Raw genomic sequence first — 139780 nt, 5'->3', positions numbered from 1 at the left:
AACCTTTCAACTTCAGCTTCTTCAGCATTACTGGTTGGGGCATAGACTTGGATTACTGTGATATTGAATGGCTTGCCTTGGAAACGAACAGAGATCATTCTGTTGTTTTTGAGATTGCATCCAAGTACTGCATTTCAGACTCTTTTGTTGACCATGATGGCTACTCTAGTTCTTCTAAGAGATTCCTGCCCACAGTAGTAGATATAATGGTCATCTGAGTTAAATTCACCCATTCCAGTCCATTTTAGTTCGCTGATTCCTAGAATGTCGACGTGCACTGTTGCCATCTCCTGTTTGACCACTTCCATTTGCCTTGATTCATGGACCTGACATTCCAGGTTCCTATCCAATACTGCTCATTACAGCATGGGACCTTGCTTCTATCACCAGTCACATCCACAACTGGGTATTGTTTTTGCTTTGGCTCCATCCCTTCATTCTTTCTGGAGTTATTTCTCCACTGATCTCCAGTAGCATATTGGGCACCTACTGACCTGGGGAGTTCCTCTTTCACTATCCTATCATTTTGCCTTTTCATACTGTTCATGGGGTTCTCAAGGCAAAAGTACTGAAGTGGTTTGCCATTTCCTTCTCCAGTGACCACATTCTGTCAGACCGCTCCACCATGACCCGCCCGTCTTGGGTGGCCCCACATGGCATGGCTTAGTTTCATTGAGTTAGACAAGGCTGTGGTCCGTGTGATTAGATTGACGAGTTTTCTGTGATTATGGTTTCAGTGTGTCTGCCCTCTGATACCCTCTTGCAACACCTACCATCTTGCTTGGGTTTCTTACCTTGGACATGGGGTATCTCTTCACAGCTGCTCCAGCAAAACACAGCTGCTGCTCCTTAACTTGGACGAGGGGTATCTAATGTGGAAGCGATCCTCCATTTGGGGATGTGGTAGTTACCTGCTCGTCACCTGACCGCTCACAGCACTGGCGTTCACAACACCTGTGTGGCTGGAGGAACTATGTCCGGAGGGACAGGCAGAGCCAGAGACCTGTTTGCAGGTGGTAGGCAGAACAGGAGGTGACTAGAAGTCCAGTTGCTGTCTCAGTCCAGAGCTTTGTCTACAGGTGGATCCACCTCTCCTAGCCAGCGGGTGATGGCAAGTCCTTAAGATGAGCCAGAAACAGCAGGGGGTGGTGCCCTCTCTCAACTCCCCACCCTCCAGGAGACTCCTCAGGAGGCATGTCCTCTGCACTGCAGGGTCACTGAAAGGCCTAGGAGAGGTACTCAGCAAATGTTCTGTCTCCTGTGGATGGTGCCTGGGTCCCCAGGAAGGTATGGGTAGGCCAGTCATCCCAGAGAGGGGACCAGCCTCCCCTGCAAGGCACTTCGTAGAGGTGCAGCCAAGAGCAGCCCTGCCTGGGATGGAGCCATAAATGGAGGCAAGGGGCTGATGATCCTAAGAGGCAGGGCTGAGCCTGCACTCCCAAAGGGTAAGGACAGGGGTGGAGGGTTGACCTAACCCCCCTGGACCCTGCTTCCCCAACTCCAGCAGCAACTAGGAAGTGTCCCAGGCAATTCCAGCTGGGGTGACAGCAGCCTTTTGCCTCTTTGTATCTCCCACAGGAACATCTCTTGAAGGGAGTTGGGAGAACAGGGTTACCAACTTCTAGAAGACACTCAGCTCTGGCTGCTGCTGGTGGGAGCGCCACTCCAGCCCCTGACAATGTCATTAGTGACTGGGCCAGGAAGTACTTCTCTCTGTCCCTATAAAGACTATGCCCAGATAGGTGGGAGCCAAAGGAAGGAGACGGGCGGTTATTCAGCTCCACCTTCTGTGCAGGTGCTGTGAGACTGTGTAGCCAAGACCTTGGGTCTTCTCAAGAAGGAAAGAGCACTGGACAGGGAGTCAGGGGCTTGAAGTTCCAACCCAGCTGAAGGGCTGGATAGAGTTCTCCTCTCTCTGGACCTGTTTTCATAAAAATGAAAGAGCAAAAAATATCCATTGCTCCTGGACCTGCGTGGGCCTCAGCCCCAGGTTCCGGCTTGATGCACTGAATCACACTCTCAGGGTGGGACCCTGGAACCAGATGACTCAACCTGTTATCAGGTGAGGGGACCACTGGACTGGAGCATCTCTGGGGTCACGTAACCCTATTCAGGTATTCCATATTGAGCTTTTGTTGTTGTTCAGTTGCTAAGTTGTGTCCAACTCATTGTGACCCCATGGACTGTAGCTCACCAGGCTCCTCTGTCCACGGGATTCTCTAGGTAAGAATACTAGAGTGCGTTGCCATTTACTTTTCTAAGGGATATTCCCAACCCAGGGACCACAGCTTCTGCATTGATAAGCAGATTCTTTCCCACTGAGCCACCTGGGAAGCACTGAGCAATTACCATGCGCCAAGCCTAAGAACCCTGAGGGGTAGGGTTTATAACTGTCTCCACAGCTGAGGAGGCAGAGGCTCAGGGAGGTTTTGAAGCTTGCCCACGGTTAAACAGTTAAGAGTTGAATGAATGTGCACCCAGGGCAGTGGCATCCTGTGTCCATCTCCTTGCTGTATGCAACCTCGGCTGAGGTTTCCTCCTCCTCTGAGGGGGCTGGCAGCTCCTACAGAGGGCCCTGGGGTAAGAAACAGAACCCACTTCTGAAAGGTTGGGGGACTGGTCACCTAAACCAGTTCCTCTTTTGAGATGGGAAAGCTGAGGCACAGAGGAGTGACTTGCCTGGGGTCAAAGGGCGTATCAGCAGACAGCGGGTCAGATGGGAGGCCCTGCGTGTGGGAACCCACGCTCTGGTCTTCCTCCTGCCCCCTCTCTCGCACTGCACCATTAGAACGGCCCCCAGCCTGGCTCCATTACCATGAGGCTGCCATAAAGACCAAGGGAGGCTCTGATTAGGCTGTCTCATGGCAGCCCTAGTGAAATAATACATGATGCTGAGGAAGATTTAAGGCAAAAGGAGAAGGGGGTGGCAGAGCATGGGATGGTTGGATGGCAACATTCAGTGGACATGAATCTGAGCAAATTCCGGGAGACGGTGAAGGACAGGGAACCTGGCATGCTGTAGCCCATGGAGCTGCAAAGAGCTGGACACAACTGAGCGACTGAACAACAGCACATGGAGCCACGCACAAGCACCTTTTGGGAAACAATGTCACTAACTGTGAAAGAGCCCTGTGGGTCAGCAGGAATGCACCCAGGAGAATGGGAAAGGGCCGCGGTAGTGGGGTTGAGGCAAAGGGACAGGCCCAAGCGTTAACCCAGCTTGCCCTGCGGGCCAGGTGGAGCCCCTGCAGGATAATAACTGTCAAATTGGCAATTGAGGGCCTACATCAACCTCAGTAGGCCTGGATTCCCGGTGGGGAAAAGCAGCATGACTTACTTGTTCCTTGCCCTACGGAAACATTTCTCCTTTTCCAGAAGCAATAAAAACCCAGTGGACAGAGGAAAAACAGACCAAACCAATTTTTTTTTTTTTTTTTTTTAATGAAGTACAAAATCTAAGCATATAGATTTCTTCTCACTCCCACCCCACCCACCTCCCACCCCCAGTCCACTCCCCTACCAGTCCCAGCCTGGCCAGCCACTGTGGTCAAGTAACCACCATCTTACTGCCACTCAGGCTGTGCCCTGCAGAGCACTGGACATTCTAGGGGATGTCGAGGAGTGGAGGGACTGCCCCAGCCCCGACTTCAGCCAGGGAGGTGACCTGGCTTTAAACACTGCTTCTATGAAAGACATCACTTGGAAAAGGGATCCTTGATAAAAGAAAGCCTGAATACTACTGAAGTAGCCGATGAGGTGGGCAGCCTACACTACAGACCTGATTCCTGGCTGAAAAGGGGGGTGGCCTTTACTACTGGCAGCCAAGGCCATTAGTAGAACATGCCCAGGTGCGTCTCCACCAAATCTTCTTGCCAAAATTCAGGGCAGCCGCTGAGCGGAAGGCCTGAGTTCTGGGGAGGGCTTTCATCACTGAGCTGGAGGGCAGGGCCTGGTCCCTGGTCCTCCGAGTTGGGCAGCACCTCTGCAGTGTGGCTCCAGCATCCCCACTGGGTCTGAGGCTGGAGTCGCTGGCAGGCTGGGCGGGGCAAGAGAGGAGGGGTTTCTGGCAACAGACAGGACTCCGGAGACACAGAGATACCCTGAGGGAGAGAAGAGCAGCAGGTTAGTGGGCCACTGCCTCAGGCCCTGAAATCCCGAACCTGAAGGTTGCCCATAGTGTGGCTGGCAGCTGCTGAACGGCCCCCAGGCCATAGATGCACTGAAGCAGTGGTTAAGGGTACAGGCTCTGGAGATACACTGCTGCTGCTACTGCTGCTAAGTCACTTCAGTCGGCTCCGACTCTGTGCGACCCCACAGACGGCAGCCCACCAGGCTCCCCCGTCCCTGGGATTCTCCAGGCAAGAACACTGGAGTGGGTTGCCATTTCCTTCTCCAATGCATGAAAGTGAAAAGTGAAAGTGAAGTCGCTCAGTCGTGTCCAACTCTAGCAAACACATGGACTGCAGCCTACCAGGCTCCTCCGTCCATGGGATTTTCCAGGGAAGAGTACTGGAGTGGGGTGCCATTGCATTCTCCAGGAGATACACTGTCAGGGTTCAAATCCCAGCTCAGCTTCTCACTAGCTGTGAGAACTCGTGCATAACCTCTTTTAGTCTCAGTTTTTTCCTCTAAAAAAAGGTGATGATGACAACAAAACCCACTTCATAGGGTTGCTGGAGGGCTGATGAGTTAATACACATTAAGTACTAAGAATGGGGTTGGGCACACAGTAAGCATTCAGTAAATCTCCTTTATCAATATGCTCTTTTATGGAAGCTTGAGGAAAACATGAAGGTCATCAGTTTCAAGCCCATCTACTTAGGAAGCCCCTTCCCCTGGGGCAGCCAGGCCTCCCCTCCATTCTCACTGCCCCCCACCTCCCGGCAATACGGAGCACCAGGAGGGAATTTCCTGAAGGCCCCTGCTACCTTCCACCCTGTAGTCTGAAAGCAAGTCTTAAGATCCCGCCTCGTCCACATGGCTGTGAAGGCGTTTAGGTAGAGGTGGGGGTGGACTTAACTTTCCAGGGCCCCACCCGTCTCCCCAAGGAGGTTAGGGTCCTCTTCATCCCTCCGCTTCAGCTTCTCTCCATCCCTAATCAGGATTAGGTAATCCGGGATCTAAAAGGCATGAGATTCTCGGGAGACCAGAGCTTACTCACCCCCTCCGTTTCCAATCGAAGCCTGGGGACCACTCCGAGGGAAGTGGCAAGAGCCTGAGCGCGCACCTGGTACACTGCAGCCAGCTCCAGAGACGCGGGGGGCGATGTCCAGGGCGTGGGCTGGTTCCGGGGCTCTGGGGGTGTCTGCATTCCACAACAGGCTTGAGGAGACGTCCAAAGGGCCGCATCAGGGGCTCTTCCTTGAGAGAGCTGCGGGGGAGACTGCATCCCGGGGCAGTAAGGGGGTGTCAGCCAGGGTCCCATGTCGGGGACCCTGCTCCCCAGGCGCTCGGGGGCCGCTAGGGCCTCGGGGCAAACGGGCGGGGACCTGCAGGACACCGCGGCACCGGCAGCCGAGCCGGAGCAGCAGCATCCTTGCCTCTGCGCCTCCGCGGGGCCGCCGTCGGGGCACAGCGCGCAGCCCCGAGGGGGCGCCGCGTCACTGCGCTGCAGGCGCCGGCGCTGCAGGCTGTCCTCGCTGAGGCCCAGCACGGCCGACAGGTGTCCGATATAGCGGATGGCCAAGCGCAGCGTCTCGATCTTGGTCAGGCTCTGGCCGGCGGGCGCCACGGATGGAGGCAGAAAGCGGCGCAGCTCGTGGAGGGCGCGGGCGAGCGTGCGCATGCGCAGCTTCTCGCGCTCGCTGGCGCTCTGCCGCTGCCCGCCTGCAGGCCGGGTGCGCGCTCGGCTGGGCGCCGTCGAGGCGGCTTCTGCGGCGCCGCGGGCTGCGGGCGCGGGCTGCGAGGGCCTGCGGGCGCGGTCGCAGGGGCATGAGCCCGACGAGTCCGAGGAAGAGGAGGCCGGGGACGTAGAATCCGAGTGGCCAACCCAGCCCCAGCCCTGAGGGAAGATCCAGTGGTCTTGGCCGAGGAGGCTCTGCAGAGGAGGGGACTGGGCCATGGCCGGGGCTGACTGCGGGCTCCTCGAGGCAGGCCGGGCCGGCCACCTCCAGGACTGAGCTTTTATTCAGACCGAAGGTGCGAGGTGGACCCCCGCCAGGTTGCGGAGAGGTGTCAAAACCCACAGAGCCCAGGGAAGGTCTGGGCAGGGGGGCCCTGGGAAAGCGGGCCCATTTGCGGAGGTGTGGATTCTGACTCCTCTGGGGGGTTCTAATGGAGGTCCCTGCTGCCGGGGGAAGTGTGGGAGGAACAATTCGCATCTGGATGGAGCCGCGAAGCTTCTCACCGTGTTCCCACCCACCCCGCCTCGTCCACTGCTCCGGTGTGTGCCCGGACCCTGACAGTGGTGGGCAGTGGCACCGTCTGGGGGCGGCCAGGCAGTCCCTCAATGACTCATGGACCCCTGCAAAGAGTGGCCGCCTCCCTCATCACCACCCTCTGGGAGGCTGTGCCCAGTAACTCCTACCCAAGTGCCTAAAATTGTGCGGGGTAAGGCGTCAAGACAAACGCTGCGGGACTTGCTCACAGTGATGGCGGGAGAGGGGGTTAAGGAGAGGAGCGGAGGTACAGGCGGACCCTAGGGTTCCCATAACCTGCACTTGCTACTTCGCCGAGTGATACCGAGGTCATCTCACTGTCCACAGTTTCTTTCCCTGAAAAATAGGACAGAGCCAGCAGCCCGGAGAAGAGACATGGAGTGTAGTGGGTGATGAAAATGAGGGAGGGTGGGCCCCCAGGCAGGCCTGAATCAGATCCTCCTTATTTGCTGTGTGACCTTGGGGAGTTCATTTAACTCCTCTGAGGCTCATCCTCATGACAATAATAACATAAAATACCTACCACCTAGGATGATTGCTGGTGCTAAATGGAACCGTCTATGGGACCACTTAGTAGAAGCCTGGCAAGTGGGCTAAATGTTTGCTACTATCATTTTCTAAAGAAAGTATCAATATTTATGTCTCAAGATGCTTGTGGGTATTAATCATTTCATTCATATTTGTTTAGCAACTAGTGAATGTCAGGCATGCCAGAGTGAACAAGATAGTTGTCTCTGCTCTCGTGGAATTTCAGTCTTACGGGGAGATATGTCAACATATAATTAGCAGCCCCACTGCTAGCTCGCTGTGTGTCCTTGGGCAGCTCTGAGCCTGAGCTCTTAAAACGGGAGTAATAATTATAGTATCTGCTCACAGGACTATTTTTACAGTCTTATAGTATAACCTTTGACCCAGTAAAGTTTAAAAGTGCCCACTCCTCAGCAATAATTGCAGTTTAAAGGAGGCGTCAGTGTTCTTCATATCTTCAGAAAAAAGGCTGAAATCCAAAGCTAAAGGGCAAGTGAGGAGCAGGAATGGTTGAGGTCTGGCCACAGAGGCAGAGAGGTCACAGCTGGGCCTTGAACCATGATTAGAACCTGCGTAGGGAGAGAGGCAGACAGGTAGAGAGCATTCTGAATATGGAAGCTGCATAAGCAGAGGCCTGGCAGGGGGACTTCCCAACGTGCTTCCGTGTGCCAAGATGATGTGAAGAGCACAAGCCTACCTTGACTGGGGCTAGGCTAAGAAGGTGGATTTTACTCCTAAGGCAAGGGGGAGCCAAGTGACTTTTGAGCAGAAGTGTGACAAAAAAAAAAACAACTCAGCATTCAATAACTAAAAGTTAACTATGTTTCAAGAGTGGGTTAACCCGCACCAGCCTAAAGTTATAAATGGCCTTGTGGTATTTTTGAGACTGTTTAAAAATTAACTTTTAGTTACATTAATTATATAACAGTACGTTCTCTTTATAAGAAATGGAAACATAGAGCTGGAGTTCCTGTAATGGCTCCCCAGGGGTCATGTGTCCTTCCAGGCTTGGTCCCTGTGCTCTCCCAGAAACATTTGTATCCTTAGAAAGCACGTGGTATAAATGAGATAACATTATGGCAAGTTGTCTGTAATTTGCTTTTTCTCATTCAGCAGTGTATCTGAGAGCCTTCCATGTCAGGACCTGTTTAGCTGATGCATAGTCATCTGTTTAAATCTTACTGTGTAATTTTAACTGGAAAAAAAAAATAATGGTAGGAGGTGCAGATGAACCTTCAATGATGAAATTATATCACTTTCTCCTCAGAACTTAATTCTTTAAATATTGGAGAAAATATGTCCAAGTTACTACTCTATGATGAAATAATAACTGACATCGAATAAGACTGGTCAGGGCACCTGTTTTTAGTTTACTATAAATAATAAGGGCACACATATTTAATTTGTCCATCACACAAAAAGAAGGTGGAATCAATTAACAATGGCCTTGATTTCAAACAGGAAAGAAGCAATTATGTAATATTTAATGATTTAAAAGGGTTTAAACCAAGGTTAAAAAAAATAATAATCCTGGGTACCTCCCTGGTGGTCCAGTGGTTATGACCCCTTGTTTCCAAGGCAGGGGGCATGAGTTCAATCCCTGGTTGAGGAGCTAAGATCTCACATGCTGCATGGCACAGCCAAATAATTTTAAAAATAATAATCCTTTTTTCTAAGGGGAGGGAGACTTAGAAAATAGTCAATCCTACCTACACTTTTAAGGATTGTGGATGTCCTGGAATGTGAAGTCAAGTGGGCCTTAGAAAGCATCACTAGGAACAAAGCTAGTGGAGGTGATAGAATTCCAGTTGAGCTTTTCCAAATCCTGAAAGATGATGCTGTGAAAGTGCTGCACTCAATATGCCAGCAAATTTGGAAAACTCAGCAGTGGCCACAGGACCAGAAAAGGTCAGTTCTCATTCCAATCCCAAAGAAAGGCAATGCCAAAGAATGCTCAAACTACCGCACAATTGTACTCATTTCACACATTAGTAAAGTAATGCTTAAAATTCTCCAAGCCAGGCTTCAGCAATACGTAAACCATGAACTTCCAGATGTTCAAGCTGGTTTTAGAAAAGGCAGAGGGGCCAGAGATCAAATTGCCAACATCCCCTGGATCATGGAAAAAGCAAGAGAGTTCCAGAAAAACATCTATGTCTGCTTTATTGACTATGCCAAAGCCTTTGACTGTGTGGATCACAATAAACTGTGGAAAATTCTGAAAGAGATGGGAATACCAGACCACCTGACCGCCTCTTGAGAAACCTATATGCAGGTCAGGAAGCAACAGTTAGAACTGGACACGGAACAACAGACTGGTTCCAAATAGGAAAAGGAGTCTGTCAAGGTTGTATATTGTCAGCCTGCTTATTTAACTTATATGCAGAATACATCATGAGAAACGCTGGACTGGAAGAAACACAAGCTGGAATCAAGACTGCCGGGAGAAATATTAATAACCTCAGATATGCAGATGACACCACCCTTATGGCAGAAAGTGAAGAGGAACTCAAAAGCTTCTTGATGAAAGTGAAAGTGGAGAGTGAAAAAGTTGGCTTAAAGCTCAACATTCAGAAAACAAAGATCATGGCATCTGGTCCCATCACTTCATGGGAAATAGATGGGGAAACAGGGGAAACAGTGTCACACTTTATTTTTGGGGGCTCCAAAATCACTGCAGATGGTGACTGCAGCCATGAAATTAAAAGACGCTTACTCCTTGGAAGGAAAGTTATGTCCAACCTAGATAGCATATTGAAAAGCAGAGATATTACTTTGCCAACAAAGGTCCGTCTAGTCAAGGCTATGGTTTTTCCTGTGGTCATGTATGGATGTGAGAATTGGACTGTGAAGAAGGCTGAGCACCTAAGAATTGATGCTTTTGAACTGTGGTGTTGGAGAAGACTCTTGAGAGTCCCTTGGACTGCAAGGAGATCCAACCAGTCCATTCTGAAGGAGATCAGCCCTGGGATTTCTTTGGAAGGAATGATGCTAAAGCTGAAACTCCAGTACTTTGGCCACCTCATGCAAAGAGTTGACTCGTTGGAAAAGACTCTGATGCTGGGAGGGATTGGGGGCAGGAGGAGAAGGGGACGAGAGAGAATGAGATAGCTGGATGGCATCACTGACTCGATGGATGTGAGTCTGAGTGAACTCCAGGAGTTAGTGATGGACAGGGAAGCCTGGCGTTGCTGCAATTCATGTGGTCACAGAGTCGGACGCGACTGAACGACTGAATTGAACTGACACTTTTAAGGATTAAAATAATGGCAAATCATTATTTATCCAAGGCTGCACAATACTTTAAAGATCTTGACATATACTATAGGAAATTTATGTAGATGTAACTCACAGTTATAAACAGGATTCATCAGGTTTCATGTATATTGATCTGGATTCTGGAGTGTCAAATTGAGGTGCTGTTGATATTGAGTGCTCCAACTCACCTCTTTTCACTGCAATATAGTATTCATAGCATGCTCACACCATAGTCAGTCTCTCTTTAATGCACCTTTGGCGTGTTTTTAGTTTTTGCCAAAGAGTGCTGCTTTGTGCACAGGCAACTAGGTATGGAGTAGTGGAGTGGCCTTGTGATTCCCAGGAGGGAACAAGCCGGAGAGATCTCCTGTGAAAGCACTTGGTGAATTAGGGGAATTCACCATTGGCGGAGCCCTGCGTACTGTCCTTTCCTCTCTAGGATAGCCTGGCTTCCTTCTGTCTTAGTTTGGGTTAGTCCTAGAGCCCAGGCCTCAGGCTGACTGTGGGATGGCAGAGCACAAGTTCTGGGAGGTGAGGCCCTGGAGCTGGTCTGTTGTGGCCCCTGGCTCTTCACTGGGCCCCTCAGCCAGGCTCCGGGAGCCCAGGGGCACACTGCTGGCCCCACTCAGCATTGGGAGGCAGTGTGGTTTAATGATTAGGAGCCTGGACTATAGAATCAGATAGACCTGGGTTTAGAGTCCAGGCTTCATCCTTTCTCAGCAGTCAGAACTTGAGCAACTTAACCTCAGTTTTCTTGTCTATTAAGTGGGGATTCTCATTTCCAGGGCAATTGTTAGTGCAAAAGCAAGATACCGCATGTCTGGGGACTTTCCTAGAGATCCAGTGGTTAGGACACTGTGCTTCCAACATCACAGGCATGGGTTCAGTCCCTGGTCAGGGAAGTAGGATCCAGCATGCCACCTGGTGTGGCCAAAAAATAAATAAAAAATAATAAACTTGTTTAAAAAATAAATCTATTCAGTCACTCAGTCGTGTCTGACTCTTTGTGATCCCCTGGACTGCAGGGTACCAGGCTTTCCTGTCCTTCACCATCTCCCAGAGTTTGCTCAAATTCATATCCTTTGAGTCAGCAATGCCGTCCAACCATCTCATCCTCTGCCGTCCCCTTCTCCTCTTGCCCTCAATCTTTCCCAGCATCAGGGTCTTTTCCAATGAGTCAGCTCTTCGCATGGGGTAGCCAGAGTATTGAAGCTTCAGCTTAAGCATCAGTCCTTCCAATGAATATTCAGGACTGTTTTCCTTTAGGATTGACTGGTTTGATCTCCTTGCAGTCCAAGAGACTCTCAAGAGTCTTCTCCAACACTATACTTCAAAAGCATCAATTCTTCGACACTCAGCCTTCCTTATGGTCCAACTCACGTCTGTAAATGACTACTGGGAAAACCATAGCTTCGGTTATACGGACCTTTGTGGGCAAAGCGATGCCTCTGCTTTTTAATATGCTGTCCAGTACTCTTGCCTGGAAAATCCCATGGATGGAGGAGCCTGCTAGGCTACAGTCCATGGGGTCGCAAAGAGTCAGACACGACTGAGCAACTTCACTTCCCTTCACTAGGTTTGTCATAGCTTTTCTTCCAAGGAATCACTGTCTTTTAATTCCATGGCTGCAATCACTGTCTGCAGTGATTTTGGAGCCCAAGAAAATAGTCTCTCACTGTTTTCATTTTTTCCCCATCTATTTGCCGTGAAGTGACGGGACTCCTTAAAAGGAAAAGATAATGTATGTCATCACCACCATGTCATAGAGCCTTTGTTTATAAGTCTTTCTTATAGCAAGTTCGGGGCAGCAGAATGAAGTGGGTTAAGGACAAGATTGCATTGTGGTAAGACGGCTGACAGCTTCATCCGTGACCCCAGAAGATGGTTCCTTCCTCCCTCTAGCACCAGGCCTTGGGCATCCTGCCCTAACCCCCTCCTCCAACTTCAGCCTGTCTTCTCCATGGACCCAGCATGGGGTTTGTTCTCAGCAGGGCACTCCAGCTCCTGGCCCGTGGCAGGGCTCACCAGTGCTCCAGGGCGGAGGCAATGGAAGAGTTCTAGCTGTTGGAGCTGGAGTTGGAGCTTGGTTGGAGCCAACCAAGGCCAGAAAGCGGAGAATCTGAATCAGCTTCTCCTGGTGGACTGGGTCCTGGCCCAGGTGCTTTTCCCACTTGCTCTCTGGCCCTGAGACTCAAGCATTCCTCCTCGTGTGCTTGAAGCAGCCCCAGGTGCTGCATGAACAAGTGAGGTCTGGCCCCCATCCCCCAGGGGCTTCCAGCTGGGCAGTCTCCATTTCTCATTCATTTGACTTGCCTGGTGAAAGGAGGGACATCTATGGCTGTGTGCTGTTAGATAAGGTGATCAACTTTTGAGCCTCAGCATGATAGTGACACCAGTTTCACCCCCTTCCTTCCTATGATAGGAGGAGGTGGTCTCTAGATCAGGGAACCATGGTCAGTAGAATGTTCACTAGTGTGGCAGACTCTTCTGGTTGTCCACACAGTGTCTGTTATTGCCTCTATTCTTCTTTCTTCTTTAATAACAGGGCTCTGTATTACGGAACGTGATGTGCCCAACTGAAAACTACATTTCCTAGCCTCACTCGCAGATGGAATCATCAATGAAATGTTAGGAGAAATATTGTATGGGGTTTCTAGGAAAGCTTTTTAAAGCAGAGAGGTACACTCCTCTGACTCTTACTCTCTTATATTGTCATCCTGGAAAACTTAAGTGATGGCTGGAGCTTCAGCAGCTTTTTTGTGACCCTCAAGCAATCTCAAGGACAAAAGTTACATCTAAGGAAAGCCTTCCTCAGTGATCAGTGCAAAGAAATAGAGGAAAACAATAGAATGGGGAAAGCTAGAGATGTCTTCAAGAAAACTAGAGCTACCAAGGGAACATTTCATGCAAAGATGGACACAATGAAGGACAGAAATGGTATGGACCTAACAGAAGCAGAAGATATTAAGAGGAGGTGGAAAGAATACACAGAAGAATTATATAAAAAAGATTGTCATGACCCAGATAACCACGATGGTGTGATCACTCACCTAGAGTCAGACATCCTGGAATTCGAAATCAAGTGGGCCTTAGGAAACATCACCATGAGCAAAGCTGGTGGAGGTGATGGAATTCCAGTTGAGCTATTTCAAATCCTAAAAGATGATGCTGTGGAAGTGCTGCACCCAATATGCCAGCAAATTTGGAAAACTCAGCAGTGGCAAAGGTCAGTGGAAAAGGTCAGTTTTCATTCCAATCCCAAAGAAAGGCAATGCTAAAGAATGCTCAAACTACTGCACAATTGCACTCATCTTACACGCTAAAGTAATGCTCAAAATTCTCCAAGCCAGGCTTCAGCAATATGTGAACTGTGAACTTCCAGATATTCAAGCTGGTTTAAGAAAAGGCAGAGGAACCAGAGATCAAATTGCCAACATCTGTTGGATCACCAAAAAAGCAAGAGAGTTCCAGAAAAACATCTACTTCTGCTTTACTGACTACACCAAAGCCTTTAACTGTGTGGATCACAACAAACTGGGAAATTCTTCATGAGATGGGAATACCAGACCACCTGACTTGCCTCCTAAGAAATCTGTATGCAGGTCAAGAAGCAACAATTAGAACTGGACATGGAACAACAGACTGGTTCCAAATCAAGAAAGGAGTAAGTCAAGGCTACATATTGTCACCCTGCTTATTTAACATATGCAGAGTGCATCATGCAAAATGCTGGGCTGGATGAAGCACAAGCTGGAATCAAGATTGCTAGGAAAAATATCAGTAACCTTAGATATGCAGATGACACCATCATGTCTAGAAGAAGAACTAAAGAACCTCTTGATGAAAGTGAAAGAGGAGAGTGAAAAAGTTAGCTCGAAACTCAACATTCAGAAAACTAAGATCATGGTATCCAGTCCCATCACTTCATGGCAAATACATAGGAAACAATGGAAACAGTGACAGATTTTTTTTTTTTTGGCTCCAAAATCACTGCAGATGGTGACTGCAGCTATGAAATTAAAAGACATTTGCTCCTTGGAAGGAAAGTTATGACCAACCTAGATAGCATATTCAAAAGCAGAGACATTACTTTGCCAACAAAGGTCCATCTAGTCCAGGCTATGGTTTTTCCAGTAGTCATGTATGGATGTGAGAGTTGGACTATAAAGAAAGCTGAGAGTCAAAGAATTGATGCTTTTGGAGTGTGGTGTTGAAGACCCTTGAGAGTCCCCTGGACTGCAAGGAGATCCAACCAGTCCATCCTAAAGGAAATCTGTCCCGAATATTCATTGGAAGGACTGATGCTGAAGCTGAAACTCTAATACTCGGGCCACCTGATGCGAAGAACTGAGTCATTTGAAGAGACCTTGATGCTGGGAAAGATAAAGGCAGGAGGGGATGACAATTCAAAGATTGAAGAAGGGGATGACAGAGGATGAGATGGTTGGATGGCATCACCGACTCAATGGACATGAGTCTGAGTAAGCTCTGGGAGTTGGTGATGGACAGGGAAGCCTGGCGTGCTGCAGTCCATGGGGGTCACAAAGAGTCGGACACGCCTGAGCGACTGAAACTGAACTGGAAGAGATTCTGTTAGGCTGGAATGACTCATGAGATCTAATTACTAATAAGGTAGAATCAACAGAGCCCTGTGTACCCTCCTTCTAAGTTCAGGGTCAGGAGGCAGCGTGTAACCAGCAGCAACTGTGGGACAGGCATGGTGGTCATTGCCTTCCAGGCACCAACGGTACGAAAAATGTGATTCCGTTCCCGTTTTCAAGAAAAAGGGGATCTTTAATCAAGGAGACTGAGATGGTTAGATAGCATCGCCAACTCAATGGACATGAATCTGAGCAAACTCTGGGAGATAGTGAAGGAAAGGGAAGGGAAGGGAAGCCTGGCATGCGGCTGTCCATAGGGTCACAAAGAGTCAGATATGACTTAGTGACTGAACAACGACAACAGATCAAGGAGGCAGTGGGCTCTTATTGCCTGTGTGGGGTAAGTGGCCAAACCTGGGGGCCACAGTTTATGAGGGCATGGGACAAACCTGGCTTAGGGGAGGGGGTTAGTGAGGGGACGTGACGCTGGCTCACCAGAGAAATAGCTGAAGGACTCAGGAATGTTTCATGCAAAAAGGAAAAGACACAGGAATGTGAGCGTCGTCTCCAGGTGCTGGGGAAATACTCCAGGGAGAGTCTGAAGGAGATCACAGGGGCTGTCTTGTGGGGGAGTGAGTGGCCTATTCCTGGAGGTAATCAAGAAGAGGCCAGATGAAGGCACTTCCCTGGTGGTCCAGTGGCTAAAACTCTATGCTCCCAAAGCAGGGGGCGCAGGTTCAATCTCTGGTCGGGGAAGTAGATCCCATATGATGCAACTAAGAGTTCACATACCACAGCTGAAGACCCTGTGTGCCGCAACTAAGACCTGGTGCAGCCAAATAAGTAAATTATATATGTGTGTGCGTGTGCATGTGTGTATTCTTAAAGAGGCTGGAAGAGTACACATAGGAGCTGGAGGGGATGGCTGCTGCTGCTTCTGCCAACACTGACCTAAAGTACCATAAAACGAGGTGCTTGGACCTGATGATCCCTGAGGACCTTTGAGAGCTGAGGGCAAGAATCAGCAGCTGTCCCCTCAGGGCCCTGGGCAGTCTCGGCCTGGGAGCCACGGGAGACCTGGCTTCAGGACACCTTGGGCGGGGGGAGGGCAGAACGAGGCCTCACAAGCGTTTCAGCACTTGTGACACTCCTACCCCTGCTCTTCTCTGTGCCTGCGGCTTGGGCTCAGCTGGGCCTGCTCTCGGGCCGGAACCACAAGGCCCTGAGTCAGCTTTGCTCACTTGTGTAGCACCAGTCAGCTGGGCACAGAGGGGCGGGCCACGTTCCCGTCAATACTCAGATTATGAGTGTTAGTCGTTCAGTCGTGTCTGACTCTTTGTGACCCCACTGACTGCAGCCTGCCAGGCTCCTCTGTGCAGGCGATTCTCCAGGCAAGAATACTGGAGTGGGTTCCCATGCCCTCCTCCAGGTGATCTTCCTGACCCAGGGATCGAACCTGCGTCTCTTATGTCTGCTGCATTGGCAGGCGGGTTCCTTACCACTAGCGGCACCTGAGGCCCCTGTCCATCATCCCCTGATTGATGCCCCAGACCCCGGTCAGAGGAGAAGCGCAGAGAGGCCCAGGTTGGAGTCAGAGTGTGCTTTTAGCTCCGGCTCTGCGAGGGAGGGCAGGCCGTTCCTCTGGTCAGCCTGTGCTCACTCAGTGGCTCAGAGCAGACCTCAGCGTTTCTTTAACCCCAGCCCTGCTCCCAGAAGTTCTCCACCTGCTCCTTCCTCCTGGGCAGGCGGTGCAGGGCCCTGGGGAACAGGCCTGGGTCCTGGAGCTGGTTGCAGGGCTGGCCTCTGCCCCACAGGTCTTCTTTCCTCCTGCGTCCCTTCCCGGCCCCGGGGTGGTTGGGTGGTGGGAACGTGGGTGTGTGGGGCAGGGAGACGGGCCACTGGGGGCTGCAGGGCCGCCGTGTGGTATTCTCATTACCAGCCAGCGCGAGGGCCAGCCCGGCCTCCCCCTTGGCCACGGTGGCTGCCTTCACACCTCCTGTTGCCTGTTGACACAAGGCCGCCTCCTCCAGGGCAGAAGGTGTCGACTTGGGAACCAGGGTGTGCAGGGGCCTCCAAAACAGCCCGGCAGCAGGTCCCCTTAGAAACCCCAGAAAGCACTTCGGGGTAGGGGCGGGAGGCTGCAGGCCCCCCTTGTGGGAGGCTCAGGGTAAAGGCAGAGCCTGTGTCCCTGTGTTGGTGGGGGTGGTGCGGTGATACCCAGGGGCCTGCATGTGCCCCTTACTCACTCCAGGAGCCCTGAGTATCCAGCCCAGAACCCTGGACACTCTCCTCCCGTGGCTCCAGGGATGGGCGTGTGACTCTGGGCATAGCCAGGGAAGCCCAGTGACCAGGCCCTGCCAGGCAGAGCACCATCAGTGTCACTGGGGGTGCCCAGAGGCTGACAGCCATCTGGGAAGGGCATGGAGCAGCCCTGGGCACTGTACTCACCCTGACTGGGCCTCAGACGGGCCCGGCTCTGAGCACTTCCACACCCCACGGTGCCCAGCATTGCCCACATAAGTCTGTTCAGCGCTCAAACCCCAGGCCTGACAGCCTGCTATTCCCTGTCTTGCTGAGTGGGGAAATTGGGCCCAGAGAGGCCCCTTCCTTTGCTTTAGGGCCCCCCAGAACCAGAATTCAAACCCATAAAGGCCATGCACACCCCCATGAGGAAACATCATTCCTGACCAGGGGGCTGAGACTCGGGGTGGCGGGGGTTGGGGGAGGTGGTGGAGTCTCTGCTGCTCTCTGGGAGCTGAGAGTTTGAGGAGGAGAAAGACAAGTTGGCTCCAAGATTCTGTGGGGGCCTGATGTGCTGGGAGGCCATGGGCGACAGAGAGGTGCTACCTGGCCAGGTGATCAGGGCGGGTCCTGGGAGGAAGGGAGGGCCCTGAAATTGTGGATTTTCTCCAAGTTGGGGTGGGGTCTTCCTGGCTGAGGGGAAAGGTGTGAGCCTGTCTGGAAGCAGGGACTCAGGGGTAATTGGGGCGATGCCAAGCCGTCTGGAGCCCTGGGACAGAGGTGGGGAGGGTGGGAGGGGTGTGGACAAGAAAGTGGGAGCTGGGTGGGGTTGGAAAGTCCTGCTGAGTGAGGAGTTTGGACTCTTGAGGAGGCAGTGAGATCCCACAGAAATTCTGAGGAGGGGGAAGTGTCGGAAGGTAAAGAGATGGAGGTAGGAAACAGGAGACTGCGGTCACATCAGGGCAAAGGCTGTCTAAATAGGGTACAGGCAGGGGCCCTGGGAGTGGGCCAAGGATACCATAGGAGGTAATGTGGGAAAAGATGGATGGGGGTGCATGGGAGAGGCTGGGGCCACAGGCATCCAGGGAGTGCCCAGCAGGCTGAGGGCAGGGAGGTACACGCCATGTTCTTCCTCCAACAAGAAGGGTAGGCCAAGGAGGCTGGTGTGGAAGGGCCTGCAGAGGCCCCAGGGTGGCCTGGTCCAGCTCCTGGGGCAACAAGTCTCAGCAGAGACAGCTCAAGCCTAGGGCCAGCCACGCCTGGGCTCAGTGCCCACCTTTTAGCCTCAGTCTCCTCATCTATGAAGTGGATGTCCTTGCTGGGAGGATTAGATATAGCATCATATGTTCATCATGGGGGACTCCAAGAGTATTGCCTGCCTGTCCTGCTGGAGAGGAGAGGCCATCTGTGGTCTTGCAGCTCTTGGGAGGGACAAAGTGGGAGAAGGAGAGGCACTAACTTGTTCAGGCTCTGCAAGGGGAGAGCCAGCCGCCCCAGCCTGATTACCGAAAGCCTTAGGGGGGCCTGGGTCCACCATCTCTGCTACCGGAGTGCAAACAACAGAGGCAAGCGGGTTGCGAAGTCTTTTCTTCCTTCCCTCCCTTCCTTTTCTTTCTTTTCTAATTTATCAAACCAATAATAATCATTACACAGAAGTAAGACTTGGGCTTCCCTGGTGGCTCAGTGGTAAAGAACTTGCCTGCCAATTTAGGAGGCAAGGGTTCAATCCCTGGGTCAGGAAGGTCCCCTGGAGAAGGAAATGGCAACCCAGTCCAGTATTCTTGCCTGGAGAATCCCACGGAAAGAGGAGCCTGGTGGGCTACAGTCCATGGGGTCTCAAAGAGTCAGACATGACTTAGCTACTAAACATCAAAAAAGTATAGACAATCAAAATGAAGGGAATTTTAAAGCCCCCACTTCCATCCACCCAGAGAGGACCAGGGTCACACTTAGTCTATATCTCTGCATCCTAACCTTTTCTAAGCATCCCTACAAACACAGAACATGGAGATGGAAGCATTAAGGGAGCATACTGAGTTCTTTGGGCTTCCCAAGTAGCACAGTGGTAAAGAACCCACCTGCCAATGCAGGAGACCCAAGAGATGTGGGTTCAATCCCTGGGTGGGAAGATCCCCTGGAGTAGGAAATGGCAACTCACTCCAGGATTCTTGCCTGGAGAATTCCATGGACAGAGGAGCCTGGTGGCCTATAGTCCATGGGGTCACATAGAGTTGGACACAACCGAGCACATACACGCACTGAGTTCTTTTGCCCATTGTTTTTGAAGCTTCTGGTAATAGATATTCTCTCTTTTAAAACAGCTTTATTGAGATGTAATTCACATGCCATACATTCACCTGTTTAAACTGTAGAATTCAGTAGTTTCTGTATATTACATTTAAAATTCCTTTAAATTGCAGTAAATATATTTGGTATAACATAAGATTTGCCATCTTAACCATTGTTAAGTATGCAGTTTGGTGGCATTAATTGCGCTCAGTGGCATTAATTGCATTTGCAATGTTGTTCAACCATCACCATTTCTATTTCCAAAACTTTTTCATCATCTCAAGCAGAAACTGAACCCATTAAGCAAAAACTCCCCTTTCCCACCAGCCCCTCAGCCCCTGGTCACCTCTCATCTGCTTCCTGTCTCTATAAATTTATCTGTTTTAGGTATCTCGTGTAAGTATAACCATACAGTATTGTCCTTTGGTGTGTCTGGCTTATTTCACAATGTCATCAAGGTTCATCCACAGGGTAGCACGTGCCCAAGCTTCATTCCTTCTTACGGTCAAATAACAGCCCATTTACGTTCATACCACATTTTGTTCACTCATCACTTGATAGACATTTGGGCTATTTCCACCTTTCAGGTGTTATGAACAATGCTGTTATGAACGTTGGCAGACATCTATTTTAGCCTCTGCTTTCAGTTCCTTTGGCTGTATAAAGTGTATGTTGTTTTGTGACCAACTTCTCTCGCTAATGTATTCATAACTCTCAAAAAAATTGGAGTATAATTGCTTTACTATGTTGTGTTAGTTTCTGCGGTACAACGAAGTGAGTAGGCACATATATACAGATACCCCTCCCTCGTGGGCCGCCCTCCGGCCCCCTCATCCCACCCATCCAGGTCATCACAGAGCGCTGAGCTGGGCTTCCTGTGCTACACAGTGTATGAATAACCTTTTCCAGATCACTAGATTTATTTCTGCAATGAGATTTTAAAGTACTCCCTGGTGTGACAGTAACTGTTTAGGTGACACATTTTCTAGTATATACGGAGATGCCTCGAAATTTTGCACATAGGTATATATCCGTATACCTATGCTTTTAAACTATGGAGAAGGCGATGGCACCCCACTCCAGTACTCTTGCCTGGAAAATCCCATGAATGAAGGAGCCTAGGGGGCTGCAGTCCATGGGGTCTTGAAGAGTCAGACACGACTGAGAGACTTCACTTTCACTTTTCACTTGCATGCATTGGAGAAGGAAATGGCAACCCACTCCAGTGTTCTTGCCTGGAGAATCCCAGGGACGGGGGAGCCTGGTGGGCTGCCGTCTATGGGGTCGCACAGAGTCGGACACAACTGAAGTGACTTAGCAGCAGCATACTTTTAAACTGCACATGTCACCTGTGAATGCAAACTCCTTGTAAAAATTTTAAACCTTGTAGATATGATTAACATCTCTTTATATCAGCCCTCAGAACCCAGCCCTGCCCCACCCGCACACCAGATAAGTCCTAGATCTTAGCTTTGGTGAGTATGCATTTATGCACACACATGCTGTGGATCCTTACAAAATGCACAGCAGGGGTTTGGTTTTTAGATTTTTGTTCTTTTTTGCTTTTGCTTATATCAATCAAGTCACACGGAAGGGGTTTTTCTGAGGTTTGTATCTGTCAGGAGCAAGGCTTCACTTGCACCTTTAATCTTTTCTTATCAGGATGAATTCCCCATCAGGGAAATCGCTGGGCAAAGGGCATGCTGAGGCTGTTCTGAAGCCTGAGGCCAGCCTGGGGGAGGGCCAGCGGGGTGGGGGCAGAGGCGGGGGTTGTCAAGGCCAACCTGGTTGTGGGAGGCAAGCAGCAGGTGTCAGCACTCCTGGGGGCCTCCGCCAGACGGGCCGCCCATGCTGGGTGCTGACTGTGCACTCCCAGGGCCTGGGGTGAGGCATGATCTCCAAGGGTGAAGAAACTTCCTGGGCTCTGCCGAGGGCTAGACTTGGCTTTCTCTTGGTGGGTTTATCCTACCCTCAGTAGGCCCATAATCAGTACTGACCATGTAAGACCCTTCTTCTGTTTATAATCTGGTCAATTTAAGCCCTGGATTCCCACGTGGTGCTAGCAGTAGAGATGCAAGGGCTATCCCTGGGTTGGGAAGATCCCCTGGAGGAGGGCCTGGCAACCCACTCCAGTATTCTTGCCTTAAAAATCCCATGGATTGAGGAGTTTGGAGGGCTACAGTCCATAGGGTTGCAAAGAGACCTGACTGAAGCGACTTGGCATGCATGCATGCAACTTAAGCTTTATCCTTGCCCCCTACATGTTTTCCACTCTGTTCAGGGCTGTTTCCCAGTCTCTGACAAAGGATCCTATGCTCAGAAGCTCTTCACTTCCCCAGACCCTACCCAGACATTCCAGCCCACTCCCAGGAGCCCCCATTCTGCTCTATATTAGGTCTGAAGTTAGATACCCCAGGAGAAGGGAGGTGATGTGCTCCTTCCCCAGCCCTTGGGAAGGACAGCCTGGAGCTGACTGAGGCCCGGAGCCACCCAGTGACTTGGCTGGAGCCTCGCCATTGTCCTGGCTCCTCACTGTTCTGTTCAGTCAGCCAGGGCAGGCATGGGGTTAGAAGAAGCCAGAAACCTGTGTATCCTGCCCGGAGGAAGCACCATCCTGTGCTTTCTGCAGGTACTGGTGCTGGATGTGCCCAAAGTTGGCCGCTGAGTTCGGCCTGTAAATCCTTAGGGGGAGCTGGCGAGCCTAGAGTTTTGGTCAGCTCATGGTCTGATTGCTTTCAACCTCTGCTTCCAGGGGTATGTAGGGAAGGGAGGGAGACCTGAGCCCGTCTGCCTTCTTTTCATTCCTCTGGGTTCCATCTTGCTTTACCTTTCTGCACACAGGTGTATGTTTTTCCCAGTGGACAGATAAGCTAATTGGGGTCCAGAGAGAACAAATGGACTGTCTGGGGTCACATAGCCCATCACACTGGCACGAAGTCAGCCTCACCCATTTCTTAAGCCAGCCTCAGCGTCTCTGACATATCTACTTAGCTTCCAGTGCCCACCACCTCCACCCAGCACTGGCCCTGGCCCCAGAAAAATAAAGTCCTCTGACAATGGCAGGAGGTCCGCCCAGCCCAGATCCCAAGATCCCAGGTAGCTAGGCAGCGCCCTCTGCTGTCTGTGGCTGGGAATGCAAGGACACTGGACACCCAGGGGCAGCTCTCTGGCCTGAGACCATGTTTTGCAACCAAGGCATGCAGTCTCCCAGGACATCTCAGCAGGTAGTTGGGAGTCCTTGCTCCATTTTACAGCTATACTGACTGAGGGGCCATGTGACAAGTTTCCCTGTATTCACATGTCTGCATCTTTGCTTTGGGCTGGTTCAGCTACTTACGTCACCCTTTTCATGCCTGATTTCCCCATGTTTCACTATAAGGCTCAGACCCTTCTCCACTTACCCAGATGAAGTGAAGAAGCATAGATGTGACACCTCTAAGGGGAGAGACATGATCTACTTTCCCTGCCTTCTCAGCCTGGCCCGGCTCCCAGAACTGGCACTTCCTCCCCAGCCTTACCAGGAATCTGACAGATCTCTCTCCTTTCTTCCCACCCCCTCCCTCCTCATCACCCCTCTGCCTCCTTCCTGTGACTTTCACTGGCTGTGCATTCCAGCTGATCCACGACCAAGATAATCAGATTATCATGGGTCCAGAATAATCTATTCCATATGGCTTGCCAAGCCAGTGGCTCCGGGAGCTAAAGGTGTGAGGGGAGGGTGGTGATCTCAGTTGGAAGGGGCTTCCTGGGAGCCTCGGGGGCCTTCACTGGGAGCTGATGGGGAAGGAGGGAGGTGGAGGGGAAGCTGGGAGCCTTCCTGCTGGGCCCTCTGATGGCTCTGGGCTCCAGGAGGCTGCAGCCCCACCTCCAACACAGGCACGGCCTCATCTGTCCATGACACAGTGGAGTGTAGGCTCCATGGTGGAGGCTGGGCACTCCCCATGCCTCTTCCACTCTCCGGATTGGAAGGGGCTCACTGTAGCGCACGGCTTCTCAAAAGTGGTTGAGCTTCACCGTTCTCAGGACATTTCACTTTACATACCCGGAATCTCCTCCAGGGATTCTGGCTCAAACAGGTCCAGGGTGGATCTGGAAATGCTTTACATTTTTAACATGTCAACAGATCCTGGTGACTTGTAGTGAGGTTTCAGGGGGCCTTGAGGACTAGGGGGCATTGCCCCCTCTTCCTGCACCCTCACTCTTGAGGCAGCCCTGCAGGAGGAAAGGAGCCACTGGAGGTTTCCAGAGGAGACGGGGGAGCTGGTGGGAGGACAGGACACTCGCTTTGGTCCCAAACAGCACCAGACGGACCCCCGCTCTGCGCCTCCTGGCCATGTGACATAGGACCACCCCCTGCGCCTCCATTTCCTTAACTACCAGGTGAAGCAGTGACATCCACATCACAGCACGCTTGTGAGCTGGGATCCGGCGGAGGCCAGGCCCCAAGTGACAGCAGGGACACGCATGAGGCGCTGCTGGAAGTATGGTCTGTGCAGGATGATTTGATACCCTTGCAACATCAGCACAGCAGGTATGATTCATGGGAGAGGTGGAGACTGAGTTATCCAAGTGACACAGGTGGTACGTGGCAGAAGAGGGATTCGATTCTAAGCGAGGGGTGTCCTAAGCTGCCTGAAGATGGGGCTTCATGAACAACAATCACTCTCCTTGAAAGGGCCTTTCTCTCAGACCGGTGCCGAGGTGTGGCGGGAAGATCCCCGGCAGCAGGGAACACCCAAATTAGGAGCCTCCCAGGAGGTGTCCCTGCTGATGCTAAACAGGCTGGCGGTAGGAGAGCCGCTTCCTTCTCCTGGGGCCTCTGGCTCCGGCGGGGTCGGGATTAGGGGCTGCGAGGGGAAGACTGACATTGCACCTTTGATTAGCACTCTCCTGTCAGTGGGGCTGGCTGGGGAAATGAGGGCACTGAGGCTGGGAGGTGGGAGGGGGCAGCGCCCAGGATCCAGGGTCGACCTGAGGCAGCCGGCTGGCTCCTAGAAGGAAGGCTGAGACCCAGGCCCCAGCCCAAGGGGGTGCTGCCCTCTCCTGCCTGCCCCCACCCTGGCCGAGGACCCCCTGAACTCTCACCTCCGCTCAGTGGGGCTGCCCCAAGGCCTCATTTCCCAGCCTTACACGTTGGCAGGCGAAGGCAGGCTCGGGCCCAGGGGAGCAGGAGCCACTGGTTCTGGCACTTGTCAAAACACAGGCCCCAGAGGTGTGAAGGCCTTAGCCCAGCGGGAGGGCGTGTGGGCCCTGCTGCCCGGAGAACTCATTAACTGGGGCAGCTCCCTAATGAACCCACCGGAGGGGCTGGCGATAAGAAGATCAAAGGTGCGAGAGGCATGGGGGCCCCGGGGAAGAGGGAGGCTAGCTGATGGGAGCCCGGAGAACCCAGGCTCCAGCTTGGGGGTCCCTCCTTCGTCCCTGCTTGGCTTCATCAGGCCCATAGCCTTGCACACACTGGGCCTTGAGGGGTCACAGGAGAGGGAGGGATTCCAGCTGGCACCTCCAATTTGTCAGCCTTGGAGCTGAAGATGGAAAGACTGGAGTTGGGGGCAGAACCCTCCCAACCACCCCGCCTCTCTCATGCCGTTTTATTGTGAGTTCTTGGCCTCCATGGACACCCATGAATCCTTTTAACCCTCTCTCAACCCTGACACCAGAGATCTTCCCATCACATGCCATGCATGGTGTCCGTCTCTTGCTCCATAGCTTTCAGTGGTTCCCACGTAAGTGAGCAATTAACGTTAACTGTTGGCTCTCAGATTTGAGCATCCTCAGGGGCCAGAGCTGTGTTTTTAGGATCAACAGCCTACCTCCCATGCACATATGGCCCTTTGTTTAAAGAATGTCTAGTTGATTTTGTACTTAACAAAAATTTACTTTAAGAGCATTGTTGCCCACAAACCAGTCATGGTGGTTTCCCCTGAACTAGGAATTGGAGACCTCAGAGGCATAAGAGTAAAGAAATTTGATATGCCCTCTGTACTCATTCAACTTTTAATCACGTGCATATATTAGATTTTCAAATAAATAATAATATAACAATACAAGAAAAGGGTGGCTGATTTTCTAGGAGCTTTTGGTCATTCTGAAAGTGAAAGTATTAGGCACTCAATCGTGTCTGATTCTGTGTGACCCCATGGACTATAGCCCACTTGGCTCCTATATCCATGGGATCTCCAGGCAAGAATACTGGATCGGGTAGCCATTCCCTTTTCTAGGATATCTTCCCAACCCAGGGATCAAACCCTGGGTCTCCTGCATTGCAAGTGGATTCTTTACCGTCTGAGCCACCAGGGAAGCCTGGTCATTCTGAGTTTTCTCAGTTATCAGCTACAAAGTGGAAATCAGAATTGTATGGGAATTGGAGGAATTTGTTGACATTCAAAGGTTGGCAACAGCATGCCCAGAGCCCCGTGGAATCCCATCCCTCCTGCCTGACCAGCTTTGACTCTGCACCTCCTCGTACTTGAATGTACAACCTGTTTCCACTGTTTGTTAGCTCCAGTCAAGTGTGATTAAAGGGGGGTCTAATGCCAGATTCTTGGCTTGGATCTAGAACTCCATCCATTGTCCAGGATCCAGACAGGGCAGACCATATTGACAGCTGCGTGCCTGGGAGGGTCCTCGTAGGCCAGGCTCTCCTAGGGAGCCAATGGGCCCTGAGGCATGTGTCCATGGGATGGACTCTAGCCCTTCTCTCCAGGGGTGGGTTGGCACTGTCTCTCCTATATGTGATCATGGGCATAAGCATCTGGGGCTGCTGAGACAGACTGCAGAGTAGGGGGTAAAGAGAGGCCAAGGGCAGTAGAAGAGAAAGGAGACAAGGGGAGAGGGGTGGTAGTGAGCAAAGATGCTCAGGAAGAAGGTACCAAGTCACTTGGCTTTCTTTGCTACAAACCAGCTCACCCATGAGTCTCACAGAACTGGAAGCCTGGGGGACGCAAGACAGCAGACCTCTGAAAGAAACCCTAGACACCACTTCTTTGGAAGACATGAGATCAAACTCCAAACACTTCACAGTTCAGCTGGAGAGCAGACCTCCATGCATGAAGGAGCTATTGTGATAACATGTAAATTCAGACCCAAAGGGTCAGGCAGGCGATTGCAGACACTCTGAGCTTTGCCATGTGGACAATCATGTTGTCCATAAATGGAGACAGTTTTATTTCTTCCTTTCCAATCCATATGCCTTTTATTTCTCTTTCCTTATTCCAAAGGTGAGACCCCCACCTCCCAACATTGACAAGGTGTGGGTAGAAGCCAACATCCTCGCCTTGCTCTGAGTATTGAAGGAAATCTTTCAGTCTTTCCCTATTTAGTATGCTGTGAGCTGTAGGTTCCCTGAGGATGCGTTCATCAGACTGAGAAAGTTCTCCTTTAGCCTAAATTTGCTGAGAATTTTTATCATGATGGGGTGTTTGTTTGTTGTTGTTGTTGTTGTTTGCCATGCTGTGGCTTGTGGGATCTTATTTCCTGACCAGGGATAGAACCTGGGGCCCCTGCAGTAAGAGCACTGAGTCCTAACCACTGGACCACCAGGGAATTACTCTGAATTTTCTGAAGTGCTTTTTCTGTGTCATTGTCACTCACATTTCATTAGCAAAGCCCGTTATTCCTGCCCCAAAGTGGTGGGATACCAGCTAAAGGCCAGAGGTGGCAGCTGTGGCAACAGGCCAAGCCCTTGACCCTGCCAGGCTGAGGGTGTCCTGGAGGGCAGCAGGGCTCCTCTCCTCCAGCTCAGATGGTTCACCAGCCTGCCCAGATTCTGCCAGCTTTCTGGATTTACCCCGGATAGCTTCGTCTCTCCCACTCACCACCACCAGGGAAGGGTACCCCCAGGACCAGTCTGCCCTGGAGGAGGAACATGGAGTCAGGGCCCCATGCCCTCCTGGCCTCTACAGGAGTCCAGGGACCTGCTGCCACAGCATGCCTGTGTTAGTCACTCAGTCGTGTCCGACTCTTTGCGACCCCGTGGACTGTATGAACCTGCCAGGCTCCTCTGTCCATGGACTTCTCCAGGAAAGAATACTGGAGTGGGTTGCCGTTTCCTTCTCCCCCATTATACAAACTGGAAACGAAGGTTCAAGAAAACTTTTTTTTTAAGCATTTATTTAATTCTGGCTTGCTGCATCTTGGTTGCTGCGTGGGCTCTTCTCTAGTTGCGGGTAAGCGAGGGCTACTCTTTGGTTGTGGTGCATGGGCTTCTCATTGCGGTGGCTTCTCTTGTTGCAGAGCTCCGGCTCTAGGGTGCGCGGGGGCTTCAGAAGTTGCCGCTCCTGGGCTCTATCTAGGGCACAGGCTCAATAAATGTGGTGCACTGAACTTAGTTACTCCGAGGTGTGTGGGATCTTCCTGGACCAGGGATCGAATCCATGTCTCCTGCATTGGCAGGAAGATTCTTTACCACTGAGCCACCAGGAAAACCCTCAATAAAACAAGAATTTGCATAAGGTTTCCGACAGGTGAAGGCAGCCCCAAAACTAAGTACCAGAATTTGCAGTTCCCTGACCTGGCTTCCCTTAGCCTGCTGAGCTGGTCCAACACCCTGGACAGCGCCTGCCACTGGCACAAGCAGAAGGCCGGAGTGTCCGGGTCAGGTGTCCATGCGAGGGCCCAGGTGGGGCCAACCTGGCGCAGCCAACAGGCCGACACCTTCGCCCCCCGCAACCCCCACCCCGACGTTGGTTCAAAGGGTCAAGCCCCGCCCCCGATAGGCCCCCGAGCCCCCTTTGAAGTGCTGATGCGGCCTGGAAGAGGCCACTTCACACTTCGGGGCTCGGGGATAAAGCGGTCGCCGGCCGCCAGCCCCCAGACACGCCGCCGCTGCCATGGCCCAGCCCCTGTGCCCTCCGCTCTCTGAGTCCTGGATGCTCACGGCAGGCTGGGGCCCAGCTCAGCCGCCGCCGGCCGCCGACGCGGACTGCGGTTGCTCCCCCGCTTCGTCCCCGGACTCCTGGGGCAGCGTCCCGGCCTGCAGCCCCGTGCCGAGCCCCGGGAGCCCGGCCACCCGCGTCGCCCTCCGCGCCCGGGCAGCTGGGAGGCGAGGCGCGCGGGTAGGCCGCCTGGGCGCCGGGCAGCGGCAGAGCGCCAGCGAGCGCGAGAAGCTGCGCATGCGCACGCTCGCCCGCGCCCTCCACGAGCTGCGCCGCTTCCTGCCTCCGTCTGTGGCGCCCGCCGGCCAGAGCCTGACCAAGATCGAGACGCTGCGCCTGGCCATCCGCTACATCGGACACCTGTCGGCCGTGCTGGGCCTCAGCGAGGATAGCCTGCAGCACCGGCGCCGGCAACGCGGCGACGCGGCGCCCCCTCGGGGCTGCGCGCTGTGCCCCGACGGCGGCCCCGCGGAGGCGCAGACGCGAGGCTGCTGCTCCGGCTCGGCCGCCGGCGCCGCGGTGTCCTGGGGGTCCCCGCCCGCCTGCTCCGGAGCCCTGGCAGCGCCCGAGCTGCGCGACCCTCCGGTGCTATACGACCGCGGGGCGGCGTGCCCGCAAGGACCGGCGATGGAGCCGAGCCCCTCATCCCCGGTTAGTATCGCCCTCCTTCGCGCGGAACTCCCTCCCGGCTCAGCGCCGTCGTGGGGTGGCACTACCTGCCGTCTCATATCCCCACCTCACACTCCGGGGATGAGCCCCCCGTGGGGCTCCCCCACCGGCGGCCCGGCCTCGCCTGCTCGCTCTCTGGAGCGACACGGTTGGCGTGCGCAGGGCGCCTGAGCGGCGAGGGAAGGGAGGGGGACACTGGGGACCCCCCTGAGAGCGGAGCTCGCGAGCGCGGACACCCACGCTCGGCGGCCTCACGCTGAGGACCACGCTGTCCCCTGTCTCCTCCAGCTCTTTCCCGGCGACGTACTGGCCCTGCTGGAGACCTCGATGCCCCTCTTGCCCCTGGAGTGGCCGCCGGCCTGAGAAGTTGAAGTGACGGCGGACATCTGGCGCCCAGTTCTGTGAGCACCGACGCCTTTTTGGCCTCCGCGCCTTCGAAGCGGTCCCTCTCCAGACTCCCTTTCCTGAAAGAGGGCACCGAAGATACCGGCATGGGCATCGCTGGAAGTGAGAGCCGGTCCCCACCTAGGACGGACTTCCGCAACCCCTCCCGCGATGGAGGGGCTCAGAGGGTAGACACTTGGGAGACAGGCAGGAGCTCTGCCTAGTATGTATTTATTTATTTGTGAATAAACTCTGTGCTGGTGTCAGTTGGCAAGTTCTTCCTCCACAGGGTCACAAAGCTTCCCTCCCCTCCTCCAAAGGACGTCAGGGATTTGGGAGTCCCCGAAGTACACAGCCTCAGACCCCTTCCTCCTTGCCCCCAGCCCCGTCTTAGCACCCCGTTATTCCCGATGGGCCCACCTGAAGGGGGCGGGGCTTCATTTGAGGAAAGCGGCCGCAAGCTGAGTCTGTCCACCTTTTCTTTGAACCTGGATAAAACCAAGTATCTCTGTAGAAAATGCGTTTCCATTAGTGCATACTTACTGTGCACCGGGTCTTTACACATTTTATTCCTAAGTAGTTATTTTGCAGAAGGATAAACCAAGGATCAGCACTCAAACCCAGGTATGACTTCCAGAATCTGAGCTCTCGGCCCTGGTTGGGTTTTGCCTGCTCCGCTCTTTCTAGGGTCTGACAGGAAGCCAGCTCCGAGGGCTCACTGCATGTGTCTACTGCCCTTGTGCTGGAGCATCAAGGCCTGGACCCTGGCATTCTCCCATCTCCCTTCACTCTGGTTTCTCTCCCATGTTTAGGGACATAACACAGGTGGATCAGTCCCAGTTTTAAATAGCTGTGACCTCCCAGAGGCCTGGCTCAGGCAAGATGAGAGGTCCATCGATTGTATCCAGATCCACAGAACTGACCTGGATCTAGGCTTGGATTCAGATTAGGGAAATGCTGTATGCGGGAAGGGGAAACCTGGGTTCAGTCAGGGGGTCTGGTGAGCAGTCAAGCCTGGGGGTTGGTGAGGTGGGGTAAGGGGTCTCTCAGCCATCTATGAATGCTTCCCCCCTGCCCCCCTCAAGCATCTTTGAAATACTAACCTTGGCATTTAAAAAAAATACCTTTATTGAGATATAATTTATACCATGAAATGCATTCTTTTCAAGTACATAATTCAATGGTTTTAGTATATTCATAGTTAGGTAACCATCACCACTGTCTTATTTTGGGTCATTTTTACTACCCCTCAAAAGAGACCCTGTAACCATTTAGCAGTGATTCCCTGTTACTCCATCCCCCTTTTCTCCACCCCAGCCCACTCATCTGTTTTCTTCTAGCTCTACAGATTTGCCTATTCTGGACTTTCATATGAATGAAAGCATATTTTCTCGTGTATCAGTACTTCATTTATATTTATTGCTCAGTAATATTCCATTGCATGGGTGTAGCACAGTTTATGTATTTATAGGTTGATATTGATTTGTTTTGAAACTACTTCAGAGATCATTCCCAATGCTCTGGCCCAGGCCAGGAGGGGCAGTAACTCGGAGTGGGCTGGGGGTCACAGTGTGTAATTCAGGAGTCCTGGCGCACCCTGGCCAGCATTTGGTTGTAGAGAGTGGGATCCAAAAGCGGAGGCCCCGCAGGGGGCGGGACCTCACACCTTCACTGATCCGCCCCTTGCCCGCGCCTCCGCCCCCAACTCTCTCTTCCCTCCCAGGACCCTAAGGAGCTGAGCGGGAAGTCTTCTCCAGGACCCTGCCCAGTTTAGAAAAATCTATTTGCATGGTAAAGGCCCCGTGGTTTAGGACGGGGAATTAAAGTTATTAGCAAGTCTTTTCATAGATAAGTGGGGCTCATCGGCCAGCCCCCTCCCCTGGGGTGCGCCTCCCCTCGCTCTCCGAGCCTAGGAGCGGCCCACTGTTTATTAGCACCTGGGTGTGAATTTCCATTAACACGTCCCCGCTAATAAGAGGGCTGGAGATGGGAAGGGGCGCCTCCCACCCCTCCCGCGCCCCACCCCCTTCCTGGGGGGCACCCACCGGGAGGAGGGCCGAGAGCGGCTCCCAGGTAGGTGAGCCCTGGGCGAGGGCGCGCTGTCAGTTCTCTGCTAACCTGTTGAGCTAAGCCGTTAGCGGGGCCGTGTGGAGGATGGAAGTTGAGGACGATCAGGGGCCGCGTTGAGACTGGGCCCCGGGTGTGACTCTGGGGCCGGTGTGCTTCACCGCGGGCGCATCGCCTTTGCGACAGCTGAGCAGGGACAGAGGGTGCTGGGTGGCACGTCCCCTCACCGTGGGGGGCTGGTCCGGAGCGGGCTGCGCGCAGGCCTGCTGGAAGTGGGGTGGGGGTGGGCGTGGGCGTGGTGGGGAGGGCGGAGGATGGCATCAGCGGCTGATCCTGCCCGGCTCTGGTCGCTGCTGGCCGCCTTCGCAGCCCCCAGGGGTCAGAACCGTCATGGTGGAGAAGCACATATATACGGAGCAACCGGACGAGCCGGGGCTGTGTTTAAGGCTTTAACTTCACCAACTGGGGGCGCTTCCCTGGCTGGCCAGTAGTTAAGACTCCAGGCTTCCAATGCGGGTCCCATCCGGGGTCAGGAACCAAGATAGAATTCCACATGCCCTGAGGAAAGGTCAAAAGGTTAAAGGAGAATGCTATTTATATATATATTGCTAAAAAATAAAATGTTAAAGAAAATAAATTCAACAACTAATTTCAAGTCATTTAAACCTCAGATGCACAGGTGAGGTGGGCAGGTGGTGGGGCACCTGTAGCTCTTTTACAGATGAGGACACTGGAGCTCAGAAAAAGAACAAGGAGATTTTCACAAAGCTAGTATACCTGGTTCGGAGAAGGTGATGGCACCCCACTCCAGTACTCTTGCCTGGAAAATCCCATGGATGGAGGAGCCTGGTAGGCTGCAGTCCATGTGTTTGCTAGAGTTGGACACGACTGAGCGACTTCACTTTCACTTTTCACTTTCATGCATTGGAGAAGGAAATGGCAACCCACTCTAGTGTTCTTGCCTGGAGAATCCCAGGGACGGGGCAGCCTGGTGGGCTGCCGTCTGTGGGGTCGCACAGAGTCGGACACGACTGAAGCGGCTTAGCAGCAGCAGCAGCAGCAGTATACCTGGTTGGGGCTTCCCAGGTGGTGCAGTGATGAATCCACCGGCCAAGGCAGGAGATGCAAGAGACACGGGCTGGGAAAAATCCCCTGGAGAAGGACATGGCAACCCACTCCAGTATCTTTGCCTGGAGAATCCCATGGACAGAGGAGCCTGGCAGGGTATAATCCATGGGGTCTCAAAAAGTCGGACACGACTGAACGACTAAACAACGACAAAGTATACCTGTTTATTGGGTGGCGACATTGGTGAGCGGTACTCAACAGTTCTGGTCTTTGCTGTAGCCCGTCAAGCAAGTAGTATGTGTGTGTGTTGAGGGGTCTGAAATACAGCTCCTAAAGCACATGGGCCACCGGTGCCATCACCGGCAGGGACCTGCCGCTGCCTGCTGACCACATGTATTGCTCCTGTGAGAGAGCCGTATTTTGTAGATGCTGATGCTGGACGGGTCAGTGTTTTCAGGAGGGGCAGCTAAGCGATCAGTTGACACTGAAGACATTGCTTCAAGGACACACCACATGGGTCACCAGATGAACCCAGGGCTGGAGGGGAGGGCTGGTGGTCTGTATCAGCAGAGGGCAGACTGTCCCAGGAGCCGGGCTGGAAAGCTGGGCTCAAACTTGGTCAAGTGGGTGGTGTGCCTGGTTGGAGGGCCATGCTGTGCTAAATGAACCAGCCCATCTGAGGGGCGGGGCACATGGATGCCCCAGGATTCTGAAACACCCCCGCTTGGAAAACCAGGCTGGCCCAGGGCTCAGGAGGGAAGCCAATCCTAACTGCAAGGCCCGGATTGTCCCAGGGTGAGGCCAGGCCCACTTTGTCCACTCTCCTCCTCCGCCCCCTCCCCATCCAGGTACAAACCCTGCCTTTGCACAACCCTGAGGGTGAGTGCCTCCTAAACTCTGTGCCCTGGACACTCACCTGCGTCCTAATGCTCCCCAAGAAAACCCAGTGTTCTTGGTGCTTCTCAGGGGCCCTCTCTCCCAGAGGGCAGGGACCTCTTTGGGGGCCACTGGCACAGCCCCAGTAGTGCCCCAGCTCCATGGGAGTGGGGCTAGAGCCCTGGATTCCCCAGCCTTGTGCCACCTGAGCCTCTTCTGCCCACCTTCTGGTACTTTGCCAGCCCTGGTTCCCTCTCCCTTATCCCTCTGTGGGTCCAGTATGTAAGGTTCCCTGTGAATGCCCCAACCCCCATTGCTCTCCCCACCCACACTAGGAAGTGAGGAGGTGCCTGGTGTTGGCAGCATGTGACTTTAGAAAGGGTGGACAGGGCACCTCCATTGTCTTGGCCTGCTCAGCACCCCTCCTACTCTTGTCCCTTGCAGCCTGTCATTTTCTTTTCTCCAGACAGCTCTCCCTTCCTTAGTTTGGGTGGCCTCCATGCCCCTCTAGGGATGGGCACGTGTGCAAGTTTAAATGGTCATCACAGTGAGTGGTTCAGGGACGTGACCACATACAGGCCAGTGAGGAGCAGGCTCAGGACTTTGCTGGAACCACTGAAAAAGGGACAGTCACCGTGGGTGCTGTTAGTGGTCTTTTTGCCACCCAAGCAGAAGGGCCTACCTAAAAAAGGGAATCAAAACTGGGGGGTGGGGACTTCCCTGGAGGTCCAGTAGCTAAGACTCTATGCTCCCAATGCAGAGGACCCAGGTTCAATCCCTGGTCAGGGAACTAGATCCTGCATGCTGAAACTAAGACCTGGTGTAGCCAAATAAGTAAATAAAGAAAAATAGATACTAAAACAAAACAAAAATAAACAACTTGACCTGGGGCCAACCACATGGAAAGCATTATGTCTAGACTTTTACACTCCATGAGCCAACAAATTCTCCTTGTGGCTGAAGTTAGTTTGAGTTGGGTTTCTGACTTTTGCTACTGAAAAAGTCCACCAGCATTTGATAAGGTTGTTCCAAGTCTTGACTGCAGTCTCAATTTCCCTCTTTGTTAGATAGGGATAATCATACTTACATTTCACAAAGTGACTTAAGGCTTTTATCTAAAATACAGAGACCCTGGTAGATGCCCTGTAAATGTCAGTTCCCCGTCACATTTAGGTGGCATGTAAAGCCGAGACGATCATCCTAAATTTTCCTTCCTCATCCCAGAGAGACCTGCCAGCCACCATGCCTACTGTGTAGAGGAAAAGGATACTGTAGAGCATTCTGTTTTTGTTTTTCCTGCTGTGTTTTCATTCTCATGGTGAGGATGGCGAGGGGCAGAGTGTCTCGGGTGGGGATCTCTTCATCCAGGGGGCATTCAACTAGTCAGGTGTCATGTAACCTGCCATGAGGCAGGTGTCATGCCAACAAAGACTGTGTATGACTCGGGGGAGAAAGTGGATAGGGACACAGAAACAGTTCAGTTCAGTCACTTAGTTGTGTCCGACTCTGCGACTACAGCACACCAGGCCTCCCTGTCCATCACCAACTCCCCGAGTTTGCTCAAACTCATGTCCATTGAGTCAGTGATGCCATCCAACCATGTCATCCTCTGTTGTCCCCTTCCCCTCCCATCTTCAAACTTTTCCAGCATCAGGGGCTTTTCAAATGAGTTCTTCACATCAGGTGGCCAAAGTATTGGAGTTTCAGCTTCAACACCAGTCCTTCCAATGAATATTCAGGACTGATTTCCTTTAGGATTGACTGGTTGGATCTCCTTGCAGTCCAAGGGACTCTCAAGAGTCTTCTCCAACCCCACAGTTCAAAAGCATCAATTCTTTGGCGCTCAACTTTTTTTATACTCCAACTCTCACATCCATACATGAATACTGGAAAAACCATAGCCTTGACTAGACAGACCTTTGTTGACAAAGTAATGTCTCTGCTTTTTAATATGCTGTCTAGGTATGGTCACAAACCATGCAAGCATTCAGTCTTGGGAAAGGCTGGGCGCACTAACCACCTGCAGTTCTCAAAGGCACCACACAGTGTCCTCAGAGAGGCAGGCGTAAGCTTTGAGCGGCAGGGGACTGACTCCACCCAATTTTCCTGGGAAGGGCAGTTTCTAGAAAAGAAAAAGGTACCTCTGCGCCTCCCTCCTGGGCCCCCAGCCCCCAGTCTCCTCTAGGGTTCCCAGGCAGCAGTGGCAAAATTCCTGCGTGCCCCCACTTTGCCTCTCACACCTGTGTGACCTCAGGCAGTCAGTCAACCTACTCTGAGCCTCAGCCTCTCCAGAGTGATTCCACAACAAGTGGGCCAAGAGAAAAGGGGGCCACACACAGCCCGGTGGACTGGGTGTCTTGCTTATTTGAGCAGAGTGGCTCCTGCTCTGTTTGTGGGCCTATGAGGCAAACGGTCCTCACCAGGCCTGGGACTCTGGCTGACCTCATTGCCTGGGCCCTGCTGGGGGTCTGGACTGAGTGGGAATGAAGGACACACACCACAGCAGCTTTGGAGCCTGGAAACAATATCTCTGTTTATTCAGGTGACATCTGCTCTCCTGAGCATTCTGACAAGTGGCTTACAGGTTGAAGGCCCCCCCACCCCCAAATCATGTGTCTCCCCTTGCTGGCTTGCAGAGGTCCCAGACATCAAGCCAGGCCCCTGAAGCCTACTGAGCTTCAGCCCTTTGTCTTGTCTCTTGATCTCAGAGCGTTCCGGGGCAAAGCCTGCCTGCTGCCAAGCTCTTCAGAGCCTAGGGCCGCAGCCCGGTCACTTCTTAAGGTCCTCTTTTTGGAGAAGCAAGGAATACCTCCGAAGCCGGGTCCAGTGCTCTTCCTCTTTCACCTTGTACTTTGCCAGGTTCTGAATACTGTGGGACAGGCCATTGATGAGGGGAACTTGCTTTGTACCACATCCCCCCCATTCTCTATTCCCCCCACCCAACCCCCCACCCAGGGCTCCTAGGTCCCCAGGGCAGACCCTGACCACCCTGGGCTGATATGAGAAACTCCCCAAATGACACATCTGCTTCCTGTCTGTGTTCTCAGGACTCAGCCTGGTGCACAGAAGGTACCTGAATCAGCTTTGCAGAAGGAATAATAGGAGTGACGGAAGGTGAATTTATGAACCAAAAGTCTATTTGCAGGACCAACATTAAATACATCCGAATGCCACCAGTTACGTGTAACATCTCGTGAGCACGTACTAGTGACCAGCACTGGGGGAAGCGTTGGCAAGATCAAAGTGACTAAAACAGCTGCCCTCTCCCCCACCACAGTTTAGTGAGGTGATCAGTCACTAAGTCATATCCGACTCTTTGCGACCCCATGGACTGTAGCCCGCCAGACTCCTCTGTCCATGGAATTTCCCAGGCAAGAATACTGGAATGGATTGCCATTTCCTATTCCAGGGGATCTTCCTGATCCAGGGATCAAACTCTTGGCTCTTGCTGTCTCCTGCATTGGCAGGCAGATTCTTTACCACTAGCACCACCTGGGAAGCCCAGTTTAGTGAGGTGACAAGAGGAAAAGAACTTTTGTAACAGGAGGCATTTAAAAGCAATAGAATAAAACTAGAGAAGAGCACTTCCTGCCTGGGGAATGCCCCCAGAGAATAGGATTTCTGAGTTGAGTCTTTAAAAAAAAAATAAATGCACAGTCAGTGTGGCAGAATCAGAGAAGTCCAGGGTCACCCTTCAGGCTGCATGCAGACCTGGCCATGGGGAGCAGGCAGAAGAGAGGTGGCCTTCCTTCTGGGGAGGGGTGCGGGCTGCTGCCAGCTTTCTACCTCGGGCGCCTGAGTAAGCGGACAACGTTTAAAAGCTTAGAGCAAGTGGGAAGAGGGACACTTCTGGGGGAAAGACAAGGACCACAGGTTTGGGTATGTTCTGCGGCTCTGCCAGTCGGACAGCCACATCGAGATGTCTGGTACTCAGTGCATTAAAGCATTTTTTTTTTTAATGTAAGTAACCTATGCTTTGCTTAAAAAAAAAATCAAAGGATTCAAAAGTGGGTATACAATTAAAAGTAAACCTCCTTCTCACCTCAGACCCTTATTTTCTGTTCCCGAAGAAACTGTAATGAATGGCTCCTTGTAAATCCTTGAAAACCGTTCAGACACACAAGTGCAGGCATGCATATCATCTCTCCTTTTAAACTTAAAAGGAAGACTGCAACACACTGCCTGCCTTTCTCACTGAAAATGTATCCTGGCGGTTGCTTCCTGGCAACACTCAGATCTGCCTCTTTCTCTTTCCCTATTGACGACCCTTGGAGTTTCCAGTCCCCGTGTGTGGGGTGTGTGTGGGAGTCGGTGGGCAGGGGACAGGCAGAGGGTGTGCAGGCCTTGGCCCCTCGCAGCTCGTGTGCAGACCCAGCTCCTTCACTTAGAAGCTGGTGACCCTGGACCGGCGAGTTGACCTCTGCCAGCCTTAGCTTCCTGGCTGTAGGGGATAAAGTTAACCCTAGTAAGAAACAAGATGTGCCTCAAAGTACTGAGCATAGTACCTGGTACACTGCAGGTGCTCAGGAAAGGTTAATTCTTTTCATTTTTTAAAATTGAAGACCACTTGATTTACAATGTTGTGTGAATTACTGCTGAGCAGCAAAGTGATTCAGTTACATACCACCTGTCAGCAAAGCCTGGGGGAGGGAGGGGGAAACATCCCACTCCACAACTTCTGTTTGGCTAAACAGGCAACCAAAATTACTCCTAACCAAAGACAAATCAGGCAAAATGATTCACAACGTATTAACAAAGAACTCTTTAAAATCAAAAGAAAATGAGGACTTCCTTGGTGGCCCAGGGGCTAAGACTTCCCGCACCAAGTGCAGGGGGCCCGTGTTCGATCCCTGGTCAGAGAACCAGATCCCACGTGCCGCAATTAAGACCTGGCAGAGCCATATACATAAATAAATTAAAAAGAACTCAGCCATGAGAAAGAAAGCCAGATCAATTTACAGAAGGAGACAGAGAAACATAGAATAGATATAACATAAAGATGCTCAACCTCCTTAATTTCCAAATTGAAAGAGTTATGAACTATGAGTTTTGTACCTCATTTCTTGGCCAGTCTGGGGAGGGGCTAAGGACGCAGGGTGAATCTGCCCTTTCAGACGTACCTCCCCTGTAACTCTGAAAGCCCACCTCCAATTCATCCCACAGAAATACTAGGAAAAACTCACAAAAATGACTGTGGGAGGATGTTGGCTGGGAAATGGGGCCAGAGTGACCCCCGTGGTGGAGTCTGCTGTGGGCTGGGGCGCAGATGGGGGAAGAGGGCTCAGGAGTCGGGTGTAGTCACTGGGAGCGTGGCTCTGGGCGGAGGAGGAATAGGCGGCTCAGAACTGGGAAGGCGCTGGCTTGTTTCCTAACTTGGGAATGCAGTGGGGACACATGCCTGTGATTAAGACCCTGGAGGGAAGAGGTCACCGACCCGATGGACAGGAAGGTCTTGGTGCCTGGGGGAGGAGATAGCCGTGGGTATAAGCAGGAGGCCACTTTCTCTGAATCAGGAGGGAGACAGGGAGTGAGGGTGGGGGTGACCTGGGTGAGAGGGCAGCCAAGGTCCTGGGTGCTCTGGGAAGTGGGAGGCAAGTTTATCCACCAAGGGCACCGCAGAGGTGTGGGGAGCGCGTGGAAGCTGGGCGGGTGGCTCTCATGGCACCAGTGCCCTTCCCTTTGGCTGAGCACCGGCGATCAGCAGTGAGGAGGGACCCGGGAGGATGCCTGCCCCTCTGAGGCTAGGTACTGACTGTCCCTGGGGACAGCCCTCCCTGGAGCTCCAGACACCCTCCCTCCACCATCAGGCAAAGAAAGGGTTTTCCTTCCCCATGATGGCATAACAAATATGACTGCATTCTATTGTTTTGAAGCAATGTGTGTGCATCCAACTTCCAAAAAGATGGGCTGTCCATCTGCAAAGTGGGAGAGCAGATGGAACATCTGTAAGGCCTCAGGCAAGACCTCTGAATTCCAGTAGCCTTACAGCCTGCACACGTGGGATCTATGGGTCTATAAATAATTTTCCAGAAGTTTGTCCCTCTGTTTCTCGAGAAAAGCAGAACTTCCCTGGTGGTGCAGTAGTTAAGAGTTTGCCTGCCAATGCAGGGGACACGGATTCAATCCCTGGTCTGGGGAGATTCCACATGCCGCGGGCAGCTAAAGCCCATGTGCCACAGCTACTGAAGCCTGTGTGCCCTGGAGGCTAGCACTGCAGCTGGAGAGAAGCCCCTACTCGCTACAACTAAAGAAAGCCTGAGTACAGCAACAAAGACCCAGCACAGCCAAAGTAAAACAAATACATTAATTAATCAATTAATAATAATAAAAGAAAGGCAAAGGAAGGTTAGGACAGGCCCACAATTTCCCTCCTAGGGACAGTGAAGACAGGGCAGTGGGAGTATTCTTCCTCCACCCTAAAGGGAAATCTCATCTGGGGTCCACATGGGATCTGCCCAACCCTTCGCCAAGCCGGTGTGTGCCCTGTGGACGTGAGACTGTTGGGTCAGCCCAGAAGCCCACCTTCTGCTTGGCTACAGGGAATAAAGGGGGCATGGAAGAAAGAAAGAGGGGTGAGGAGTTGTTTCTAGCAGCTTCCTGTGTCCTAAAATTTCTGTCTTGTGATCAAAAGTCTGACCCAGCCGAGACGGCAGACCTGCCATCAGGGAGTGGAACCAGATGGGAATGGTGCCCTGGAGGCCCAGGAGGGATGGGGAACAGAAGCCAGGCCTGTGGAGGGGGCTGGGGTGGCGTACTGGGTGCTAACTGGCCTTCTTCCCAAGTCCAAAAGGCATGCTTCAGTTTCACACTGGCTATTTATAAAAGTCCCAAGTGCACATTTTGCAAAAACACTTTGGACAGACTGTCTTAAGTTTGAACTCTGAGTCTATTGCCGCATAGATCCATTGCCTTAAAGTTTCACCTAGTTTTAGGGCCAAGGGAAACTGTTTCAGTCACAAGGAGTAAACAGAGACCAAAAAAATGATTAAAATCCTTGGACATATTTATGTCCAAGAAAATGAGAATAAAATGTTAATGACAGATTCTAGGTTATGGGAATATAAATGCTTACCCACTTTTTTTCGGAACTAAGGTCTATTTAACATAATAAAATATTGGAGGCAGGATACTCTTTGGAAAAGCCCCAGACGTCAGACCTCAGAGCAAGCAGAACGGGGAAAGTGGAGGCGTTAGTCGCTCAGTCATGTCTGACTCTTTGCGACCCTATGGATGTAGCCGGTCAGGCTCCTCTGTCCATGGGATTTTTCAGGCAAGGGTACTGGAGTGGGTTTGCCATTCCCTTCTTCAGGGGACCTTCCCAACCCAGGGATCGAACCTGGGTCTCCTGCACTGCAGGCAGATTCTTTACTGTCTGAGCCACCAGGGAGCAGGAAATGCCTTGACTAAATCAGTGTTTCCTAATTTATCTCTGGGACCTCGAGGGAAATGATTGAATCCTGTGATCAGGCCCAAGTAAATGTCCCTTCAAGCTGAGCTGCCCCAACCACACCATGCAACCCCTCCTGGCTCCTGCTGGGTCCTTGGACCGAGGGAGCACCTCCCTGAGCTTTTCCCTTCCCCAAGCTCCCACTGCTCTTTCAGCCCTGAGCCCTGCACCTGGCCCCTCAGCCCCCCACCTGGTCAGCCATGCTGACTCCAGCCCACTTCCCAGCAGAAGGTTCCCTGGGAGGCGGGCCCTTCCACCCCACCCGGCTTCTGCAGTTGCTCCTGGGGAGGGGCTGGGGTGTGGGACCTAGGAGCTAAGATGTGTTGATAAAGGAAGAGACACGGTTGGGAAGGGGAGATAGAGGAACGCCTTCTATACCCGATGGGGGCCAGGATGGGTCTCTGGAGACTGGAGGGGGTCAGGGCAGAAGGGACTGCCTTCTTAAGAGAGCAGACCCAGCCATGGAGGAGTGGGGAAGGATATTATAGACACACTTCCCGTGGAAATTTATGTACATAGACATTAAAAACCAGAGCAACAAGGAAGTTTTTCTTAAAAAGTCATTAAGTTGTATTCTGGAGTGACATAAAGCCAGATGAAAAAAGTGAACATGATCTCAACATAGTAAAAATGCTAATGATAAAATCTTAAGGAAATTTACTGATGCATTAATGGCAGCACTGGGATCTGGGGGTGATATTAATTTAAATAATAATTAAATTATTATTTAATTTAATAAATAAATTAAATTTTCTTTATTGTCCTGTTTCCCAAATTTCTATAAGTGCATATATATATATATATATATATATATATATATATATAGCTTAGAAGACTGAGCACTGAAGAATTGATGCTTTCAAACTGTGGTGCTGGAGAAGACTCTGGAGAGTTCCTTGGACTACAAGGAGATCCAACCAGTCAATCCTAAAGGAAATCAGCCCTGAATATTCATTGGAAGGACTGATGCTGAAGCTGAAGCGTCAATACTTTGGCCACCTGATGCAAAGAACTGACTCACTGGAAAAGAATCTGATGCTGGGAAAGATTGAGGCCAGAAGGCGAAGGGAGCAACAGAGGATGAGATGGCATCACCAACTCAATGGACATGAGTTTGAACAAACTCTGGGAGATGGTGAAGGCAGGGAAGCCTGTGTGCTGCAGTCCAAGGGGTTGCAAAGAGTCAGACACGACTGAGCATCTGAACAACATAAAACTGAGAAATAACGAGTAACATTTTTTCAGTGGGTAATTACTCTGTTATGGTAGTAGAGCTACATGAGAAGCAAACTTATCAGGCTAAGCAGGGTTAGTTAAGCGATGTCTGAGTGGTAATGTCCACCTGCGCCCTGACTGAGGGAGGAAATGGTCAGGGACTAAGGCATCCTGAGTTGCTCAGGTCCTCGGCTGTCAGGCAGGAGGTGAGCTGCCCGGAGCTGGAGCCACTGGCCTCTGGTCCCTTCCCACTGGGAGGGCAGTCAGTTGGCTTTTGGGTGAAGTAGGAAGGCACACCCTTCCTAGGCTAGTGAAAGAAGGGAGTTAGAGAGGACAGAAAGGGGAACATGCTCATTAAACAACTTCTCTGAGCCTTATCAAGCAAGAGCACCAGGAAGCTCCACAGCATGACTCTCAACCCAGGAGAATGGCCCCACTACAGCCATGACCTGACCTCATTCTCTCGACTTTTTTTAAGCCATTGTTTGAAATTTTCCAAAAACATCCGTATGTTGGGTAGAAAAGTTGCAAATAGGACAAATACAAAGAAAAAACATCACACATGCTTCATTATCCAATATAATGTTGTGGATGGATTAGAAGAGACCCCAGCTGGACTTCTCCAGAGATCCAGTGGTTAAGAATCTGCCTGCCAATGCAGGGGACACAGATTTGATCCCTGGTCAGGGGAGATTCCACATGCCTCAGAGCAACTAAGCCCGCGGGCTTCAACTACTGAGCACTCACTCTAGAGCCCGGGATTGCAGCTACTGAAGCCCATGCGCTTGGAGCCCGGGCTCCACCTCGAGAGAAGCCGCGGCAATGAAACACCCTCACACTGCAACTAGAGAAAGTCCCGTGTGTAGCAATGAAGACCCAGTGCAGCCAAACATAAATAAGTAAATAAATGAAATTAAAAAAAAAGAGAGACCCCTGCTTTCTCAGAATGGACTGAGTACCATTAATGATGCTTTTATAGCAGGAAGGAACACAAGCAGAGTCCCCTTGGGGCTGGGGGTTACAGACAGGGAAAGAGGAGAGGTGTATCACGTAATTGGTTATATGGATGATGGAGAAAGGAAAGGGGGCTCAGACAAGGGGCTGGCAAACATTTTCTCTACAAGGCCAGCTAGGAAATGATTTAGGCTTTGTGGGTCAGAGCGTCTCTGCTGCAGCTGCTCAGCGCCTCTGTAACTCTTACATACGCAGATGAGACATAAAGCGGTGGGTGTGGTGTCTTCCGGTGAAACTCTATTCACAAAAACAGGCAGTAGGCCAAATTTGGCTGTAGTTTGCCAACCCCTGTCTTAGATGACTGTGTCTGATAATCCAAATATACTTAAAAAAAAAAAGAATTGAAAAAGCAACAAGAAAAAGACAGCCTTGACAGGAAGAAAACACCAACTTGAAGCCTTTCTTTTCTACCGGCCTGAATTCTTTCCTCCTTTTCTTCCAACCTGAGTGGGATTTAAATGCCGAAAAGGATCTTATGATCAAGCAAACCACTTATTCCATGGTCCAGAGACTACCCCCGGTACAGAGACCCAGAACTTCACCTCTTTTGGAAGAATTTCTCGCATCTCTCCTCCAGGGGCAGCGCCTGGGCAAATGTTGGGTGGGCCAATATGCTAGCTTGAGGAATGGTGCAGTTTCTTGAGAAGTTTTTTAGGAGTGGGTAGTCCTCAAAATTAAAATAGAAAATAGAATTTGGGATGTCTTCTGCTTTGCTGGCAGATCCAATTTCATCTGGATGGTCTCCTGGGATGAAACAGGAATGTGGTGTTCTGTTCTAGTGATTACCTTTTCTGTGCGCTTTGCGGTCAGGGTGGGTGCGAAGGGGCTGCTCTCTGCTTACAAAGCCTGGATCACTGGGTTTGGGCTAAGAGGGGATCACTTGATCTGGAGGAGCAGGAGTCCAGACGGGAGACTTGCCCAGCATTTTATCTAAGCGCCAGTGAGGACTGAGCGGCAGTGTCCTGGTCTGCGGGGGCTGGGATAAGGAGTGGGGAGGAGACTGGACAGGGTCACCCTGTGCTCTATGCAAGGACTGAGAGAGTTGGAGGTGGTCAGCAGGCCACAGGTCTGGGCGGCAGCCCTCACGGGCCCCCTCCGTACCTCGGAGCAGGAAACACGGGTGGTGTAAAGACACGACAAACACTGGGTTCCAGGGGGCTGCCAGGGAGTAGGATCTGGGGAGAGCAAAGGAGCAGATGATCTGCGACTTGGCCACGTCCATGAGGAACACAGAGCCATCTCTGGAAAAGGTCAGCACCTGGGGAGCAAAGAGATGGTGAGTGGGGACTTCTCCAGTCTGTCACTCATCCCAGTGTGAAATAAGAAAAGCAGCTAGAAATAAAAAACAAAGGGGGAATTTATTCACCCTTGGGCACCCAGCCTCTGGATCCAGCTGGAGCTGTTCGGCGGGCAGCAGGAAAGTGGCGTCTGCTCCTGTGGAGCTGCCGGCAGCAGCGGTAAAGAAGCCGCCTGCCGGGGCTCACCTGTCTTCCCCACTGAACTGGGAGCTCCACGAGGGCAAGGGCTTTCTCCTCCCAATCTGTGCCCAGCACACAACAGGCCTTCAGCAGAGATTTTTGGGAAGGAATAATGAACACATTCACTAAAGAAGAATGAGGGGCCTGAGGAACCTACCATGCCAGGTAAGGCTTGGACCGGGGCCACGGCACAGATGGCTTCATCCAGGTACTTCACTGGCCTGTATTAAACAGACACACAGACATCCAGACTGTGGGAGTTTTCAAGTTTTGCCGTCCTCTCCTAGGCATATACCTATATCCAATACAGACAAGTTCTGCTCTAGAAGCATCAGGATGTATGTCAGAGATGTTCATAGGAGCAAAAACTGGGAACCGTCTAAATATCCATTGCTAGGAGAGTGCTTAGGTAATTGTGTTACATTATATGATGGGATACTATATAGCAATGAAAATAAAAGAGCTGGAGCTGCACACGACATGTACCATTCTCCTGAACAATACTGCAAAGCAAGTCACAGAATAAATGGCAGTAGAAAACAAATTGGAGAATACACAGAATATGATCCCATTAGCAAGTTCCCTAAAATATGCACAGCTGGAGTGTATATGGCTTGGAGATACAGTCGTATGAATGTGGTTAATTCTTGAAGGAAAACAAAGAGATGATGAATTTAGGAAAACAGTGGGGTATATTTTTTTTCGAAAAAAAATTAGACATAATATTTAGCAGTAACTCCCATTTTAAAAAAGGTGGAGTCTATTATACAGAGTGAAGTAAGTCAGAAAGAGAAAAACAAATATTGTATATTAATGCATATATATGGAATTAAAAAGATGGTCTGGTGAACCTATTTACAGGGCAGCAATGGAGACACAAAGAGAACAGACTTGTGACACAGGCTGGGGCAGGAGAGGGCGGGAGAATGGAGAGGTTTGCATGGACACATATACACTAGCGTATGTAAAATAGATAGCCACTGGGAGTTTGCTGTATGACTCAGGGAACTCAAACCGAGGCTCTCTGACAACCTAGAGGGGTGGGATGGAATGGGAGGTGGGAGGGAGGCTCAAGAGGGAGGGGACATATGTATACCTATGGCTGATCCACGTTGACGTATGGCAGAAACCAACACAATACTGTAATTATCCTTCAATTAAAAATAAATAAATCAAGGGGAAAAATGTGGAGTCTGCTTTTCCACTGCTTAAATGTGGGCATGGCCAGATGACATGCTGTGTCCAGTGTAACACAAGCAGTGCACAGGGCTTGGAAAACATCAGTGAGCCTCGATGGCGGCTGGGAGCCCTGAGGTTTACTGAGGAGCCTGGGACAGCCTGCAGGAGAGGCTGCAAGGAGGAGTGCCTTGGCCACCAGCTGCCAGCTGCCTGTATGTGAGTAAGGCCCGCTAGTCGGCCCCTCACCCATGGGCATCTGTGAGAGTCAAGGCAAGCCCAGAGCAGGGATTGTCCAACTGAGCCCAGCCCAAGTGCTGACCTACAGCATCAGAGGTTAAGTGGTGACTGTTTCCTTAAGTCGCTAAATTGTGGAGTAGTTTGTTATATGCAGCAATAGATAATTAAAATCAACCCTGAATATTCATTGGAAGGACTGATGCTGAGGCCGAAGCTCCAATACTTTGGCCACCTAATGTGAAAAGCTGACTCACTGGAAAAGACCCTGATGCTGGAAAAGATTGAGGGCAGGAGGAGAAGGGGACAACAGAGGATGAGATGGTTGGATGGCTCAATGGACATGACTTTGAGCAAACTCTGAGAGATGGTGAAGGACAGAGAAGCCTGGTACGCTGCAGTCCGTGGGGTTGTAGAGAGTTAGACACAATTTAGTGACTGAACAACAACCACTTTTGAAGTGGAGGAGAGAAGGATGTGATCCAGGAGAGGCATACAGAGAGCCTTAACTGAATTGGAAATGATCTATTTCTTAAGCTTGGTGATGGGGACAGTGGAGTTCCCACCCCCGCCCCATATGTACGCTAAATACACACCCTCACACATACTATACAGGTTATTTGCATGCATAAAATATTTCACAATTTAAAAGAGGCCTTTGAAGAAACTGACTACAAACAATATTTTGGCAAAAACAACCCTCTTCTTGGTCACATGGGATAGGAAAGATGTCATTTGTGCCAACACACAATTTATATACATAGAACTCATATATATATCTCCACACGTATGCTGCTTCTGCTGCTAAGTTGCTTCAGTCATGTCCAACTGTGTGCGACCCAATAGATGGCAGCCCACCAGGCCCCCCCATCCCTGAGATTCTCCAGGCAAGAACACTGGAGTGGGCTGCCATTTCCTTCTCTAATGCATGAAAGTGAAAAGTGAAAGTGAAGTTGCTCAGTCGTGTCCGACTCTTAGTGACTCCATGGACTGCAGCCCACCAGGCTCCTCCGCCCATGGGATTTTCCAGGCAAGAATACTGGAGTGGGTTGCTATTGTCTTATCTGAATGTATGCTGCTGCTGCTAGGTCACTTCAGTCGTGTCCGACTCCGTGCAACCCCATAGGCAGCAGCCCACTAGGCTCCTCTGTCCCTGGGATTCTCCAGACAAGAATACTGGAGTGGGTTGCCATTTCCTTCTCCACTCTGAATGTATAGGGTTGGCCAAAAAGTTCATTTGGGTTTTTCCATAAAATACAGAAAATAAACCCAAACGAACTTTTCAGCCAACCCAATAAAAGACTTTAGTAATTCTGAGAAGCTCACTGAGACAGTGATGACCAGAGGGAAAGTGAACTCTAGTCTGAGAGGTTGTTTCAGTTTCTTACTGTTAAACAGGGCGGTATGTCTGGCAGATCATGTACCCCGCCCTCCCCCCAACCACCCACCTCTCCACCAGCAGACTGATGGTGGAGTTCTGGATCCCCGAGGCCGTCACCAGATGGAGAGACGCGTCTGTACACAGCACCACGCATTTCATGTGGCATTTCACTGAGCCCTCCGGATACACATTCTGTCCTTTGTGGACTAGGAAGTATTTCAGGAAGTGGATGCTTTGGCAGAAGCACTTTTCAGGAAGAGCAACAACTCCAAGAGTGAGTCCTGGAGGAAGGGAGGGCACGAGTAGGTCAGGCAAGGGGCAGAGGGAGGCAGCCATGGGCGCGAGGTCTGTGACCAGCGAGTGTGTGAGGGACAGGAGGCAAAACCAAGCACTGAGGGGCTTCCCTGGTGGTCCAGTGGCTAAGAACCCACCTTCCAGGGCAGGGGATGCGGGGTTTGATCCCTGGTTGAGGAACTAAGATCCCACAGCCCGCGGGGAAACTAAGCGCGCGCGCCACAACTAGAGAAGCCTGTGTGCTGCAGTAAAGACCCAGAAGAACCAGAAGAAAAACCAAACAAAACCCAGGCAGCGAGCATCCTTCGAAGTGAAGGCAGCCTGTCCACTAGGCTGTCAGTGTTTTAACTAACATTTCCTACAGAAAGGAATTCATAGCCAACGCCCACGGGGAGAAGGGAGCCCCCTTCAGGAGGAACCCTTCTAAGTATGTGGAAGAACCAAACCCAAGGAAGGGGACAAGTCAGCACTGGAGCGGAAGGAAGTGTTAACCCGGGCAGGTCAGGGTGTGTAACGCAGCGGTGGAGGGCGGGGCGGGGCGGGGCTTACCTTGCGCCAGGTCCCAGAGCGAGAGCACGCCGTCCTCGCAGGCCAGCACCAGGTAGGAAGAGCAGGGACTGAGCTGAGATACCACGATGGGCGCGGCGCACGGCCACACGCCCTCGGGGTCTAGAGGGGAGATGCCACTCACCAGGCCGCCCCCGGACCCCCGCTCCCACCCATCACCGCCACCCGGACGACCTGAGACCCAGACTGGTCTGCCTGTCTGGACTCACCATCTCTCTCCTCTCTGTGCCATGCTGTCTCCTTCCTCAGGATAATATAACAAGTTATATGATTATTATACTACAGTTAACAGGGATTGGGGCTTCCCTGGTGGGTCAGTGGTAAGGAATCCGCCTGCCAAGCAGGAGACATGGGTTTGACCCCTGCATTGGAAAGATTCCCTGGAGAAGGAAATGGCAATCCACCTCCGTATTCTCCTGCAGAATCCCATGGACAGAGGAGCCTGGAGGGCTACAGTCCATGGGATTGCAAAAGAGTACCACAGGACTGAGCGACTGAGCATGAGTAGGAACACTGAGTGAGGACTTACTAGGTGCTAAGCACCAGAGCTGGCACTTTATGGGCTTCATTTCATTTAATTCTCACAGGGATCCTATGAGGTGGGTCCTATTAGAACCCGCATTTTACAGATGAGCAGAATGAGGCAGAGAAACAAGTGACTTGCCCAAAGTCACAAGAGCCAGTCAGTACAGAAGTGGAGATTAGAAGCCAGGTTTCCTGGGAGAGGGATGGAAGGAAAGAAATTCTTCCTTTGTGAGTTTTAAACATTACTTCTGAGTATAACTCTGGACAGCATAGTGTTAGCTCAAGGAATTCACACAGAGTGAATTTGTTCGTGGAACTGCCTCCCTGAGTTTGTCAAAAACAAACCACCACCACTCATATTTCTTAAGTGCCTTTCAACTTCAAAAGAGCCTTCATGTAGAGAAACTGGATTTTGCTATTCACGACTAATGCGTAGAATACATAAGGATGGTGTAACTGAGGGGTTTTCTGCTTTGGAGGAGAAAACAGGGGATTAGGGCATCAAGTGACTGGCCTGAAACCACACTGATTGCAGACACGTGCTGGAACCAAGCCCCTCCTTTTTTACCTTCATTGCCTAAGGAGCCCTGTAAACCAGACGGGCTCTGTCCCCATGGACATCATCTTTAAGAAACACGACAGTTCAGAGACACAGCCTTGGGGTCACACCACAGCTAGCAAGCCACCCACTCTGTCTGCACAGCTCTGGTCCCCTAAAAGCCACGCAACTGTCAGTCACGTGCTCTTGGCTAAGCTGAAGAAGGACACGAGAGCCCTGAGCTTAGGTGACTCCCATCCCGGCAGTAAAGTACCAACTTTATCCTTCAGCGTCCGGTTAAGTGAATAGAAGAAGAAGTTGTGATGATCGGTCCAGTGTACACCAAGGACACAGGCTAGCCCTGGGAAAGAAGAGAGGAAAGGGGTGTCACGGAAGGAGTCTGGGTGGACTTTGATTTGGGTGGAGGGGTTTGCCCAGGAGGAGGTCAGTTTGAAATGGTTTGTGCCAATGGGCAGCACCCAACTGAGGGGTGAGCTACCAGCTGAGGGGCTGGGCACCCCCAGGAGGGCTGCTGCTGGGGCCAACTCATCTTCCTGTGCAGGAATGATGGTCACTACTACCCATCGGCTGCTTTCACATCTTCTAGATAAATTCCTGCCCACTGGGCTGTCAGTGTTCTAACTAACATTTTCTACAGAAAGGAATTCATATCCAGAGAGGTGGACCATAAAAAAGGCTGAGTGCCAAAGAATTGATGCTGGAGAAGACTCATGAGAGTTCCTTGGACTGCAAGGAGATCAAACCAGTCAATCCTAAAGGAAATCAACCCTGAATATTCATTGGAAGGACTGATGCGAAAGCTGAAGCTCCAAATTTTGGCCACCTGATGTGAAGAACCGATCATTGGAAAAGATCCTGATGCTGGGAAAGGTTGAGGGCAGGAGAAGGGGGTGACAGAGGATGAGATGGTTGGATGGCATCATTGACTTAATGGACGTGAGTTTGAGCAAACTCTGGGAGACGGTGAAGGACAGGGAAGCCTGGCATGCTGCAGTTCCTAGGGTTGCAAATAGGCGGACATGACTTAAAAGTCTGAACAACAACAAAAATCCGGAAGCAGCCTGGCGGGATGTGTGCACACCATCCTCTGTGGCAGCTCACACCCTGAAGACGGTGCCAGCGTCCATCATCAAGGAATCTGGTCTCAGGGGTCACAGGTGCAACTAGAAACCGTTAAGCTGCAGCTGGCAACCCACTTTCCACCTCATTCCCTCCCAGCAGGCAGGGTGTGCTGAGCAGAGCTTCTCTAGGAGGGCTTGCTGGGCATTCCCCCGGATGACCACCTGCTTCCCCTTCCTTTACCTGGGGATCTCTTGACTCCCGTGGGCATTGGGATTACGCGACTGGGAAGGAGGAAGTAGAACGTAGCCATACTGGGAAAGAAAGAGACACTAGTCAGAGCCGTGGTGGACTCCTTGGCAAAGAGAAGTGCTGTCAGCATCTTGGTATTAAGACCAGAAGTGAGTAGTTCAGAAGGATCTTCCAGGGCGTTCAGGGCCACGGAGCAAATTATATTCTATGTGCTGGTCCTGGTGTGTGTGGGCCCTTGGAGTTTGGTGAGGGTTAACAGGCAGAGTGATGTGAGTTACGCCCATGCCAGGAAGAGCACCCAGTATGGGCAGAGCCATTCCTGTCCTGGAGGAGGACCCCTTCACGATCAGACTTCGGTGAAGTACGTAAATGTTCCTATCCCGGGTGTACTAAGTTGGTACTTTTTTTTTTTTTAGTTTCTGTTAGGGCCTAGCTAGCCCTGGGACATTGTGTAAAGTGACAAAATTCAGGTCCACATGATGGCAAGATGAGAGGTTTCACTCCCCATGTGAAGCAAGAACATTTCTGAGACCTGCAATAGTTGTGAGGAGAGCTAGCTGCTGAACCTGCTCCACCAGATACTTCAAGGACTCAGGCTCAGGTTTTACAATCACTGAGGCCCACCTGCTCACTGAAATTAGAAAGTAGCGTGTTTTAAGAATTACACATTAATATATTACATTTAGGAAGACTGGATGGAAGTGGAGGAAAGTGTTATTAGTGGTCAGTTTTCCTCTCTAGGATCATCTGTGTTGTCTAGATAATCAGGAAAACAATTTTTTTTTAAGGAGATGCTATCATGCAAAAAAATTATAAAATAGGGAGTCCCTGGTGGTCTAGTGGTTAGGATTTGGCGCTTTCACTGCCATGATCTGGGTTCAAGCCCTGGTCAGGGAACTGAGATCCTGTAAGTAGTACTGCATGGCCCCCCACCCCCCACCCCCCAAAAAAACCTCTAAAACTCTACTTTTCATCTCCATAGATGCCTATTCCTTCTTTTAAATCTATGTTATCATCCTTTGTTCTAATTATAAACAACCCATCCAACTTTTCAAAAGATTTTGCTGAAGTTCTCAGAGAAGTCACCCAAACCATCAAGAGCTTTGAGACTCTGAATTAATTCAGGACTTTGGGTTGATTTCTGCCTGTACTCACAGAGGAGAAGCTCCCAGGGAGGGGTTGTTCTGGCCTCACCCCCGCATCCCTGACCTCCAGGCTCACCTGATTGGCTCAGGCTCCCATTCCCCATCCAGGAACTTCTTGTAGGTGGCTCTTAAGATTGCCTCCCGCTTCTCCCACTGGCTCGCCTTGATGTAGTGATTCTGCCCAGAGCCCAGCCCGCGGCAGCCCGCTATCTTTGCAAAGGCTTCCAGGGGGCTCTTAAATGTGGTACCTAGGTTGAAAATATCCCAGCATGGGTTAAACCATCTGATGTCCTCCTTCCTGTTTCTCCCTCCTCCTCTATGCTTCCCGGTTTCCTGCAGAATCCCTCTTCCTCAGAAGTCTGTTCTTGCTCTGCCCAGGTGATCAGCCTTCTCCCTGGCCTCCCTCCTACTCCACTGGCTCACGGAGCACAGGTGAAGGGCAGCTGCCCTCCCTCCTCCCACTCCTCCATCTCCATCCTGCTGTCGTTTCCTGTTTCCAGACTACAGAATCTCCAGAGGCCAGGGAAATGTTCACAATGTCACTAGAGACCTTAGATCACCATTGCTGTCTCTCCAGCCCAGCAAGGCCCCAAACCTTCCAGTCACTCGCACTATGCAGCTATGGCTGAGGACCCTCAATACACAATCCCAGCCTCCTCCGGGAGGCTTACACTGATCCAACTGCCTTCCTTTAGAAATTCTCCTTTCTCTGCCAATCATTTTTATCATTCTCCTTCCCAATAACCTTTCATTTCCTTCTTTCTCATCTGCTCCTAAGTCCACAGTGGGGACTTCCCAGGTGGCTCAAGTGGTAAAGAATCCACCTGCCAATGCAGGAGCCATGGGTTCGATCCCTGGGTTGGGAAAATTCCCTGGAGGAGGAAATGACAACCCACTCCAGTATTCTTTCCTGGGAAATCTTCTGGACAGAGGAGCCTGGTGGGCTACAGTCCATGGGGTTGCAAAGAGTCAAACATGACTGAGCAACTGAGCATGCACACCCACAGTAAACCTAAGCAATCTATTTTCTGGGCATGAACCTAATTTTCAGAACTCTTACTCTTTGGAAGGTGCCCAGGAGGTCCCACAGGGCCCCAAGTCCCTTTCTCCAGAGGCAACCATTGTTATCAGTTTCTTGTACAACTTTCTAGAAACAGACCCCTTCTAGATGGCAGCAAGTGTGTGTTACTTGCTCAGTTGTGTCCAACTCTTTTGCGACCTCCTGGACTGTAGCCCACCAAACTCTTCTGTCCATGGGATTCTCCAGGCAAGAATACTGGAGTGGGTTGCCATTTCCTTCTCCAAGGAATCTTCCTGACCCAGGGAATCAAATCCAGGTCTCCTGCACTGCAGTTAGACTCTTTACTGTCTGAGCCTTCAGAGAAGCCCCAGATGGCAGCATATTACTACATTATATAATGTATATAGTATAGTATATATTATTATATGTATTATATGTACATTTGTATATATTTTCTAAAACAAATGTTCAGTTCAGTTCAGTTGCTCAGTCGTGTCCGACTCTTTGCAACCCCATGAATCCCAGCACGCCAGGCCTCCCTGTCCATCACCAACTCCTGGAGTTCACTCAGACTCACGTCCATCGAGTCAGTGATGCCATCCAGCCATCTCATCCTCTGTCGTCCCCTTCTCCTCCTGCCCCCAGTCCCTCCCAGCATCAGAGTCTTTTCCAATGAGTCAACTCTTCGCACGAGGTGGCCAAAGTACTGGAGTTTCAGCTTTAGCATCATTCCTTCCAAAGAAATCCCAGGGCTGATCTCCTTCAGAATGGACTGGTTGGATCTCCTTGCAGTCCAAGGGACTCTCAAGAGTCTTCTCCAACACCACAGTTCAAAAGCATCAATTCTTCGGCGCTCAGCCTTCTTCACAGTCCAACTCTCACATCCATACATGACCACCGGAAAAACCATAGCCTTGACTAGACGGACCTTTGTGGGCAAAGTATGTCTCTGTTTTTGAATATGCTATCTAGGTTGGTCATAACTTTCCTTCCAAGGAGTAAGCGTCTTTTAATTTCATGGCTGCAGTCACCATCTGCAGTGATTTTGGAGCCCCCCAAAATAAAGTCTGACACTGTTTCCACTGTTTCCCTGTCTATTTCCCATGAAGTGATGGGACCAGATGCCATGATCTTAGTTTTCTGAATGTTGAGCTTTAAGCCAACTTTTTCACTCTCCACTTTCACTTTCATCAAGAGGCTTTTTAGTTCCTCTTCACTTTCTGCCATAAGGGTAGTGCCTCTGCATATCTGAGCTTATTGATATTTCTGCCGGCAGTCTTGATTCCAGCTTGTGCTTCTTCCAGTCCAGCGTTTCTCATGATGTACTCTGCATAGAAGTTAAATAAGCAGGCTGACAATATACAGCCTTGACGTACTCCTTTTCCTATTTGGAACCAGTCTGTTGTTCCATGTCCAGCTCTAACTGTTGCTTCCTGACCTGCATATAGGTTTCTCAAGAGGCAGGTCAGGTGGTCTGGTATTCCCATCTCTTTCAGAATTTTCCACAGTCTATTGTGATCCACACAGTCAAAGGCTTTGGCATAGTCAATAAAGCAGAAATAGATGTTTCTCTGGAACTCTCTTGCTTTTTCCATGATCCAGCAGATGTTGGCCATTTGATCTCTGGTTCCTCTGCCTTTTCTAAAACCAGCTTGAACATCAGGAAGTTCACAGTTCACGTACTGCTGAAGCCTGGCTTGGAGAATTTTGAGCATTACTTTGCTAGTGTGTGAGATGAGTGCAACTGTGCAGTAGTTTGAGCATTCTTTGGCATTGCCTTTCTTTGGGATTGGAATGAACACTGACCTTTTCCAGTCCTGTTACCATATATTAACTAGCAGTTCTTGAAATGTGGTCCCAGATCATCAGAGTTAGAAATGAAACAGAAATGCTGTGGGTCAGTTCAGTTCAGTCACTCAGTCGTGTCTGACTCTTTGCGACCTCACGAATCGCAGCACGCCAGGCCTCTCTGTCCATCACCAACTCCCAGAGTCTACCCAAACCCATGTCCATTGAGTTGGTGATGCCATCCAACCATCTCATCCTCTGTCATCCCCCTCTCCTCCTGCCCTCAAACTTCCCAGCATCAGGGTCTTTTCAAATGAGTCAGCTCTTTGCATAAGGTGGCCAAAGTATTGGAGTTTCAGCTTCAACATCAGTCCTTCCAGTGATCTGCTTTAGGATGGACTGGTTGGATCTCCTTACAGTCCAAGGGACTCTCAAGAGTCTTCTCCAACACTAACGTTCAAAAGCATCAATTCTTTGGGGCTCAGCTTTCTTTATAGTCCAACTCTGACATCTGTACATTACTACTGGAAAAACCATAGCCTTGACTAGATGGACCTTTGTGGACAAAGTAATGTCTCTGCTTTTAATATGCTGTCTAGGTTGGTCATAACTTTCCTTCCAAGGAGTAAGTGTCTTTTAATTTCATGGCTGCAATCACCATCTGCAGGGCCCAGCAATTTGGGTTTTTATAAATCCTCCAAATGAGTCTGATCCAGCTAAAGTTTGAGAATTGCTGTCATACCCTGCACGTCTGGCATTTTGTTTTTTGGTTTGTTTTGCATTTTGATTTGATGACATATCTTGGGAGATCTCTTTATTTCAGTACTATAGATCTTCTTGTTTGTTGCTTATTTGCATTTATTAAACCCTTTCCTTGTTGTGAACTATAACACATTCAGAAAGGAGCATAAAAATGTATCTTTTCCTTTAAATGCATCTTAATAAATTATGCTAAAGAAAACATCTGTCTCTTCTGAGGTCAAGAAACAGATTATCACATCTCCCTGCTAAAAGCTTCCCAAGGGCCCTGCTCCGGTCATATGCTATGCTATGCTATGCTAAGTCACTTCAGTCGTGTCCAACTCTGTGTGACCCCATAGACGGAAGCCTACCAGGCTCCCCTGTCCCTGGGATTCTCCAGGCAAGAACACTGGAGTGGGTTGCCATTTCCTTCTCCAATGCATGAAAGTGAAAAGTGAAAGTGAAGTCGCTCAGTCGTGTCTGACTCTTATCGACCCCATGGACTGCAGCCTACCAGGCTCCTCCATCCATGGGATTTTCCAGGCAAGAATACTGGAGTGGGGTGCCATTGCCTTCTCCGGCTCCAGTCATAACCCCCTGAGAAAAGCAGCAGCCATTCTCTTGGCTTTTAGGTAATCACTTCATGACATTTATGTTACTTTTATGCTACCTAAATATGCATCTAAACACCACAGCTTTGTTTTGCCTGGTTTTTGAGCTGTACACAGTGGAATTGTACAGTGTCAATTCTATATGTGCCCTCTTTTGCTTAATATTGTGAGATTTATCCATTTTGTTGTGTATATTTGTGGGTTTTCCTTTTCACTGCTGTATAGTATTCCATTGGGTGGAAAATATATACATATATTAAGGTTTATTTACATGTTCTTTTGTTGATGGATTTTCAGTTGTTTCATGGTTTGCGGTTATTGGAAATCATGCCATTATTATTATTCCTGTACATTCTTCCTGAAATACCTTTACTTTCAAGCCAATCAGGTATACATCTAGAAGCAGGGTGACTAACTCATTCTGGTTTGTCTAGCAGTTTCCTAGTTTTAGCACCAAAAGCCCCATGTCCAGGGAAATCCCTTAGTCCCAGACAAACTGATATGGTTGGTTACCCAGTGTAAATGCTGGGTCAGAGAATGTAACTTTTCTTTAACACTAACACTAAATTGTTTTCCAGGGTGGTTGTACTGATTTTCATTGCTATCTATGTATGGGAGGTTTGATTGTTTCACATCCTCACCAACTTGGTATGATCAATATCTTTTATTTATTTATTTTAAAACAATATCATCATTGTTTTATATTAGCAGCATTATTCCTTACTCCTTTTGTTAGAAAAACACCCTGCAGTGTGTGTGCAGATCTGTGTATAATCAATATCTTTTAATTTTAGCCATTCTGGTAGGTGTTAAGTGGTATCTCATTATGGTTTGTTTTTTTTTCTCATTATGGTTTTAATTTGCCTTTCCCTGATAACTAACTATGCTGAACATCTTTTCATATGTTTATTGGCCATTTGAATAATCTCTTACCTATTTTATACCAAATTACCTGTCGTTTTCCTAACAATCTGTGGGAATTCTTAATAGAGTCTAGATATGGACCATTCATAAGTCTTGTGTGTTTTGAAAATGCCTTCTCCCAATACATAATTTGCCCATTCATGCTGTTAATGATGTACTTGGATGATTAGAAGTCTTTAATTTTAATATAGTCAGACTTACCAACTTTTCTTATAAATAAGTACTTTTTGTCTTTGGTCTAAAAAGTCTTTCCCTACCCAAAGGTCATAAAGATATTGCCTTATATTATTTTCTAAAAGTTTTATTGCTTTGTCTTTCATATTAACTTTTATGATTCATCTGGAATTGAATTTCGTATATCATGTGAGGCAGGGGCCATATGGACAACCAGCACCACTTACTGAAGTGACCATTCACTGCTCCGTAGCACCACCTTCATCAGATATCAAGGGTCCATTTCGGCCTAACTCTGTCCTGTCTTCTCAGTCCTGTGTTTTTCATCTAATCTTTAAATCTACTATATTCTATCAACTATTTCTATATTTTATATATATCTTTCCATCTATTATTCACTCATCTCTTTTTCTACCTTGTTTTAATTATTGTGACTTTGTAATAAATCTTGATGGAGAAATCATATCACCATGTTCTTCTATGAGAGTGAATTGTCTATTCTTGGTCTTTTGCATTTGTCTCTTTGTTTTTAATGGCTGCAAAGTACTCGGAGTGTACCAGATTTACCTCACTAGTCTTATGCCTCTATAAATAGCACTGCAGTAAACACCCTTGTAGGTATATCTCTAAGGTCATATGTGAATATTGAGAGGACAGACTGTATGTCCTCTGTCTAAAGTGTGGACTTACCCTCTGGTCCTCTTAGCCAACTCCCACTTAATTCTTAAAACCTTCTCAAACGTTCCTTCTTCTGAAAGAGCCTCTGCCTATTCCCTAGGCAGAGTTAGTTACTCCTTCCTCTATGTTTGTCTGGTCCTGGATGGCCCCCACTGCTGCACCTAATCGAATCCTACTGTGATGCTTCCTTTTTCACCTGCAGCTTCTGGAGCACGGGACATGTGTCTGACTCATCTTTGTGCCTGGTGCATTATCGGCCCTCAGCAAATACTGGTGAATGAAGTAACACAGGAATGTAGGAATGCGTGAACCCCACCAGCACTAGGGGAAAGGTGTCTCCTGATGTCCCAATTCTTTTAGTTAATTATATCCTTGTAACATTTATATTTTTAATCTTTAGTCCCAGAGCCTATGACTTGTAAATCAGATATTGCTGCTAATAAATGAAAAATGTGGAGAAAGAGAAAGGAAAAACTAAGAAATCAATGGCAAAAGGAAAGACAGTATTCATGGACTTATACGTACCTGTAATTGGTTTGGGTGGTTTGATTTTCATTATTTGAACTGGAAGACTCAACTTAACATCTCCTCTAAAAGAAATGTTCATATCCTACAATAAGGAAAAAGCACAGATAATAAGCCAACAAAGGAGATAAAACAGGATCCTTAGAAACACTTATTTCAAAAGAAGGTGAAAAAAGAAAAAAAAAGAAAGAAAAACAGGCGGGAAAAATAGAAACAGCAAAGTGGTAGATTTAGACATAAATACAGCAAAAATCACTTTAAATATAGCAAAAATCACTTTAAATATAATGGCATAAATGGCCTAAACACCCCAGTTAAAAGGTAGAGTTTGACAGATTGGATTAAAAAGGCAAGACCTAATGATATGCTATCAAAAAGAAACTTATCTTAAATGTAAGGATTCTTAAAAGTATATAAAAAGTATATCTTATAAACTAATCAAAAGAAAGCTGAGGTGGCTATATTAATATCTGACAATATAGATTTCTGAGCAAAAAATGTTACCAGAGATCAAAGCGTCATTGAATAAAGATAAAACAGTGAATTCTCAAGGGGATATAAAATTCTAAATGTTTCTTGCACCTAATAACAGGGCTTCAAAATACATGAAGCAAAAATTCTTAGTGTGAAAGCAGAAATAAATCTATAACCTCATAGATTTCAACAGTCTTCCCTCAGTAACTGATAGGATAAGCAGACAGAAAATCAGTAAGAATATAGAGGGGAAAGCAGTGAGGATATAGAAGACTCGAATAACTTGGACCAGTGACAACCGACTGCATGTTCTTTTCAAGTGCACATGGGATACTTAACAGAATTAACCATATTTGGGGCATAAAACAAGTCTTAATAAATTTGAAAGGTTTCAAATTATATGAAGTATGTTCTCTGATCACAACAGAATTCAGTTAGAAACCAGAAAAAAAAAAGAAAGATATCTAGAACATCTCAAGTATTTGGACACTAAATAACATGCTTCAAAAAATAATCCACTGGTTTCAAAAAAGAAGTTAAAAAACGCAAATTAGGAAGTATTTTCAAAAATTAAAATATCAAAATTCGAAGGAAGCAACTAAAGCATTAGTTAGATGCAAGTTTATAGCACTAAATCGGAGAAGGCAATGGCACCCCACTCCAGTACTCTTGCCTGGAAAATCCCGTGGACGGAGGAGCCTGGTAGGCTGCAGTCCATGGGGTCGCTAAGAGTCGTACACGACTGAGCGACTTCACTTTCACTTTTCACTTTCATGCATTGGAGAAGGAAAGGGCAACCCACTCCAGTGTTCTTGCCTGGAGAATCCCAGGGATGGGGGAGCCTGTTGGGCTGCCGTCTATGGGGTCGCACAGAGTCAGACACGACTGAAGCGACTTAGCAGCAGCAGCAGCACTAAATGCCTATATTATGCGGTGAAATTCCTAAGGTCTTGGTGCTTGGTTCAGTTCAGTTCAGTTCCTCAATTGTGTCTGACTCTTTGCAACCCCATGAATCGCAGCACGCCAGGCCTCCCTGTCTATCACCAACTCCCGGAATTCACCCAAACTCATGTGCATCGAGTTGGTGATGCCATCCAGCCATCTCATCCTCTGTCATCCCCTTCTCCTCCTGCCCCCAATCCCTCACAGCATCAGGGTCTTTTCCAATGAGTCAACTCTTCGCATGAGGTGGCCAAAGTACTGGAGTTTCAGCCTCAGCTTCAGTCCTTCCAGTGAACACCCAGGACTGGTCTCCTTTAGGATGGACTGGTTGGATGTCCTTGCAGTCCAAGGGACTCTCAAGAGTCTTCTCCAGTACCACAGTTCAAAAGGATCAATCCTTTGGCGCTCAGCTTTCTTCACAGTCCAACTCTCACATCCATACATGACCACTGGAAAAACCATAGCCTTGACTAAACAGACCTTTGTTGGCAAAGTAATATCTCTGCTTTTGAATATGCTATCTAGGTTGGTCATAACTTTCCTTCCAAGGAGTAAGCATCTTTTAATTTCATGGCTGCAGTCACCATCTGCAGTGATTTTGGAGTCCCAAAAAATAAAGTCTGACACTGTTTCCACTGTTTCCCCATCTATTTCCCATGAAGTGATGGGACCAGATGCTATGATCTTAGTTTTCTGAATGTTGAGCTTTAAGCCAACTTTTTCACTCTCCTCTTTCACTTTCATCAAGAGGCTTTTTAGTTGCTTTTCACTTTCTGCCATAAGGGTGGTATCATCTGCATGTCTGAGATTATTGATATTTCTCCCAGCAATCTTGATTCCAGCTGTGCTTCTTCCAGTCCAGCGTTTCTCATGATGTACTCTGCATAGAAGTTAAATAAGCAGGGTGACAATATACAGTCTTGACGTACTCCTTTTCCTATTTGGAACCAGTCTGTTGTTCCATGTCCAGTTCTAACTGTTGCTTCCTGACCTGCATATAGGTTTCTCAAGAGGCTGATGCTTGGTACAGGCACACAAATATTTTAATGGAACAGGATCAAAAGTGTAGAAATATACATAGGAATGGTACTTGTGTTGCAATTGCTATTTTTAAAAGACAGATCAACGTGGATCTCTTCCTTGTTCCATTCACAGAAAAAACTACCACGTGTATAAAAGAGTGAAATGTGCAAAAAAACACACAAAAAAACAAAAAACAAATACACTACGAAGTATTAGAAGAAAGCACAGGAGAATTTATTTATAATCTTGAGATAGAGAAAACCTTCTTAAGTGCAATGGCTGTAAAGAAAAGGTTAAAAATTCTGACTATAACAGAATCTAAAATGTCTTTACAACAGAAAAGCACATAAAGTAAAAAAGGGAAACAACAGATTGGAAGAAAATATGTAATTGGCAAAAAATTCACAGGCAATTCACAGAAGACAAAACCTCAATAGCCAGTAAAAATATGAGGAGATTAATGAAAATTAACATGAGACAATATTTTGTTTCATCAATTTGCACAAAAATTAATAATATCAAGGTTAACCAGGCTGTGGAGAAATTGATTGAATGTAAATTGTCATGTCATTTTTGGAGGACAATTTAATAGGATCTATATTAAAACTAAAATTGCACACATCCTTCAGGAGCACTCAGGTACACAAAGAAGAGTTTAGAAAGATTTTCACTGCGTTATATAAAAGCCACAAATTAGGAAAACCTTCAATAACACCAATGGATGAACAACCAAATAAACTACGGTACATCTTTAGTAGGAATAGAACAGAGGAAAAGAACAAGGTAGGTTTGTCTGACATTGCAAAACTTTGCCAATAAGTTGATTAGTATAAAAATGCAAGATCATAAGAAAATCTGTATAGTATGATGCCACTTATATAGAAGAAAATTCCCATAAAATGAAAGTATATTTTTCAAAATAAACTGATATCTGAATCAAACTGTATACTAAAGGCCTATAGAAAACACACACCAAGCTAATAATGGTGATGATCTCTGGAGAGGGCTGCTGAGTCTGCATTACTTGGTTCTTCCCAAAGTGATGTGTTCACATAGCATTTGTATAATTTGAGACAAAACGTAATTTTAAAAGGGATAAAGGAAAGGCCTCTGGAGAGAGACTTCCATTTGGAAGTTCACCATTTCTCTTCTGATAGGCTTGAATCCCAAGAGCTAAGCCTCTGGAAAGCATGGTGTGCTCTTTGCCTCAGAGGCAGAGTCAGGAAGCTCCAGGGAACCCAGTCTGTGCTCTGCCGTATCCCAATACAAACGTGACCTCCAACACCAAAGTAGAACAAAAAACCCCAAACGTGAGTTTGGTGGATTGGGCTGCTTACATTGGCAGAGGCAAGCTGGATTCTATGGGGCCTGAAGTATATATGGTTTAGGGGTCTCTGTAAGAAAGAGAATACAGAGTGCCAATGACCACCTAATACAACTCAGTTCGGGGGCTATTGTGACAGAGGGGAAGTTTGAGTGAGAAGAGATGGTGGTGGTCTTAAGTGATTATGGTTAAAACATGTTACTTTTTCCAATTTTACAAAAGTCTGTGGCCATGTGAAAACACTGGCAGGGCCCCTGTCTCAGGGAAACCCACCCCTGAACAAATGACTTGGGTCAGTTCTCCTCAAGAATGAGGCACAAGATCAAATCACAGAGAATCTGAAAACAGTGCCCTGGTAAGAATATTTTATTAATATATTTGACATTTAAGGTACCTTTAAAATCAAAATAAAAATTTCTAACATTCAAGTTAAATCTCTTTGGAGATATTCTTTAAAGTTTCTTACCGTATCTAAACTATCTGCAGTCACAGAATCAGGAGTGTTCTGGGGAGAAAAATGAGAAATTAATTCATGATGGGTTTGGTATATGCTCCCCTTCTTCCTTTAATTTTTCGCATTGCTCCTTCTTCCCCTCAATCACTCTTGTGAGATGTGAACTCATCCCCATAGACATGGAGGGCCAGTATTTGTGCAGTCCTCTGGCCTGTAGGATTTTAATACATGATACCCATTCTCTAGGATCTTAAAACCTATTTGGGGAAACAAGAAATCATCAATGACGTTAAGAGAGAATATGAGTGAAAGGGAGGGGGTCAGCTAGGAGACTATTACAAAAATCTAAGTTAAAGTGAATATTTCTGATTGACAAAATTTATCAGTGATGTTGACAATTATTATTTATAAGTAACTCTAAATATAATTCATAGTACAAGAGCTACCACTGTAACTGGCATAAGTTGATTGCTTCTCAGTGTATAGAAACAGTGAATTATGGTGACAAATCACCCCCATTCCAAGGTGCTTTTCCCACTTGGATAATAAATTAATCCCTCAAAAAATGTATCTGTTGGGCACTGAGTAGGATGCCATGGGGATGGTGACAAAAAGAAGCAGAAGGTACAACAACCTAGAAATTTACCATCTAGTTAGGAGAAAAGAACCGCTACTGCTGCTGCTAAGTCGCTTCAGTCGTGTCCGACCCTGTGCGACCCCATAGACGGCAGCCCACTAGGCTCCTCTGTCCCTGGGATTCTCCAGGCAAAAACACTGGAGTGGGTTGCCCTTTCCTTCTCCAATGCATGAAAGTGAAAGTGAAAGTGAAGTCGCTCAGTCGTGTCCGACTCTTAGCGACCCCATGGACTGCAGCCTACCAGGCTCCTCCATCCATGGGATTTTCCAGGCAAGAGTACTGGAGTGGGGTGCCATTGCACAATAGGATAGTATATGAGAAGTGTCAAAGAGAGGTACAAAGAATAGATTCTGTAAGAGTTTAGAGGAGGAATGTCTCTGGGCCAGTAACTCTCCCAGAGATACAAAAAATCACACCTTGCTACAAAGACATTCACTGGAGAAAAAGGGCATTTATTCAAAGCCACTCAATGTACTTGGCATTGAATGTGAGTCTCAATCTTGGTCTCGTAGATTAATTTCACTAACACTTTATAGCACATAGCACAATATGTTTTAAAGGCATCCTCAACTGATATTTGTTGTCATTGATTAAAAAAAATAATAAGTACACTTTGGGAATTCCCTGGTGGTCCAGTGGTTAGGACTGTGCACTTCCACTGGGGAGGGCATGGATTCAATCCCTGGTCGGGGAGCTCAGGTCCTACATGCCACACACAATACAGCCGATATATATAATAACTGCACATCAGATAGATGAGAAAATTGTCTTAAAATCTTTTTTGTTTAAATATTGTATTTTGAAGAGATGGCATGAGTCCCAGGGATCACATATAATTAAACTGAAATAGATTTCTACCTACCTTCTAAGAATAATATGAAGAATACATATATTCCCATATATTTAGAACAACTCCTTTATACCATAATCTGGAGAGTGTAGTGGAGAGTGTAGTGGAGAGACATGGAAGGATTATTTCAGCCCAGGAGGGGAAAAAATATATCTATTAGTCAGAGTCAAAAAAAAAAAAACACTCTCCCAGAGAAATGCCTGGGAGTGGTCTTGGTAGAGAGGCAACTCCCAGAGGAGAGAGATACCACCGTTTAAGACCCCTCGGCTTTTTAACCATCTTATTTTAACCAAAGCAAACTGACTTAAGAGACACAGGCCAGGGTACCTCTTGTCCTGTCTTACAGCCTCCAGACAGGCTCCTTCATCTTGAAATTGCAAGAAGGAGGTGCGCTAGATGTGGGCAGGGAGGAACATATCAGTTGAAGACAGGTGTTACCTACCAATTGCAGCTGCTGTCTGATTTTCTTCTTTGTATTTACGGCAAGTTGGGGGTACTGCACTTCCTTGATCCAAGACTCCTTGGGCAGCTTATACACATCCAGCCAAATGTCCCCAGCTCCTGCATTGGGAAACCGAGGAACCGTTGAGCAACCGCAAACAGGCAATGAGTTTCCTCAGAGAAACGGCCCATCTCAGAACCACTGGCACAGAGGCAACTTTGACAAACGGAAGGAGATGTGGTTCTGTAGCGGTTGTTGCCAGTCCTCACTCACAGAGAGCCCTGAACTCCTCTCCCCAGGCCGCTGCCTCTAACTGGAGATGGGCTTCTCACCCTCACAGCACCAATGTAACAGTTTTAACCTGACTGTCCACGCTGCCTGGTCCCCACGCTTTCTAGGTTCCAAATGATAAATTCCACTGACGTTTTGTGTTACAGCCGTTCCCACCTGGGGAGGAAAGTGGCATATACAGAAGCAGTAACCGAGAGGGGTATGGCTGACAACGGGCTAGAATCGAACTCTGAGAGATGCCTCAGGAGAATTCTTCTGACCAATATTTGAGGAGATGACAACCCATGGGGTGGCTGTGAGCACTTTATCTTGTCAAAGAAACATGCTCAGCTTCTGTACTGAATACCTGCCAACCCAGGAAAAGTTACTTTCCTAGAATGGGATTCTGGCTAAATGTTTCCTTAAAAAAGTAATCATATAGACATCTTGTTTTCAGACTTTTGGACTCCAGAGCTGTTGGGGAGTACATGTCTGTAATTTTAAGCCAGCTAGTTTGTGGTACTTTGCTATAACAGCCCTAACAAACTACTACAGATAGTATAAAAGTTTCCTTTGGTGCATAAAGCATTACAAAATAGGTATCTTTCTCCAGCACCTAACATCTGAGGGACCTGGGGCAAGAATCTAAATAGAGGCCGAGACGCCAAATGTCTAATTATTTAAAAGTTAAAAGTCAAGCTAATAATCATTTGGATAAAATATATTCTATTACCACAGGAATAATTGCAACAAGCAAGATCCAATGTTGAATGCTAAAACTGGTGGGCAAAACTTTAATGACAAACAGGATATTTGCATAATCTCCAAGTATCTCCCCCTAAATGTTTATCAGTCACTGTGGAGGTTTCAACATAGGTCTCAAAATTCTCTGATCATCCTACATCCAGAAAATGGTGTTTACATTCTCTCCCCTTCCAGTGTGGTCTGGACCTAGAGCATGGAAGGGGGAAAACAGTCGCTCAACCGTGGAGAAAGCTGGCAGATCACTTTAAGTGATCAGGGTTAACATCAGCAGTGGTGCTATCACATACCCCCCAATATAATTCAATGAAAAGAGCATTTCACCTCTGTGAGATCTTCCTCCAAATCCTTAACCCCAGTTTGAATCATGAGGAAAAATTCAAACTGAAAATCAGGGCCATTGCACAAAATACCTGACTGGTACTCCTCAAACATGTCGAGGTCATGAAAGACAAGGTAAGACCAAGACATCACACATATAGGTACAGTGTGAAAAGATGATGACCGAATGCAATATGATATCCTGGATTGTACCTTGGAGCCAAAAAAAAAAAGTATCTAGGAAAAACTGGCAAAATCTGAAAAAAAAAATCTGTAGTTTATTGTATTATACCAACATTATTTGCTTAATTTTGACAAATGTACCATGGTTATATTAAATGTTGGTATTAGGGACACTGGGTGAAGGATATAAGGGAACTCAGTCATATCTTTGCAACTCTTCTGTAAATTATTTCTAAATAAAAGGGTTGGAGGGCTTCCCTTGGCTCAGTGATAAAGAATCTGCCTGCCAATGCAAGGGACACGAGTTTGATCCCTGGTCTGGGAAGATCCCACGTGGTAAGGAGCAACTAAGCCCCTGTGGTAAGGAGCACCACACCACTGAGCCTGCACTCCAGAGCCTGGGAGCTGCAGCTACCGAGCCCACATCCTGCAACTGCCGAGGCCAGCACATCCTAGAGTCCGTGCTCAGCAACAAGAGAACCCACCACAGTAAGAAGACCACGCACTGCAACTAGAGGGTAGGCCCTGCTCTTCAAAACTATGGAAAAGCACATGCAGTAGCAAAACCCCAGCACATCCAAAAATAAATAAATAAAATTATTTTTAAAAGTAAAATGTTTTTCGGGGAAAGTGATTATCTGGAAGATACTGGAACTCTAAAGAGCCTTTGGTCAGTCTTACCTTGTAGGAGCAAGGCTGCAAAGTTCCCTCCTTTAGAAATTTCCATCTTTATACAGGTGGTTTGCTTGCTGGCATCCTCCTAAAAAGAAGAGAGAAGCTGATAGAATAAGTTCAGCCTGATGATAGAGGAGAGTGTATTTCAGGGCCTTTCGTAGTTCACATCAGGAAAAAAAAAATCCTTCTAAAGATTGAGGCATAAAAAGATGCCTCAAATTGCTTCAGACTTTCCATTTTTGTATAGGAATTGGACAAGATTGCATGTAAAGCAGTAGAACTCAATTTTCCATCTAAAGAATTTTGGACTTATTTCCTGGTTTCATAAATACTCCTGATCATTTGCAGTGATTTCATACTATCTGATCTCCTGCTCAGGTTGCAAACCCTCAGACCTATGATTAGCTCTTTTCAAAATGTGTTGAAAAGAGTTCTACATGACAATGAAAACTCTGGTCAGTTGCTTGAAAAAAAGGCTCTGTCTAGGCTATAGTACTGCCATAGTCTGATTTGGCTCATAAACAACATCTATTTCTCACGATCCAAGGTTTCCAAGGATTTCTGGCAGATTCAGTGTCTGCTAAGACCTAGCTTCCTGGCTCATGGACCGCCTGCCACCTCTGTGTCATGTGGTGGAAGGGTTGAGGGAGCTCTCTTGGGCGGTAATTCCACTCATGAGAACTCTGCCCTCATGACCTAATCGCCTCCCACACTGGGGATCAGAATTTCAACATGAATTTTAGAGGCACAAAAATATTCAGTCCATATCGAGTGGAGACTGAATGGAACCCTAGTATGAAACCTGCTTGAATTTTCAGCAAGGTGAAAAAGACTCAATGTATACAGATGTGCTGTACCTTTCAGGAGCTCTAAGACTAGCAAAATTAGGTGCCTAGAAGAATTAGGCTAGTAAGCCCCCTAAGTTATTTAAGGAGAGGGAGTTTTAAACATTTAGTTTTTCTTTCACTTTCTTGTTTAAAAATGGAAGTATATTTGATGTACAATATGAAAGTGAAATCTGAAACTGAAGTCGCTTAGTCGTGTCCGACTCTGTGTGACCCCATAGACGGAAGCCCACCAAGCTCCCCCGTCCCCGGGATTCTCCAGGTAAGAATACTGGAGTGGGTTGCCATTTCCTTCTCCAATGCATGAAAGTGAAAAGTGAAAGGGAAGTCACTCACTCGTGTCCGACTCTTTGCGACCCCATGGACAGTAGCCTACCAGGCTCTGCAACCCATGGGATTTTCCAGGCAAGAATACTGGAGTGGGCTGCCATTTCCTTCTCCAGGGGATCTTCCCAACCCAGGGATCGAACCCAGGTCTCCTGTGTTGCAGACAGATGCTTTACCATCTGAACTACTAGGGAAGCCCGATGTACAGTATAGTGATTCACAATTTTTAAAGTGTACATTCCATTTATAGTTATTATAAAATATTGGCTATATTCCCCATATTGTTCAAAATATCCTTGTAGCTCATTTTACACATAATAGTTTGTATCTCTTAATTCCGTAATCCTATATTACTCCTCTCTACTTCTCCATACCCCTTGTAAGTACTAGTTTCTTCTCTATATCTGTCTGTTTCTTGGTTTTTTCTTTTTTGTCATATTAGCTAGTTTGCTATATTTTTTAGATTCCACATAAAAGTGATATCATACAATATTTGTCTTTTTTCACTTAGCCTCAGTTCAGTCGCTCAGTCCTGTCTGACTCTTTGCGACCCCACGAATCGCAGCACACCAGGCCTCCCTGTCCATCACCAACTCCTGGAGTTCACTCAAACTCATGTCCATCGAGTCAGTGATGCCTTCCAGCCATCTCATCCTCTGTCGTCCCCTTCTCCTCCTGCCCCCGATCCCTCCCATCATCAGAGTCTTTTCCAATGAGTCAACTCTTCGCATGAGGTGGCCAAAGTACTGGAGTTTCAGCTTTAGCATCATTCCTTCCAGAGAAACCCCAGGACTGATCTCCTTCAGAATGGACTGGTTGGATCTCCTTGCAGTCCAAGGGACTCTCAAGAGTCTTCTCCAACACCACAGTTCAAAAGCATCAATTCTTCAGCGCTCAGCCTTCTTCACAGTCCAACTCTCACATCCATACATGACCACTGGAAAAACCATGGCCTTGACTAGACGGACCTTTGTGGGCAAAGTAATGTCTCTGCCTTTGAATATGCTATCTAGGTTGGTCATAACTTTCCTTCCAAGGAGTAAGCGTCTTTTAATTTCATGGCTGCAATCACCATCTGCAATGATTTTGGAGCCCCAAAACATAAAGTCTGACACTGTTTCCACTGTTTCCCCATCTATTTCCCATGAAGGGATGGGACCAGATGCCATGATCTTAGTTTTCTGAATGTTGAGCTTTAAGCCAACGTTTTCACTCTCCTCTTTCACTTTCATCAAGAGGCTTTTTAGTTGCTCTTCACTTTCTGCCATAAGGGTGGTGTCATCTGCATATCTGAGGTTATTGATATTTCTCCCAGCAATCTTGATTCCAGTTTGTGCTTCTTCCAGCCCAGCGTTTCTCATGATGTACTCCACATGTAAGTTAAATAAGCAGGGTGACAATATACAGCCTTGACGTACTCCTTTTCCTATTTGGAACCAGTCTGTTGTTCCATGTCCAGCTCTAACTGTTGCTTCCTGACCTGCATATAGGTTTCTCAAGAGGCAGGTCAGGTGGTCTGGTATTCCCATCTCTTTCAGAATTTTCCACAGTCTATTGTGATCCACACAGTCAAAGGCTTTGGCATAGTCAATAAAGCAGAAATAGATGTTTCTCTGGAACTCTCTTGCTTTTTCCACGATCCAGCGGATGTTGGCCATTTGATCTCTGGTTCCTCTGCCTTTTCTAAATCCAGCTGGAACATCAGGAAGTTCACGGTTCACATATTGCTGAAGCCTGGCCTGGAGAATTTTGAGCATTACTTTGCTAGCGTGTGAGATGAGTGCAATTGTGCAGTAGTTTGAGCATTCTTTGGCATTGCCTTTCTTTGGGATTGCAATGAAAACTGACCTTTTCCAGTCCTGTGGCCACTGCTGAGTTTTCCAAATTTGCTGGCATATTGAGTGCAGCACTTTCACAGCATCGTCTTTCAGGATTTGAAATAGCTCAACTGGAATTCCATCACCTCCACTAGCTTTGTTCATAGTGATGCTTTCTAAGGCCCACTTGACTTCACATTCCAAGATGTCTGGCTCTAGGTGAGTGATCACAGCATCGTGATTATCTGGGTTGTGAAGATCTTTTTTGTACAGTTCTTCTGTGTATTCTTGCCACCTCTTCTTAATATCTTCTGCTTCTGTTAAGTCCATACCATTTCTGTCCTTTATTGAGCCCATCTTTGCATGAAATGTTCCCTTGGTATCTCTAATTTTCTTGGAGAGATCTCTAGTCTTTCCCTTTCTGTTGTTTTCCTCTATTTCTTTGCATTGATCGCTGAGGAAGGCTTTCTTATCTCTCCTTGCTATTCTTTGGAACTCTGCATTCAGACGCTTATATCTTTCCTTTTCTCCTTTGCTTTTTGCTTCTCTTCTTTTCACAGCTATTTGTAAGGCTTCCCCAGACAGCCATTTTGCTTTTTTGCATTTCTTTTCCATGGGGATGGTCTTGATCCCTGTCTCCTGTACAATGTTTAGGAGACAATCCCTGTCTCCTAAACGCTATTGGTGTGTTGTAATTCACTAACATTATTTTGTGTATAATGTCCCTGTCAAGTTTAGATATCACAGTTCTGCTGGTCACAGTTCTGAAATGAGTTGATGAGTATTCCTTGTATCTTTTTTTAAAGAGATTTCTTTTTACATAAATTTAAAAACAGTTTTCCCTGGTGGTTCAGATGGTAAAGTGTCTGCCTGCAATGTGAGAGACCTGGGTTCGATCCCTAGGTCAGGAATATCCCCTGGAGAAGGAAATGGCAACCCACTCCAGTACTCTTGTCTGGAAAATTCCATGGATGGAGGAGCCTGGTAGGCTACAGTCCATGGGATCACAAAGAGTCGGACATGACTCAGCAACTTCACAAAGGCACAGATATTAAAGGTACAACTTGATGAGCTTGGACATATTTAAATGATGAGTTTGGACATTTTATATTAAAGGGTCACCAGTCAGGGGGGCAGTGGGGTTTCTCGGAGCTCTCTGGGGTCCACTCTGCCCCTAATACTGATTAAACTCTTATGCTATGCTATGCTAAGTGGCTTCAGTAGTGTCCGACTCTGTGCGACCCCATAGACAGTAGCCTACCAGGCTCCCCCATCCCTGGGATTCTCCAGGCAAGAACAGTGGAGTGGGTTGCCATTTCCTTCTCCAATGCATGAAAGTGAAAAGTGAAAATGAAGTCGCTCAGTCGTGTCCAACTCTTAGCGACCCCATGGACTGTAGCCTACCAGGCTCCTCCGTCCATGGGATTCTCCAGGCAAGAGTACTGGAGTGGGGTGCCATTGCCTTCTCCGATTAAACTCTTATAACATCTTTTAATTATCTATTTTGACTGTGCTGGGTCTGCATTGCTATGCACGGGCTTTATCCAGCTGGGCAAGCGGGGGTTACCCTGTCGCAGAGCGTGGGCTTCTCATTGTGGTGGCTTCCTTTGTTGTGGAACATGGGCTCTAGTGCCTCAGTCATTGCGGTAGTTGCTCGTGGGCTCCCGAGCTCCAGCTCAGTGGTTGTGGTGCACAGGCTTAGCTGCTCCGCGGCATATGGGATCTTCCTGGACGAAGGAGCTAACCTGTGTCCCCTGGCAGGCAGATTCCAATCTACTGTACTACCAAGGAAGTCCCCAGCAGCATCTTTTGATGAGCATAAGTTTTAAATTCGTTTTATTAGGGATATGATAATAACATAATAAACTGTGCATATTTAAACTGTACAGTTTGATTAGTTTAGACATATATAGATCCCTTGAAACCAGCACCACAATCAAGATAAGGAACATATCCATTCTTCCCGCCCCTTTGTAAGCCTTCCTTCCACCCCTCTCCCAACCTACCCAGGCAAAAACTGGCATTCTCTGTCCCTAGATTAGTTTTGTATCTTCTTGAATTTTATAGAAATGGAATCATACAGTATATATGTATTCTTTTTTGTCAGACTTCTTTCACTCAGCCTAATTATTCTGAGATGTAGCCATGTTGTTATATGTATCCCTTTTTACTGCTGAGCAGTATGTGCCAAGATCGATTTAGCCATTTACCTGTTGATGGGTGCGGAGTGGTTTCTGGTTTCTGGCTAAGACCAAGAAAGCTGCTAGGAATGTCCATGTACAAATCTTCATATGGAAATATACTTTCAATTTCTCCCAGGCAAATATCTGGGAGTGGAATGGCCGCATCATATGGCGGGTGTACGTTTAACGTCTTTTTTAAAAATAATTGCCAAAGTGGTTGTGGTACTAGTCCTCACCGCCAGCAGTGTATGAGAGTCCCGGCTGTTTCATAGTCTGCTAACACTTGGTATGGTCTGTCTTTTCAATTTTAGGCATTCTAGTACACATGCAGGGACAGATCATGATTTTAATTTGTATTTTCTCTAATGACTAATGGTAGTGAACATCTTATTTATCTTCTATATATTCTTTGGTGAACTGTCTTTTTTTTTTTTTAATCAAGATATTTGCTCATTTTAAAAACCTGTGTTGTTTTTCTTATTTTTGAGTTTGAGAGTTCTTTATATCTTCTAGATACAAGTCTTTTATCAGATATGTGATTTGCAATTATTTGCTCCTAGTCTATAACTTGCCTTTGTATTCTTTTAACAGTGTCTTTTGTAGAACAGAAGGTTTTAGTTTTGATGAAGTCTGACTTATCAGTTTTTTTTTCTTGTATGAAATACAATTTCGGTATTGTAGTTTAAAAACATAAATACAGTATACTAACGCATATATATGGAATTTAGAAAGATGGTAACAATAACCCTGTGTACGAGACAGCAAAAGAGACACTGATGTATAGAACAGTCTTATGGACTCTGTTGCAGAGGGAGAGGGTGGGAAGATTTGGGAGAATGACATTGAAACATGTAAAATATCATGTAAGAAACGAGTTGCCAGTCCAGGTTCGATGCACGATACTGGACGCTTGGGGCTAGTGCACTGGGACGACCCAGAGGGATGGTATGGGGAGGGAGGAGGGAGGAGGGTTCAGGATGGGGAACACATGTATACCTGTGGCGGATTCATTTTGATATTTGGCAAAACTAATACAATTATGTAAAGTTTAAAAATAAAATAAAATTAAAAAAAAAACTTTGCCTAACAAAGATCACAAAGACTTGCTCCTGTTTTCTTCTAGAGGTTTTATAGTTTTTGAGTTTTCATATAGCTCAAATGATCCATTTTGAGTTAATTTTTGCATATCACATGAGGCCTGAGAGATTCCTAATAGCTCGGTTGGTAAAAAATCTGCCTGCAATGCAAGAGACCCCAGTTCAATTCCTGGGTTGGGAAGATCCAATGGAGAAAGGATAGGCTACCCACTCCAGTATTCTTGGGCTTCCCTGGTAGCTCAGCTGGTAAAGAATCTGCCCACAATTCGGGAGACCTGGGTTTGATTCCTGGGTTGGGAAGATCCCCTGGATAAGGGAACAGCTACCCACTCTAGTATTCTGGCCTGGAGAATTCCATGGACTGTGTAGTCCATGGGGTCACAAAGAGTCGGATGCAACTGAGAGACTTTCATTCACTCACATGAGGCATGAGAAGTTTCTTTGATGAAGTCCCATTTCAGTTTTTTTCTCTTACAATTAGTGCCTTTTGTGTCCTAAGAAATCTTTGCTTGCCCCAAGGTTGCAAAAACCATTTCCTGTATTTTTTTTAAAAAGGATAATGTCTTTGCCCTTTAAAGTTAAGTCTATAATTCATCTCTAATTTTTATATATGATGTGATGTAGGGTTGAGCTTCATTCCTTCCCCCAATATGTTTATCCAGCATTCCAGCATCATTCCAGCATCCCCCACACAAACTGAATTGCTTTGGGCTCATCAGTAATATTTTTTATAAAATAAACTGCAATTAAAAATATAATCTTAGCAATACCTCCTCCTTTTTAGGTTTGTTAATTTAAAAAACACTTTCAGAAACCTACAGCATGCAGGCAAGGTACTAGGAATAAGAAATATATGGGTCCATGTCCTGTGCTCTCGAGGAACTTACCTCCAGGAGAAGAAACAGTCATAAACAAATAAGTATGGAGGGTGGAGAAACACTGTGATAGAAATCCTGTCCTATATGGTTGTGACACAGGAGGGAAAGGTCAACTTCTCTTGGGAAAGTAGCTCAGAGAGGAGGATGTCTGAGCTGGTCTTGAGGAATGAGAGCAATTTACGAGGCACACATAGTAGGCAGGAAAACAAGGAGAGCTTTCTAGGCGGAGGGGAAGAGTATGGATAAGAGAACAGGATGTGAAGCAGCCTGGAAAATTTAGGGACTTGTTAGTAGTTATTAGGGCTTCCCTGGTGGCTCAATGGTAAAGAATCCACCTGCCAATGCAGGAGACATTGGTTTGATGCCTGGGTTGGGAAGATCCTCTGAAGAAGGAAATGGCTATCCACTGCAGTATTCTTGCCTGGACAATTCCATGGACAGAGGAGCCTGGTGGGTTATAGTCCATGGGGTTGCAAAAGAGTCAGACACAACATAGCAACTCAACAACAACAAAGTCGTTAAGAGATACATTGATCTGGTGCTCAATTTGGACTGGAATTCCTTAGCAATTTTCTTCTCTTGACAAGAGGGTAAATAAATTCAAGGCATTCAGTATGTACTCTGATGGTGAGGGAGCTTTCAGTTGGATATTCTGGAGGAAGCTCCCTGGCCAGGGAGGTCTCTACTTCTCTCTACTCTAGGATAGCTGTCATTGCCTCCATGTTAAAAGTAAACTTGATTTGCTACAGCTTTTGGCCCAGCTATCAATGAAAGAACAGGAGCTTACCAATTCATTGATGGCTTTGATGAGGTAAAGACCATCCTTATAAAAATAAAACAGTCGAACAATACCTGAAACAGAAAAATAAGGAAGATTGAGAGACAGACAAGTGAGCTGAAGACAAATTGGAATTTTATATATTTGACTTTCTGAAATATCATAAGCTCGTGCATTATTAGGATTCCTCCCTAGCCCCTCCACTGCCTGTGATCATCTTGGTTTCCTGGCCTTCTTCCACCCCTCACTTGAAATGTTCAAGCTATTTTCGCTCTTAGGTCATCTCTAGCTACACTGGCCCTACCTTCTTATTTTAGAATCTGTTTGTAAGCACTTCAGCTACACTGATCCACTCCTTGATTTCTGCCCACCTGTTTTAGCACATCACCCCAGCGTTTCACACTGTCACCCAATCACTTCCTATGGCAGCGGTGGTTTAGTTGCTAAGTCCTGTCTGGCTCTTGCGACCCCATGGACTGTAGCCCACCAGGCTCCTTTGTCGATGGGATTTTCCAGGCAAGACTACTGGAGTGAGTTGCATTTCCTTCTCCAGGGGATCTTCCAGACCCAGGAATCAAACCCGGGTCTCCTGCATTGCAGGCAGATTCTTTACTGACTGAGCTACGAGAGAAGCCCTCACTTCCTGTGAGTGTTCATTATTCCACTTGCGAGTGTATGGATTCTCTGAGGGAAAGGATAGTTTCTTCCTCTTCTATGTGCCTCATCTCTCAAACCCCAGCAAGCTCCCCATGAAGTTAATTTTGTCAATTCAGTAAGTAATTCAGTCATTCTAATTCCCGTTTAACCTAAGGGTTCTAGTATATGATCATCACCCACAAACTTCAAAAAAACACCACTTTCTTGAGGTGCCTCCCAGACACTCATAACCTACCTCTATTGCCGTAATACAGACTTTGAAGAGGCACCTGGCCCGCTGTGGGTAAAAGTCTAACTCAACCCAATAAATATTCATGGATATCTGCTCCAAGACCTCAAAGGCTCGAAGGACAACCAAGGCAGTCTCCGCCTTCCCGTTTATCACATTCAGAATCACAGAGACATGAAACCAACTGGATATAATGCAGTGTGATAAATGCAATCCTATCGTCAGACCAAACTCCTCCTGAATATCAACATTCCTACTCCAGGTGCCTCAAACATGTACATGTGCAAATGGAAGCTTTCAACTCACAGTCCCCTGGAACCTTACTCTCCTATAACTGCTTTTCAAGGAATGGTATCATCTTCTACCCCATTATCTAAAGGCAGAAAGGAGTCATTTTTCTTCACACCCACCACTCCCCAACTCCACACATATGTTCCGTCTCTCACCAAGTTTTTCCATCATATTTTCCTTTTCATTTTTTAAGCTTTTTGTTTTGAACTAATTTTAGACATATAGAAAAACTGCAAAAATACTACAAAGCATTCCCTTATACCCCTCACCTCACTTCCCCTAGTGTTAACATCTTACAGAACCATAGTGCACTTTTCATTTAAACCGCTCCTGCCTTAGTTCAGACCTTCATAATTTCTCTCTTCAATGGATGCACTAGCTCTTCCTGGTGTCCCTACCTTTCCATTTGGGTTTTTCAAACTCCTATCTGGGTGCTCTTCCTAAAACATCAATGGCATCAGGTCATTCTCCTACAGAAAGAGTATCCTCCAGGACACTGTCCATAGTTCTCTGCACAAAGGTTCCTCTGCCTGGTTCATCCTCAGGCTGAGTGGGGAAAGCAAGCCTCGTGTATGTGAGCAGCAGGACTGCTGAGTGCTGGAAAGGGTGTGGACTCTGGGGCTACACTGCCTGGTTCAAATCCTGCCTGTGCCACTTTCTCTGTTGTTATTTAGTGGCTAAGTCATGTCTGACTCTTTGCAAACCCATGGACTGTAGCCTGCCAGGCTCCTCTGTCCATGGAATTCTCCAGGCAAGAATACTGGAGTGGGTTGCCATTTCCTCCTCCAGGGGATCTTCCCAACTCAGGGATCAAACCCGCATCTCCTATATTGGCAGGCAGATTCTCTACCACTGAGTCACCCAGGAAGCCCGCTTTCTGCATTACCTCTTCTGAAAAACAAGAATAATAAACTATACCTATCACCTAGGCTATTGTGAGGGTGAAATGGACCAACCTATGTGAAACGTTAGAACAGTGCCTGGCACACCACACTGTCCTGCAGATGTTGGCTGCTACTACATGACCAGGGAGAACTCTCCATGTCTGGTCCCTCCCATGCCTGGAAAGAAGATTAAACTGAACAACAGTCTACAGGTACCTGTAAATTAGGCTAAAAAGGAAAGAGAGGAACATGTACCCATTTCATCCACAGGAGCAATAAGTATTTCACTCCCCAAATCTGTGGCCCAGATGGAAATGACATCAACCTTAAGTTTCTCCCAAACATATAATTGTTTAGCGTTATGCAGATTATAGATAGAGAATCCTTTGCTTCCTCCAATAAACACATAGTCTTGGGAAACATCCATGCAGTTTGGCATTGTGTTGAGCTGGAAAAAGCAAAACAAAGAGAAAGGGAACAGTTTTCAGTTACTGCCATCTGAAAGTAATATGAGCTAACTTTTCTTTTTTTGGCAGCAGTGTGCAGCTTGTAGGATTCTCAGTTCTCCAGCCAGGATGGAACTTCTGCCCCCTGCAAGGGGAGTGTGGAGCCTTAACCACTGGACCACTAGGGAAGTCCTGAGTTAACTCTTCAAAAAGGGATGCAGGTCCTTCCTAGTTATGGTATCCCACCCAAATGCAGTGCCCATCTAAATATCTTGCCCAGATATCAAGAAAGTCATAGTATTCTACATTTAGGGGAAAGGGGCAAGAGAAAGCAAGGAAGTTGAGAAGAAATGCTCGTTCACAACACCAAGCGTGGCCACAGCCCTGCGATAAGTGGACCAGTGGCCCCATTCCCTGTACTTTGTTCTTCTAGAACACTGTGGAAAGAGTTGTAGCTGACACCTGGGCAGATTCTCAACCACCAAGCAAGACAGCGATTGATACACTCCAAAAGATTTTCAAATAACAATAGGATGTAAAAGGTAGATGTGCATAATCTTCAGTTAACCAGAACACCCATTTACCCAGGCAATGACTGCTGCTGCTGCTAAGTCACTTCAGTCGTGTCCAACTCTGTATGACCCCATAGACGGCAGCCCACCAGGCTCCCCCATCCCTGGGATTCTCCAGGCAAGAACATTGGAGTGGGTTGCCATTTCCTTCTCCAATGCATGAAAGTGAAAAGTGAAAGTGAAGTCGCTCAGTCGTGTCTGACTCTTCGCGACCCCATGGACTGCAGCCCACCAGGCTCCTCCATCCATGGGATCTTCCAGGCAAGAGTACTGGAGTGGGGTGCCATCGCCTTCTCCGCAGGCAATGACTAGATCCGTTTTAATCAGCATCAGCATGCCTGTAATCTTTCCAACATGCACCTGTCCTACAGGTAAATGAAGATTCCTGGCAGGAATTCCTTCCCAGGAGCAGGTGTTTTCATTTATTACCTTAACACTCAGTTGAGGAGACTTCCCTGGTGGTTCAGTGGTTAAGACTCTGCCTTGAAATTCAGGGGACACGGGTTCGATCCCTGGTCAGAGAGAGAGCCCACATGCCCCAGTTAGTGAGCCCATGTGCTCTTGAGCCCCTGTGCTATAACAAAAGAACCCACATGACAAAATGAAGATCCCACGTGGTGCAACTGAGACCCAACACAGCCAAATAAATAAATAATTAATAAAATAAATGTTAAAACCACCACTCAGTTGAGAAACAAGGCCACCTTGGCAGCTGCTCCATACCTTACTTTCTCTAAGTGGATGGTAGATGGTGGGCAGGGTCCGGCGGAGCTCAGCTTTCTTTGAGGTGTCCCTCGCCTCAATCATTTCCCATGAACGGTCAAACAGTGAGTTCACCATCTTGTTGATCATTCGATATGGCTGGGGTAGGGAATCTTGCTCTTGATCTGGATCCTTGAAGACCCAATCATCTTCATCGTCCTTAGACCAGTCCTTCTCTGTCGGGGACGGCACCTCCAGTGTCCCCTTTCGGGTAAAGATGGGGAGCTTCATCTTCTGACTTCGACTTCCTTTGGGACTTGCCATCACAGAAGATAGCATTGGAAATGTCTATGAAATTCTGAAAAGCTGGTCAAAGAAGTAAGCCAAGGTACTTAGAGATAAAAGGGGGAAGTTATCAGAAGACAGCACATCATCCTCCTTAGAGTATTAGGTTATGGGCACTATTTATTCTAGAGCCTGGCACCTCCCTCATTACCACATCATTAATATATGCTCTTCATTTTAATAAGGATATCAGCAGAGACAGGTTTTGACTATTCATATCTTTCAGGCCACCCCAAGATGACATGTGCTATGATGAAAGGAAAGGAGTTTGACTTCTTGCTGCCTTTCTTCACCTCCTGATAAGAGAGTGGCTTTCTGTCCCAAATTGAATACACCCTTTCTCTGCAACTTATGCCTTCTCCTGGCTCTTCCATCTCTGCAAATGGCTGTGCTGAAGCCAGCTGGGTAGGGGGCCATGATTCTCTGCTTGTTTTCCTTTCACCTCCAGTCAGGTACAGTGCAAACACTTCCATTCCTTGCTGTCAAGTTTACTCCTTCCTCTCTATTCCCCCTGCTGCCATCCAGCTCTGTAGGCACAGTGCCCAGAGCCTATGAGATTTCTCAAGGGCTTACAGAAATATCTGAGACCTGAAAAGAAATGGACTAAAAAAGAAAATCCCACAAAATCAAAATAAATACTTATGAAAACACTGACAGCATATCAACTCCACTGTGTGTACATAATATCTAAGTCTATAAGAAAAGAACAAGTAATCTGTATTTTATAAAACTCAAAACTGTACACTTATAAGAAGGTTTTCAAATGTTACAGTTAATAAAAGGCATTTAATGTGGCACACGGGGTACATTTTAAGATGTTTAATAGGTAGTGGAGTAGGGTCTTGCACTGTTGGAGTGCCTTGGGGCCCTGGAAGCCTTATAAAGGCCCTGGTACCATCATCTTTTCTCTCGTGTGAGAGTACATCTGTGATATTTCCGTGCAAAGTGAGAAGAGACTATCTGGGTCTGAGTCTGAAAGGAAAGAACCATCTGAAATCATCAGTAGGAACACTAAACTGAGCTCACACAGGGCTAGGAATAATGCCTGTTTCCACCAGCAAGAACAGAAAACCTCATTATTTACAAACATCAGGTACAGTACTCAGGAGAATCTAGCCAAGTAGTGGGAAAAATTAATCCTATTCAAATACTGTTCTGGTATTGCCCAACAAAACTTGGAAGTCAGAAGATCAAACTTAATGAAGTAACTTGACTACAAATATTTATAGAACAAATATTTATAGGAATACAAATATGAAACCAAGCCCAGATAAAACTAAGTTCCCTTACTGAGTTTGTGATTAATCTCTCTATCTAAAACTTTACTCCCTTGCCTCTCTCCTTTGACTTCACTCCATTTCTTCTGCCCTCTGACCTCAATCCTGAACACCAGTCAACCAGAATCAGATGACTAAGATTGCAGTTGCCGATAACATCGTAAATGTACTAAGATTGCTGTTATAGACATCATCATTAACGTACAAACTCAGGTTGTTTATCTAGGGCAAGATTAAGCTCTTAGATCCCCAAGTCACGGACTACCTGGCCAGAGAATCACGAACTGGGTCATCCATAGCTCCCAAAACTATGACTAAGACATGTCACAGAAATGTCACAAGACAACAATAATCCCAATTTCTTTTCCACTTTGAAATATCCCTAACCCAAAAACCAAGAAGGAGTGGATACAAGACTCATTTCCCACTCCCTTGCTTTGTGCCCTGCAATAAACCCTTCAGTTCAGTTCAGTTCAGTCGCTCCGTCGTGTCCGACTCTTTGAGACCCCATAAATCGCAGCACACCAGGCCTCCCTGTCCATCACCAACTCTTGGAGTTCATTCAGACTCATGTCCATTGAGTCAGTGATGCCATCCAGCCATCACATCCTCTATTGTCCCCTTCTCCTCCTGCCCCCAGTCCCTCCCAGCATCAGAGTCTTTTCCAATGAGTCAACTCTTCGCATGAGGTGGCCAAAGTACTGGAGTTTCAGCTTTAGCATCATTCCTTCCAAAGAAATCCCAGGGCTGATCTCCTTCAGAATGGACTGGTTGGATCTCCTTGCAGTCCAAGGAACTCTCAAGAGTCTTCTCCAACACCACAGTTCAAAAGCATCAATTCTTCAGCGCTCAGCCTTCTTCACAGTCCAACTCTCACATCCATACATGACCACCGGAAAAACCATAGCCTTGACTAGACGGACCTTTGTTGGCAAAGTTGTCTCTGCTTTTCTTTGCTGCAAACACTTGCTGTCAAAATTTGGCTTTCTGTGTCATGGACACATGAGCCCTTGCTCAGTTACAAAAATAATCAGCATCCAATGGAGTAAAATTCACAATGTCTAAGATCCAATTAAAAAATGACTGTGGTATATCTACATTATGGGATACTACTGCTGCTGCTGCTGCTAAGTCGCTTCAGTCGTGTCCAACTCTGTGTGAACCCATAGATGGCAGCCCACCAGGCTCCCCCGTCCCTGGGATTCTCCAGGCAAGAACACTGGTTGCCATTTCCTTCTCCAATGTATGAAAGTGAAAAGTGAAACTGAAGTCACTCAGTCGTGTCCGACTCTTCACAACCCCATGGACTGCAGCCTACAGGCTCCTCCGCCCATGAGATTTTCCAAGCAAGAGTACTGGAGTGGGGTGCCATTGCCTTCTCTGTTACGGGATACTGCTGCTGCTGCTGCTAAGTCACTTCAGTCGTGTCCGACTCTGTGCGACCCCATAGACGGCAGCCCACCAGGTTCCCCCGTCCCTGGGATTCTCCAGGCAAGAACACTGGAGTGGGTTGCCATTTCCTTCTCCAATGCATTACTACTCAGTAATAAAAATCAAAAAACTACTGATAAACACAAAAACATGGATGAACCTCAAAGGCAATATGCTGAATGAAAGAAACCAGTCTAAAAACCTATGTGCAGTGACTCCATCTATAAGGCATTCTTGAAAATCAAAACGAAAATGGGGATCAGAACAGTAGTTGTCAGGAGTTATAGGTGGGGGGTGATGTTATTTTAAAAAGAAGAGCATGAAGGAATTTTGGGGGTAGTGAGACTCTTTCATTCAGATTGTAAAGAGCTCTGCAGAGACAATATGATTATCTATAGAGAAAACCTGATTATCTATGGAGAAAAGCTGATGGAATCTTCTAAAAAAAATTTTACAAGAGCTAATAAAGTTAGCAAGGTTGCAGAATAAAAGTTCAATATACAAAAATATACTCTATTTCTATATAATGACAACAAACAATCAAAAATTAAAATTAAAAATGCTATTGTTAATAGTATAAAAATATGAAATACTTAGGGTTAAATCTGACAAAAGATGTACAAGACCTGTGCCCTGACAGCTATAAAATACCACTGAGTGTGTATGTGTTAGTCGCTCAGTCATGTCTGACTCTTTGTGACCCCATGGACTGTAGCCAGCCCAGCTCCTCTATTCATGGAGTTCTGCAGGTAAGAATACTGGAGTGGGTAACCATTCTCTTCTCTAGGGGACTTTCCTGACCCAGGGATCAAACCCAGGTCTCCTGCATTGCAGGCAGATTCTTAACTGTCTGAGCCGCCAGGGAAGCCCATAAAATATCACTGAAAGAAGACCTAAATAAATGGAGAGAGACAGATCTTATTCATGGGCTGGAAGACAATGTTTTTAGGGTGTCAATTCTCTCCAAATTGATTTATAAAAAATTAAAATAATCCCTATGATAATCCCTGTTGGCATTATTTTTTAGAAATTAAGAAGTTGATGTTACATTTCATATGGAAATGCAAAGTACCTAGAATAGCCAAAATTACTTAGAAAAAGAAAGAATTAGAAAATTAACATTACCTACTTCAAGACTTAAAAAGCCACAGTAATCAAGGCAGTATGATATTGGCACTTAAAAAAAAAAAGACAAAAAGACAACAAATAACAAGTGTTGGTGAGGATGTGCAGAAAAGGGAACCCTCATACACTGCTGGTGGGAATATAAATTAGTGAAGTCATTACAGAAAATAGTATGGAAGTTCCTCAAAAAAATAAAAGTAGAATTACCACTGTTGTTGTTTTTCGGTTGCTAAGTCGAGTCTGACTCTGCAACACCACAGACTGCAGAACTACACAGAAAAGGTCTTAATGACCTGGATAAACAGGATGGTGAGGTCACTCACGCAGAGCCAGACATCCTGGAAGTCAAGTGGGTCTTAGGAAGCATTACTAGGAACAAAGCTAGTAGAGGTGATGCAATTCTAGCTGAGCTACTTAAAATCCTGAAAGACGATGCTGTTAAAGTGCTGCACTCAATATGTCTGCAGATTTTGAAAACTCAACAGTGGCCACAGGACTGGAAAAGGTCAGTTTTCGGTCCAGTCCCAAAGAACTAACATATGATCCAGCAATTCCACTTTGGGGCATTTTTCCAAAGAAAACAAACAAACAAACAAAACTATTTTGAAAAGATATGTGTATCCCTAGGTTCATTGCAGCATAATTCACAATAGCCAAAATATGGAAGCAACCTAAGCATCCTATCGATAGATGAATGGAAAAAGAAGATGTGATATAGATAATGGAATATTATTCAGCTGTAAAAAAGAATAAAACCTTGCATTTGCAACAACATGGATAGACCTAGGGGTTTCTCCGGTAGCTCAGTCAGTAAAGAATCTGCCTGCAGTGCAGGAGACTCGGGTTCAATCCCTGGGTCAGGAAAATACCCTGGAGAAGGAAATGGCAACCCACTCTAGGATCCTTGCCTGGAAAATCCCATGGACAGAGGAGCCTGGTGGGTTGTAGTCCATGGGGTCGCAAAGAGTTGGGCACGACTGAGTGACTAACACCAGACCTAAAGTGAACTATGCTAAGTGAAATAAGTCAGACAAGAAAGACAAGTACCATATGATTTCACTTATATATGGAATCTAAAAAAATAATACAGGGACTTCCCTGGTGATTCAGGGGCTAAAACTCCATGCTCCCAATGCAGGGGGCCTAGGTTTGATCCCTGGTCAGGGAACTAGAGCCCAGATGCCACAACTAAGAGTTCACACTCTGCAGCTAAGACCCGGTGCAGCCAAACAAATTAAATTAAAAATACTTAAAAAAATACAAGTGAACAAACAAAACAAAATAGTCATAGATACAGAAAACAAAGAGGTGGCTGCCAGAAGCAGTAGGGGATGGAGAGATATGTAAAATAGGTCAGGGAGATGGAGAGGTACAAAAAAAAAAGACAAATATATCAATGAAACTAGAGAAGACAGAATTAGATTCACACATATATGGACAGTTTGTTTTTGACAAAGATAATTCAGTGAAGAAAGTACAATCCTTTCAATAAATAATGTTGCATCGGTTAAATATCCATATGGGGAAAAAAGAACTCTGATCCATACCTTGCACTATATACAAAAATTAATTCAAAGTAGTTGTTGTTTAGTCACTAAGTCGTGTCCGACTCTTTTGCAACTCCAAGGACTATAGCCTGCCAGGTTCCTCTGTCCATTGGATTTCCCAGGCAAGAATTCAAAGTAGACCATAGGCCTAAATGTAAAACTATAAAACTTCTAGAAGAAAACATAGGGAAAAATCTATGCAATCTTCAGTTAAACAAAGATTTCTTAGCTATGACATTAAAGCACACACTCCATAAGAACAAACTGATAATTTATACCTTTCAAAAACAAACTTATGCTCCTCAAAAGACATTTAAGAAAATAAAAGGTAGCCCAAAGACTAGGAGAAAATACTTGTAGGCAAAATGTTTGTATTCAAAATATTTTGAAAATTCTTAAAACTCAATAATAAGAAAATGATACATTTTTTTCAAATGGGCAAAAGATTTGCATCGACACTTAACAAAAGAAGATATACAGATGGAAAACAGGCATATTAAAGATGTTCTTCATGGTTAATCATTAGGGAAATGCAAATTATAATTACAGTGAGACAGTACTACCCATGTATTAGAATGCCTGAAGTTAGAAAGATAGACATAACAAATGTTGTTGAAGATGAGGAAAACTGGAACTCTTCCAGTTGTTGCTGGGAAAGTAAAACACTACAGTTTAGAAAACAGTTTAGCATTTTCTTAAAAAGTTAAATTTACATCTACCACAATATCCATTCATTCTACTCCTAGGTGTGAAATAAGGGAACTGAAATCATATGTCCATACACAGACTTGTAAATGAACATTCATTACAGTTTCACTTCCGGGAGTCTCAAACTGAAAGCAACCTAAATGTTTATCAACAGGTGAACAGACAAACTCCTACACATTCACATCCCATTCACATCAGTGGGAACACGGAATAGTAGAGCCTCTTTGGAAAACAGCTTGGCAGTTTCTTACAAAGTTGAAAACACACTAACAGGATTTAGCAATGCCATCTCTACATCTGTATGCAAGAAAAATTAAAGTGTTTCATATGAAAATCTGTACTTAAATATTTATAGCAGCTCTATTTATAACTGCCTCCAACTGGAAACAATGCAAATGTACTTCAGTGGATAAAGAGACAATAAACTATAGCACATCCATACAATGGAATACTACTCAGTGATTAAAAATTTACAAACTACTGATATAGACAACATGGGTGAAACTCAAATGCATTATGCTAAGTGAAAGAAATCAAATAGAAAAGCTACATACTGGACTTTTTTGGTCCAGAGATTAACACTCTGCACTTCCAATGCAGGGGCATGGGTTTGATCCTTGATTTTGGATGTACCACATGCTTCACAGAGTGGCCTAAAAAAAAAAAATAAAGGCTACATACTGAATGATTCAATTTATGATACTGTGGAAAAGGCAGAATTGTAGGTATAGCAAAACAAACTATACAAATCTGTGTTTAGCAGCACTCTATGCTCATCTCTATCATCTGACATATCACTGCACTGTACTTTCCTCTTTTCTTGTATGCCTCATTAACTCTATTGCCATAGGCCTAGAGCTTAGCACAGTGGGTGGTACAGTTCAGTTGCTTCGGGGCCAGGTTCTCACATCCTGCCCAGCTGTCATCCCCGAGGAAGCCAGGCATCCAAGGCAACTAGCTCTCAGGCTCCTCAGGCCGCCCAAATGGGGAAGCCAGGTCTCATAGACTGTGAGCCAGACAGATGGCCACTGCTAGAGGGTCACAGAGACAGGGAAGGGGGAGAGGTTCACTGCTCCTCCTTGGGCCAGTGCTAGTGGAGGGCCTTAGTGAGGGCTCTGGAGCCCTCAGGACACAGTCCCCAATCTGTTCCCTGGGCCTTCCAGCTCACCCACTAGCACAAGGTGGTAAGCTGGAGGGCCTCCAAGAGAAAGCCTGAATCTGCCTCTTACCTCACTCTCCACCTGATGACCACCACACCACCAACCCCTGACTCAATCTCTTCTCCAATGGTCCCTCTTGACAGTTACCAGTGTGCAGGGCCCACTGCAGTGCTGACCAATAGCTGGGCAGGAACACTAATTGTGGCTCATTGACAGTTGGTTGCTTGTGGGCAAGGCCCACTGAGGCACCGACCAATGGCTGAGCAAGACCTGTTGCCTAATAACAGGGTACAGAGTAAATGAGGCACAGCAATTGGGAAATAAGTGCCTCAAGGCTGTATATTGTTACCCTGCTTACTTAACTTATATGCAGAGTACATCATGCGAAATGCCTGGCTGGATGAAGCACAAGTTGGAATCAAGATTGCGGGAGAAATATCAATAACCTCAGATATGCAGATGACACCACCCTTATGGCAGAAAGTGAAGAATTAAAGAGCCTCTTGATGAAAGTGAAAGAGGAGCGTGAAAAAGCTGGCTTAAAACTCAACATTCACGGCATCTGGTCCCATCACTTCATGGGAAATAGATTGGAGAAACAATGGAAACAGTGAGAAACTTTATTTTCTTAGGCTCCAAAATCACTGAGGATGGTGACTGTAGCCATGAAATTAAGGACTGCAGGTCCTTGGAAGAAAAGCTATGACCAACCTAGACAGCATATTAAAAAGCAGGGACATTATTTTGCCAACAAAATCCGTCTAGTCAAAGCTATGGTTTTTCCAGTAGTCATGTATGGATGTGAGAGCTGGACCATAAAGAAAGCTGAGCACCAAAGAATTGATGCTTTTGAACTGTGGTGTTGGAGAAGACTCTTGGAGTCCCTTGGACTGCAAGGAGATCCAACCAGTCCATTCTGAAGGAGATCAGTCCTGAATATTCATTGGAAGGACTGATGCTGAAGCTGAAACTCTAATACTTTGGCCACCAGATGTGAAGAACTGACTCATTGGAAAAGACCCTGATGCTGGGAAAGATTGAAGGCCAGAGGAGAAAGGGATGACAGAGAATGAGATGGTTGGATGGGATCACTGACTTGATGGACATGAGGTTGAACAAGCTCCAGGAGTTGGTGATGGACAGGGAAGCCTGGTGTGCTGCAGTCCATGGTGTCACAAAGCTTTGGACATGACTGTGCGACTGAACTGAGCTGAACTGAAGGGCTGTGCTCATCCTGCTCTGTTACAGCTGGTAAAGAACTAGAGATCAGCTTTCTCCACAGTGCCATATTCTAGCTGGGTTTCCAGGTACTCCAAGGAGTCCAAGAATCCTGAATGTGAAACTGGTCTTCTAGATCATTATGATGGTATGTTGTCAAGGTAGGAGAAAAGAACATGTCTTATACAACAATTGTTACCTTGATTTAAAATTTAAATATTTAAACATGGTTTGTGGGGCTCTATTTGTACTTTTACCCAGGGCCTACAAATGTGAGGGGCAGACCTGATCATGGGAATAAAGTTTAAAAAAATTGACGCCCTTACTTTGTGACAATAAGTGAGTAGTAAGTCGCTCAGTCGTGTCCAGCTCTTTGTGACCCCATGGACTATACAGTCCACGGAATTCTCCAGGCCAGAATACTGGAGTGGGTAGCTGTTCCCTTCTCCAAGGGATCTTCCCAACCCAGGGATTGAACCCAGGTCTCCTGCATTGCAGGCAGATTCTTTACCAGTTGAACCACAAGGGAAGTCCGAGAATACTGGAGAATTCTATAAAATTATTGTTTATGGAAGAGTGGGGCTTCATGTCTTCAAGCCTCAAAAAGGAAAGTTCAGTGGTGTAGTTTTATTGTAATCTCTTTTAGCCCCCACTTCCTTCATATTAACCCTTTTTCAGAATTCCCTCAAGGAGCAATCTTCTTTCAGTGTTCATTCAATAATCCTAACAGAAAATTCTCTCACTCTACCTAGCTCTCATGCTAAAATACACCCCATGAATTGGCTTATCTCTGCTCTAACCATTTTCTTCCCCAGATCTGGAACTGGTGTTGCTCAAGGGAAAACAGAGATACAGAGCTGGGAAATGATTAGGCACCTCAGTCCCCAAGCAAAAAGTTCAGGGAAACCTCCATTCGGGACTCCGCTGTGGAGGTCCCTGGGTACCCGGGATCTGCGGGGAGGCGCAGGGCGTCCTAGGGACGCCTGAGGTTGAGGGGACAGGTCCCCTCAGAGCCCCCGCTCGGAGATCCTAGAGATAGAGGGGAGTCCTGGCACATGTGAGGAGCCGCGGCACCCGGATCAGAAGCCGATATTTCTCTCACCTGGACCAGCAGCGTGGCGTCGCCGTAGTAACCACAACTTCCGGTCCCAACCGGACGTCCACTAAGTCCTCTTTGGAAGGGGTACACGCCCCCGTGGGGGCGGGGAGACTTGGTCCCTCGGGTGTGGAGAGACTGACGCTCCCGCGGGGAATAGTTGGCCGCCCCTGAGGACTAGGGACAGAGCCTGGTGTGACGCGTGTCCTTGGGCTGGGTGCCATGGACGCCTTCATCCGCTTCACCAACCAGACCCAGGGCCGGGACCGACTCTTCAGGTGAGTTAGGTGCCCGCGGCCTCTACCCCTTCCCGGGTGTCCTCACTCGGGTCGACGGTTCCCAGTTCTCCACACCCGGAGAGGGCGGTAGTAGCCCAGTGGACGAAATCGGGAAAGCCGCTTCCGGCTCCCGGCGGTAGCGTGGCCCGGGAGCCCCTCCTCACCCCAACTTCAATGAGGTTGGGCCGAACACATTTCCCTTCCCGTCCGGTCCCGCGCCTCCAGGCCGCCGGCTGCGGTAAACCAGCCGACGAACCCTCCTCTCCTGACCCCAGGAAGAGTGGGTTTTCTCCGCTCAATATTCCTCCAAGGAATTATTTCAGACAAACTCGGGGTTGACATCTGAGCACTTGTCAGTATCTTGAAAAGCTCCATGAAATACTTACGGGGAGGAACTGTGTTTGTCATCCGTATCTCAGCGAGATACCGCCTGTGAAATAGTTTTGTGAACCGTAAAATGCAGTGTGGAGAGCCTCAGAACTGACCACCCTTCAGAGGTACACGCCGTGCTGCTGAAAATATTAGAGCTTGTGGCTTTAATATTAGCTCCTAACGTTTCTTTTAGGGATTTGGTTGAGTCGTGCTTAATAAAAAGAAATTAGTCACAATTGCAGTTTTATTTAACAGGTTTTTCTTCTTCTGAGTGTACAATGCTGATACATACAGATGAATAGTAACCCCAACAATTATGAGACTTTTGGAACCGGGCTTTATGCCAGATGTTTTCTCAGTGTTACAACTAACACTCAGTGTTACAACCCACTTTCTCAGTGTTACAACCCACTTAACTGTCAACACAACCCTATTAGGTTAAATTCTTGAAATCATTCCCATTTCACAGAAATGGGGAAACTGAAGCAGAAGGAGTTTAATAGGGACTAAGTGACTGAACTGAGAAAACCACACAGTTGACTTCAGAACCCAGTTCTTTAACCATCAAGCCATACTATCTTTCTAACTAATTTGGTAGATTTTCAAAATGGTCACATTATGTACAAACTTCATTAAAACAGAAGCCTCCAGTTCCAGTGTGCTTAGAATATACTCTGCAAATTTTATCAGTGAGGTTGGTTAATAAATAATTGCTTGGTATATACTTATTATATGTACTTAGTATATACTTATCTCAAGATCTGAGATTTCTCGTATTCATTTCCTAATCCTCTTGGTGGTCTGCAGCTTTTGTGAATACACTGGCATTCAGAAAATAATGTCTTGTTTTTGGACGTATTCCTATTATTAGGCCAGATCTGAGAAAAAGGGATTCATTGACCTGACCAACTTGAGCCCTTTAGCCAGGAAACATACAAGAGAAAGAGAGATTGTTTCTTATTACTTCAGGCATAGTAACACATTCAACATTTTTATTGAGAATAATATTTATAGCACAAGGGGATTCAGATGCAGTTACAGGAGAGTAGGAAACAGGCATCTACCTACTTTATTTACTAGAAGCCAAATGCATTTAGATGTTTGGTTATATGATATAAAATATTTCATTTGTTATGTTTCTGTCAGTAAGGCATTGCTCTTTGTACTCACAACAGTAATCATTTTATTGAATATTTAGTAGTATTAAACAGGAGTCTGTATTTTATATAAGATGCTAATTAGTTTGAAAGACAAATCTATACTTATTTACGTGTTGGTCTGTATTTGGTTCTTTTATAAAAAGTTAAACAGTATGCCAGCGGTGGACTTTTCATTGGTTCTGGTTTGAGTGTGTGACCTGTCACATTAAGTATTTGGTAAAAATTTCCTTTTAGAAACCTGAAAATCTTTTAGAAATTTACACTGGAGAAAATAAAGAATATGGATCTTTGCAGACTTAACGTGAGGTAGACTTTTCTGCAGTTTACTCTTTTGATTATATCCATTTGTCTGTGCCAGCAATGGGCGTTCTGAGAAACTGTTACTCTATTTTTGCAGATTTCTCTTTCATTACCTTTGTGTTTCATTTTCATCACATGTTCTACCCTTTGGCCCTGTGAAATGAGTGTTGCAGAATTTTGCTCTTGTGAGAGCTGCTGCATGAGAAATTGTTTTGGAAACTTTGTTTTCGGCAAGACATGTTTCTCTTTCCCTTACTTCACGAATCACATTTTATTTGGCTTGTAAATCATTCTCCTCATTTTTCTTTTCCATTTCAGAGCCACTCAGTACACATGCATGTTGCTTAGATATTTGTTAGAGCCTAAAGCTGACAATGAGAAGGTTGTAATGAAGCTCAAGAAACTGGAATCCAGTGTGAGCACTGGCCGTAAATGTAAGTACCCTGTCCCTTGAGGGACAGTGGCTCCTGGTTTAGAATCCTCAGACCTTGTAATTCACAAAAATACTTCCTAGGTCATGAATTTCTAGTCAGTCAAGCTTACTGATGAAGATCACTAGTAGGGCTGCCCTCGTGGAATGATAGGCCTTAAAGACGGAATATTTTGCTGCAGACGGTTCACAAACACTCTCCTCTGTTCACATTTGGTGCAGCGTCTTGTCTTTCTGCTTCATCGTAACCAGTGGGACATACAGTGTGTTAGTTCACCTTTAGTTCTTAGAATCACAAAATGTTCTGGCAATCTCCAACATGAACTTCTGGCTCCTGGGAGCCCTGAGAGAATACAGTAGCTATATCCTTGACCCCCTTCCCTTTTCCTTTTTCTTGAGGGATTGCTAGAGGAAATGGATGGATACTTTTTCTTAAGTCGTTTGTGGGGTTGTTTTCATGTAAAAGGCAAAAAAGCAGTCAGTGTTTTGTACTCATTTAATTCATTTTGAGTATCTGCTTCATGTAAGTATAGTTCTGAGCTTTATGGAAGAACTAAAATCACATGGTCTAATGATATAAGATTTAGTACCAAATATGTTGGTTGAGAAAAAGAAAGGTGTTTTGAGGAGGTGGAACTTGAGGTGTGGCGAGAGGGAGAAGGATTAGGAGAGCATTCTTGAAGGGTAGTTTCGTCTAGTGGAGGCTCAGGACTGCTCTGATTAAACCATTGTGTTGGAAGATCAATGAGGAAACTAGTTTGATGAGCAGAAGACTTACTTTGTCACGCAGAGGGATGGGAAGGAGCTCTTCTGGGTGGACTGGAAAGCCAAGATTAGAAGTTCTCCCTCTTCAGAATGTTGGGGCTCAAAGGCCCTTTAAAAATCACTGGTCTTTGAAGTTTAGAAAGGACTTACCCAAGGTCACTAAGCTACTTAGTGCAACAGCTAGAACTGGAAACCTGGATTATTCATTACATATTTTGTGTTATTTTTGATAAAACAATACCAAACATTTTTCTGAGCTCTGGATAGCTACTTATGAGAATTTACTGAGTCTAAGATATATTCATGTATGGAAAATACTTCTTTTGTATCCTCCATAATGTTTCAGATTGTAATATATACAAATATTTATTGATTGGTGCATCACTGATCGAGTTATGTGCTCTGATAAAGGAAATGCCCTGGCAATGGTTGATTTAATTGAAGTAGGCGTCACATATGACAGTATTATTAGTTGTGCTACCCACTAAATCCTGTTATCTCTACTTTGGCTTTTTGACAGTAGGGAGCCATAGGGGCTTTGGACCAGAGAAATTACAGGATGATATTTTGTTAAGTCACTAAGTTGTGTCCAACTGTTTGTAACCTCATGGACTATAGCCCTCAAGGCTCCTCTGTCCATGGGGTTTCCCAGGCAAGAATACTGGCATAAGTTGCCATTTCCTTCTCCAGGGGATCTTCCCAATCCAGGGATTAAACCCATGTCTCCTGAACTGGCAGGTGGATTCTTTACTGCTGAGCCATCAAGGAAAGTGTTTTTTTAAAAAGCAGTCTTTTAACTGCAAGTCTTTTAACTGGAAAGTAAAGTGTAAGGCTGGAGAAGGCAATGGCACCCCACTCCAGTTATCTTGCCTGGAGAATGGAGGAGCCTGGTAGGCTACAGTCCACGGGGTCGATAAGAGTTGGACACAACTGAGCGACTTCACTTTCACTTTTCACTTTCATGCACTGGAGAAGGAAATGGCAACCCACTCCAGTGTTCTTGCCTGGAGGATCCCGGGGACGGGGGAGCCTGGTGGGCTGCCGTCTCTGGGGTCGCACAGAGTCAGACACGACTGACGCGACTTAGCAGCAGCAGCAGCAGCAAAATGTAAGGCATCAGACTCTCCAAAAGAATGTTGTATTCTGGAGTTCATGTTACCACAGTACCTTCCTTCTAAAGAAGTATAGCTGGTAATATGCAAATTGTTACAACCCACACTTACGATTGACCTGGCCTAAAGTATGTTGTCATTTGTTAATGTGGTCATTCAAATGGAGGCAATAAGTTTAAAGGGTCACTTTTTTTTGCCTTCCAGGATCATCTTAGGTGTCCTTAACCTACTGTAAAGTGCTTTTCCTTTCCTGAGCAAAGACTGAGCCACAGATGCCAGTCAGTTGTTAAAGAAAGCAGTGCTGACCTCTCACCCTGATACAGGGCTTCTGCCTGTAAAATCCTGTTACATCTGATTAAATAACTGTTAATTCTTGTGGGTTCTTCTTGCAGGGTTCAGACTAGGCAATGTGGTGCATGCTCTCCAGGCGACACAGCAGAGCGTTCGTGCCACTGACCTGGTGCCCCGCATATGCCTAACATTAGCCAGCTTGAACCGTGTGATTTATTTCATCTGTGACACCGTCCTCTTCGTGAGGAGTACAGGGCTCGCCTCTGGTGTTAACAAAGAGAAATGGCGAAGGTGGGCTGCCCGCTATTACTACTATTCTCTTCTGCTGAGCCTGGTCAGAGATCTGTACGAAGTCTCCCTGCAGATGAAACAGGTTGCACACGACAGGGCAAAGAGGGAGAAGTCACCATCCCAGGATACCCTCGGGTACAGTGTGGCTGACGAGGAGACAGAGTGGCTCCAGTCCCTTCTTCTTCTCTTATTCCACTCTCTGAAGAGGCATCCTCCCTTGTTTCTGGACACAGTGAAGAACTTCTGTGACATCCTGAACCCCTTGGACCAGTTGGGGATCTATAAGTCCAATCCTGGCATCATAGGCCTCGGAGGCCTCGTGTCCTCTGTAGCAGGCATCATCACTGTGGCGTATCCGCAGATGAAACTGAAGACCCAGTGACATGGTTTCAGGCTGAAGACAAGTATCTGCTTTGAAGACAAGCTGTAAGTGAGATGGACATCTGCACTAGGCACAGCCGTGTCATACTGTGCTTGAGGACTTATTCACATGAACATTTAGTGACTGTGACATGAACAGAGGTGGGGCCAAGGATGGTGAAGGGGAGAGCTTGAAGGTTTATGTTTTCTAGAATGCAGGAGTGACTTCTAAATTTCTGTGTATTTTTCCTTCATCTCACATTTATTGAGCATCTCTTATGTGCATATTAGGAGCTCAGTGTTTGCTAAGTGAATAAAAATTGAAAGAGAAAAATTGAAAAGATCTAAACTAACAAGTGGACACTAATATATAGTGACTGCAATTCGGGAGACCTGGGTTTGACCCCTGGGTAGGGACGATCCCTGGAGAAGGGCATGGTAACACACTCCAGTATTCTTGCCTAGAGAATCCCATGGACAGAGGAGCCTGGTGGGCTACAGTCCATGGGGTCGCACAGAGTTGGACATGACTGAGTCCGTGTGCCTGGCTACTTTTGCAGAACTCCAGTAGGTCTGATGCACAGCCCCCTCTCAGATCTAGTAGAGGCCCCTGATCCGGTCACTTATCCCACTTCCTCCATAGCTGTCAGTGCCAGGATGGAGCAGAGCTGGCCTTCTAGCCTCTTAACTTACCTTTCACGTCGCTGCACTACTGTCCTTCCTCTGTCCAGGAGTAAAATCAGAAATGCATCAGGTGTCTTTATGGTTTAAATTGTGTCTTTAGGTAATGCACTGAGGAAAAACAAATAAAAAGCAGATAGAAAGGACATGAAGTAAAAATAATGTGGAAAGTCACAGTTGGTGCCTGTGGGTCAGCTTGTGACGGATGAGGAGATTGAGGTTAAAACTGAGGACAGGGACTTCCCTAGTGGTCCATGGCTGGGACTCTGTGCTCCCAATGCAGGGAGCCCAGGGTTCAATTCCTGGTCGGGGAACTAGATCCCACATGCTGCAATTTAAGATCCTCCATGCCACAACTAAGACCTAGCACAGGCAAAAAACAAAACTGAGGCCAGACCTCGTTTCTCTGACTCCCAATCCAGTGCTCTTTTCATGTGTCACTGTCTTCCTGATTGGGTAGAAGTGTGAGACTCTCCAGAATCCCGTACAAAAAGCATTTTTTTTTTTAAGAACATTTGTTGGCCAGTGGTTTATATTCTGTTCTACGGATATCTAGATCCACCAACTGGATTGTTTTATTTAAAGCCATATAACAGTATGGGCATTTATATATTAATTTTCATTGAAATTTATGAAGTTAAGAAACTTCATGAATACTATAAAGTAGAAGGATCATAACATTCTGTAAGTCAGAGTTCATATTTGTGGAGTGGTTGGGAAAAGTGGAAAAGGGCAGTGAGCTATGAGTGAGGAAGACACCAGAATACTGAGTGGATGCCACTTGCTCATGCAGGGTGCTGGGTTCTTATGATTGTGGATCCTCTTAATTTGAGGCAAGTGAGGTAGAGAAATAGGGTAGCATCAGATAAGAGGCCAGGGTCAGCCTTACCAGTAAAGCCATCACATTTATCTGAAGAGCAATGAGAAACGTACACTCAGTAAATTTTCCATAAATGTGATTGAGATTCTTAAAAAATAGATTCAGGTACTTGGCTGTCTGAGTAACCAATCAAGATACAGGATTTGACAAAGAACATTTTGGGAATTTGAGAAATGAAAACTGCTAGATCGGGGCAAATAAAAAATATTAACTATACTTTGTCCATATCTTCTACTGTAATAAATTATGTCTAATAAATCTGTAGACAGAATTTACGCATGTATCTGTGAATGTGTTCTGGGAATGGACAAGAGTTAAAGGTGGTCCTAAGATAAGCAGTCTACACAGTCGATAGAGTGAGTTCTGGTAAAATAAGCTCTTGGCTGGAAGGTCCAAGTGCAGGAGAAGGATGAAGAAAGATTTAAATATAGAACATCCTGGTTGAAAGAGACCTCTAAGACAATCTTGTCCAGACTGCTGAGGGTCCCATATATTATCCCCGTCAGTGGTGTTTTCTTCTGCCTGGAAAAGCTTGACTCTAATGGCATTTTAACAGTGTGTCCATCTTGGTAGTTTTGTCCTCTGCAAGTTAGAGTGGGTGATGGGGAGCTTGGGAAAAGCCACCTCTTCTAGAATTTGTGAAAACCTTAATGGTACCTCAATCCCTGTGCACTTTTCTCCTTTCTAACTAACCATCCCCACCTTCAATCCACCATATTCATTCAGGAGGGATTCTGAAAACCAAAGATATTTTTTTTCTCCTCAAGTTTTACTGAGATATAATTGACACAGTACTGTATAAGGTGTACAGCATAATGATTTGACTTACATACATCAGGAAATGATTACCACAGTAAGCTTAGTAAATATCCATCATCTCATATAGATACAAAATTAAAGAAATAAAAAAAATTTTTCCTTACATTTAGAACCCTTAGGGTTTACTCACTAAAGAACTTCCATAAATAACATACAACAGTATTAATTATATTTATCATGTTGTGCATACATCCCTAGTACTTATTTGTTTTATAACTGGAAGTTTGTACTTTTTGACTGCCTTCTTCCAGTTACCCCTCTCCCCATCTCCTGCCTCTGATAACCACAAATCTGATTTCTTTTTTCTATGAGTTTGGTTTTGAAGTAAAAGTGACCTACAGCACAGTCTTATTTCCTGGTACAGAACATAGTAATTTGATATTTCTACACATTTCAAAATGATCACCACAATAAATCTAGTTATCTGTCACCAGACAAAGGTATTATATATTTATTGATTAAATTTTCCACATTGTACATTCCATACCTGTGACACATTTATTTTATAACTGTAAGAAGTTTGTTAATCTCCCTCACCTATTTGCTCTTTTACCCCATACCCTTACATCAAATGGTAAGTATTCTTAATAACTGTATTTCTGTTTTTTCTTTTTTAAAAAATTGAAGTATAGCTGGTTTACAATAATGTTAGTTTCAGGCGTACAACAAAGTGAATCAGTGATACATATGTATTTTTTAGATTATTTTCCATTATAGGTTATTATAAGATATTGAATATAGTTCCCTGTGCTATACAAAAAATCCTTATTTATGTGTTTTATGTATAGTAGTTTGTTAATCCCATACTCCTAATTTATCCCTACCCCTGTTCCCCTTTGCTAACAATTAGTTTGATTTCTATGTCTGTGAGTCTGTTTCTCTTTTGTATATAAATTCGTTTGTATTATTTTTTAGATTCCATATGTGCGTGCATGCTAAGTCACTTCAATCATGTCCGACTTTGGACTCTATGGACTGTAGCCTGCCAGGCTCCTCTGTCCAAGGGATTCTTCATGCAAGAATACGGAGTGGGTTGCTGTGCCCTCCAGGGGATCCTCTCAACCCAGGGATTGAACCCACATCATTTATGTCTCCTGCATTAGCAGGCAGGTTCTTTACCACTAAGTGATACCATATAATATTTGTCCAAAGACATTTCTTAGATGTATAGACCAGCACATTCACAGCTGAACATTGTTGCCTAGAATTTGTTGAATTTCAACAACAAATGTTTGAGTGCCATGCTTAGATCTGGGATCCATTTGTATACCGGATGACCAGGGTCCCTGTGCTCATGGGGTAGTTGGACAGGGTTGGGGGCAGGGCATATAGGGATGGGGAATAAAAGGAAATAACTACGTCCTTCAAGCTGCTGCTGGAAAGTGGACTCTTCCCATGGGACTCTGTTAGACCCTTTTCACCACTTCTCACTTCTCACCCACATCCTGGATGCCCAGCTGACACGGCCAAAGAGCCAGCTTTGTCAACAGAGCTTTCAGCCACAGAGCCCTGTACTCCCTCTGGCCCAAAGCCATGACTTCAAAGTCTTAACACTGCCCTTTGGCCCAGGTTGCTCTCTTGACACATAGATAATTTGACCTGAACATTGAAGTGAGGTGAAGGCAGAGGCCACTTCTTTAGGTACTTCCCTTTCTCTCTATTGCTGCCTTATATTTTCAAAGCCCAGGTTGGATCAATAAGTATTAAATGTATCACATATTTTAAACTTTTTAGTAATTTTTATTGGAATGTAGTTGCTTTGCAATGCTGTATTTGTTTCTTGCTGTACAGCAAAGTGAATCAGTTATACATATACATATATCCACTCATTTTTAGATTTTCTTTCTATTTAGATCACCACAGAGCACTGAGTTCCCTGTGCTAAACTGTAGGCTCTCATTATTTACTTATTTTATACATTGTATCAATTATAAATATATGTCAGTCCCAATCTCCCAACTCATTTTACCCCCTCCCTCTTTGATAACCATAAGTTTCTTCTCTACATTTGTGACTCTATACATATTTTTGCTTTGCAGGCAAGTTCATCTCTACTATTTTTCTAGATTCCACATATAAATGATATTATACAATGTTTTTCTCTTTCTGACATAACTCTACTTTGTATGATAGCCTCTAGGTCTACCTACATCTCTGCAAATGTCATTTCTTTTTATGGCTGTGTAATATTCCATTATATATATATGTACCACATCTTTTTTATCCTTTCCTCTCTCTATGTACTTTTACCTTGCTTTTGTGTCCTGGCTACTGTAAATAGTCCTTCAGTGAACAGGGTGTGTGAATTATTTAGAATTATGGTTTTCTCTAGATATATGCTTAGGAGTGGGGCTTCTGGGTCATATGGTAGTTCTATTTTTAGTTTTTTAAGGAACCTCCATACTGTTCTCCATAATTATTATACAGTTTACATTCCCACTGACAGTACAAGAGGGTTCCCTTTTCTCCACACTCTCTCCAGCGTTTATTGTTTATAGCCTGTTTGATGATGGCCACTCTAACTGATGTGAGGTGATATCTCATTGTAGTTTTGATTTGCATTTCTCTAATAATTAGCAATGTTGAGAATATTTTCAGATGTTTGTTGGCCATTTCTATATCTTCTTTAGAGAAATGTCTATTTAGGTCTTCCACCTGTTTTTTGATTGGGTTATTTGTTTGTTTTTGATATTGAGCTGCATGAGCTATTTGTGTGTTTTGGAGATTAATCCCTTGTTAGTTGCTTCATTTACAAATATTTTCTCCCATTCTGAGAGTTGTCATTTCGTTTTGTTTAGGGTTTGCTTTCTGTGCAAAAGCTTTTAAGCTTAGGTCCCATTTTTTAATTTTTGTTTTTATTTTCATTATTCTAAGCAGTGGATTGAAAGAGATCTTGCTGTGATTTATATCAGAGAATGTTCTGCATATATTTTCCTCTAAGAGTTTTATAGTACCTAGCCTTACATTTAGGTCTTTAATCTATTTTGTTTTTGTGTATGGTGTTAGGGAATGTTCTGATTTCATTTTTGTACATGTAACTGTCCAGTTTTTGCAGTACCACTTATTGAAGAGACTATCTTTTCTTCACTGTATATTCTTGCCTCCCTTGTCATAGAAAATGCTCAAAATTCTCCAAGCCAGGCTTCAACAGTATGTGAACCATGAACTTCCAGATGTTCAAGCTGGATTTAGAAAAGGCAGAGGAACCAGAGATCAAATTGCCAACATCCATTGGAACATTGAAAAAGCAAGAGAGTTCCAGAAAAACATCTGCCTCATTGACTATACCTTTGTGTGGATAACAACAAACTGTGGAAAATTCTTCAAGAGATGGGAATACCAGACCACCTGACCTGCCTCCTGAGAAATCTGTATGCAGGTCAAGAAGCAACAGTTAGAACTAGATATGGAACAACAGACTGGTTCCAAATAGGGAAAGGAGTATCTCAAGGCTGTATATTGTCACCCTGCTTATTTAACTTATATGCAGAGTACATCATGAGAAACGCTGGACTGGAAGAAGCACAAGTTTGAATCAAGATTGCCAGGAGAAATATCAATAACTTCAGATATGCAGATGACACCACCCTTATGGCAGAAAGTGAAGAGCAACTAAAGAGCCTCTTGATGAAAGAGGAGACTGAAAAAGTTGGCTTAAAACTCAACATTCAGAAAAAGATCATGGCATCTGGTCCCATCACTTCATGGCAAATAGATGTGTAAACAGTAAGAGACGATTTTTTTTTTTTTTTTGATCCAAAATCACTGCAGATGGTGACTGCAGCCATAAAATTAAGACACTTGCTCCTTGGAAGAAAAGTTATGACCAACCTAGACAGCATATTAAAAAGCAGAGGCCTTTCTTTGCCAACAGAGGTCCATCTAGTCAAAGGTATGGTTTTCCCAGTAGTCATGTATGGATGTGAGAGTTGGACTTTAAAAAGAAAGCTGAGTGCCAAAGAATTGATGCTTTTGAACTGTGGTGTTGGAGAATACTCTTGAGAGTCCCTTGAACTGCAAGGAGATCCAACCAGTCCATCCTAAAGGAAATCAGTCCTGAATATTTGTTGGAAGACTGATGCTGAAGCTGAAACTCCAATATTTTGGCCACCTGATGCAAAGAATGGAGTCATTTGAAAACAGCCTGATGCTGGGAAAAATTGAAGGCAGGAGGAGAGGGGATGACAGAGGATGAGATGGTTGGATGGCATCACTGACTCAATGGACATGAGTTTGAGTAAACTCCAGGACTTGGTGATGTACAGGGAGGCCTGACATGCTTCAGTCCATGGGGCTGCAAAGAGTTGGACATGACTGAGCAACTGAACTGAACTGAGGTGGTCATAGGTGCAGGTACATGGGTTTATCACTGGACTTCTATCTTGTTTCCTGATCTGATCTATATTTCTGGTTTTGTGCCTGTACCATACTGTTCTGATTACTGTAACTTTTCAGTATAGTCTGAAGTCAGGGTGCCTCATTCCTGCAGCTCTGTTCTTCTTTCTCAACATTGCTTTTACTATTCAGGGTCTTCTGTGTTTCCATACAAAGTGTAAAATGTTTTGTTCTAATTCTGTGAAAAATGCCCTTGGTAATCTGATTGGGATTGCACTGAATTTGTAGATTGCTTTGGGTAGTATAGTAATTTTCACAATATTGATTCTGTCAATCCAAGAACATGGTATAGCTTTCCATTTGTGTCATCTTTTATTTTTTTCATCAGTATCCTATAGTTTTGCCTCCTTGGGTATTTTATTTTTTTTGATGTGATGGTAAATGAGATTGTTTCTGTAATCTATAATTCTGGTCTTTCATTGTTAGTATATAGAATTGCAAGAAATGTTTATGTATTAATTTTGTATTTTTCAACTTTACCAGATTCACTGATGAGCTCTAGTAGTTTTCTGGCAGCATCTTTAGGATTTCTTAGGTATTGTATCATGTCATCTGCAAACAGACAGTTTTACTTCTTTTCCAATTTGGATTCCTTTTGTTTGGAATCTTTTGGATTCCTTTTGTTTCTTTTTATTCTCTGATAGCCATAGCTAGAACTTCCAAAACTGTGTTGAATAAAAGTGTCTAGAGTGGACATCCTTATCTTGTTCCTTACCTTAGAGGAAATACTTTCACCTTTTCACCATTGAGTTTGACGTTAGCTGTAGGTGTGTCATATGTTTATTATGTGTCGTATCCTTTATTATGTTGAGGTAGGTTCCTTCTAGGCCCACTTTCTGAAGAGTTTTTATCATACATAGGTGGTATCACATATTTATTATTCTTTTTGGAGACTCCATTTGACTCTTTCCTCCCCTTCCTGACTTCTAGTTTCCTGCCTTATCATATCCTAGACATACAATTGATTACAGAGGATCTATTACACATCTCCATTCCTCTCCACTTGCTGCCTCTTTCTCTGATTGCCCACAGTATACAGTTTAGCAGAGAGCCAACAGTAGGTACGATTTTGCAAAATATAAGGGAAATAAGTTTTGTCCTATTACCTATGTTAATTAAAAAGCCCTTCTTAGATAATCTGAAAACTATGGCTTATATCACAACCCTCCATCATCTCTGAAGCCAGAAACTAGCACTTGGGGTCCTGTCTGATTCATTACTAAGGAAGGGAGGAGAGGTGATCAGTGGCTGTCTGGATGCTGTTGATCAGTAACTGAATCTTGGTCAACATTGTCTTTTCCAGACTTGACAAAATCCAGTTGGCTTTCTCACTGCATATTCTGGTGGCATCTTAAATCAGGCAGAGTTCAATAAACTTCTGGAAATCTGGGATTTACAGAGATTGAAATAACTCCATTAAAGCCTAGATTGTCAAGGAATCTACCCCAGCTCTGGTTCTCTTCTTCACTGAGAGTAATTTATCTTCATAATCAAAAGACTAACACGTTCAGGTAAACTGTATTCCTGTGTGGGTTTAAATCTTACTGTTCAAAAGTCATTCTTGATAGTAAAAAATAAGGATGAGGGAAATGGATTGAAAACCATTCCACAGGACCCTCTATGGAAAAGGAGTCAAAGATTATAAAACTTTAGAGGTTATGAGTTTAATGACATATAACCCAACATCTTCTTTCTGGAAAACAGCTTTTTTGAGAAGTGAGGGTCAGAAATGGGTCACAGAGCAGATATTTCATTGCTTAGGAATAATAACTCCTCTGAGTCTGGTTTTCCCTCAGCCCTGCTCTCTACCCCCTAGTTGGCTAAATCTCCTTACAGAAGTCAGGATATGCCCAGGGGACCCTGGGTCAAATAACCATGACAACAGGCTGACCAGACGTTCTCTTCCTCTCTGCCCTCCTCTAGCTGGAAAGTGTTAATAGCTTTGCTCAAGAGCAATTGGATTTGTTTCCTCCGGACGAGACATTCGGCAGCCTGGGCTCTGTGGCACTGAGACAACATCAGCTGGAGTGAGTGTGGGGCTTCCGAGACGACCTTACCTGGTTGGTTTCTGAGAAGTAAAAAAGTTGAGGGTAAGGGTCTTCTGGGAATTTTACTGAGGATGAAGAGGCCTGCAGGGAAACCCCTGAGGGAGAGGTTATTGAGGGTGAATGACCAAGAATGTAAATACTCTGCAGCCACTGGCTTTTCCAGACCACAACTGAAATGGCTGGTTTTACGAATGGCTACTTTCTTATCTGGCTGAGCAGAGGAAAGACTGGCTGCTATGCTTGATTAAAAAGAAAGAAATTAATGCAGAACTTTTTTATTTAAAAAAAAAAAAGACTAAACCTGAAACTCATTCTTTTAGTCTCTTGGACCCTCATCTAAGAGCTCCTAAACTTCATCTAAAACCTCTTATCTCTTAGAAGCTACTTTCATTTTTTGTTTCTTACCCTGAATACTTATAAGAAACTTTGGTCTCGACAAGTAGACTGCCAGGTCTCATCCTTGTAGGACTCTAAGGACTAGCCACTTGTCTGTGACATTCATCCTCCAAATGCCTTCTCTTCAGGGAACTTGAAGTCTGGGTCCCCTTGATGTCCTTGACGGATAGGGACTGACCCTGTGGATCTCAGGCTGAGGACTTTCTCATGGACCTAAAACTTTCTGCTTTGCAGCTTGAAGAGCTCCAATGGCAGTCAACAAGGGCCCCACCTTGCTGGATGGAGACCTCCCTGTAAGTAACTTGGGCTTATATGAAGCAGTAGACAACTCTGGGGGAGGGAGGAGCTGGGAGGAAGGGCTCAGGGGGCTTAGAGCAAAATATGTCTAGGTTATATTCATAATTCATTGAGCATTACATCTTCATTATTCTTGCTTTTGCAGAAGGCTGTTAGAGAATCTGAAGGGTGGCGGGGAGGGGGGAATGATGCCTATTAAAAACTGAGCACCTTGGAGAAAAAAATTGGCTGGTGGGGGACAAGGAGAGGAAGGGAACTACTGTTTTCTAAAGCCTGACACAGAAGTCCATGCTTTGTCCATCCAGGCAAAACTGAATTCTCAGGACTGAGACTGCATTCTGTAACTCCAGAGCCATCTTGGATATGTTAGTCTATGTAAATGGCACCTCTTGGAGCTACACAGCACACGTTATGTATGTGAGAAGGGATTACAGGGGCAGTGTGTCCAGTACTGTTTGTCTAGCCTGGTCTTCAGTATGACTCAGAGAGGTTTAACATGTTTAGGTGTATTGATGCCTCCTGGCAAGGCCTCTACAACTTAGGCACAGTTCAAATAATGAAACTGAAAAATTGTGAGCCTAAATAATATCCATCTTGTCCCGAGTTAGGCTTTAACTAACCTTTGCACTAGGAATCGCCATGTGTTGTATTTGATCATAGAACACAGAGAGGCATAAAATGGTCACGTGCATAATTAAGCCATCCTAACACATGGTAGTGTATTTCCATCCCAGGACCTCTCTTCCTCTTTGGCTTTGCCTAAATCAGTTCCCGAAAGCTTTGTCCAAAATGTTAAAGAAAATTTTTCTTATTTACAGTCATAACCTTTTTCTAGTTCAAATTGTCAAACTCATCTGCAAGACCAAAACCTGAAATATTGTAGCCTACGGTCTGGTGTACATGCAAGTCTCCTACAAACAGAAGAAGCTAGGTCCTCCCCTCTGGAGAAAAACTATGTAGCAGTGCAAATTCAAAACTACAAAAAGAACCTGAACATCTGAGCCAGACTTGGGATGTTTATGTGGAGAATTCCTGATATTCCTAAGAATAGACAGAAAATACAATACCCTTCACTAGCCCCAGCAACCGAATCCCATGGACATACTGCCTTCTCCTCGCCCATCCTTTCACCAATCTTATGTTATTTTGAAGCAAATCACAAACTTGCCACTTCAGGCCTGAGTTGGAAGCCCGGCTCTGCCACTTACCAGCTGTGTGTGGTTGGGAAAGTCACTTCATATCGCTGAGTCTTTGTCTCCTCACTGGCAAAGTGCGGGTGACAGTGCTGACCTCAGAGGGTTGCTGTTAGTTACTTGAGGTTATGTTACCGAAGCACCTCAGTCAGTGCCTGGAGCATAATGTCACTGAGTAAATATTGTCTGTCTCTGCAAAATTAAAATCTGCATTTTTTTCACTCAAAGACCACTTTTTAAATTTTAACCAAAATTCCTAGGTGATCCAAAGTTTAATTATGTGCCTGCTGCCAAAGTTAGAATGCATTAATAAGAGCCCAGCATCCCAGTAATGAGAGATGATGGTCTCACTGGACCCCACACATTCAGATCACACCTGGAATGCTGTCTTTAAGCTTGAGTGCTATAAAGGCTATGTCAAAATGTAGTGTGTGCAGAGGATGGAATTAGTAGATCAGGGCACTGAGTCGTTTATAAGCTAAGTTAGGAACTAGAGCTGTTTAGAATACAGAAGGAACTGCTAAAGGCCGAGATGCTTATCTTCAAGTGCGTGAAAGGCCAGCCAATGAATGATGAAATAGATGTGCTCCACATTATTCCACAGGGCATCGGGTGGAGCAGTGGGTGGAGGTGGATTCCAGTTCAGCCACGCTGTCCAACGAGGGGCATAGGCCACTCTACGAGGAGTGAGATCCATTCGAGGAGAATTCCAAATGCAAGACTCCCAGAGGGATATGGGAAGCACTCTTGCTTCAGAGGCCCCTGGAGGCCTAGGATTCTATCATTCTGTCCAGTTGGCCAGGTCTAAACACCTTAGGTGCAGCCCTGTCACCTATTAGCTAACATGACTGTGCAGGCTTTAGGTGAGGCCCTGGAAATACATTGGTGAGAGTCTCCTGGGATGGAGTCAAGTACACAGGTGACCAGCACAAGCGCAGCACCATGTGTGAGTCCGGACACATCCCTGGGAGGGAGATGGTGACTTCTGATATGAGGGAGAGTCAGGAAGTTTCTCAGAAGAAACGATGCTCAAGCTGTGTCTTCTGCCAGACAGAAAGGGCTGAGGGAGGGAAGGGGAGCACCCAAGGCAGTGGGACCAGCACTGGAGGCAGGGAGGTGTGTCCCAGAAAGACCCAAAAGATGTTCAGGTGAAGCTCCCAATCCACGGTGGACTAAAGCTCTAGACAGGTGCACCGGCACACTCACTCCTGGCCATGAAGTTCAAGTTGAGTGGCTAAAGGGTGGGGTGGCCCCTGGAGGATGGAGGCTGCCTCAGGAGCTTTCCAGAGCCAGGACTGTGACCAGGAGAGCGCGGCCACCCGGCTCTTATGTTTCCTGTGAGGCCTGTTGAGGCCTCTCTATTCTGGATTCCTCCTGAGTCATCTGGACCCAGGCCAGCCCTAGTGAGCACCGAGGCTCTGAGACCGCCTCCCCAGGAGGTAGGAGAAGGAGTTGGGCTGATTTCTTTCGCTGCTTTCCTTCCATGCCAGGAGCAGGAGAATGTGCTGCAGCGGGTCCTGCAGCTGCCGGTGGTGAGCGGCACCTGTGAGTGCTTCCAGAAGACCTACGCCAGCACCAAGGAAGCCCACCCCCTGGTGGCCTCTGTATGCAATGCCTACGAGAAGGGCGTGCAGGGCGCCAGCAGTCTGGCGGCCTGGAGCATGGAGCCCGTGGTCCGCAGGCTGTCCACCCAGTGTGAGTCCTCGTGGCACTCGGAGGCTGACTGCCTGCCAGTCTTTTACCTGTCTGCCAGTCTGTCTGATACCAGCTTGTCTGTTTGCCTTTTTGTTTGTATCTGACTACCTTCCTAACTCTCTACATCCCATTACATAGTTGTTTTATTTATAGATACAGATGCTTTAGATGTAGATATATGACACTAATGATAAAGAGACTGCCTGCCAATACAGGAGACGCAGGTTCAGTCCCTCGGTCTGGAAGATCCCCTGGAGGAGGGCATGGCAACCCACTCCAGTATTCTTGCCTGGAGAATCCCATGGCCAGAGGAGCCATGGGGTCCATGGGGTCGCAAAGAGTCGGACACGACTGAACAGACCTAGTGTGCAAGTACGTTACTAAGTGAGAGATGAGAGATAGATATAGACATAGGTCTCATCTCATCTATAATGCCTCATCTCTGATCCAGTTGGCATTTTCCTAGGATGATAATTGGCAGGAGAAGGGTGGACAGAGTTATGGGGTGGGCAGTGGGGGATGTGGGGCATACGGCAGACCAGACACACAGTTTAGCTCCAGATCCAGCAGCAGCAGAAACTGGCAGAGTCTGGCACAGAGCCAGTGGGCAGGAGGGCTGGCCTGGCAGGACTGGGGGGAGTAGAGGGAGAGGGGAAGCCCTCTGGGTCCTGCAGCTGATGCTACTGGCCCCATAACAGGCAGCAGCAGAAGAGAGCTGCCAGCCGGGGCCCTGAAGGTGGAGGACAGCTTACCAGGCCTGCCCCTGTTCAATTTGTTCTGCCTCATTTGAAAATATGGTCTCCCTGGCACAGCTCTTGACAGGACTGAGGGAAATTCCAGAAGTCTAGGACCTTCCACCATCCTGAAGAGAGTTATGGGTACCTGTGGATTTGGCATAGCAAATAGGAGAGGACAGATACAAAGAAGACCTGGGCCTGGGCCCACCTCCCTGCCTGCAAGCTCCTTAAGTAATCTCCCTGGGTCTCATTTGGCCCAATATCAGAAGTCAGCTGAGTCATCTGGGCTCTCTCTGCTGCTTGAGAATTTTGTGAAAACCTAAGATATCTGGAGAAAGAATATGTGAAAGAGAAGACGTAGGTATCCTTTGAAACTGTGATCTCCATGATCATGGGCGCAGAGCTGACGTCCTCAGTAGCCCCTGGGCCATGTCTTCCAAGAGCATTGGTATCCTCTGTCACTTGCCCCTTTCTCTTCCCTGTGACCCTCTTCCCACTGTTGACCATCTCACTCCTCAAGGTTAAAACAAAGGGTCACGGACCATCTGGCACTCTAGACCAGCCTGTCATCTCTGGACCTAAGCGGTGCCAGGCCAGCTCCCAGCAAGGTCTTCCCTTAAGGCCTGACTGCCTTTCCTGCCCCGCTGCCACTTCTGCTTTCCCCTGTTGTGTTCACCCAGCGCTCACCCAGACGGGGGTCATAGGAGGTCAAGAGACCAAGATCCGTTGGCGATTCCCATAGGTTCTGTCACTTCCTCCTGACAGCCCTGCACTTGACAAACAAGGAACTTGAGGCTCAGCCAGGTTGTGACCTGCCTGAAGTCACACTGCAGATGCAGGCGCCGAGCTCTGAGAGCAGGTCTGCATGACTGCAGAGCTACCCAGAAGGGAGACATCCCGGTCTCAAGGAGTCACAGTGGATGGGGGCCAATGGTGGCAGAGGGCCTTGGGCTGCCCGGCGCTTTGGAGGTGGCAGGGCTGGGGATTTTGAGGGCTCCAAGGTGCCTTCCTCGGCACAGAGGCCCCTGCTAGGTCCTCACAGTGAAGGCAGGGCTCACCCCACCACGGCCTTTTGCTTCCAGTCGTAGCTGCCAACGAGCTGGCCTGCCGAGGCCTGGACCACCTGGAGGAAAAGATCCCCGCCCTCCAGTATCCTCCTGAAAAGGTGAGCCCTTCCCCTCTTCTCCGCACGTCCACCTTCTGTTGTCACTGCCTCTCAGTGGAAGAACAGGCATGAGCCCATGATGCAGGATGGCATGGCATATGCCTTCCCAGGCTGGTGGCCACTGCCTGCCCCTAAAACTGCATAACCGGCTTCTTCCTCTCCCTGTGGGACCAGATGAAGGCAGGCTTTCTGAAACCAGCAGGCACAGCCCAGAGGCAGACTCTGGACAGGAGCTTGGGGTGGGGGCCACTGCTTCTGATCCCCCCTCTATGAGATACCCCATGGGCCTACATCATACCATTTGGTGACTGCTGCTGCTGCTATGTCGCTTCAGTCATGTCTGACTCTGTGCAACCCCATAGACAGCAGCCCAACAGGCTCCCCCATCCCTGGGATTCTCCAGGCAAGAGGACTGGAGTGGGGTGCCATCGCCTTCTCCCATTTGGTGACTACAGATGCCTAAGATCATGGGTCACACTCACCAGATCTCAGGATTGCAGTCCCATGTCTTCACAATCCAGCACCTTACGAACCATGAGACTGAAAAAGTCGTTTCACCTGGATACCTATTCATTGGGTATTTGCTGTGGTAAGGGCCAGGTCTGGTGCTTTAGGGGAATACATTTCACTCTCAGACCTCATCCATCTCACTGATAAAGTACCACTCATCTCACATTTACTGAGTGAGCCCTATCCTATGCCAGGAGTCATGACACGTGATTTATAGAGTCCTCTCCTTTAATCCTCTTTCCCCCTGGTGGCTCAGACGGTAAAGAATCTGCCTGTAATACAGGAGACCCAGGTTTGATCCCTGGGTCGGCAAGACCCCCTGGAGGAGGGAATGGCACCCCACCCCAGTGTTCCTGCCTGGCGGATCCCACGGACAGAGGAGCCTGGCAGGCTACAGTCCATGGGGTCACAAAGAATCGGACACAACCGAGCAACTAACACTTTCAACCTTCTGGGATGGGGTGGTATCCCCATTTGACAGAGAAAACTAGTGACTTCCTCCTGACCACACAGCCTGAAGTGGAGGACACAGGAGAGCAGGGCTGTTCAGCTCTGAGGCCTTGCTCTTCACTTATTTTTCTAGATAAAGGGCAATGCCTTTGTCATAAAGAAGCTCCCAAGTCAAAGGAGTTGTTGTTCAGTAGCTCAGTTGTGTCTGACTCTTTGAGACCCATGGACTGCAGCACACCAGGCTTCCCTGTCTTCACTTTCTCCTGGAGTTTTCTCAAACTCATGTCCATGAGTTTGGCATGAGTCATTGATGCCATCCAACCATCTCATCCTCTGTCGTCCCCTTCTCCTCCTGCCTTCAATCTTTCCCAGCATCAGGGTCTTTTCCAATGAGTTGGTTCTTTGCATCAGGTGGCCAAAGTAGTGGAGCTTTAGCGTCAGCACCTGTCCTTCCAAGGAATATTCAGGAACCCAAGGAACAGTATTAAAAAGCAAAAAGTCAAAGGAGAGAAAGACATTACTTTAGTGCAGAACCTGTGTGAAGGCCAGCCACATCCGTACGATCACCTAAGCACAGATGGGAATGTAAGAAGTGCTCTGAGGACAGAAGAGACTGTGGAGGAGGTGCGTGGAGGAGATGAGGACAAGTGTTATCAAGAAGGTGGTCACTGGGGGTGATTCTTGAAGGATGATTAGCATCTCAACAGGCAGAAATGGGGTGCAGAGAAGCCAGGAGATCTAAGTGGTTGGCGCAGAAAGGACTGGAGCCCTTTCCCTTTAAAGTTCAGCTTAATCAAGGTGCCCCAATACTGGCGCCAGTCCCCTGGGCCTTTAAATGAGACTTTCCTGAAGCGGGATGTAGGCCCTGCCAGAGCCTCATGCCTGACTCCCCATCCTTGCTTTCACCAGATCGCCTCTGAGCTGAAGGACACCATCTCCACCCGCCTTCGCAGCGCCAGGAACAGCATCAGTGTGCCCATTGCCAGCACTTCAGACAAAATCCTAGGGGCCGCTCTGGCCGGCTGTGAGCTCGCCTGGGGGATGGCGAGAGACACTGCCGAGTATGCTGCCAACACCCGAGCTGGCCGGCTGGCCTCTGGAGGGGCCGACTTGGCCTTGGGTGGTGTCGAGAAGATGGTAGAGTTCCTCCTCCCTCCAGCCAACGAAGAGTCAGGTATCTGCCATTGTGGGGGTTGCTGGAAAGGGAGATCCCCGCCCCCACCCTTGTCCTGCTGCTTGTGGATTAGGAAGAGGCAGCCAGGGCTCATCTAGCCAGTGCTCTCCCTGGTGGCTCAGAGGTTAAAGAATCTGCCTGCAATGCAGGAGACACAGGTTCTATTCCTGGGTTGGGAAGATCCCCTGGAGGAGGGCATGGCAACCCACGACAGTATTCTTGCTTGGAGAATCCCATGTACAGAGGAGCCTGGCTGGGTATACTCCTTAGGGTCACAAAGAGTCGGACACGACCGAAGCGACTGAGCACACAGCCACTGCTGTGGAGCAAGGAAGGCCCAGCAAGATTTCCAGAGGGCTCCATTTTCATTTGGCCCCTCTCCCCATTTTTAAGTGGAGAAAGTGACTTCCCCAAATCTCCAGTGAGCTTGTGTTGGAGTAGGGTGATCCCTTTCCAACTCTAGACACAACCCAGCTTTGTCCAGCCCCTCTCTGATCTGCTTTCCTCTCCTTCCCGCCCCCACCTGCAACTCCCACCTAGCCGCTGCCCCAGGACTCCAGGATGCCCAGAAACCTCCCAAGGCCAAGCCGAGCCTCGTGAGCAGGGTTGGGGCCCTGGCCAACACTCTCTCTAGACACACCTTCCAGACCACAGCCCGGGCACTGAAACAGGGCCATGCCTTGGCCATGTGGATCCCAGGTGTGGCACCTCTGGTGAGTATCTGCCCTGAGTTGCCATGGCCTGGGAACCCTGTGGACCTCCTGGTCCCTCCCATCCCCTATCCAACTTCACCTCCTGTCCTGAGAACCTCCTGTCTTCCAGCCAGGAGTCGGGGGTAGAACATTAGGTCTAAGGATAAGAGACCTTAGAAGGGGTGGAGGGCTAACCCTCTAGGATGCAAGGGGAGAAGAGGGCAGGCCTGCTTGTTAGGGTCATCCTGCCCCGCCCTTCTGTCTCTCCCACTCTCCCTCTAGGTTCTACTCTATCCCCAACCTTCTTGGGAGAAAGCAGAGACCTCCCCCCACCCATCTTCTCTGTAGGCACTTGGGAGTGTCACCCCTGAATAAGCAAGGTGCAAGGCACCAAACCCCTCCTCTGGGGCAGAGAGCCCTAGCTGGGCCATATCCCTGACTGCCCCCAGGCTTCTGGTTTCCCTTCTAGAGGCTTCTAATTGGCATCCCACTGCACCTCTGATAGAGTTGTCTTTTCTAGCCCCAGATAGGGCTTATTCCCCCCAACACCACACACTCTGTGTATTTTAGCAGGGATAGCCTGGATTTTTCTCATAGGAACTTTAATAAGAAACTAAGCCCCCTGCCCCAACTAAAAAAGGAAATAAAAATGTTACAGCATAAAGGTCAGTATACTAGATAGCCACTTTTCAGCCATCATGAGGGTGGCACTTTTAAAAGCACTGTCAAACCTGGCTCATTCATTCAAGCAAATGTTTGCTGAGAGCCCACCACATGCCTGGTCCTGTAGGGAACTACAGTCCCCTGCACTGGGGGTCACTTCCCCACGGGGGCTAGGCTAACTCCTGCGCCCTAGCCTAGCCCATAGCGGATGGAGGCCACTCTATGGCGCAACCTCAGATACCACCATTTACATAGAAAATAATGGTGTCCCCTAAGGTTGTATAACAAGGAGACTCTGTTTGTGGGGCCCCCTAGGGGTTTGAAATGAGCTGGGCTGTGCCTCAGCGGACACCTGCCCACCTGCCCAGGTCAGTTTCCTCCCATGGGACCCTCTGGCCCACTTGATTTTTTTCACTTTTTAAAGAACGACAAGGAGTACCTCTGAAAGCTAAACATACACATTATCTATGACTCAGCAACTCTACCCAACAGAGAGGAGAGCTTATATCCCCCAAAGACATGTTGGAAATGTTACTATCAGCTTTATCCTTAGCTAAGAAATGGGAACAACACAAATGTCCATCAGCGGTAGAATAGGTAAATTTTGGTATATTTATTCAGTGGAGTGTGACACAGAAATGAAGAAGGAGAAACTACTCAGTAATGTGGGTGAATCTTACAACATAACCATTGAACAAAAGCTATGCATGAAAGAAAACACGTGTGAGCCCATTCACAAATGGGCAGAATTAATGCTTGGTGATAGAGGCCAGTATGTGGTCCCCTTAGCCAGTACTGACTGGGTGAGGGGCACAGAGTTTTCTGGGGTATTGAAAATGGTCTCTGTCTTGATCTGTGCTGGTCACACTTGCATGTGTTTCTAAAAATTCCCAGAGCTGTACACTAAAGCCGTGAGCACCTCAGTGGGTGTAAGTTATCAGTCCATAAAAAGTTGGAACAGTCCGCTGGGGCCAGGACCTGCTTGCCTCTCCCTACCCTGACCCTGGGGATGCCGGGCTTTGCCTGCTGGGGCTGCCTGGCCTCTGGCAGGGGCGGTTAAGCCAGCGGACCGCCGCCTTCCCGCCCTCAGAGCAGCCTGGCCCAGTGGGGCACGTCGGCGGCCATGCAGGTGGTGTCGCGGCGGCGGAGCGAGGTGCGGGTGCCCTGGCTGCACAGCCTCACGGCCACCCAGGAGGAGGACCACGAGGAGCACACGGACACTGACGGGGAGGAGACCGGGGAGGAGGAGGACTCAGAGACCGAGGAGAGCAAGCTCAGCGAGGTGAGGGGAGAGTGCCAGCCGAGGGGGCCCCCTGAGGGGGTGAGGAGCAGAGGCACAGGGTGACACAAGGGTCTCTGCCCCCAGGCCCAGGGACGTGCACGTGGGTGCAGCACTCTTCCCGCCACCCCTGAGCACCTAGAGAATAGTTCTCTCAGCAGATCCTCACAACAACCCCATAAAATAGGACAGAGACTGTCATCCCCATTTTGCAGATGAAGAAACTGAGGTTCAGAGCACAGAAGTGACCTGCCCAAGAGCCAGGCCTATAGTTTCTTTTTTTTTTTTCCGATTTAGTGTCCAGATTCTTTTGCCTCTAGCTCCGGGGCTGGTGAGGAGGGGACGGGTCAGGGGAGTTGCTGTGGAGCCACTGACCCTGCTCTGGTCACCAGGGGGCAGCCTTGCCAGGCTCACAGGGCCTCCTGGGCAGCGTGGCACACACCCTGCAGAAGGCCCTCCAGAGCACCGTCTCAGTCGTGATGTGGGCACCGGCGGCTGTGCTGGGCACGGCGGGGAGGATGCTGCACCTCACGCCAGCCCAGGCCACCTCCTCAACCAAGGGCAGGGCCATGTCCCTGTCCGACGCCCTGAAGGGTGTTACTGACAACGTGGTGGACACAGTGGTGAACTACGTGCCGGTGAGCGCCCCCCACCCTTCTGGCTAATGCCCACCCCACCAAAAAAGCAGATTAGACTGAAGGGGCGACAGCGGCTCTCCCTTACACAGTCTCTGATCCTCGGTGCCCCAAAAACATTCTGACATACTGTGGCTTTGACTGGGGGCCTTTGCAGCCCCTAGAATATAGAGACTGGTGTCCTTGGCCTGATACCTTCCCCCACATCCATCCTTCCTACCTGCTGCTGGAGAGGTCACCAGTCATCCATCTGGGGCCCCCACTGGATCAGCCCTCACCCCTCAGCTCCCAACCGAGGGGCCTGGCAGGTTTGCATGCTGCTCCCTGGGGAAGTGTTGGAGGGAGGCTTCCAGGACCCCTTGGGGGGTGGGCTGTGTTCCAGGGGACAGAAGCTGCCCGCATCCCAATTCCAATACCTGTTCCCAGCAGGAAAACCCCAGGGGGTGTCTACTATCACTTTGGGGGTCCCTGGGTCCCTTCCCAGAGCAAGTTAACAGGTCATGCAGGCACTAGAGAGCAGGTCAGAGCAGGAGGCCCCTTCAAGCTAAGGGTGAGAGGGCTGGGAGGGTAGGGGTGGGGAATGGGTTACTAGTCACTCATTCTCACCAAGAGACTTAAACAGGGGTCTTGGCAGAGAGCTCCCTTCACTTTGGACCCAAAATGGAGCCAGATGTGGGTGCTCTGACCCAGGCAGGGACTGTCTTAGCTGTCCTTAGCTCACGGAATTGGGCCAAGGAAGAGTCAGGAAAGCCCCTGACCTCCCACTGAGGGACCTCTGAGGGGGACCCCAGGGTCCGGAAACTAGAGGGTGGCTGCGTGCCTTGCCTTGTGGGTCCGCACTTGCAGGCCCGGCAGGGGTGGCCGTCCTCAGCAGGTTCCCCTGCATCTTCCATCCCCGTCCCACCCCAGCCTGTGCTCTCCGGATCGCGCGTGACCGCCGGGCCGCAGACAAGGCGGCGGTGGGAGGTGCAGGGACAAGGGCCAAGCCGAGGGCCCTAACGTGGCTGCCGGGCCCTCAGCTCCCCAGGCTGTCGCTGATGGAACCCGAGAGCGAATTCCGGGACATCGACAACCCTCCAGCCGAGGCCGAGCGCCGGGAGGCGGAACGCAGAGGGTCCGGGGCACCGCCCGCTTGCCCAGAGCCCGCCCCGCGCCCTGCGCCTCCCCGCGGCAGCCTGCGGAGCGCTCGGGGCCTGGGCGCGGAGGAACGCGTGGACGCAACCGCCTTGCCGCGCGCCGCCTTCCCGGCCGTGCCCCGCGAGAAGCCCACGCGCCGGGTCAGCGACAGCTTCTTCCGGCCCAGCGTCATGGAGCCCATCCTGGGCCGAGCGCAGTACAGCCAGCTGCGCAAGAAGAGCTGAACCGCCTACCTACCGCCTTCCCGGCCCGGCGCTTTTCCCCCACCCCGGGCCGGGCCGCTGTCGCGAGCAGACAGACAGAACCTACGAAGAAGTGAGCGTTGGCTTCCTCAAAGTAGTCCCGTTGGGTCCCGAGCCTCCTTCCAAGGATGCTGCCAAGGCACACATCTTTTGAGCATCCTCTTTGGGCTTAGCTATCAGAACCCATTTTTGAGAAACATCAGAGTAGCAGTCTGCTTTGATTCTAGGCCTTGGTTTTTTTTATTATTTTTTTTTACCACAAGATTAATTGCCTAACTTATCTCTCACTTCTTTCACCAAATTTGTGGCCCCCTGACATTGAACTGTTTCCAATATTTATATCCATCCTCTGTAGACAAATATTTGCTACCAGCGAGTAACGTGTCACCACGCCAAGGGTTCAAGCAGGCGATCCTGACACATGTTCAAGCCCCGAATGCAGAGATTCCTGTGAGTACACAGGCTCTCAGCTGACTCCTTTGAAGGGAACAGCGTGCGTAAGTCGCTTCAGTCGTGTCTGACTCTTCGGGACCCCATAGTCTGTAGCCCGCTAGGCTCCTCTGTCCATGTGATTCTCCAGGCAAGAATACTGGAGTGGGTTGCCATGCCCTCTCCTCCAGGGGAATCTTCCGGACCCAGGATTGAACCAGTGTCCCTTATGTCTCCTGCATTGGCAAGCGGGTTCTTTACCACTAGTGCCACCTGGGATACATATTAGCATCATTTTCTGAGAACCCTGCCCTCTTCACAGGCTGAGTCCTCGCCTGCGCTCTGTAGCGCCACCTTTCTGTTCCCGGCTACATTGCCATTTGCACCGTTCCAGTTTTACACCTAAGTTCACTCTTTCTTCCACGTTTTGAGTGCTGGCGCCCCCAGTCCTAGGAGACAATAGAGAACGTTAGTTATATAAACAATATATATATAGAATCCATGGGGCGTCCCTTGGTGGCTCAGCGATAAGGAATCCACCTGCAATGCAGGAGATACAGGTTTGGTCCTTGGTTGGGAAATCCCTTAGAGTAGGAAATGGCAACCTACTCCAGTATTCTTGCTTGGGAATCCCTTAGAGGAGCCTGGTGGGCTACAGTCCATGGGGTCGCAAACAGTCAGACATGACTGAGGGACTGAACAACAACAGCATAGACCCTATAGCCACAGTTCATTCCAAACCCATTTTTGAAAACGTTAACATTTGGTACCTTTAGAAATGCATACATATAATTTAAAATTCAAACATTGCAAAAGGGTGTGTGCTTTCCTCCCTGCATTCCCTGGTTCCCCTTTCCCAGAGCAGTCTTGGCAGCAGTCTTGTGTACCCTTTCCACTACAGACTGAGGGCGCACAAGCACACATGTGCACCCTCCCCACTCTTCATACAAGCTGTGGGGTGTTATACTCACTGCTTTTTCACTCAGCAGTACATCTTAGAAGTATTTTGTAAGCAGTATCATAAATTCTCCTTGCTGTTTTTAACAGCCACATAGTAAGTGCTTCATAATATAGACATGCTATATTTGATTAAACCAGTTCCTTAATCATGAACTTTTCTGTTATTTCCAGTTGTTTTTTTTTTTTTTTTTTTTTTTGCTCCCAGGAACAGGGCTGCAATAAATATATTTATACAACAATGTTTCATGTAGATGTGTGCCTATATCTATAGGGTACATTTATAACTCAAAACCATGACATGTTGAGTGAAAGCACATTCACTTAAAGATATTGCTAGGTGGTACAGTGGATAAGAATCTGCCTGCCAATGCAGGGGACATGGGTTCGATTTCCGGTGCGGGAAGATCCCACATGCCGTGGGATGTGGGCCATGTGTGTGGCACATGGACTTAGTCCAACAAGTTCATGTGCCACAATTACTGAGCTCGTGCCCTAAACCCCTGCCGCCCAAGTGCTGCGACTACTGAAGCCTGTGCCCCTAGAGCCCCTGCTTCACAACAAGAGAAGCCACCACAGTGAGGACCCCAAGCACTCAAGAAAGATTAGCCCCCTCACCGCAACTAGAGAAAGCCTGTGCGGCAAAAGACCCAAAACAACCAAAAATAAATAAATTCTCAATAAGAGAAAATACTGATAGATAATGCCAAATAGCTTTCCAAACTTAACTCGGTTTTCCTTGTTATTGTCATCTGCACCTGCACAGGTAATTCTGATATTTCTGTCCATCCTTTTTGACATCTGTATACACGCGCTCATCCCCTCACCCATGAGTGCCCTCTTGGCCTCCACTCTGTCACACACCTAGAGTCCAGCTCCCTGACTCTCCCTGACACTGACTCTAGACCCTAGCAGATCTTTGGTGTAATGAGTCATTGGCCTTGATCCATGGTTTTGGAACCTGGGGATGTCCAGAATGAGAAAAGGGGAGTGTTGATGGACATACACAGGTGGACATGGTCAGAACCTTGAATTAGCTTTGGGATCAAGCTCACCCACCTCAACCCCCACCTCACCCTCTCCCCCTACCTCACGCTCACAATCCACACCACACTCAGCAGTTTCCTGGGTCCAGCCTAGCTCTGGCAGGGCCCCCATGGGCAGCTTTTGGAGACCTGGCCTCAGGCCTGGTGGTATAAATAGAAACACCCAGTTATCCTGGGCATCACCTGCCTGCGCCGCCTTCTTCCTGGAGTTCCGGAATCCACACTCCTAACTGTCTGTTCCTCCATAGCCCTGGGGCCCCTCCTGCCAGGACAGCCATAGAAGTCAACACACCCACTGGCCAGACCCAGACCCCTCACCCTGTCCTGGATCCCAACCAGGGTGCTGGGAACCAGCATATGGCACAGGCCCAGGAGGTAAACAACTTGTCCCCAAAATTCTGGTTTTATCATTAAACTGATAGCAAAGTGCTCTGAGCCTGGCCCTCAGTCTTTCTGATTACTTTCTGGTGAGAAATAAGAAATGAAGCATCTCCTCTAAATGACAGAAATTTGCTTCGTTGGCTCCAGGCTGGATTGTGGGGCTTTTCTCCTTAGAGACATCAGTTTGGCTGGCCTTCCTGCTCATGTGGGTGTGACGGCTCACCCACATTCTGGACCTCAGGAGGACCTCCCCCTCACGCTGGGATGCCAAGGTCCCTCTCCAGAGAAATACATTGTTCCCTCTCTTCTGTTGCAGCTCACAAAATGCACCTCCAACTGAATCACAGTTTTGGAGATGGAAAAACAGCCGTTACACTTAATAACATAACTTTATCATGCTTTTTTTTTGTCTGTGTTGGGTCTTCCTTGTGGCTCTCGGGCTTCTCATTGCAGTGGTGTCTCTTGCTGCAGAGCACAGGCTCTAGGGCGCACGTGCTTAGTTGCTTCCCAGCATGTGGGATCTTCCCAGACCAGAGATCGAATGCATGTGCATCGAACGCAGGCAGAGGATTCTTAACCACTGGACTACCAGGGAAGTCCTACAACTTGGGTTTTAATGTTCATTGTATTAAGCATGCTGCTGCTGCTGCTAAGTCGCTTCAGTCGTGTCCGACTCTGTGAGACCCCATAGACGGCAGCCCACCAGGCTCCCCCGTCCCTGGGATTCTCCAGGCAAGAACACTGGAGTGGGTTGCCATTACCTTCTCCAATGCATGAAAGTGAAAAGTCAAAGTGAAGTCGCTCAGTCGTGTCTCACTCCTAGCGACACCATGGACTGCAGCCCACTAGGCCCCTCCGTACATGGGATTTTCCAGGCAAGAGTACTGGAGTGGGTTGCCATTGCCTTTTCCTAAACATTGAAACTTGGTGGTATATTGGAGAAGACAAGAGTCAAATATGGCTTGAGTGATGGGGTGGATGGTGTGGGGCATGCTGGAAGAGATGTCTGAGGGCAGTGTCCTGGACAGCTCCTGCTCAGGAATGTGCAGGATGAGCCCCCTCTGCAGGAATTCCACTGACTTTTCACCCACAGAATTGCCTCCCCAACTGCAGAGGCTGGCTAAGAACTCTGTGGCAACCCCACCTCCCACTAGCCTCTTCTAGGGCCAGTTGTCCAGCCAGGAACCCAAGGCTGGGTGGCAGTGTGGTCCACCAGTGGATCCCATGCCCATTCCAAACTGGGCACTTATGAGCCAGAACTGTGGGGCCAGGATTTCTCAGGCCGTCCTGCTCTCTGCCCAGCTTGCTAGAAGGCCTGAACAGGAGCTCCCCAGTGCTTTCATCCATCCACCCTAGGTCACCCTAGCTCTGGGGCAGAGAAGGGGCCCAGCGATGACTTCCTGGTGTGAGTGCCCAAGGAGCAGCCAGGGCCTCTGCCACACCATCCCACTCCCGAATATCTCAGAGGGGATAAGTCCTTCTCGGCTTTAGAAGAGGTAGCGAAATCAGACGAAAACAAGGCTGGAGGCTTCCTGGGCTCTAGGAAGGGAGAGCTTTGCTGAGCTTTGACGGGGCGTGGGGAGGGCTGCGATAGAAAGGAAGGGGGAATGTCTCTGCGCCTGAATGAACAATCGAACTACAGTAGTTGATTTTTAGTTAGTGTTAGTCGCTTAGTCGTGTCCGATTCTTTGCGACCCCATTATCTGTAACCCGCCAGGCTCCTCTGTCCACGGGATTTCCTAGGCAAGAATACTGGAGTGGGTTGCCATTTCCTTCTGCAGGAATTGATTTTTAGGCTACTGTTAACCGGAGTCTCAGGGTTAGCAAATGCTCGTGGAACGAAACTGTCTCCTAGTTAGTATTCATTTACCACTTGTTACAACTTGCATCATAAACCTGGATGCTCCGCTCCACCAGCTGGTGGGTTTTTCCAGCTCGGAAAATTCGGGCGGCCTTGTTGGTTGCTGTGTCCCCAGCTTTCAGCGAGTAGATACTATCAGCGCGCAGCGCTCGCGATTCGGGGCGGTGCTGGGGGTCGCGGGGCCGGTGGTCCAGCCGTTCAGCCCAGGCCACGCCCAATTCCCCGCCCCTCCGCCCCCGCTCCGCCCAGTCTGCGGACAGACTCCCCGGCGCCGCGCAGCCCGCGCCTCCGCCCCGGAGCTCCCAGGCGGGAGGAGTTGCGGATGAGGGGCGGGATGTTTTGGTGGGCGGGGGTCCCAGTGACGGCATCCGACCGCGCCGCGCTGGGGCTCAGAGCCTCAGTGCCCCGCAGGGGGACGACGCGCGCACCCTAGCAGGTGGGTGTGGGCCGGGGAGGGGTGGAGGTGGGTGGGAGGGAGGGGGCGTGGGCTCGTCCCTTCCCTGTGCAGGCCTGGGTTGGGTGGCACTGGGCGTCGGCACCCTGGGGACCCTTGACCGAGCACGAGGACCACTCCCTCCCTCCCCATCTTTGCTAACGTCCTTCAGGCCCCTCCGAGTGGACCGGAGACTCCCCTTCCTTAAGTCGGGGCCTGAGGCCGGCATTCCGGGCCTGGCCAGGAGGAGCGAGCACCCACGCTGCGAGAGTCGGGTTCGCCTTTGTAATCACTTTTCCCACTTTCCCGGAGCTCCTGTCCTGTGCCCGGCGCCTCCGACTCCGGAACCCCCGATGTGGGCCGGGCGCCTTCGGTGCGCAGAGCACTGGGCCCCGAGTCCGGGCGCGGAGAAGCCGGGACCGCGGGGCTGGAAAAGCTGTGACTGAGGGATGCTCGAAGGCGCCTGTAGTATTGCGTGGCAGTTACCGCTGCGGCCCCAGGGCCGGACACCCAGCTGGGACTGATGATTGAACGACCGAGCGAACGATTACAGGTGCTGAGAGAAGTAGTGAAAAATAAAGAGCTGTGACCCTCGGGGTGGGGGCGACGAGTGGGGATGGGGAAAGTTCCCTGGATGTAAACTACTCATCAGCTACTCAGCGTCGGACCTTGTGCTGGGTGCTGGAGATACACCATGAAGGGGACAGGCGGGCCTCTGCCTCCCAGCCCCCAGTTTGGGAGGTGAGGGGAGACCAGTGGATAATCCGGCTTTTGCAAGGTAAGGGAGTGGTCAGTGGCTGATGGGAGAACTAAAGCGGTGGGTGTGGGTGGATGAGTGGTGGGGGCCACAGAGCAGACGCCCCTCTTTGGAGGGGAGGGCGCTCCCTGGAGGTGGCCCTGGTAACAGCTGAGTGTGCTGCAGGCAGAGAAAGGTGAGGAAATGTGGGGTCTTAGGGGGTAAGTCATCAAGGTAGGCAGGGTCCATTAAAAGTTTTTCCTGTTAAGGTTTTGAATCTAGAGCATTAGGGAGCCCCTTTCGCCTCTTTTGGGGGCAGTTTAAGCAGGAGAGTGGTGTGGTCACATTTGCATTTTTGAAAGATGCCCCTGGTTGTCACATAGGAAGGTGCAGGGAGGCTGAAGCCAGTGAAGAGGTTGGTAAATACTCTGCCCAGTGGGCGGGATCCGGGCTTGGGTAATAGGATGGAGAGAAGCGGATATACTTGATATTTAGGAGATGGAATTGGCAGTATCTGGTGGTGGGGGCTTGGCCTCAAAGGATGTGCTGACTCTCTTTAAGATGGGGGAGCGGGGAATGTGAGGTGACAAAGGCAGTCAGTTCAGTCACTCACTCGTGTCTGACTCTTTGCAACCCCATGGACTGCAGCACACCAGCCTTCCCTGTCCTTCACTAACTCCCAAAACTTACTCAAACTCACATCCATTGAGTCAGTGATGCCATCCAACCATCTCATCCTCTGTCGTCCCCTTCTCCTCCTGCCTTCAATCTTTCCCAGCATCAGGGTCTTTTCAAATGAGTCAGTTCTTTGCATCAGATGGCCAAAGTATTGGAGTTTCAGCTTCAGCATCAGTGCTTCCAATGAATATTCAGGACTGATTTCCTTTAGGATTGACTGGTTGGGTCTCCCTGCAGTCCAAGGGACTCTCAAGTCTTCTCCAACACTACAGTTCAAAAGCATCAATTCTTTGGCACTCAGTTTTTTTTATAGTCCAACTCTCACATCCATACATGACCACTGGAAAAACCATAGCTTTGACTAGGCAGAGCTTTGTTGGCAAAGTAATATCTCTGCTTTTTAATATGCTGTCTAGGTTGGTCATAGCTTTTCTTCCAAGGAGCAAGTGTCTTTTAATTTCATGGCTACAGTCACCATCTGCAGTGATTTTGGATCCCAAGAAAATAACTTCTCTCACTGTTTCCACTGTTTCCCCATCTATTTGCCATGAGGTGATGGGACCGGATGCCATGATCTTAGTTTTCTGAATGCTGAGTTTTACGAAGGCAGAGACTATGGGTGGGTGTTGGGAAAAGAGATCCTTGTACAGTGCTGCTTGTGTGTGTGTCTTCCAGGAGATGGGGTCCCAGCAAGAACACAGATGCCTTTGGGTGTCGAGTGGAGGAGTTAGGGCCTCATTTTGTCAGTGATGGGAGCCGTGAAATGCTACCGTGTAGGATTCTGTTGTGGCTCTTGCAGCATCTGGGCATCAGGTTGGGGCACAGAGGATGTTTTGAATTTTGACCACTTCCCTTTTAATCCCTCCAAGGTCAGGAGCTGCAGGAACTGGCTCCAGGTCACCTGCAAGGTGAGTCCAGGTGCTGATGGCCGGGGCCTCTTCCTCTCTCTGCAGGGCTGGGAGCAGCAGTCTCTCAACATGGGGCTGGAGGCCCAGAGGTTGCCAGGGGCTGAGGAGGCCCCCGTGAGGGTGGCCCTTCGAGTGCGCCCACTCCTGCGCAAGGAGCTGCTGCACGGGCACCAGAGCTGCCTGACGGTGGAGCCGGGGCGCAGCCGGGTCACCCTGGGCCGAGACCGCCACTTTGGCTTCCACGTGGTGCTGGATGAGGACGCCGGGCAGGAGGCTGTGTACCAGGCTTGTGTACAGCCCCTTCTCGAGGCTTTCTTTGAAGGCTTCAATGTCACCGTCTTTGCCTACGGTCAGACGGGCTCCGGGAAGACGTACACCATGGGGGAGGCCAGTGTGGGTGAGTGACCTGGCTTGAGACCTCCTGCCTTCATTGAGGGGCCTCAGACATCTCCTGAATTTCTGCCTCTGCCATTTCCTGTTGAAGATGAGGAGGCTGGAGGAGGGTGGGCGGGTTTCCTAACTCCATCTGCAGGCCAGGGTAGGATCAGCTGTGTCACTGGGCTGGGTCGGGCAGGAAGAAGAGTCCTCCGAGGTGAGCGGCCCTCTCAAGTCCATAGAGATGGGATCATACTGTCTGGTTCTGGAGACCTCACTGGGAGGAAGGGCATGGGAAGTTGTCTTGTCTCTAGAGGTTGTCAGGATCGTTGTCAAGGGTCAGGATGGCTGGAAGGGAGACTGTCCTGGAAGAGACATGCTCCAGGGGCTGCATAGCAGGGAAGCGGGCTGGTTCCATGAGGCTCTGGAACAGAGTTTTGCAAGAGATGCTTTGGGCCAATTGAAGGCGTTGCCCACTTCTAAGGACCATGATTTGAAAAGTGTACATGTTTGTTGTAGAAAATTAGGGAAATACAGAAAAGCACATCCACAAAAGAAAACTTATTTGATAACTGCCTTTCCCTGGTAGCTTAGATGGTAAAGAATCTGCCTGTAATGCAGGAGACCCAGGTTTGATCCCTGGGTTGAGAAGATCCCCTGGAGAAGGGGATAGCTACCCACTCCAGTATTCTTGCCTGGAGAATTCCATGGACAGTGGAGCCTGGTGGGCTGCAGTCTGCAGGGTCGCAAAGAGCGACACAACTGAGGGACTAACACTTCCACACTTTCTGATAATTGCCTTTCACTCACCCTGTTAGCATTCAGTTTTTCCTGGTGAAAATTTTTATACTTAAAAAAATATGGTACCAATGTACCATTCTTTTGTATCCTGTTTTATTTTCTTAACAGTATATTAATATCATGAACATTTCTCTATATCACTAATTATTATTCAAGCAAAAACTTTAATGGCTGCTTAGCGTGCCATTGTGAATATAAGGTAATTTATTTAATCAGACCCCTTCTTGGATGTTGCAATGGACACTGAGGGTGTTTTGTTGTTTTTTAAGTTATGAGGAAGAGTATGTTCTGAACATCCTTTTATTACTTCCTTGGCATAAATTTAGGGGCTTCTTTAGATAACTGAGCATAGACTATGATAATGAGTCCCCAGGAGTCATCAAACAAAGGTTATCTGACTGTCTGGCAGGGATGTAGTGGAGATGCTTACACCATGAAAGTGGTTGGTTGAACCTTGAGAGGTTGCTTCCAACTCTGAAATTCTGCCTGAGCACCCTGGAGCCTGGCCTGGCTGCCCAGCTTGTAAGGCTTCTGCCTCTACCTTCTCCACACTGGAGCCCCATCCGCCAGCTTCTGGCAGGAGCCTCTGGGCCTCGTGGGCGCTATGCCCAGCTGAAAGCACCATGGCAGGTGGCCCTGCGGTGTCTCCCCAGCCTCCCTTCACGAGGACGAGCAGGGCATCATCCCACGGGCCATGGCCGAGGCCTTCAAGCTGATTGATGAGAATGACCTGTTGGACTGTCTGGTGCACGTGTCCTACCTGGAAGTGTACAAGGAGGAGTTCCGAGACCTGCTGGAGGTGGGCACCGCCAGCCGGGACATCCAGCTCCGGGAGGACGATCGTGGGAATGTTGGTAAGAGACTCCTGGGTCCTCTGGTTGGGAGTGGGGAACCTGGCTTGGGGAGGCTTCACCTGCTTAGGGTGGATACCCTGTCTGGAGGAGGGGTAACTCCTAACTAGGAAACTCAAGCTCTGGGAAGTTTTGCTTTCATTTCCCTGTCTCTGCTGAGTTCAGTACACACTGGTGTACCCAGAGTGAGTTCAGTACACACTGGTGTACCCAGAGTGAGAGTCACTGAGGTGGGCACGGGAGAAGCTGAAAAAAGTGAAAGTGTTAGTTGCTAAGTCATGTCCGACACTTTGCAACCCCATGGACTGTAGCCCGCCAGGCTCCTCTGTCCATGGGATTCTCCAGGCAAGAATACTGGGGTGGGTTTGCTGTGTCTTCCTCCAGGGGATCTTCCCAACCCAGGGATTGAACCCTGGTCTCCTGCATTGAAGGCAGATTCTTTACCAGCTGAGCTACCAGGGAAGCTGGAGCCCCTTAAATCCCCAAGCAGGATGGGCAGGACCCCCTGGGCATGCCGAAGGGGCCCCTGAATCAGGAAGAGCTTAGAGGACCAGTCCTGCTCAGCCTGCCCTCCTGGCTGATCAGCCTCAGGCTGCCCTGCCTTGGGCTCACAGCCTTTTGTGCCCACAGTGCTGTGTGGGGTGAAGGAAGTGGACGTGGAGGGCCTGGACGAGGTGCTGAGCCTCCTGGAGATGGGCAATGCAGCGCGGCACACGGGAGCCACACACCTCAACCGCCTCTCCAGCCGCTCCCACACCATCTTCACCGTGACCCTGGAGCAGCGGGGTCGCGCCCCCAGCCGCCTGCCCCGACCTGCGGCCGGCCAGCTGCTTGTCTCCAAGTTCCACTTTGTGGACTTGGCGGGCTCGGAGAGGGTGCTCAAGACAGGCAGCACAGGCGAGCGACTCAAGGAGAGCATCCAGATCAACAGCAGCCTCTTGGCGCTAGGCAACGTCATCAGTGCCCTGGGTGATCCCCAGCGCCGGGGCAGCCACATCCCTTACCGGGACTCCAAGATCACCCGGTGAGCTGCCGCTGCTGCTGGCCCAGGGGAAAGAGGCCCCGTGAGCCCCTTAGTCTGTCCTGGCTCCTGTCTGGCCTCTCTGGCTGGGGTGAGGAGATAAGAGATGGGTCCCCCTCTGGTTTCTGGGGCACAATCTACACGTGGTTGAAGTCTTGGGCCCACAGGGAGCCACACAGAGATTCAAACCCTCTTTGGGGTCTGAACCTCTGGCTCTGGCACTTTGGGGCCCTTGACGCATCTCCCTGGCGCCCTCAGGATCCTCAAAGACTCCCTGGGCGGGAACGCCAAGACGATGATGATCGCCTGCATCAGCCCTTCCTCCTCCGACTTTGACGAGACCCTCAACACCCTCAACTACGCCAGCCGCGCCCAGAATATTCGAAACCGCGCCACTGTCAACTGGCGGCCCGAGGCTGAGCGGGGGCCGGAGGAGGCCGTGGCCAGCGCCCGGGGGCCGCCTAGGCATCGGTCGGAAACACGCATCATCCACCGGGGCCGTCGCGCCCCGGGCCCTGCCGCCGCCTCCGCCGCGGCCACTGCCCGCCTGGGCGCCGAGTGCGCGCGTTACCGAGCCCGCACCGACGCCGCCTACAGCCTCCTGCGCGAGCTGCAGGCCGAGCCCGGGCTGCCCGGCGCCGCCGCCCGCAAGGTGCGCGACTGGCTGTGCGCCGTCGAGGGCGAGCGCAGCGCCCTGAGCTCCGCCTCCGGGCCCGACAGCGGCATCGAGAGCGCCTCTGCCGAGGAGCAGGCCACCCAGGGACCCGGCGGGCGAAAGGTGACCAGGGGCCGGGGGTGGCCTGGGGTGGGCGGGGTGGGGGAGGTGAGGAAGAAGGTTTTCCATACAGGGATTCAGAGGCATTTCTGCTGATGACCTTGATGTATCCTCAGGGTTTCCATCTGTTAAATAAAGATAACAGGAGTATCTACCTCCTCGGGATGTAAGGACTGAGGGTGTCATAAGTGCTGGTGGAAGCTAGTTCTTAATAATTGTGGTGGTGATATTACTGGTAATGAAAATATGATTAATGACAAGAGATAGCCCAATGGCTTGTGGAGGGGACTGCAGGCCATGTGGGGTCTGGACCCCTTTCCCATTGCAGGCAGGCTTTGGAGCAGAGTAGCAAGCAGGGCCGGCGGGGTGACTCAGGGATAGGCAGGCTCGTCCTTACTGTTCCCCTGAAGCTGCTCTCCTTGCCCCCCTAGGAAGATGAGGGGCCGCTGCAGCTGCTGGCCCTGCAGAGCCAGGTGGCCCGGCTGGAAGAGGAGAACCGAGACTTTCTGGCTGCGCTGGAGGACGCCATGGAGCAGTACAAACTTCAGGTGGGGCGCCCCCTGCCACAGTGGTGGTGGGGAGGGGAGACTAATGACGGGAGGCGAAGCAGCTGTGTCGGAGTGGGTTCTGGCAGGATGGGTAGAGGTGTGAGCAGAAGTGCGGAGGAAAGGAACAGATTGGCGCAAGTGGGTGTGCGAAGGCGGGTTGGAATTGGGACTGAAGGGGCAGCCCCATGAGACTCCTGAGCCCTGCTTTTCCTTTTGTGCAAAGATAACCAGGTCAGCGCAGCTCCTGGAGCCCCCTGGTGGCAGTGAGTGGCATGAATATGGAGGGAATGATAGATGGGGCAGGGTCGGTTCAGGCAGGCAGTCTGTCCGATTCTTTGCGACCCCATGGACTGCAGCACACCAGGCCTCCCTGTCTATCACCAACTCTCGGAGCCTGCTCAAACTCACGTCCATCGAGTCGGTGATGTGGCGGGTGGGAGAGTTTAAACCTGAGCTAATGCACTGTGTATTCCAGAGGGACACCAAGAGGTGGTCAGAGGCATTTGGCCCTCCATTTTAACACAGAGAGGGCAGGGTGGTCTCAGACGTGTTCTTCATTTTCCTGCACTTCTGCCTGTCAGCACCCCGGCTCCCTACCTCTCTCTCATCCACGTCTCTCATCAGCACCTGGACCGTGTCTTGCAGAGTGACCGTCTTCGTGAGCAGCAGGAGGAGATGGCAGAGCTGCGACTGCGGCTGGAGCTGGTGTGGCCAGGCTGGGGGGCCCCAGGGATCTTGCAGGGCTTGCCTCCAGGGTCTTTTGTGCCCCGGCCTCACACAGCCCCCCTGGGAGGTGCCCACACCCATGTGCTGGGCATGGTTCCCCCCGCCTGCATTCCTGGAGATGAAGTTGGCCCTGAGAGCCGGGGAGAGGTGAGACGGTGGCAAGGCTCGGTGTCTGCTGGTTGACCTGGGCAGGCTCAGGCAGGGGAGGGGCAATCCTGGGGAATGTGTCACTCATCTCGTGCTTTCACGGGACCAGCTATGAAATGCCCCTTTCTGGTGTTCCTGGAGGAATGGCCCAAATTTGGGTAGGGCCTCTCAGAAGGATCTGGTGCCATGGAGCATCCTTGGAGTAGTTGGAGATTGCTTGGAGTGAGGATTACGGAGAGGGTTCTGGCTTCCAGTATGGAATGGAATGCTTGCCTACCTCCAGGGATGGGGAGCTCATCACCTCTGGAGTCACCTCCCCACACACACACCATCTTTGGATGCCTTCCTCTGCAAGTTCAGTTTTCCATGAGCTCTGATCTCCTTGCACTTGGTCTCTTGTTTCTAGTTCTGTCACTTGGGGCCTTTTGGACAAGGGCTGCTCCTGTATCTGCCTGAAACTTCTGGGTCATCTGAGCTCTAAAGGGCAGAGGGACTGAGGGGTGGGAGGACGTGGGTTTGGAAGAAGCCTGTTACGGACCCTCCACCCCCTACTCTGGTGGGGCGTTGTTGGTGAGATAAGACTTGCTGCAGATGACTTATATACACGGTGGAAAGGGGAGGTTGTCCCCTGAGGAGTGCTAGTTCAGCTGTGGGGGCTGGAGCAGGGTGGGGGTGGTGGGGGTCAAGAGAACAGGAGGAGTAGAGGAAGGAACAAGGGAGGAGGGGAGAAGTTTATGTTCCAATTTGAGATTGGAAAGGCCTCTCGGATATCATTGGAGCTAGATCTTGAAGGTAAGGTCTGGCTTGAAGAGCACGCAAAGCGGGCTGAAGACTGGGTGGGGGGAAATGGCTGATGGAGAAGGCCCTGGGAGCCTGTCCTGAAACCTGGGCATTCCCCAGCAGATGAAAAATGGCAGGGAGGCTGGAGCCAAGTTTCTGACAGAGGGAGACAGGCCGGGAAGTGGCTCTTCAGATGCATCAGAGGCAGAGGAAGAGGAAGAGGAGGAGGAGAAGGAGGGGCTGCCCCGACAGAGCCTGTACCCACGAAGGTGAGTGGGACCCATGGCCCACCTGACAAGGACCAGCTCAGGGCCTCAGCTGGGCAAGAGGGGGATCCCACTGTAGTCTCAGGGTGTCCTTGCCTCCATTGGCCTGGCCAGCCTTTGGGGAAAGCAGGCAGGGGCTGTGGGCTCTGAATCAAGCATTCTCACTGGGGTGGGTGTGCTGAGGGACGGACCTGGCCTCCTGGTTCTCGGCCTCCAAGGTGGCCCTCGGCACCCTGCACCCTCTCAGCTCAGCCGCTGGCCTCTGAGTTGTACCAGATGGACATCCTGGGGTCAAGGTGACCCTGGGGTGATGGAAGGCCTGGGGTTCTCTCTTCCCCTTTGGGCCTGGGAGGAGGCTGGGCTGGGGCAGGGCTGGGGAGGGGTACAGACTCCCCTTCTGCCCTCCAGGAATGGGGTCAGCAAGTGGAACCAGAGGATGGGGGCCTGCCCAGAGAGTCCACTCAACAGGAAGGGCCCAGAGCTTCGCCTGGAGGAGCTGGGTGCAGCTATCCCGGGACCCAGAGGTGAGCTGGGTGGGGCGCAGAGAGGGTCCCAACCCCTTTACCCACTCATGGTCCTGGACTGGCCACCCTGGAGAGTCCACATACCATCTCTGGCTGCCCCTGGCCAGGGCAGTCCTCCTCTTCCCTCTGTTCCTGCCACCCCTGCTTCCCCCACTATCTGTCGCGGCAGCCGCCCTGACCGTCAGCCTGTTACAGTGGTTGGTGGGAGCAAGGCCCTGGCTCAGCCCCGCCAGGCCCCCGCGGCCATGGCCTCTGAGTGGCGACTGGCCCAAGCCCAGCAGAAGATCCGTGAGCTGGCCATCAACATCCGCATGAAGGAGGAGCTCATTGGCGAGCTGGTGCGCACAGGTGAGGGAGGAGCTTTGAGCCGGGCCTCCCACCTGAGGGTGGGTGGTTAGGAGCAGGGTCCAGATGTTTGCCCACTCAGCTTCTTCCAGATGGGTGACCTTGAGCAGGTAGGATAACCGCTGTGTGCTCTGAAATGGAGAGAGTAACTGCACCTGTTTCTTAGGTGGTTGGAATGAGTTAATTCAGGTAAAATGCTTAGACTGGTTTTCAGGAAGCTTCTTACTGTTACTAATCAGTTGCCTGCTGTGTGTCAGACGCTGCACGGGGCAAAAGCGGTCCTGGGGAGCAAACAGCGTCCCCCAGTCATAGTAGTACGGCTGCTGCTGGTGACACAGGCAAGTGAGCAGGGGATGGTTCTAGGTGGTGACTGGTCAAGCTTTTTAATTTTAATAGCTATGACTTTATTATAAAATGTATTGGGAACAATTGCAGACAGACATATGAGAGTCCCTACATACCCATCATTCAGATTTAGCATTTCCAAGCTTGGCCCGCATTTGCATCAACTCTCCCTTTTTTCTTTGCTGAAATTTTTTGTTTCTAACTTCTTGGCTATGCCAGATCTTTGCTTGCAACTTGCAGACTCATTAATAGCTGTGGCATGCTGGATCTGGTTCCCTGACCAGGGACTGAACCTGGGCCCCCTGAATTGGGAGCATGGAGTCTTAGCCATTGGACCACCAGGGAAGTCCTTTTTTGCTGAAATATTCTGAGGCAAATCCAAGACTTCATGTCATTTCATTCCTGCACCTTTCAGTATGCCTCTTTTTGGATATTTTAACCAAAATGCCATTAGCATATCTAACTAAACTGATGCCCTCACAGTGCTCCGAACAGAAGCAGTTCTTCAACAGTGTCTGTGTGCAGCTCTGGGCTTGTCCACACATTCGCTCATTGCTAAGTCATGTCAGTCGTGTCCGACTCTGTGCAACCCCATAGACAGCAGCCCACCAGGCTCCCCCATCCCTGGGATTCTCCAGGCAAGGACACTGGAGTGGGTTGCCATTTCCTTCTCCAGTGCATGATAGTGAAAAGGGAAAGTGAAGTCACTCAGTCGTGTCCGACACTTCTCGACCCCATGGACTGTAGCCCACCAGGCTCCTCCGTCCATGGGATTTTCCAGGCAAGAGTACTGGAGTGGGGGTCTCTGAAATCTCCCTTCGCTCACCTTTTCAGTCATCCTGTAGAATGTTCCAGATCCCAGATATTCTGGGTTTGTCTGTTAGCTTCCTTGTGGCGTCATTTAGCTTGTTCCTTTGACCTGTCTCCTACAAATGGAAGTTAGTTCTAGAGGCTTAGTTGTATGGTGGCTCAAGTTACATATTGATTTTAGCACGTGTTAGATAACAGGAAAACTAGTTAACCCGTATTTTTTCTGGGTCACTGCTATGGAAAAGGCTATTATAAAAAATAAGTCAAATTAAAGAAAAGTAGTAAATGGTCACAGTACTGGAGGGTAGTCATTGTGAAATCCTTGTAAGTGCTGGGGGCTGACAGAGGTCTGGGAAAGCCACGGGGGAGGAGCTGCGATGCTTCAGGGAGGGGTCTCCGGTGCTGAGTACACCCCGGTTCTTCCAGGGAAGGCTGCCCAGGCCTTGAACCGTCAGCACAGCCAGCGCATCCAGGAGCTGGAGCGGGAGGCGGAGCGGGTGCGGGCAGAGCTGAGCGAGGGCCAGAGGCAGCTGTGGGAGCTCGAGGGCAGGGAGCCCCAGGACGCTGGTGAGCGCTCGCAGCTCCAGGAGTTCCGCAAGAGGGTTGCTGCCGCTCAGAACCAAGTGCAGGTCAGTGTCAGAACCCCAGGCGTGGTGGCTGCAGCCTCCCAGGCTGGGGTCCTGGGATCAAGACCTGTGTGAGCCCCAGAGCCCACGCCCACTGTGGAACCAGGGGGTGCTCCAGCCCCAGCTGTTGGTGCGAACGCCCTCCTGGCCTTCCAGAGTGAGGCTGGTATTAGGTAGGAGCTGGCAGTGCTGGAGATCTTTGAACACAGCAGAGGCAGAGGCGGGGAGGTGGACCGTGCCTGAAGACCACCTTAGGAGACCATCGAGGATGAGGGAAGGGTACGGGAAGGAAGCAACCCTCCCTCCTGTGGCCCTCCCCTCCCTCCATGAGTCTGCCCTTGCAGCTGTCTGTCCATCCATCCCTGCAGCCCATCATCCCTCTGTCCATCCACCCACCAGTCCAGGTGTCTGATCCATGCAGTTATCCTTTTACCAGTTGAGTGACTATTTATGTGCCTGTTCATTTGTCTTCTATTTCTGTTTATCGATCCTTGCATTGTTTGTTCGTCCTGTTTTTTACTTTAAAAAAAATTTTTTTTTTTAATTTATTTGGCTGCACTGGGTCTTAGTTGCAGCATGCGGGATCTTTAGGTGTCGCACAGAATCCTTTTAGTTGTAGGCATGTGGGATCTAGTTCCCTTGATCAGGGATCAAACCCAGGCCCCCTGCTTTGGGAGCTCAGAGTCTTAGCCATGGACCACCAGGGAAGTCCCCTGTTTTTTACCTTGATATGATCGCATCATCTGTCTGTCCACCCACCCTTCCATCCACTCATCTTTGCACCTGTCCCTCCACTGCAGTAGAGTGATTAAGAGCGAAGGTTCAGGAGCCTTGACTGCTTGCGTTTGAATCCCAGCTCTGCCATTTACTAGCTGTGGGTCCTGGGTCAAGTTTCCTAACCTCTCTGCACCTCAGTTTCCTAATCTGTTAAGTAGGAAACCTCTGAAGTCGTTTCGTAGGGTTCTAAGGATCACTTAATATACTGAGAGCACTTGGTGTGCTGTGTAGTATGCAGTAAATGTCACAGTATTTTGACATTTTTATAATTTGCTATTTTTATCAGTCTGTTGTCCATTGGCCTGTCTTCCCTTTTGTCTGTCCCTCTTCATCGTCCTTCCGTCCTGCCCGTCCTTGTTGAGTGCCAGGCGCCATGCCCGGCTTTTGGCAGCTGCCATGAGCAGCCCAGAGGAAGCTGTGTTGGTCCAGGTACTGAAGGAGAAGAAGCAGGCGACGGAGCGGCTGGCATCACTGTCGGCGCAGAGTGAGAAGCGGCTGCAGGAGCTGGAGAGGAACGTGCAGCTCATGCGGCAGCAGCAGGGGCAGCTGCAGCGGCGGCTTCGCGAGGAGACAGAGCAGAAGCGCCGCCTGGAGGCGGAGATGAACAAGCGGCAGCACCGTGTCAAGGTTGGGTGCTTGGCTGGCGGGGTGGCTGCGTCCCAGCCAGGAGGCGAGGGGAGCGCGTACCGCCACGCGACCGTAAAAGGCTGGTCACGTGGCCTCCCTGAGTCTGTTTCTTCACTTGAAAGTGAGAGTTACAGGAAACTCAGGGCTAGGGTGAGAATTCAGTGAGATGAACCAGATAAGGGGTCCAGCAATCTTGTGTTTGTGAGGCTGGGGGGTGCTGGGCAGGGTTGTCTTGGGAGCAGGAAGGCACTCCTGTGGGCTTTGGGGATTACGGGCTGTGGGAGGACACTGGTACCCCACAGCGCCCTGCCAACCGGACTCACCCTGAACTTTGTGCCCAGGAGCTGGAGCTGAAGCACGAGCAGCAGCAGAAGATCCTGAAGATCAAGACAGAAGAGATCGCGGCATTTCAGAGGAAGCGGCGCAGCGGAAGCAACGGCTCTGTGGTCAGCCTGGAGCAGCAGCAGGTGGGGTCTGGGCTGAACCACACCCCTGGGGCACCCGTAGCCAGTTGCTAGAGTGCCCTGCGGGGTCAGCCAGTGGGCACACCATTCTCCCCCCCTGAGCTGGGTGGCCATCCACACCACCTACGTGGCCAGAGGGGAGAGCTGAGTTCCTGCCCACCTCCCCCGCTGTCCCTCAGAAGATTGAGGAGCAGAAGAAGTGGCTGGACCAGGAAATGGAGAAGGTCCTGCAGCAGCGGCGGGCACTGGAGGAGCTGGGGGAGGAGCTCCACAAGCGGGAGGCCATCCTGGCCAAGAAGGAGGCCCTGATGCAGGAGAAGACGGGGCTGGAGAGCAAGCGGCTTCGGTCCAGCCAGGTGAGATCCTGCCGGGTGAGGCCCAGCTGGGTGAGGCCCAGCCAGGTGAGATCCTACCAGGTGAGGCCCAGCCGGGTGAGATGCCATCAGATAAGGTCCTTCCAAGTGAGATGTCTCCAGCTGGCAATGCTGCCGGGTGAGCTCTGGACGGATGAGGCTCTTCTCGGTGGTGCCCCTGCCGTGTGAGTTCCAGCCACGCCACTGTCCTTGTGGGCTCTACCCTGAGCATCTTCAGAGTGTCTGTGATCCGGGCTCTGATGTGTGGGTAGAAGAGCCTCTCCAGGTATCTGCCCCCAGAGCATTGTACCTCATTAGCCACCTGCTCTGCAGGCAGAACGAGGAGCCACAGGTGTAGAGGTGGTTTGGCCAGAGAGAAAGAGCCTTCACTCGGGTTGGAGGCAGTTGCACCAGGCCCCACCCACCCAGCTCCACTTGGCTTCGTTGCTCCCTCTTGAGTAGGGAGTTTCGCAGCCAAATTTCCTCCTCTTAGATGGAACCACAGCGTTGCCCTGAGGATTAGAGAAGGGGTACGTCACTTCACACAGAGCCCAGAGCTGTCCCAGGAGCCGGTGCTTGGGCTAGATGCCCACAGGGTTCCAGACCATCTTCTGCTGTCATGGAGTCCTAGAGGGTTTCAGCTGGATTTTCTGCAAGTCCCTTGGCCATTAGAACCCTCACTTCCTTCCACATTAGGTTCCCGAAGGGCCTCTGGGGTTTGGCCACTAACCCCACCTCCTTCCCATCACCAGCTGGAGTCAGGTCATCTCAGTGACAAGCCACCACCATCCTCTCTGCCTTTGCCCATGTTGCCCCTCTTGTCCTTAGTGTCTCTGTATCCTCCTTCCGGGCCGTCTCTGGGGGCCCCTCTTCAGAGGTTCGGGTCCCCTAGGCCCCCACTCCCCAGCTTGTACAGAATTGAGAGTCAGGCCTCCTGCTGGACAGCACGCCTCCTTAGCCTCCATGGCAGGGCTGGCCTGTTCCTGTGGCCCCTGGGAGGGTGGGGCCTGCCCCTTTCCTCATCACCGGCGGTGCCGCCCCCAGGCCCTCAACGAGGACATTGTGCGAGTATCCAGCCGGCTGGAGCACCTGGAGAAGGAGCTGTCCGAGAAGAGCGGGCAGCTGCGGCAGGGCAGTGCCCAGAGCCAGCAGCAGATCCGTGGGGAGATTGACGCGCTGCGCCAGGAGAAGGACTCGCTGCTGAAACAGCGGCTGGAGATCGACAGCAAGCTGAGGCAGGGCAGCCTGCTGTCGCCTGAGGTGCGCCCTGCGAGCCGGCCCGGCTGTCTGCTCCCCTCTGCCCCTAGCCCCGGCTCTCCGCTGGGTGCAGGCCTCCCTGCTTCGGGACACACATCCCTCCCAGGTGTCAGCCCCACAGAAGGCGCAGGACTAGCCCTCCCACCGCTGGTCCAGCCCCTGGGCCTGGGACACACAGCTGGGCCTCGCTGCCCTCGGTTGCCCCAGCTGGAGTCGGGACTCGTCCTGTGTCCTGTATCATGTTGACCTCAGGCATATAGCGTGCTCACACCTCTCAACTCCCAACATGGGACGCGAGTCAGGACCATGTCAGCATACCTCACAGCCACATAGGTTTGCCCTCCTGCCAGCAGAGAGAGCTTTTGTTAGAGAAACGGACCCCCAGGGACCTACCTGGCAGTCTAGTGGTTAAGACTGTGCTTCCACTGCAGGGGGCATAGATTTGATCCCTGGTTGGGGAACTAAGATCCCACATGTTGCATGGTGCAGCCAAAAAGTTAAAATTTAAAAGAAGGGGAAATGGACCCCAGCAGACCCTGGGTGCCTCTGCAGCCCTGCCACGCCTTCCCTTCAGAGCAGGGTCTCCCAAGCACAGGTCACTCCAGAGGCTGTGAGCTTCAGAGAGCAGCCTCCTAGCGGAGCCCTGGCCTCCCTGACCCCCGAACCGAGGCTCAGATGGATGTGCCTCTGCTCCTGCTGCAGCGGGCGGGGGTGCCTCTGGCTCTGAGGACAAGCGGGCACATAAAGGCTGGGTTGTGGCTGCGTGTGGCCATTACGACTCTGCCCAGGACCTCGGTGTTCAGGGGGCAGGTGACCCATGGAGTGGGTAGCCCGTGTCCCCCTCCACCCATCCCCGTGTCCCTGCAGGAGGAGCGGACACTGTTCCAGCTGGATGAGGCCATTGAGGCCCTGGACGCCGCCATCGAGTACAAGAACGAGGCCATCACGTGCCGCCAGCGAGTGCTGCGGGCCTCAGCCTCCTTGCTGTCCCAGTGCGAGATGAACCTCATGGCCAAGCTCAGCTACCTCTCGTCCTCGGAGACCCGAGCCCTTCTCTGCAAGTACTTCGACAAAGTGGGTCCTGGAGCTTGCAGACCCCCGCCTTCACGGGGGTGGGGGGAGGTGGACGGCGCGGGCGGTGAGCTGGCCACACGCCTGCTGCCCCTGCGTGAACAGTCCCGGGTGAAGGGAGCCGGCGCTGGGGGCTGAGCCTGGCTGTTGGGGACAGGTGGTGACACTCCGCGAGGAGCAGCACCAGCAGCAGGTGGCCTTCTCGGAGCTCGAGTTGCAGCTGGAGGAGCAGCAGAGGCTGGTGTACTGGCTGGAGGCGGCCCTGGAGCGGCAGCGCCTGGAGATGGACCGCCAGCTGACCCTGCAGCAGAGGGGACATGAGCAGCACGTGCAGCTGCTGCTGCAGCAGAGCCGAGGTGGGGCCCGGGCCCGCCATGGGGGCTGCCGCCTGCCCTGTAGCCCCTCACCACCTCCTCCTGCCTTTTTTTCTCCAGACCATCTTGGCGAAGGGCTGGCGGACAGCAGGAGGCAGTACGAGACCAGAATCCAAGCTCTGGAGAAGGAGCTGGGCCGCCACGTGCGGCTGAACCAGGAGCTGAAGCAGAAGCTCAGTAGCCTGAGTGCTGCCAGCCAGAGCAGGGGTAATTGCTGCGTGCTGTCACCAGGCCGGCCGGGGCTCAGCCCTGACGTCAGGTCTTCTTTGTTCTGGGCAGAGTTTAGAAACCACTCTGCCTTCAGCTCTTGGGTCATCCCATATGTTGTTGATTGCATGGGGGTGTTGGAAGAAGGCTAGGGCTTCAGGAAGGGGTAGCTGGCTACCTCCATTTCTGACAAGGATGTTGTTATTGCCAGTGATGGGTGGGGAGAAGAGGACCCCGTGCCTGGAGAACAGACAAGCCCCTGGAAGCGAGGATGAGCTCTACCCAGCGCCTGAGCCTCTCTGGCAGCCCACCGGCATGGAGGGTGCCCCCCGCCCACGGGAGGAGATGCGGGACCTGGTCCACGCCCCGTTACCGTTGACGTGGAAACGCTCGAGCCTGTGCAGTGAGGAGCAGGGCTCTCCTGAGGAGCTGCGGCAGCGGGACGCCGCTGAGCTCCCAGTGGGGCGGGTGCTGCCTGTGGGTGAGGCGGGTCTGCCCTGGAACCTCGGGCCCTTGGCCAAGCCCCGGCGGGAACTGCGGAGGGTCAGCCCAGGGATGATCGACGTCAGGAAAAACCCCCTGTAGGCACACCTGGGAGATTTGGGGCCTGCCCAAAGGTGTGGTGTTGACGCTCCCTTCTGTGAAGGAGTCCTTACCTCAAGCTCTAAATCAGGTCCTGATCTTTCTTGTTAGAGTCAACAAATTCGGGCTACAGACCAGAACTGGACTTGAATCACTTGTTTAAAAAAGGTGCAGATTTCTACCAGTCACTTCCTTTAGGATGTGGTACCCAGTTGCCATGTTTTGGCTTTTTTTTTAATATAATTTTTAAAATTTTATAGTTGATTTATAGCATTGTTAGTTTCAGATGTGAAGCAGAATGTTTATGCACATGGATATGTCCACTCTTTTTTTGATTCTTTTCTCAGACAGCTTACTACAGATTTTTGAGTAGAGTTCTTTGAGCTATACAGTAGGTCCTTGTTGGTTATCTATTTTATATATAGTAGTGTGTACATGTTAATCCCAAACTCCTAATTTATCCCTTCTGTTCCCTTCCCCCTTTGGTAACCATAAGTTTGTTTTCAGAGTCTATGAGTTTGTTTCTGTTCTGTAAATAAGTTCATCTGTATTTTTTTTAGAGTCCACATATAAGTGATAGCATATATTTGTCTGTCTGATTTACTTCACTTAGTATGATAATCTCTAGGTCTGTGTTGCTGCAAATGGCATTCATTTCTTATAGCTGAGTGATATTCCAGTGTGTATATGTATCATGTCTTGTACGTCTCTCTGCTGATGGAAATTTAGATGGCTTCCATGTCTTAGCTAGTGTAAATAGTGCTGCAGTGAACACTGGAATGCATGTATTTATCTTTTCAAATTATAGTTTTCTCCAGATATATGCCTAGGGGTAGGACTGCTGGATCATATGGTAGTTCTATTTTTAGTTTAAGGGACCTCCATACTGTTCTCCATAATGGTTGTACCAGCTTACATTCCCACTGACAGTGCAAGAGACTTCCCTTTTCTCCACACCCTCGCCAACATTCACTGTTTGCAGAATTTCTGATGATGGCCATTCTGACTGGTGTGGGGCGATGCCTTATAATTTTGATTTGCATTTCTGTAATACTTAGCGATGTTGAACATCTTTTCGTGTTTTCTGGCCACCTGTATGTCTTCTTTGGAGAAATGTCTATTTAGTTTTTCTGCCCATTTTTTGATTGGGTTGTCTTTTTTTTTAATGCGGAGCTACATGAGCTATTTGTGTATTTTGAAAATTAAGCCCTTGTCAGTTGCTTCATTTACAAATATTTTCTCCCATTCTGTGGGTTGTCTTTGTTTATGGTCTCCTTTGCTGTGCAAAAGTTTTTAAGCTTAATTAGGTTAGGTACCATTTATTTTTATCATCCTGGGCGGTGCATCTAAAAAGATACTGCTGTGATCTATGTCGAAGAACGTGCTGCCTGTGCTTTCCTCTAAGAGTTTTATAAAATGTAGGCGATCACCTTGACTGTTCTGCCTATCTCCACCTCACTTGGTTGTTCTTCTGAGGTTTTATCTTCTTGTTCCTTCATCTGGAACTATTTCTGTGCCATATCCTCTTGTCTAATTTTGTGTGTTTGTGGTCTCCATTCAGGCTGCAGGATTGCATTTGGTATCTGCCCCCTGGTGGATGAGGCTGGTCTAAGAGGCTTGTGCAGGCTTCCCATGGGAGGGACTGGTGCCTGCCCACTGGTGGGTGGAGAGGGGTTGTCCCTCTGGCTCAGGACTGTCGAGGGGTGTTTGTAGGCAGCTGCTGGCTCCTATTTTGGCAGCCTGTGTGCTGATGGGAGGCACTGTTTCTACCCTGTTGGTTTGGCCTGAGGCGTGCCAGCACTGGAGCCGGCAGGCTGTCGGGTGGGGCCAGGTCTTGGTGCAAAAGCAGTGACCTCCAGAACTCAAACCAATGAGTATTTTCTGAGGTGTCTGCCACCTGCGTCCTTGTCCCCATGGTGAGCCACAGCCAATTCCTGCCTCCCCAGGAGACCCTCCAAGACCTACACGTAGGTCTGGTTCTGGCTCTAATGGAGTCACTGCTCTGCCCCGGGCACCAGTGCTCATGAAACCTTGTGTGTGCCCTCAAGAGTGGAGTCTGTCTCCCCCAGTCCTGTGGAGCTCCTGCACTCAAGCCAAATGCTCTCGGGCTCCTACCCCTGATGCCAGACCCCCAGGCTGGGAGCCTAACGTGGGCTCAGAACTCAGTCCTGTGGGAGAACCTGAGCAGGTGTGGCATTTGATTACATCGTGAAAGCGGCCCTCCTCCTGTCTTGTGGTTCTTCTTGCTCTTTGGGTGTAGAGCATCTTTGCTGATGGCTGTTCAGCAGTTGTGATTTTTTTTTTTTTTTTTTAAACTTTACAATATTGTATTAGTTTTGCCAAATATCGAAATGAATCCGCCACAGGTATACCTGTGTTCCCCATCCTGATCCCTCCTCCCTCCCCATACCCTCCCTCTGGGTCGTCCCAGTGCACCAGCCCCAAGCATCCAGTATCGTGCATCGAACCTGGACTGGCGACTTGTTTCATACATGATATTATACATGTTTCAATGCCATTCTCCCAAATCTCCCCACCCTCTCCCTCTCCCACAGAGTCCATAAGACTGATCTATACATCAGTGTCTCTTTTGCTGTCTCGTACACCAGGTTATTGTTACCATCTTTCTAAATTCCATATATATGCGTTAGTATACTGTATTTATGTTTTTCTTTCTGGCTTACTTCACTCTGTATAATAGGTTCCAGTTTCATCCACCTCATTAGAACTGATTCAAATGTATTCTTTTGAATGGCTGAGTAATACTCCATTGTGTATATGTACCACAGCTTTCTTATCCATTCATCTGCTGATGGGCATCTAGGTTGCTTCCATGTCCTGGCTATGTGAGAGGAGATGAGCTCAAGTCCTTCTACTCCACCGTCCTGTCTGTCTCTGCCACCTTTTGGCTTGAGTTTCAGAAAACCATTTTATAATAAATGAAAATAATCTCTGGAGGGAAAAAACAATGGGTTTTATTCAGAAGATCATAGTAGGACTCAGATCTGGAAACACAACAGGCTTGAAAACTTTTCAGAGACCGTGAAATGGTTCTGAATCAGCTGTTAGCCAAGGCCCTGGCCTAGACTTGACAGCCAGCTGGGCTGCAGGGTAAGGTGAGTTTCCCTGTGAAGGACAGGAACCGTGCTGGGGACTGGCCAGCTCCCAGGGCCGACCTTGAGATATGGCTGCTCTGGAAACCACTAGAGCTGGACCATGGTCATATTTAACCTCAGG

General features: G+C 48.7%; 6 protein-coding genes across 19 annotated transcripts; 4 read left to right on the top strand and 2 right to left on the bottom strand.

Annotated features, from left to right (window-relative positions):
• Positions 1 to 3507: 3507 nt before the first annotated feature.
• MESP2 (mesoderm posterior bHLH transcription factor 2) lies at positions 3508 to 6061 on the bottom strand. Its single transcript, XM_027521755.1, has 2 exons — positions 5228 to 6061; positions 3508 to 4100 (listed from the first exon to the last, which is right to left on the bottom strand). The coding sequence occupies exons 1-2, from the start codon at positions 6059 to 6061 to the stop codon at positions 3831 to 3833; spliced, it is 1104 nt and encodes a 367-aa protein (XP_027377556.1). The 3' UTR covers positions 3508 to 3830.
• A 21745-nt stretch (positions 6062 to 27806) lies between these two features.
• MESP1 (mesoderm posterior bHLH transcription factor 1) lies at positions 27807 to 29489 on the top strand. Its single transcript, XM_027521706.1, has 2 exons — positions 27807 to 28821; positions 29128 to 29489. The coding sequence occupies exons 1-2, from the start codon at positions 28126 to 28128 to the stop codon at positions 29200 to 29202; spliced, it is 771 nt and encodes a 256-aa protein (XP_027377507.1). The 5' UTR covers positions 27807 to 28125; the 3' UTR covers positions 29203 to 29489.
• A 6261-nt stretch (positions 29490 to 35750) lies between these two features.
• WDR93 (WD repeat domain 93) lies at positions 35751 to 88120 on the bottom strand. Of its 3 annotated transcripts, XM_027520937.1 has the most exons (17): positions 88022 to 88120; positions 78130 to 78474; positions 76644 to 76836; positions 74337 to 74401; positions 66409 to 66487; positions 64192 to 64310; positions 62275 to 62313; positions 58046 to 58130; positions 51660 to 51831; positions 50430 to 50500; positions 49381 to 49467; positions 48026 to 48145; positions 47250 to 47463; positions 44546 to 44609; positions 44012 to 44168; positions 43453 to 43654; positions 35751 to 36103 (listed from the first exon to the last, which is right to left on the bottom strand). In XM_027520937.1, the coding sequence occupies exons 2-17, from the start codon at positions 78445 to 78447 to the stop codon at positions 36004 to 36006; spliced, it is 2085 nt and encodes a 694-aa protein (XP_027376738.1). In that variant the 5' UTR covers positions 78448 to 78474; positions 88022 to 88120; the 3' UTR covers positions 35751 to 36003. The 3 variants fall into 3 exon arrangements, with proteins under 3 accessions (XP_027376738.1, XP_027376740.1, XP_027376739.1); XM_027520939.1 differs by lacking the exon at positions 43453 to 43654; XM_027520938.1 differs by lacking the exons at positions 50430 to 50500; positions 51660 to 51831.
• Positions 88075 to 95210, top strand: PEX11A (peroxisomal biogenesis factor 11 alpha). 2 transcript variants are annotated; one of them, XM_027520947.1, is made up of 3 exons: positions 88109 to 88293; positions 90444 to 90559; positions 92825 to 95210. In XM_027520947.1, the coding sequence occupies exons 1-3, from the start codon at positions 88238 to 88240 to the stop codon at positions 93394 to 93396; spliced, it is 744 nt and encodes a 247-aa protein (XP_027376748.1). In that variant the 5' UTR covers positions 88109 to 88237; the 3' UTR covers positions 93397 to 95210. The 2 variants fall into 2 exon arrangements, with proteins under 2 accessions (XP_027376750.1, XP_027376748.1); XM_027520949.1 differs by lacking the exon at positions 90444 to 90559 and having other exon boundaries at positions 88075 to 88293; positions 92825 to 93723.
• On the top strand, positions 88208 to 116004 carry PLIN1 (perilipin 1). Of its 7 annotated transcripts, none has more exons than XM_027520940.1 (11): positions 88210 to 88293; positions 101453 to 101660; positions 102073 to 102176; positions 102828 to 102886; positions 105574 to 105778; positions 107598 to 107680; positions 109550 to 109814; positions 110355 to 110527; positions 112260 to 112451; positions 112841 to 113086; positions 114103 to 116004. In XM_027520940.1, the coding sequence occupies exons 4-11, from the start codon at positions 102842 to 102844 to the stop codon at positions 114442 to 114444; spliced, it is 1551 nt and encodes a 516-aa protein (XP_027376741.1). In that variant the 5' UTR covers positions 88210 to 88293; positions 101453 to 101660; positions 102073 to 102176; positions 102828 to 102841; the 3' UTR covers positions 114445 to 116004. The 7 variants fall into 7 exon arrangements, with proteins under 7 accessions (XP_027376744.1, XP_027376741.1, XP_027376746.1 ...); XM_027520945.1 differs by having other exon boundaries at positions 102073 to 102209; XM_027520942.1 differs by having other exon boundaries at positions 102073 to 102239.
• Positions 116005 to 119432: 3428 nt separating this feature from the next.
• On the top strand, positions 119433 to 136937 carry KIF7 (kinesin family member 7). Of its 5 annotated transcripts, none has more exons than XM_027521123.1 (20): positions 119433 to 119572; positions 119742 to 120122; positions 121937 to 122288; positions 123721 to 123921; positions 124549 to 124942; positions 125198 to 125717; positions 126146 to 126262; positions 126908 to 127135; positions 128036 to 128184; positions 128590 to 128705; positions 128901 to 129053; positions 130632 to 130834; positions 132038 to 132235; positions 132577 to 132702; positions 132882 to 133055; positions 134097 to 134312; positions 135177 to 135383; positions 135538 to 135736; positions 135815 to 135961; positions 136173 to 136937. In XM_027521123.1, exons 2-20 carry the CDS (start codon positions 120093 to 120095, stop codon positions 136544 to 136546), a joined length of 4104 nt encoding a protein of 1367 aa, XP_027376924.1. In that variant the 5' UTR covers positions 119433 to 119572; positions 119742 to 120092; the 3' UTR covers positions 136547 to 136937. The 5 variants fall into 5 exon arrangements, with proteins under 5 accessions (XP_027376924.1, XP_027376923.1, XP_027376921.1 ...); XM_027521122.1 differs by having other exon boundaries at positions 119434 to 119572; positions 128039 to 128184; positions 132879 to 133055; XM_027521120.1 differs by having other exon boundaries at positions 119434 to 119572; positions 132879 to 133055.
• The last annotated feature ends 2843 nt before the right edge of the window (positions 136938 to 139780 follow it).

This window comes from Bos indicus x Bos taurus, chromosome 21 (assembly GCF_003369695.1).
Source record: "Bos indicus x Bos taurus breed Angus x Brahman F1 hybrid chromosome 21, Bos_hybrid_MaternalHap_v2.0, whole genome shotgun sequence".
In the NCBI taxonomy this organism is placed as follows: Eukaryota; Metazoa; Chordata; class Mammalia; order Artiodactyla; family Bovidae; genus Bos; species Bos indicus x Bos taurus.
This window is presented reverse-complemented; position numbering and strand designations above follow the sequence as displayed.

What these genes read in the sequence shown, in the direction of transcription:
- MESP1 (XM_027521706.1), top strand. Translation starts at nt 28,126, where the DNA reads ATGGCCCAGCCCCTGTGCCCTCCGCTCTCTGAGTCCTGGATGCTCACG. An exon ending in AGCCGAGCCCCTCATCCCCG is followed by an intron (nt 28,822 to 29,127) that starts GTTAGTATCGCC and finishes TGTCTCCTCCAG; the next exon opens with CTCTTTCCCGGCGACGTACT.
- MESP2 (XM_027521755.1), bottom strand. Translation starts at nt 6,061, where the DNA reads ATGGCCCAGTCCCCTCCTCTGCAGAGCCTCCTCGGCCAAGACCACTGG. An exon ending in AGCTGGCTGCAGTGTACCAG is followed by an intron (nt 4,101 to 5,227) that starts GTGCGCGCTCAG and finishes TCTCTCCCTCAG; the next exon opens with GGTATCTCTGTGTCTCCGGA.
- PLIN1 (XM_027520943.1), top strand. Translation starts at nt 102,842, where the DNA reads ATGGCAGTCAACAAGGGCCCCACCTTGCTGGATGGAGACCTCCCT. An exon ending in TCCAGCCAACGAAGAGTCAG is followed by an intron (nt 109,815 to 110,354) that starts GTATCTGCCATT and finishes ACTCCCACCTAG; the next exon opens with CCGCTGCCCCAGGACTCCAG. An exon ending in TCCCAGGTGTGGCACCTCTG is followed by an intron (nt 110,528 to 112,259) that starts GTGAGTATCTGC and finishes TCCCGCCCTCAG; the next exon opens with AGCAGCCTGGCCCAGTGGGG.
- PEX11A (XM_027520947.1), top strand. Translation starts at nt 88,238, where the DNA reads ATGGACGCCTTCATCCGCTTCACCAACCAGACCCAGGGCCGGGACCGA. An exon ending in GGCCGGGACCGACTCTTCAG is followed by an intron (nt 88,294 to 90,443) that starts GTGAGTTAGGTG and finishes TTTCCATTTCAG; the next exon opens with AGCCACTCAGTACACATGCA. An exon ending in TGTGAGCACTGGCCGTAAAT is followed by an intron (nt 90,560 to 92,824) that starts GTAAGTACCCTG and finishes TTCTTCTTGCAG; the next exon opens with GGTTCAGACTAGGCAATGTG.
- WDR93 (XM_027520937.1), bottom strand. Translation starts at nt 78,447, where the DNA reads ATGCTATCTTCTGTGATGGCAAGTCCCAAAGGAAGTCGAAGTCAGAAG. An exon ending in TGCTCCTGTGGATGAAATGG is followed by an intron (nt 74,402 to 76,643) that starts GTACATGTTCCT and finishes TTTCTGTTTCAG; the next exon opens with GTATTGTTCGACTGTTTTAT. An exon ending in ATCAGTCTGCTGGTGGAGAG is followed by an intron (nt 44,610 to 47,249) that starts GTGGGTGGTTGG and finishes TGTTTAATACAG; the next exon opens with GCCAGTGAAGTACCTGGATG.
- KIF7 (XM_027521120.1), top strand. Translation starts at nt 120,093, where the DNA reads ATGATTGAACGACCGAGCGAACGATTACAG. An exon ending in CATGGGGGAGGCCAGTGTGG is followed by an intron (nt 122,289 to 123,720) that starts GTGAGTGACCTG and finishes GTGTCTCCCCAG; the next exon opens with CCTCCCTTCACGAGGACGAG. An exon ending in GCTGCTGCAGCAGAGCCGAG is followed by an intron (nt 135,737 to 135,814) that starts GTGGGGCCCGGG and finishes TTTTTTCTCCAG; the next exon opens with ACCATCTTGGCGAAGGGCTG.